This window comes from Aquarana catesbeiana, linkage group LG04, assembly GCF_042186555.1.
Source record: "Aquarana catesbeiana isolate 2022-GZ linkage group LG04, ASM4218655v1, whole genome shotgun sequence".
Classification (NCBI taxonomy): Eukaryota; Metazoa; Chordata; class Amphibia; order Anura; family Ranidae; genus Aquarana; species Aquarana catesbeiana.
The window spans coordinates 171,998,567-172,142,745 of NC_133327.1; the positions used below are offsets into that span (position 1 = coordinate 171,998,567).

The window sequence follows — 144,179 nt, forward strand, 5'->3', positions numbered from 1 at the left end:
AGAGCGGAGAGGACGATTTGGGTGATATTTGGAGACAAGATTGGTGATGTAGCTCAGGGCAGAGTTGTGAATGGTTTTGTATGTTGTGGTTAGTATTTTGAATTGAATTCGCTGGGTGATTGGGAGCCAGTGTAGGGATTGGAGTAGAGTTGGCAGACATTGAGCGGTTGGTAAGGTGGATAAGTTTGGCAGCAGCATTCATGATAGACTGAAAAGGGGATAGCCTATGGAGAGGCAGGCCAATGAGAAGGGAGTTGCAATAGTCAAGGCGAGAGGAAGTGAATGAGGAGCTTGGTGGTTTCATTTGTTAAAAAGGGGTGAATTTTAGAGATGTTACGGAGGTGAATTCTACAAATTTTTGACAACGATTGGCTGAAATGACAAGTTGGAGTCTAGGATTACACCTAGTACCCTGGCGTGAGGGGAGGGACTGATAGTTGCATTGTTGATTTTAATGGATAAGTCAGGGAGGGGGGCACGTGCAGGGGGGAATATTAATAGCTCAGTTTTAGAGAGATTTAGTTTAAAGAAGTGGTGCGACATCCATGCTGATATGTCAGTTAGTAAGTTAGTAATGCAAGAGGAGACTGAAGGAGTGAGGTGAGGAGTAGACAGATATATTTGGGTGTCATCGGCGTATAAGTGGTATTGGAAGACGTGGGCGGTTATCAAGTGACCAAGGGAGAAGGTGTAGATAGGGAGGAGAAGGGGTCCAAGAATAGAGCCTTGGGGGACCCCCACAGAAAGAGGCAAAGGAGAGGAGGAGACAGAGTTGTAGGTAACACTGAAGGAGCGCTGTGATAGATAGGCAGAGAACCAGGATAGAGCAGAATCTCCAAGGCCAAGGGAATATAGTTTATTGAGAAGGAGTGGGTGGTCAACAGTATCAAAGGCTGCATATGCAGTTATATACAGCCAGTATTCAATTAATTCCTGATGGCACCCCCATGGCATGTTTTTGCATGTGCCATGTGTAGCTCCATGCAATGTCATTTTTTAAAAAGGGTGGATTACTTATTTCCCCACGTTTCTCATGGGTAGGGCAGTCCATTGACATGAATGGACTGCCGCACCTGCGAAGTGCTCTCGCAAACATGCTCGAACATATATGAATGGAGCCTAAGGCCCCATTCAAATTTGTGTGATTTCTCTTGTGTCTGCTGTGTCACTGCAGTGCAAGACATTTGAAATGACATTACACTCTATGGTACACTTTCACATCAATGCAACATGGTGCAGTGTGATTTTTGAAACAGTGCAGGTGCCTTATTTGGTGTAGCATACTGCATTTTTAGCCTTTTGTACACATTGTTTTAGTGCCTTTTTGACAGGGTTTTGTGCTTAAAGGGGTTGTAAAGGTAAAAATTTTTTCACCTTAATGCATTCTATGCATTAAGGTGAAAAAACTTTTGACAGTACCGCCGCCCCCAGGCCCCCCGTTTTACTTACCTGACGCCTCGAATCTTCGCTCCTCGTCCTCGTCAGCTTCATTGCAGCTCAGCCTGGTCGCTGATTGGCTGCAGTGGATGGATTGAAAGCAGCGCAGCCATTGGTTCGCGCTGCTGTCAATCACATCCGATGACGCGGTGCGCCGGGGGGCGGGGCCGAGTGATACAGCGAGCGGCTATAGCCGCCGGCTGTATCACGGGAGCGCGCCCGCAAGCACTCACCACCGTGCGAGGGAGCTCGCATGAAGGTGGTAAATGCTTGCGGGGAGGAGCTGAAACAGCCGCCGAGGGACCCCAGAAGACCAGGTTCGGGGCCACTCTGTGCAGAACGAGCTGCACAGTGAAGGTAAATATAACATGTTTGTTATTTTAAAAAAAAAAAATAAATAACTTTACAACCCCTTTAATGTGGATCTGAAGACAGGTGTTTTACCTTGAAAACATAAAAAAATTAGGGTATCGCTCAAACCAATATCCAGGAAGGGGGCCCACATTTCTATCCACTAACTAACCGTTTAAGGTGTGGATTATTGCAACTAGAAAATACCGTGTTTATATAACAAGTAGCTAAAATCCCCTTTGAAAAAAAAGAGGTACTTGCTAATCCAAGTAGTTTGACACAAATAGTAGACTCTTACAGAAATAAAAAAAAAAAAAAAACTTTATTAGGACCTAATACAAAAAAAAATTCTGACTAAGCGTACTACTAAATGTATTAATCCCGCAACTAAATGACTGCCGTTCAACATCTATTGCATCGCTATGCCTCAAGCTCATTTTCTCATATCATGCACTTCATGCCAACAGTATTTTAGCTGGATATTATGTTTCCAACATGAGCTGATGTGTTTATTGCTTTGTTACTTTTTAGAAAATCACCTTGGACTCCCCCCACCACATAATGAATACAATTTGTTGTAAGGATACATTGATGCTCTTTTTTGAGCGAGTAGGTGCCCCATGGTCTCATTACAACAGGGTGATTTGTTAATTATTCTGTCAAGGTTGTCTGGACTCTGGGTGGATTTTTATTTTTTTTATTGTATTGACAACGTTGTCAGTTTTTTAATATGTGAGTAGTGGAGGTCACTATGAATTTTTGCTAGTGATGTTTTTTCACAGCTTTTTGTTGTTTTTTTTTTGTATTAAAGCGGAGTTCCAGGCTTTTTTTTTTGCTTATTAACTACTTCAGATCCACGCTATCGCCGAATGACGGCTACAGCATGGATCTGCTTTGCTGGGAGGGCGTCAATAGATGGCCTCCCCTTTGCAAGCTGGCCACGCCCCCTGCAGGGCACGAGTGGCACGCGCTATGATCACCCGAGTCAATGAGACTCGGGTGATCACATATCGGAGTAAGGGGTCGATCCCGACCCCTTACCACGTGATCAGCTGTCAACCAATGACAGCTGATCATGTGATGTAAACAGAGGATCAGTAATCATTTTTTTTTCTTCTCACGCTGACAGCGTGAGGAGAAAAAAAAGCCGATCACCAGCTTCTGTTGAAGGGACATCGGTCCCGAGCAGGGAGAGGTGAAGCCGCATCATATGTGCCCACCAATAAGTGCCCACTAGTACATCAGTGCCACCTATCAATGCCCATGACTGCCACCTATCAATGCCCACCAGTGGTGCCAATCAGTGCCACCTACCAGTGCCGATCAGTGCCCGCCACTGCCACCTATTAGTGCCCTTCAGTGCCACATCTCAGTGCCGCCTTATCAGTGCTAGAGCTGCATGATTCTGGCCAAAATGAGAATTACGGTTTTTTACTTAGAATAAAGATCACGATTCTCACGGTCTAAAATCTTTCACATTATACAAAAAAAATTTGGGCTAACTTTACTGGTTAGTTTTTTTTTTGTTTTTGTTTTTTTTTATTAAAGTAATTTTTTCCCCAAAAAAATTGCATTTGAAAGACCGCTGCGCAAATACAGTGTGACATAAAATATTGCAAAAACCACCATTTTATTCTCTAGGGTCTCTACTAAAATATATATATAATGTTTGGGGGTTCTAAGTAATTTTCTAGCAAAAAAAAAAAAAAAAATTATTTTAACTTGAAAACAACAACTGTCAGAAAAAGGTTTGGTGTTTAAGTGGTTAAACGTTCCTAATTTACATACAGAAGTCTATTCCTTTGATGTAAAAGACAAATTGATACAATGTTAAGACTTAACATTCCACTGATAGAATGTTTTAAAACTTGGCAGACTGCCCAGACTTTGACTTTTGAGGCAGAGAGCAGAGAGAAAATTCTTTGCTTATCAAAGAATGGGAAGATCGGGAAACCCTTTGTCAAGATCGCAATGGGAAAAAAATTGCGATAACGATTCTTGATGATTAATCGTGCAGCTCTAATCAGTGACCATCCGTGTCGCCTTATCAGTGCCCATCAATGCAGCCTATCGGTGCCCATCAGTGTAGCCTCATCAGCGTACATCAATGAAGGAGAAAAATTACCTGTTTGCAAAATGTATTAACAAAATATAAAATGGTTTTGTGTTTTTTTAAATTCAGTCTTTTTTTTTTTTTAACATAAAATAAAAAACCCCAGAGGTGATCAAATACCACCAAAAGAAAGCTCTATTTGTGGGAAAAAAATGATAACAATTTCATTTGGGTACAGTGTTGTATGGCCTCGCAACTGTCATTCAAATAGTGACAGCGCTAAAAGCTGAAAATTGGTCTGGGCAGGAGGGGGGTTTAGGTGCCCAGTAAGCAAGTGGTTAAAAGTCAACAGCTACAAAAAGTGTAGCTGCTGACTTTTAATAAACAGACACTCACCTGTCCCACGGTCCAGCAATGCGGCAGCACGGAGCCTTGATCCTCTCCCCAGTGGCTCCATTGAAACTGTGGGCACAGGGCCGTGACAGCTTGCGGCTTCACAGACGGCCATGCACTGCGCATATGCGAGTCCCGCTGTGCTCTCCCAGTGGACAGGCACGTCACAGGTCCCAGAAGATTGCTGAGAGGGAGGGGCCACCTAGGGGGAGAGGAGGAGTCGCCTAGGCGGTCCGTAGTCAAAAGCAGGTTGTGGAAAAGAAAGTCCCACTCAAAACTAAGCACCCACTCCCCCCCAAAAAAAATTACATGCCAAATGTGGCATTTAAGGGGGCGAAGAGTGCTTAAAGCGGAAGTTCCACTTTTGGATGTCATCGCACCCCCGTTCACTCATGTAGCCGGAGGATGCAAACCCCAACGGGTGACCGGGGGAAGACGTCAGCCCTCTCAGCGCTGGAGGGCTTCATTGTAAGGGAAGTCTCTTATAATGTGCTAGTATACCATGCAAGTACATTATGACATTGCCTTGCAAGGGATTTTTTTCCCCATCCACTGTGGTTTACTACTGCTTTAACACAATATCCTGTTTGGGGAGGGACATTTCTCATAACATTCCCCCCTCAGGCTGGATTCACACCTATGCATTTTTAGTGCTTTTTTGCATTTTGCAGATTTGCACTACTGAACTTGTTCCATAGGAAACCATGTTAAATGGACTGTAGTGCAAATCTGCAAAATGCAAAAAGCACTAAAAATGCATAGATGTGAATCCAGCCTCAAAGAGGACTATATACTCTAGCAGTGACCTAGGCTTATCAAGTGCAGAAAAACTCAGGTCACCACAAGTAATGTGAATGAGCTCTTACAGGACAAGCCGATTGGTAGCCATGCACTGATAAATGCCCCTGGGTCTATGAGGCAGAGCCCAGGGGGAAATTAAAGGGGTTGTAAACCCTTGTGTTTTTTCACCTTAATGCATCCTATGCATTAAGGTGAAAAAACTTCTGGCAGTCACCGCCCCCCCCCCCCCCCCCCCCGTTTTACTTACCTGAGCCCCGTAAAAAACTTCTGGCAGTTACCGCGCCCCCAGCCCCTCCGTTTTACTTACCTGAACCCCATAAAAAACTTCTGGCAGTCACTGCCCCCCCAGCCCCCCTTTTTACTTACCTGAGCCCCGTAAAAACTTCTGGCAGTCAACCTCCCCCCCCCCAGCCCCGCGTTTTACTTACCTGAGCCCCGTAAAAAACTTCTGGCAGTCACCGTCCCCCCCAGTCCCTCCGTTTTACTTACCCGAGCCCCATAAAAAACTTCTGGCAGTCACTGCCCCCCCTTTACTTACCTGAGCCCCGTAAAAAACTTCTGGCAGTCACCGCCTCCCGTTTTACTTACCTGAGCCCCGTAAAAAACTTCTGGCAGTCACCGCCCCCCCAGCCCCTCCGTTTTACTTACCCGAGCCCCTTAAAAAACTTCTGCCAGCTACCGCCCTCCCCCAGCCCCTCCGTTTTACTTACCTGAGCCCCATAAAAAACTTCTGGCAGTCACCGCCCCCCCCAGTCCCTCCGATTTACTTACCTGAACCCCGTAAAAAACTTCTGGCAGTCCCTGCCCCCCCCGTTTTACTTACCTGAACCCCATAATAAACTTCTGGCAGTCACCACCCCCCCAGTCCCTCCGTTTTACTTACCTGAGCCTCGTAAAAAAACTTCTGGCAGTCACCGGCCCCCCAGTCCCCCTGATTTACTTACTTGAACCCCGTAAAAAACTTCTGCCAGCCCCTCCGTTTTACTTACCTTACCTGAGCCCCGTAAAAAACTTCTGGCAGTCACCCCCCCCCCCCCCCATTTTACTTACCTGAGCCCTGTACAAATCTTCTGGCAGTCACCGGCCCCCCCAGCCCCTCTGTTTTACTTACCTGAACCCCGAGACTCACTGTCCCTCTCTGCCCGGGGTTCTCAGCTCTTGATTGGATAAACTGATAGCAGCGCAGCCATTGGCTCCCGCTGCTGTCAATCAAATCTAATGATGCGGGCACTGGGGGGGGGCGGAGCCGAGTCTGGAATTTGTGTCTATGGACGCAGAATGCTGGACTCGGGAGTGCGCCCTCAATGTAACCCCATGGGAGAGCGCTTCTCCTAGGGGGTTATCTGATGGGGTGAGGAGCCGCAAGACCCCAGAAGTCAAGGTTCGGAGCCACTCTGCACTGTGGAGGTAAGTATGATATGTTTGTTATTTTAAATAAAAAAAAAAAAAAAAAAAACGAGCCTTTACAAACCACATTAACTATACCTCCATATCCTTTCTCCAGAACAGAGGCATGCTGGGATTTGCAGTCCTCCCAGCTCTACAGTCACACCTCTGCCCTACAACTCTCCGCACACCCACATGAACCAGCTTCATGAGAGTCACGTGAGAGACAGCTGCCTCGTGTCGTCACGTCCGCCTCGGCTTGTGTTGATGTTGAATATTCATGAGGGAGACTGAGAGGCGGTAGCAGCGGGGAGCTGAGGAGACGGTGATAGTGGGCACCGGGGGTGTGTGAGGAGGGACGGAGGGCTGAGGCTTCTCTACAGCGTGTGTTGGCGCTATACACCTCTCCCTGTATATATACATACCGCCTGACTCATTGTAGTGGGAGAGCGGAGCTGAGTGCGGACATTGGGGGAGCCTGTCAGCGGGCCTACTATCTTCAGTGTGTACCCAGGAGGGATCCTCTCCTCACCAGGACCGGCGACATCTCCCCTGCCCTCCTCTCCTAGTGTGCAGGGGAGAAGAATGAGAGAGAATGAGCCAGAGAGACACCCTGGTACATCTGTTTGCTGGAGGGTAGGTGTGCTGCATGTCACCTTGTGGAGGGTGGGAAGGGGACACAGTGTTCATGGAAGGAAGGAGGGGCTGAACCCCTCATTATGTATACATGGGGTGCACACTTCTTTGGGGTCCTGTCACTGATGGCTTCAGATGTCACACCCCTCTTCTACAATGTATGTGTCATTGTCACTGGGAATGACATTCCAGGATAGCACAGAGACATGGGGGCCCACCTGGTGTGCAATCCTCTTACCGGAGGCGTCCTGGCCTGATTCATCGGCTGTGCTGTAAAACTTGGACTCGGTCACCCCGGTCTTAACACATACACGGGGCAAGGTGCCTTGTGGCCTACTGTTTCTGTGTTGCATAGCTTGGGGCCATATACTAAATCACATTACTGCTGAGGTACATAGAGATGAAAGGAGAGGTTTGGGGTGTGTATGTATTTATAATATATATATATATATATATATATATATATATATATGTATATATGTGTGTGTGTGTGTATCTCACATTTTTACCTTTTATGCTGCAGCTGATCCATGTTAGATTTAAGACTGAGAACTGAGCAATTACATGACTGCTGATCACTTAGCTGAAGCAGGGACTGTCAGTCACCGCTCCCTGCTCTGCTTCTCCAGCACTTACTGGCACACCTGGTTGGAGAGGGGGTGAGCACAGCTGGCTTTTGCTTTCAGCCATGCGCTGAGATGCAATCTGAAAATATAGGCGGGATCCTTTACGATCCTGTAGCAGCTCTGTGCCGTCACTTGTCGAGCTGGGCTCGGACGTGTTCGGGATCCCACCTGCTTGATCCCGCCAGGAAGCCAACACTGCACGCGGCTAATCACAGACAGTGAGGCGTTTCCAGATCTGTGCACCTGCGGATCGGGAAATGTCTCACTGCCTGTGATTAGCCGCGTGCAGTGTCTGCATCCTGGTGGGATCCCGAACATGCCCAAGCCTGTTTCTAGTCACCTGTTAGCGAGATTTAGCTGCTTCTGGGTCACAGGAGAACTGCAGTAAGTGCACTCCTCTGACCCAGAAGGATAAGACCCCTTTCACACCAAGCCGCCTATAGCGTTGGCGGTAAAACGCCGCTATTTTTAGCGGCATTTTACCGTCGGATTTGCATCGCATTTCGGCCACTAGCAGGGCACTTTTACCCCCGCTAGCGGCCTAGTAAGGGTTAAAACCGCCCACAATGCACCGCAATAGCGGCGTTTTGCCGGCGGTATCCTGTCGCTGCCCCATTGATTTTCAATGGGTAGCAGTGGTGGAGAAGCGGTAAACACACCGCTCCAAAGAAGCTGCTGGCAGGACTTTTCCTGATGTCCTGCCAGCGCACCGCTCCGGTGTGAAAGCCCTCAGGCTTTCACCCTGGAAACAATGGAGCAGCTGTTTGAGGGCGGATCGCAGGCGCTATTTTTAACGCTATAGCACCTGCAAAACACCCTCGGTGTGAAAGGGGTCTAAGTATGACAAAAAAAAAAGCTTTGGCCTTCTCTTTGAATTAAATTTAATTTTGGGGTTTATTTACTAAAGCTGGAGAGTGCAAAATCAGACTCTCTTCTACATAGAACCCAATCGGCTTCCAGGTTTTATTGCCAAAGCTTAAAGGGGGTTTTTAGTAAATCTCCCCCACAGTGTTCAAATCTAGCAAATAATAAAGCGATCTTTGCAAGCATAGTACAGATAGGGTTAATTATGATATACACAAGTCCCCCAACCCTCTTCATAAGCAGGGAGCACCAAGTAGGATTTTTCAGTCCTAGAGTTTCTATGAAAAGAGAATCTAAAAAAGGTAAGGTGCGATGTTTCAATTAATTTTTCAAGTTCTGCTCTGTGAATGGGGACATGTAACACATAAATTAGGTGTTATCCCAGTTTGGCTGCAAAATAAGGTTTGCATGGGGTTAAAACCTCAGTCAGATTTTTATTGCTGTCTGTGTTCCCATTGGGCAGATCACCCCTCTGTTTGTCCTTTATGACTGAAATGAGGAAAAGTCAAAGGAAACCTTTCATTGGAGACATATGTCCAAAAGGGCATTTCTGCTTTCTTTGCACAGATTTCCTCTCCCCCTTTTTTTGTCTACAGGACAGGAAGTGAAGGGAAATCTTCCTAATAGGGCACAGATGATAGAAAATGACATCGCCCAGGAGGTATCAGTCTATCCTTCATATGGAAGGCCTCGTTCACACTGGCATTACTGCGGTTATCTTCTCTAAATGCAGAAGTGATCTATTAAGTATAAACAACTTTATACCCCTCAGATCACTTTTTCAGTTCAGCCGCACCTCCACTTTCGCATAGCCACATTTTTATTTTCTAATCAGATCCTGGATGCACAGAATTTTATTTTCTCCAAACACAGCTAAACCAACTGCATCACAGATAGACGACGTACAGTGTGAATGGCACCAATGAATAGTCATTACATGTAGAAATTTCCCCTATAAACACAGGTCTGCCAGTGTAAATAAGGCATGAGTCTTATCTATTTTAGTGGGCCTCATGTACCGCATTTTCTCGGTCTGTGTTGCCCAGAGTAACTGTTTACTGTATTGTTTTTGTCCTGCAATATTTTATGGGGAAGGGTCTTTCCTTCTAATTCTTCCCTCTGTGTCACCCAATGTCATGCATGGTCATATCAGCTCCATCTATATTCTGATATTCAGTTCTATGTACATCTCTTTAAAAAAGTGTTTTTTTTTTGTATTTTTATCCTCCTGCATTACTCACCTCTGTTTGCTTATTTCACTGATCTCTGTTCATCTCTAAAGGGGATAAATGAAGGATGGTGTGCCATCTTTTGAGGGTAGCCGCTAATAATCCTACACTACAGAGGAAACCGAAGTGGTGCCAGGAATAGAGCAATATTTTGCATTCATCCCTCTGTTTTGTACCTTTTTGGAGACCCTGTGATACAGTATGGCCCATTACTGTGAGGACTCATGGCAGCAACATTCGTAGTCTCTTTCCACAAACTATTCAAGGTGAAACAGCATTGTGTAGATTTCTGGCCAATCAAATAGCCTTTCATGTTAGCCATCATTATTACCCCATAATTAGAGGTTTAATGACAGGTCTCTTTGGTATTCATCTTGCAGCTATGTTACTGGTGAGTAAGCAGAGAAAAATTTGTTTACACACAGGGTGGATTTGATTTAAATCAAGTTGATTTAAATCGCTAGTAAAAAGGCATGATTTTAAATTGACTCAATTTAAATCATAATTTTTAAAGAGCAACTGTCATCTCTGTCCCGCAGCAGCTCCTCCTCTGACCCGCTGTTGACTCACCGACACTCCCATTTAGAGGTCGGCCGATATTTGGCTTTTTTTACTTAATCGGCATGCGCCGATTGTGCTGATAAAAAAAAAAAGCCGATTATAACTTCAGTGGGACTTGCAAATGACTTCTGTAATAGAAGTCAATGCAAGTTTCCTGGAGTTATCTGTGGAGGGGATTCTCTCCTCCATATATATATATATATATATATATATATATATATATATATATATATATATATATATATATATATATATATATATATATATATAATGTCACTCGGTATTTGCGCAGCGGTCTTTCAAACGCAATTTTTTTTAAAAAATTAATGAAATAAAAAAAATAAGCAGTTAAGTAAGCCCATTTTTTTTCGTCCAAAAGTTTTGATTACCTGTTTTTGTGTATTTAATATTTAAGATATAGTTATATTTTTTTAATCTAAATTATACATACAAGTGAACTGATTGGAGGTTTGTTTTGTTTAATAAATGTTTAAATGTAAAAAATTTTCTCTATCACTTATTACTTAAGGTTGCTTTCACACTGGAGCAGGCATGCGTTGACGGTAAAACGCTGTTAGTTTTAGCGGCGCTTTACCGTCATTTTAGCGGCGCTATTCGGTTGCTAGCGGGGCGCTTATAACCCAGCTAGCAGCCGAGGAAGGGGTTAAATGCGCCCATGAAGCGCTGCTGCCAAAACGCTTTGCAGGCGCTTTGGCAGCGGTGCGCATTCATTTCAATGGGCAGGAGTGGTGGTATACACCGCTCCAAAGATGCTGCTTGCAGGACTTTTTTTTTAACATCCTGCCAGCGCATCGCCTCAGTGTGAAAGCACTCGGCTTTCACACTGAGACTGCAGGGGAGCCGTTTTACAGGCGCTATTTTTAGCCCAAAAGCACCTGAAAAACGCCCCAGTGTGAAAGGGGTCTAACTGTTAGATTTTATGAGATGAAGGGAAAAAAAAAAAAAAAAATCGGCCTAATGTATCGGCCCAAAAAAATCGGCATCGTATATCGGCCATCGGCCACCGCGATTTCTAAATATCGGCATTGGCATCGGCCAGAGAAAAACCCATATCGGTCGACCTCTACTCCCATTCACTTTAATGGGACAGCTGGTGATGCGGTCGTGACACAACAAGGTGAGGGACGTGGCAGCAACAGGTGACTGGATGCCCGCTAACAGGCACTGCCATGATGGATCTGAAATGACAGCTACTCTTTAAATGTAAGGACTTATTCTTGCTGATAGTTTAGAATTTTTAATATTTGCAAACAAAATGAAGGTTTCCTATTTAGAATAAGCTGTCAGGTTAGTTAAACAGCATAATCGGAACCGATTCATACAGCTTGTAATGTACATAGATTTGCAAAACCATGGGATAAAGGAATATTCCAGAACTTGGTTATATCTAATTTTTACTGTGAAATTGTGTGAATGCATCAATTCAGTGCATGTTATCTTAGCTTGCAGAACTTGAATTCATTCAATGAGTTTACCAAAAATGTAAATATTTCAGAATATACAGGCTCATACTACATAACTAAACTCCATTTCATGCTGAATAAACTAAATTATTAATGTATCTTAAATGGAAAACTATCTTTAGATAGATTTTTTGCTCCAAAAGCACTCTATTAAAATTGGATAAAAATAAAAAAAATCTGATTTTTGATTTATATCCACTCAGTTTGCTTCTCCCATCTAAAAGAATCCCTTGTTATCTTTTTTTTGTATTTCGAGTTTTGTTTACAGTCGATATTGGCATTCGGAGGAAGCCAGTCTCCTACAGTTCAGTGCAGAGGGATTTACCATACAGTGAACAGAAAGCATCATAGAATTTATTTAACGTGATACGAAAGTCTTGTTTGCTATTTTTACAAAAAAAAAAAAAAAAAAGTTTATGCCTGCTCTGTGCAGTGGGTTTGCACAGAGCAGCCCAGATCCTCCTCCTCTAGAGTCCCTCTGTGGTGCTCCTGGCCCCTACCCCCTGTTGAGTGCCTCCACGGCATGCAGCTTGCTATGGGGGCACCTAAACTCAGCCACAGCTCCCTGACCCAGGGACCTAGGGCTGGATGATGTCACTGCTGTGTATGTGCAGGAGTTCAGTTACCCGGAACACAGGTTCTGCACTTGCAGTCAGTATACACTCTAAGGCTGGCCATACATTATACAGTTTTTTTTTCTTGTACAACTTTCCTTTAAAGTTACCAAAACCACATAATAGGAGGTCAAACCTAAACACTTTCAATTTGTATGCAATCAAGCAGGCCCTTGTACTACATGGTCGAAGGTAAATCTAAAGAAAATTGTTTGGTGTATGGCTAGCTTAAAGGAGACTTTATGCAGGTAGGTTGATTATATTGTAGAAGAGACCTTGCATGTCTCTTCTGCAATAAAGAGCCTGCATGCAGTCTGGAAAAGGAGACTGTAGTTCCTCTTTATGTAAAACTGATCAGTGGGTTTTTTTTTTGTTTTGTTTTTTTTTTTGTTTTTTTAAATATAAACTTTATAACTGACACACTGCCTTCTACTACCTTAACAGCTCTGCTGCTGAAGTCCCCTGCAATTCCAAGGCAAATATTGACATTTTGAAATGTGGTAAATTTTCATAAAGCAAGATGTGTTGAGGATTGCCCAACAGCAGAGCACTGCATTATGGGAGATGGAGTAGTATTCACTTTTTGGGAAGTTTTGGGTATTACTGGAGCTCCAGACAGTGCAAAAACTTTAGTGCACCAGCTGAGCATGATGGGTTCACTGATTTATTTATTTTTTCCATTGCATTACTTTAGAAGTATGGAGTTTTGCTGGTAACAGGTAAAATTTTAAAAATGAGAGGTGGATGACTTTAATGTAAGCTTTAGGGGAAATACTACTTCCTTTTTTTTTTTTTTTTTTCTTCCTTCATCTTGAAATTCTGGCAATAAGGGCAATTTAAAAATCCTTCAGGCTCTGATGACTGACACATTGGTGTAAATCTTGGCAGGCATACAGCGGCACAAGGGCAATGTCCTATCAAGTATTATGATGGCCAGGAATCAAATCGCATTGTTGCAGATTACTGAACGTTGTCCAGCTTGAGCCAGATGAATACATTGTGAAATCCAAACATAATTGGGCACATAGGGTGGCATTTGATCGTTTTTCCTCCTGTGGCTTTGACCCAATACTTTTTAAAAATAAGGGTAACAATTTGTGTAATAAGTGCATTAAATTCCTAACTGTGCCATATATATGACTCCTTGTTGTATCTTATTTAGTGAGAAATTGGGCTATTAGGAAAATCAAATCAAATTGCCAGAAAAAAGCTTTCCCAGCAGGTTTCCCTAGCTCTGTCTTTTTTGGCACCACGTAAAATAAACACTGCTTGGCGTTATCAGCAGGCTGCATTTTTGTTTTTGAACTATGAGAGTTTGTCACAGCCATCTACTGTTTCCCAAAAGCAGAAATTGTAGATCTGATGCTGCATCTGTCACCCGCCAGCTCTAACACAGAACCGAACAATCAAACTGGTGCACTGGGCTGTGGAGGGAGCTGGAGTGGCCGCCACAGGCTCTCAACGGCTCGCTGAGAGGCTGAGTCGGATACCGGTCTAGATGTGGGCGGTTCCCAACCATATGGTCACAATCTTTCCCGAGCCTGGACCAGCTCTGTGACAACAGCGGGTCGTGGGAGTGCAGAACGAACTGCACCCATGTGATTCACAGGATTAAGTACAGCCAAATGAGCTTTGGCTGTACTTCTTTTTTTAAAGGATAAACAAATGTAAATCTTTATGCAGGTAAAAAAATGTGCATTTTATTTTCTTTATTTTTTTACTTGGAGCCTGGAAAGCTTTGAACCCACGATCAGCAAATTGCGGGTGCCATGCAGGGCTCCTGCAGACTTGTGTATCTGTCTGCTCGTACGGGCAGACAGATGCACACTGACAGGAAGAGACGATTAACTACCACATCGCTCACCATTGCCTTGGTAGTTTATTGAGAACTACGAGCTGACAGCTGCAAAGGACGTCAGTACTTGTAGTTTTCCCAATCACATAACTCTTTGTTATTTTAATAGAAAAAAAAATCACTTTAATTGTGAACATTGGCCTTTTGTGTAATAATATAACACCTTTTTCTGTTATCTTGTAAATATGCAATGAGTGGTGTGTGTGTGGGATTTTTTTTTTTTTTTTTTTCTTTGTTTTTTAGGAAGCGAGAAAAATATTCTTATATTCAGTGAAGAAAGCGAGGGAGGTTTGCAGTTTTCCTGTGGAGTGAAATGTTTTGTTAAACACAGCATGTTATCATTGTGTCAGTGTTTGAGGGTAAATGTCTCCAGAGAGCTGCCACATGCTGCTTGGTCATGTTGCTGAGAGTAGGCCAAAGGTCATAACATTGAGTGTGTAGGGTACATAGCTGGAATGTTTTTAGTATAGGAAGAGGAATTTTGTAAATGCAGCTTTTCCACGTCACTAAGTAGAGCTGTACCTGGACAAAGTGTCAACATTTCATCCCAGCTTACTCCTTTGACGTTGCTCAAGGGCACACGCATTATATACTGTGAACAATGCTGTAACTCTTGACTTCCGACTCTTCCACATGTACAGTGCAGCTGATGACTCACTATCACATTATATTTAACACATATCGCTGAAGTAGTATTCTCAGTTTATCCTAGATGGAGGTTTTCAGTTTGGGTATAATACAAATATAAGTTGTTTGTAGGCCGTAATTTGCAGTGTTCTTCCAGCAGTAGTGCTGAAGGTATTTAAAGCGGAACTCCAGACTCCTTCAGAAAAAGTTAGAAATCAGCAGCTACAAATACTGTAGCTGCTAACTTTTAATAGTAGGACACTAATTTGTCTACAAATCCAGAGGTATCTTCACCCCAGCCAATTTTTCAATCTGCTTTTGGGTGCTACTGCTGCAGCCATATCGGCTAACGGAAACTGGCAGTAAAGCCTTGCAGCCTCACAGCCGTTCCCTACCGTGCATGCGCGAAGCGTGTTGCGCTTTGTGAATGGCCCGGCGACGGATGGGGGCCAAATTCCTGACTGAGTTCACTGCAGCGAAGTCAGCCGAAAGTGGGAGCGGGTACCTGTCAAAATCAGGTCCCCGCTCATCCAGAGGGGGCGAGTAGGCAAACCTTTTGGGTGCAGCTCAGCTTTAAAGGCTCTGTCTAGAGATATCTAGATATAGACACACACCCCACCACCAGGGATACACATATGCCATTTCATTATAGTTTTGCATCTTAATTATTTGTTACCGGTATTATGAATAGTACTTGCATAAGCTGATTAAATGTTTTTACATTCAGCATGTTGGACTTTGAGATTTTTCTTTGACATCTAAGGCTAGCCATCCATTCTGCAGTTTTTACTTTTCTTCAACCATCCCCCATCAATGGACCCAGTGTTGATGGTGGAATCTCTCCCGCTGTGCTATTGTATACTGATAGCGGGAGATTTCCCCGCCATAGGAATACAATGTTCACTGCTGCCGGCTGTAGCCAATGGCAGTGATTGTGTGTTAATCGATGGCACAAGTTCAGTTCAACCAGCCTGCCCATAGATGGATGGAAATTCAGGTGCTTCCTGCTGTTACTCAAAACAACACTGTGTGTGTGTGTGTGTGTGTGTGTGTGTGTGTGTGTGTGTGTGTGTGTGTGTGTGTATGGAACCAGACATTCACAGGTCAGTCCATCCAATGTTGATATTTCAGGTTTAGTAGTTGAGTTGGGAACCTTTTTGCTGGCACAATACAGGTATATTACTTACCAGTACCATCTCCACTGCAGCCAAACTTTATTCTGTTGCTGAGCTACACCTCTAGTATCTTCATCCAGCACTGGTGTCTTATGCCTGAATTTTTTTTTTTTTTTTCCCCCACTGGTGTCTTATGTATGAATTTCCCCCCTGTGGCTTCATATACCAACTGCTTCATAATTATTATTTTCCTGCAGCTCTGATAAGATAGACTTGTGACGTAGCAGCCAGAGGGAGGAGATGCTGGCATCACAGACACAGAAATGTTAGATGCTGAACAACCCAGCAGTGGCTATAGCTTAGCAAAAATTTGCTTAAATGGAGGCAGTACTATAATGCCCCGTACACACGGTCGGATTTTCCGATGGAAAAATTTGTGATAGGACCTTGTTGTCGGAAATTCCGACCGTGTGTGGGCTCCATTACACATTTTCCATCGGATTTTCCGACACACAAAGTTTGAGAGCAGGCTATAAAATTTTCCGACAACAAAATCCGTTGTCGGAATTTCCGATCGTGTGTACACAAATCCGACGCACAAAGTGCCACACATGCTCAGAATAAATAAAGAGATGAAAGCTATTGGCTACTGCACCGTTTATAGTCCCGACGTACGTGTTTTACGTCACCGCGTTCAGAATGATTGGATTTTCCGACAACTTTGTGTGACCATGTGTATACAAGACAAGTTTGAGCCAACATCTGTCGGAAAAAATCCTAGGATTTTGTTGTCTGAATGTCCGACCGTGTGTACGGGGCATAAGGCTTCATGTACATTGGCGGCTCCTAAACTTTAGTTTAGAAGCTTTTGCTGTTTTTTTCCAAAACTTCTAAACTCCACTCCATAAAAGCCTCAATGTACACAGGCTTTAGGAGAGTTTAGGAGCTGCTGCGAATAGGTGAGGTTCAACCTCCCTCTCCTGAACACGAAAGAATCCCTTTCAGGATAGGAAAGTTTTGATCGCCGGCTGTGGGAAAACGCAAAACTGCAGTAATTGTAGGCAGGGTGTACATAAAGCTTAAGTGATCTTTCACAGCACGTTCAACCCCAGTTCTACCATAAAAAGCCATAGCGTTTTCATGAGAGGGTTCTATTCTCATTTATTTCCAGTTTGTAAGAAATGAAACAGAGAAGACCAAACATAAAAAACACCACATCCCAGGTATACAATTGGAAAGAAGAGAAATTGACTTTAAGGCTGGTTAGGCCTCGGGACTTTTTTGGTGTATATAGTTAGTGAATGTTATAGCAAATCAGTTCAAAGATAGTGTTGTATAAAAAATAGAAATTTTATTTACACACTTTTTAAAAAAAAAAAAAGGGGGGAAAGGGAAAATGACAATATAGAAATACAAAAATTTTAATACCACTAATTTCTCAACATGTTTCGCTCAATTGAGCTTCTTCAGGAGATAGGCATGTGGCGTCATTGTTGTACTGAAAATTGCAAAAAAAGAAATAAACAAAAGCAGAAATAAATCGACAAAATCAGTTGATTATTTATTATAACACTCATTTAAGTGTACATTTTACATTGTTCGTTCGAGATATATATTTTATACTTTTAAACTGAAAGGGACTTGTGTATATAATTCAATATAAACAATATTTGGTGTTTATCAAAACATAATAAGTAAAAAGCAAAAACAGTGGGTCTATATTCCATATGCAGACAAACTGTTGAACTACTACATTGGAAATGAAAGGAATCTTACCTAAAAGAAATGTATTAGACTCAATGCTGGTCATCCTAGACATTTAAGGTTTTTTACTCCATGGTTGGTCTACCCCAGTAGCTCAGTTCCTCATATAAGAGTTTGCAGAGATAGTACAAAGGCGATCAGGGTTGAGGAGAGTCCTTACTAATAAAAAAAAAAAAGGGGGACCAATGAAAATACAGTTGACGGAATCATATGTGTATGTATGTGTGTGTGTGTATGTATGTGTGTGTGTGTGTATGTATATGTATGTATGTATGTATGTATGTGTGTATATATATATATATATATATATATATATATATATATATATATATATATATATACACACATAGGCACAGATGCACGTTGTATATTAAATTGTATTGTAGTATCTCAAATAGAAAAAAAAGAGAAAAATTAATTTTAGAAAAATACCTCAACGAAGTTAATTAGTAGAATCAATCAAATACGATGGTTCCATCCACAGTGCTAATTTGGACGAGGGGCACTTTAAGAGACGCATGTAAAAGAGTGAGGATGGCAACAGGGTTCAGAGGTATTGGAGAAGACCCGAAGAGGGAGGGAGCCAACACCCTTCCAATTCGGGACCCTACCCTGAAATATGATCATAGAAAAAAAGAAACATTTAATATGTAAATGATTAATAAGGTAGAAAAAGGGGGGGGTATCATATATAGAGGGTCAGGTAGCTGCTTAATCACAGCGCAGCATAGGCTTACCTAAGCAGAGTGATGAATGGAGAATTGGAAGAAGATCCACCAAGGAAGGAAAGCTCCTTCCGTCTTATCTGGACGTGTCCAGCAGAGGAGTGACGGGGAAACAGGGAGGGAATCCCCGTATTTGTACCATAATCCGGCGCGGCGGCATCTGTCATCACCGCGCCGTGGACGTAGAGAGGGTGTCACTGCGCATGCGCCCGCACACACAAACAGGGCGTCGGGACTGCGCCTGGAGCGCGCAGTCACCGGTCGCCATGTTGGAAGATCCTTTGCCCTCAGATGGAAGGAGGAGGGCAGAAGGATGATGGAGGGGGTGAGACCGGATTGCTAACATGTCAATCACGGGATCAAACCTCCAGAGGGGGATGGGGAAAGGGAGAAAAAACAAAAAACAAGGGGGAGTGTGAGATGGCGAAAGGATGGAAAAGAAGCACACGTTCACACATTAAGGGCACTGCTGACAAAGATGATTGATTAGAGACCCTATAACAAGAGTGACCCGAACGTCCGTGCAAACTAAAGAAAAAAAAAAGGAGGCTTGGGGTAAAGGGGAGAGCATGAAATGGAGAAAGTTATATGATTACAAAAATAGAGATTCTATCTAAATTTGAATAATCGGAGTCAGATTTTATATATATATATATATATAACAAAGTATCCATTCCAGATGTGGTCATACATTCGGAAAACCATAAGAAATATGGGGAAAAAAAAAACAATTAAAGAAATGGCTTAAAGCTAAAAACGTCATTGAGACCAGGATATTGGAGAGCACATACATTTGAAATCCACCTTGCCTCCCTTTTGTAATAAGATTTGATCATAATTCCCTCCTCTGACGTCAGGGGGAACATGCTCCAAAGCTGTAAAGTGCATCATAGTGTCATCAAATTGATGGAAGAGGCCCATGTGCCGGCTGATGGGTGTCCATCTTTTTTTTTGGAGACTAAGGAGACATGGTCTCTAATACGGTGAAAAAATGGGCGCTTTGTTTTTCCCACATAGAAAGCATTACAGCCACAGGTCATCAGGTAGACAATCCCAACTGATTGACAGGTGACTGAAAATTTGGGAAAATGGGTACAGCCGTTTGGAAGAGCAACGGTCCGTGTTGCCTGGACATATCTCCAAAAGCCACATTTGTGACAGGGTCTAGTGCCTCTGCTTTCATTGGTAATGATGGTAGGTGAAGCGTAGTGACTATGTACAATTTTGTCTTTAATAGATCGTGATCGTCTATATGTGATTTCGGGGTAATTCTTTAGATGTTTAGAGATACGAGGATCTCCCATAAGGAGGTACCAATGTTTTTGCATCAGATCACGTATTTGTTTATGTTGGCCAGAAAATCTGGTAATCGTAACTCTGAGGTTGATTTAGGAATTGAAGAACCATGAATAAGATCAGATCTGTTGTGTTTTTTGGCTCTGGCATAGGCCTTTTTTAGGCACTTGTTGCTATAGCCTATAGCCCCGAAGTTTTAAACGGTTTTGTAAGGCCCTGGCTTCCTGCTCAAATTGATTGTTTTCACTACAGTTCCTTCTGAGGCGGAGATATTGCCCATAAGGTATATTGGTAATCAGGGACGGGGGATGTGAACTGGTAGCGTGGAGGAGTGAATTTCCTGCTGAGGGTTTGCGATAGAGTGTAGTACCCTATAGTTCTATCTTCATTGACGAGAATCTGTATGTCCAGGAAGGTCAGCCTATCTTGGCTGGCTTCCATAGTAAAGGTGAGTTTGTATTGATTTAATTTCAAACTCTCAAAAGAGAGATCTTCTCGAGATCCTGTCCATACAAAGAAAATATCGTCAATGTATCGTCTCCAGATTGGTATCAGTTCAAAAAAATCCTGTAAATCATCATCAAAAAATAAGTCCCGCTCCCACCCCCCCCAGATACAGGTTTGCATAGGAAGGAGCACATTTCGTTCCCATGGCTACTCCCTGTATCTGGAGGTAGTGGGAGCGTTCAAAAATAAAAACGTTGTTATACAGAATAAATCGCAGAAGATCCAGGATAAATTGGTTGTAAGCTGAAGATACCTCACTGTTAAGTGAGATGAAGCCCTCCACAACCCCAATACCCCTATCATGGGGGATGGAGTTGTAGAGGGCCTCTACATCCAGGCAAACCAGCTACTAGTTCAACAGTTTGTCTGCATATGGAGTATAGACCCACTGTTTTTGCTTTTTATTTATTATGTTTTGATAAACACTAAATATTGTTTATATTCAATTATATACACAAGTCCCTTTTCAGTTTGAAAGTATAAAATATATATCTCGAACGAACAATTTAAAATGTACACTTAAATGAGTGTTGTAATCAATTGATTCTGTCGATTTATTTCTGCTTTGTTTATTTCTTCTTTTGCAATTTTCAGTACAACAATAAGCGAAACATGTTGAGAAATTAGTGGTTTTATGATCACGACGTGTCATTAATTTTTAATCAAAATTTTTCTATTTCTATATTGTCATTTTCTCTTCCCCCCCCCCCCCCCCCTTTTTTTTTTTTTTTTTTTTTTTAGTGTTTTAAATAAAATTTCTATTTTTTATGCAACACTATCTTTGAACTGATTTGCTATAACATTCACTAACCATATACACCAAAAAAGTCCCGAGGCCTAACCAGCCTTAAAGTCCATTTCTCTTCTTTCCAATTTATTTCCAGTTTGTTTAAAGTGGTTCTAAAGTCCAAAACGTCACACCGGCAGCAATCCTGTGAGGAGGATCAGGGGACATGGCTTGCTGGTGAGGTGTTTGTCTATGGATGCATGCAGCCAGGCTTGGGAACATGCTTGCATGGGTGCCCCCTTAGCACCACACTTTCTGAGGAGGCACTCAGAGGAGTGGAGAGCGTCTGGGGGACTATGGAAGAAGAGATAAGAACCACTTTGTGCAATATCATTGCACAGTGCAAGTAAGTATAACCTCTCCCCCCCCCCCCCCCCCCCTTTTTTTTTTTTTTTTTTTTAATTTTAAAGAAACATTCACACTTGCGTTTTTGCCCGACACCAATTATATGTGTGAAAATTGGCAGCAGGTCTTGGCGATTAGCTGTGGGAGGCAGCCGGGCTCCTACAACTAATCACAGCCACTCGCATGTAATCCCGATGCGCCGATTACCTGCGAGTGATCGACTCGACGTAGACAGCTTGTCACTTCTGGGTCATGGGCTGAGCCTGCTCCAACTGGTCATGGCTGTCGGCAGTTCTGTATTGTATGGGAGGACTCTGAGAGCTCATCCGCATTCTAGTATTGGGGGGGTGTGTCAGGTGAGTGAGGAATAAGTATTTATAAGTGTTTATTTCAATCCCCCTAGACAGAACACACCTTTAACCCTATTGCTGTCTGTGCCTCCAGTAGGGGGATTCGCCCTCCTCTATTTGTTCAGTTTGCTAATAACAAAAATTAAAGAAAATCAAAAATTTTGGATTTCATCAAAACGGGAATAGAGGGAAAATCTTCCAGTGGGTACAACGAGGGATTCCCTCACTTTAGTCACTCTTTCTGTTTTGGTGATAAGACAGGAAGTGAACGGAAATTTCACCAATGGGACACAGATGTGGGGGGGGGTGGTGAAATAACTAACTTCCTCTATACAAAATGGGAGGGGGGAGTTTTTTTGCCTTTTTAGATCTTCTTTAGAGTTTTGATGTAACCCGGAGTTCAGTAAATGGTCTCCTGAAAATATGATGTCATGAAATTGTGTACGCAAAGTATTTATTTTTCTGTACATAGACTTGATTAAACTGTTCACAAGTTGGGCTTGTTAATTTCATATCCGGGATTAAGGAAAGGATAATTTTCTAGTGACTGTATTTTGTCAATGTCTCAACACACGGGTCACATAAGGATTCAGCTGTAAAGGCAGGGCTTCTTGTGAGAACCTTTCTGGATTGTTATGTCAGAAGTAACTTTGACCAAGCCTATGTCATGATCTGTTAGGCCAATAAAAACACGCTTGGGCAGTTTTATAATGGAGACGTGTGTGTTTTATTAAATACCTTTGCTATGCCAGCTTGTGCTGTTTGCTGAAACTGCTATTTTTAATTATGGTGCTTGTGACGTATTTGTGATTATTTATTTATTTATTTATTTTTAAGTGCACCTGTGCCTGGACTATGGACATTAAACTACTTACTCATTCTTGACCAGCAGTAACAAGCCATCCCTGGCCTTTCTAGCTGCATTTAATGTGAAGTTTTTCTTTCTTAAAGGGTAACTCCAGTTTCGTGTGCGCGGGGGGGGGGGAGGCAAATAAAAGAATTTATGTGTATTTATTGCGACTAAAATCATATTGTAATTGAATGTTATTAAAAAATGACCTTATTCAATCTGCATCTCTGTAAAATGCCATATGGCAACCTAGAGGTGTTCTGTACACAGAATGTGTATAGGACATCCCCCAGAAACATCATTTCCTGCTTGTGTGATTGGCTCACTGATTTTCCCAGAAGTCTGCCCTAGGATACAAGTCAGATTTCCGGCATCCCCTGCAACAAAATTGTCATTTTTGGTGCGATACTCCCAATAGGAAATCACATCTAAAGGGATGCAGACCCTGCAATTTTCCTCAATAGGAGCCCTGCAAGTGCAGCAGCTGATTTATAATAATGAAACCACTCCCATTAGATACTTTCCATGTGGACACTGACAAACACACAGGGATTTCTTTAGAATAACACAAGGTAGGAATCTGCAACAAAAATTGTTAAAACCCTTGTAATGTACATAGATCAACCAGAGGGAGTTTTTTTTTTTTTTTTTTTTTTCTCAAGGCAAGTATAGTTACTCTTTAAAGTCAACCTTCACGTGAAATTATCACCTTGCAATGATTTACCCTCTAATTGTGGGGGGGGGGGGGGGGGGGTTTATTCACCGATTGAACAGAACTGCTGTTCTGTTCAATCGGTGAATAAAAACTGGCCAATTGGCTGCAGTCAGTTTGTGAGTGGCCACAAATGCTGTCCCTGAACACAAACTGTGTCTAGGGCAATCGGAGGCTCTATTCATATGTAACCAATTGGTTACATTTGAAAAGCAGCCATTAATTTTAGCAGGTGGCTGCATCGCGGCCTTCGTGTTCCTTCGCCAGAAACCATAAGCAGCTGTCTGTGTGAGTGAGGTTACATAGTGGGTGTGTGTGTGTGTGTGTGTGTGTGTGTGTGAGTGATTATATGTCAGTATTACATTGTATACCCCTGTATGTTGTGGCCATTCAGGTGCTTATCTAATAGTTTTTTTGAAACAGTCAATGCCCCCCGCTGAGACCACCGCCTCCGACGCACAAAGTGCCACGCATGCTCAGAATAAATAAAGAGATGAAAGCTATTGGCTACTGCCCCGTTTATAGTCCTGACGTACGTGTTTTACGTCGCTGCGTTCAGAATGATCGGATGTCCGACCGATTGTATGGGGCATTACAGTAAAGAACCCTCTACGCAGTTTGAGGTTAAACCTCTTTTCTTCTAATCTTAATGAGTGGCCACGTGTCTTTATTAGACTCCCTTCCACTGAAAAGTTTTATCCCTATTGTGAGGTCACTAGTACGGTATTTGTAAATTAAAATCATATCCCCTCTCAAGCGTCTCTTCTCCAAAGAGAATAAGTTCAGTGCTCCTAACCTTTCTTCATAACTAAATATCCTCCAGTCCCTTTTTTTTATTAGCTTTGATGCTCTTCTCTGTACTCGCTCCATTTCCAGTACATCCTTCCTGAGGACTGGTGCCTAGAACTGGACAGCATACTCCAGGTGAGGCCAGACCAGATTCCTGTAGAGTTAGAGAATTATTGCTTTGTCTCTTGAGTTAATGCATGACAATATTTTGTTTGGTTTGTTAGCAGCAGCTTGGCATTGCATGGCATTGCTGTGCCTATCTTCTACTAGGAACCCCAGGTCCTTTTCCATCCTAGATTGCCCCAGAGGTTCTTTCCCCAGTGAGTATTTTGCATTCCTATTTTTGCCACTCAAACGCATTATTTTACCTTTTTCCACATTAAACCTCATTTGCCATGTAGTTGCCCACCCCATTCATTTGTTCAGATCTTCTTGCAACATTTCCACACCCTGCTTAGCTTAGTATTATCCATAAATACAGAGATTGACTTATTTTTCCCATCCTCCAGATTGTTTATGAATAAATGAAATAGGATTGGTCCCAGGACAGAACCGTGGGGGACCCCACTATCCACCCCTGCCCATTCCGAGTACTCCTTCCCATTTATCACCACCCTCTAAACCCCCCCTTGTAGCCAGTTTTCAATCCATTTACTCACACTATGGTCCATGCCAACTGACCTTACTTTGTACAGTAAATGTTTATGGGGAACTGTGTCAAATGCTTTTGCAAAATCCAGATACAGCATGTCTATGGGCCTTCCTTTATCTAGATGGCAGCTCATCTCCTCATAGAATGTTAATAGATTGGTTTGGCAAGAAATATTCTTCATGAATCCATGCTGATTACTGCTAATGATACCATAGGTCTAACTGTTCAGAATATATAAATACTTTAACATGCATAGTCTGGGCATCGGTTCACTTTAAATTTGCAGTTGGTTTGACCAAAACTAATGTGAACTGTGCATATTTACGACCCTTTCACGCATGCAGGTTGCGGTAGATCACCTTTATGTATGTTGTAGTGCCATTTATTTGGGATGCAGTGCCATGCATAACACCACAAGGCATGATGTGCATTACTATGTGATGCACCACATAAAAAAGGAACATGTACTACATTTTTTGTATTGAAGTGCGTTGTGCCTTTTCACACCTAATAGTTTTTTGTTTTGTTTTTTTTCCTCTGATTCAATTTCTATTGAAACACTCCAAGTACATATCCATGCATCGTGATGTGCATCAAGGTACATTGACATCAGCAGTTTATAGATACAGTGGCTATAAAAAAAAAAAAAAAAAAAAATCACACCCCCCCCTTTAAAATCACACTTTGTTGCTTTTGCTTTGTTTTATCCAGCTACATTTACCCAGTGCAACTTATAACATCCAAGTGAAAGATATAACACCAACATGTCAGAAATGTTTAAAAAAAATAATAATAATAAAAAAACAGGATCACCCCCCTCCTCTAAAAAATGACTTGTAAACTCAATCAGGTGTAGCTAATCACCTTGTCAATGGCACACAAAGCTATTTGACTTTCAGCTGTGGTCATTTTGATTGGCATGAAATGAGCTTTCCTGGAGCATTTCAGTCCTTGGTAGTGCAACTGAAGCAAACAATAACTGTAGGTGGCACCAATGACAAAGTCAGAGGCAGATGGAGTGTCCTAAAGAACGATTTTAGGGACTTAGGAGCTAAATTGAGGAAAAGGACCTCCAAGGTAGTATTCTCAGGAATACTACCGGTACATCGAGCCACACCAGAAAGGAAGAGGGAGATTAGGGAAGTAAACAAGTGGCTGAAGAGCTGGTGTAGTAAGGAGGGGTTTGGGTTCCTGGAGGACTGGGCCGACTTCTCAGTTGGTAACCGGTACTATAGAAGGGACGGACTGCACCTAAATGAGGAGGGTGCAGATCTGCTGGGAAGGAAGATGGCCAAAAAGTTAGAGGGGTTTTTAAACTAGGCGATGGGGGGGAGGGTCCAGAGGCAGAGATAGCCAGCGCGGAAGATATTCCAGAGGCTAGTATTGGGGGCATTAGTGGTAGGTTAACCAAAGCACAAAAACACAAGGTGAGTATAGTAGCAAGTCCTAGTTGCAGTCTCGAAACACCCAATACGAGGACAATATGCGACCGGTCTAAACTATGTGGCATGTTCACCAATGCCAGGAGCATGGCGGACAAGATGGGTGAACTAGAGATACTGTTGTACGAGGAGGATTTGGATTTTGTGGGAATTTCAGAGACCTGGTTCAACAGCTCTCATGATTGGCTGGCAAACATTCAAGGGTATACCCTATACCGCAAAGATAGAGAGGGTAAAAAAGGGGGAGGGGTATGCCTATATATCAAGAATAATGTACAAGTGAATGTGAGAGATGACATCACTGAGGGAGCTAGAGAGGAGGTGGAATCCTTATGGGTAGAGCTCCAAAGGGATAAAGCTAAGGGGAAAATAATACTTGGAGTATGCTATAGGCCCCCAAACCTGAGGGAGGAAGTGGAGACGGATCTCCTATCACAAATTGGATTAGCAGCAAGAATGGGAAGTGTTATCATAATGGGGGATTTTAATTATCCAGACATAGACTGGGCGGAGGGAACCGCACATTCATTTAAGGCTCGCCAGTTCCTTAATGTCTTGCAGGACAATTTTATGGGTCAGATGGTAGACGCACCAACTAGAAATAAAACATTACTGGATCTACTGATTACCAACAATACAGACCTGATCACGGATGTGGAAATGCGGGGCAATTTAGGTAACAGTGATCACAGGTCAATTAGTTTCAGTATAAATCACACAAATAGGAAACATAAAGGGAATACAAAGACACTGAATTTCAAAAGAGCCAACTTCCCTAAACTACAAACCTTGCTAAAAGGCATAAACTGGGATAAAATATTAGAAACAAAGAATACGGAGGAGAGATGGGTTTGCTTTAAGAGCATATTAAATAAGGGCATTAGCCAATGTATCCCATTGGGTAATAAATTTAAAAGAGCGAACAAAAGTCCTGGATGGCTTAACTCCAATGTAAAAATGCATATAAAAGCAAAGGAGAAGGCCTTCAAAAAATACAAGGTTGAGGGATCATCCTCAGCATTCAGACTTTATAAAGAATGCAATAAGAAATGTAAGCGTGCAATTAGGACAGCTAAGATAGAACATGAAAGACACATAGCGGAGGAGAGCAAAAAAAATCCCAAGAAATTCTTTAAGTATGTAAACAGTAAAAAAGGGAGGACAGACCATATTGGCCCCATAAAGAATGAGGAAGGACATCTGGTTACAAAGGATGGGGAGATGGCGAAGGTATTGAATTTATTCTTCTCCTCAGTCTTCACGAGTGAATCGGGGGGCTTCAGTAACCAAAACTGCAGTGTTTATCCTCATGACACAACACAGGAAGCACCTACATGGTTAACAGAGGACGGAATTAAAATTAGACTTGAGAAACTTAACATTAATAAATCACCGGGACCAGATGGCTTGCATCCGAGGGTACTTAGGGAACTCAGTCAAGTGATTGCCAGACCGTTGTTCCTAATTTTTACAGATAGTCTACTGACTGGAATGGTACCAGCTGATTGGAGAAAAGCCAATGTAGCACCTATATTTAAAAAGGGCCCAAAATACATCCCTGGGAATTACAGACCAGTTAGCCTAACATCGATAGTGTGTAAACTCTTGGAGGGGATGATAAGGGACTATATACAGGATTTTAGTAATACGTACGATATCATTAGCAGTAATCAGCATGGATTCATGAAGAATCGTTCTTGCCAAACCAATCTATTAACCTTCTATGAGGAGGTGAGTTGCCATCTAGATAAAGGAAGGCCTGTAGACGTGGTGTATCTGGATTTTGCAAAAGCATTTGACACAGTTCCCCATAAACGTTTACTGTACAAAATAAGGTCTGTTGGCATGGACCATAGGGTGAGTACATGGATTGAAAACTGGCTACAAGGGCGAGTTCAGAGGGTGGTGATAAATGGGGAGTACTCAGAATGGTCAGGGGTGGGTAGTGGGGTGCCCCAGGGTTCTGTGCTGGGACCAATCCTATTTAATTTGTTCATAAACGATCTGGAGGATGGGATAAACAGTTCAATCTCTGTATTTGCAGATGATACTAAGCTAAGCAGGGCAATAACTTCTCCGCAGGACGTGGAAACCTTGCAAAAAGACCTGAACAAATTAATGGGGTGGGCGACTACATGGCAAATGAGGTTCAATGTAGAAAAATGTAAAATAATGCATTTGGGTGGCAAAAATATGAATGCATTCTATACGGTGGGGGGAGAACCTCTGGGGGAATCTAGGATGGAAAAGGACCTGGGGGTCCTAGTGGATGATAGGCTCAGCAATGGCAGGCAATGCCAAGCTGCTGCTAACAAAGCAAACAGAATATTGGCATGCATTAAAAGGGGGATCAACTCCAGAGATAAAACGATAATTCTCCCGCTCTACAAGACTCTGGTCCGGCCGCACCTAGAGTATGCGGTCCAGTTCTGGGCACCAGTCCTCAGGAAGGATGTACTGGAAATGGAGCGAGTTCAAAGAAGGGCAACAAAGCTAATAAAGGGTCTGGAGGATCTTAGTTATGAGGAAAGGTTGCGAGCACTGAACTTATTCTCTCTGGAGAAGAGACGCTTGAGAGGGGATATGATTTCAATTTACAAATACCGGACTGGTGACCCCTCAATAGGGATAAAACTTTTTCGCAGAAGAGAGTTTACCAAGACTCGTGGCCACTCATTAAAATTAGAAGAAAAGAGGTTTAATCTTAAACTACGTAGAGGGTTCTTTACTGTAAGAGCGGCAAGGATGTGGAATTCCCTTCCACAGGCGGTGGTCTCAGCGGGGAGCATTGATAGCTTCAAGAAACTATTAGATAAGCACCTGAATGACCACAACATACAGGGATATACAATGCAATACTGACACATAATCACACACATAGGTTGGACTTGATGGACTTGTGTCTTTTTTCAACCTCACCTACTATGTAACTATGTAACTATGTAACTAAGGCGCTGTCAAATGATCTCCAGGATAAAGTTGCGGACCAGCACAAGTCAGGGGATGGGTACAAAATGTCAAAGGCTTTATCAATGCCTAGAAGCACAGTGAAGTCTATTATTGAGAAGTGGAAGGTATTTGGTACAACCGACACTCCCTGGATCAGGATGTTGCTCCAAACTGGTCAGGGAGACTATCAAGAGGCCTATAGCAACTTTGAAGCAGTTGCTGGAATTTATGTCAAAGTGTGGTCATTGTATGACAACAGTATCACAAATGCTCCACAAATGTGGCTTGGATGGCTTGGTTGCAAGAAAAAAAGCAACTAAAGAAAGGCCACTTGCAGTCACGAATGAGCTTTGCCGAAACACACCTTGAAGGTTCTGAGGTCACATGAAAAAAGGTGTTTTGGTCAGATGAGACCAAAATTGAATTACCGTATTTATTGGTGTATAACACGCACATTTTCACCCTGAAAATCGGGTGGCATTGGACAAGTCTTCTGTCTATCATAAGAGGATGGACTTTGTATTAAAGAGGCTGCCGAGTAAACGGGAGATTCTCGCTGTATGTAATCTGTCGGCGCTTGTCCTGCCCCCCTCTGAGGCAGCAGTAATCTGACTTGAGGCTGCAAATGGGCATTGATCAAGTTGCATTGATGGCAATGGCGAGGCTGCAGATGGGCACTGACCCTTATTTTGCTTCAAAGTTTTTTTTTTTTGTGTTTTTGTTTTTTTAAACTTCCCACTTAAAGTATTGGTGCGTGTTATACACCAATAAATGTGGTATTTTGATCTCAACACCAAATGTCTGGTGGATATCCAATACAGCTCACCATCCAAATAACACCATCCCTTCAATAAAGCATAGAGGTGGTAATATCCTGTTATGGGGGTGTTTCTCTGCAGCAGGGACTTTAGCATGTGTCAGGATAAAAAGCTGTGCCTGTCTTCATTTCAGGCTGCAAAGGAACAATGTTATTCTTTTCTATACCCACTATATATTTCAGTGCTTTTTACTACTATGTATGCATCCAAAATGAACTTTGCAGAATGTACGTGTGGACATTTCCATTATTAAAGTATAAGTTCACCTTTTTAACAAAAAATAATGCACAATTTTTTTTGTAGGTAAAAAAATGTGCATTTGCTATTTTTTTTTGTTTGTTTTAGGAGCCTGGAAAGCATTGCACCAGTGGTCAGCCGATCGTTGCTGCCATCCAGGTCTCCTGCAGACTGTCAGTGTATGTTGTCTGCCCATACATCATACATTATACAGGTAGGCAGTTTCACTGACTGGAAGAATCAGTGCACTACCACAGCGCCCTGGTAATTAATTGAGAATGACAAGCCAACAGCTGCAAAGGCTGTTGGTACTTGTAGTTTATTTATTCCCATGGCCGTGCCCTCTTTGAATTGTGGCAGTGAGTATGGGGAGAAGATCCCTGGCTTGCTGTCACACGGGCGGGTGGAGGGGAGAGGGGTCTGATGCTGAACATGTTGCATGCTAAATATGGGTGCAACGTGTTCAGATAGGTGATCTTATCTTTTTAATTTGCATGATATTATGGTCTGCTGGCACCTGACTTGCACATGCTAGTTCCAGGTCAATTACTCACTGAGCATTGACGAATGAATTGGGCAAACAGCCCTGAACTTTCAAAAAAAAAGGCAGCTCTTATAGGACTCATGGACTAGTGAGGGGTTGCTGCTTTTAGTATAGGTCTTTGTCGTATAAATTACTGTGAAAGTATAAGCTGTCTTATTGTGAAGGGCTTGGCTATGGCCTAATGCGTTATGCAGTGTACCATGTTTACTCTGGTTGGCCTATATAGTATGAAGCTGTCCTAGTTTAAAAATGTATCCTCCGATTTTCATCTTCTGTACCTGGGGCATAACCTGGAGATGAATTCATATATCTATTTAAATGGCTTTAATGATGTCATCAGTATACAAAGAGATGCTTGAGATTGCATTGAGATAATTTACATTTACTTCTCAGCAAAATTCAGTGTTGTCTGAAGGAAGAACAGTGGAGCCTCATGAAACCTCTTTTCAGTTTTCATTTTTATTTTTTTTAGAGCCCATTTATACTCTTGTGCTGCATTAGCACACAGGCATTGCATTACAGCAATCCATTCATTTGAATAGGTTGCTTAATGTACCAAAACAGGTGCATGTAGCATTTCTTGCTGCACTGCAGACTGCATCCGTTGGCAGTATGTGTTGTCGTACTATTCAAAATGAAGGGCACTGTACCAGACCGATGCATATTATTTTTTTTTTTTTTTTTTTGTCACGTATTGCTGTACATACATTACCACAACACAGTAGTGTGAATGGACCCTAAGGCTTGGTTCACATCGGTGTGGGAATCGTAGTGATATCCGCAACCACTCACAGTGAAAACTCGCTGCTGTGAGAACTCACAGGGCTGCCATTCATTCTGAATAGCACCCCCACACGTGCAAAAACACAGCTCGTTTATGGGTGCAGGAACATCGCACATTCAAAATGAGCGTGCAATTTCCCTGCAGGCCGTGTTTTGAAAATGGTCAGGCAGTTTCACACTGACAGGAAGAATCGGTGAACTACCATTGAGAACTACAAACCGACAGCCGCAAAGGATATCGGTGCTTATAGTTTATTCATTCACAGAACTCTGTGAATGAAGCGGTAGGCGGAACCATGCACAGGCACGCTCTTGTCAAAAAGTGACAGCTTGTACAGGGAACTTTTATTGTAGCAGGAAGGGGTGGTAGCAAGTCCTAAAGTACGCTACTACATTAGTAAATAGGAAAATATATTATACTTTGTTTTTACACTTCTTTCTTTTTTTTTTTTTGTTGTTGTTGTTACTACTTGTTTTCCAGACCTAAACAAATGATATTGTACATCTCAGGAGTCTTCAGGAGGGGAACAGCGGTTTTCTCAGCTAAGCACACCCTCCTGCCTACAGGCCTGAGCTAAGGGCAGATGGATTGCAGGAAGTAAGATGGCCATGGCCAGAAATGCTAGGGAAGTTTTTTTTTCAGTTATTTCTCAGAAAAATAAAGCATGGAGATATGGCTGGATGGGTGACTTTGTTTTTAATATTAAAAGTAATCAAATACAGTGTAGTTCTGCTTTAACCACATTTATAATCTGAGCCTTGCAGACAGCCAAAACAATTTTGTTTTTATGTATTCTTATGGAGAATCCGCTAGAATGAGCTGTGACCAGCCTATAAAAAAAGAAAAATAAGGTTTTCCATGATGCAGATGTGCTAAAAACGTGAAAAGACACAGGATGCATTTATTTTTTAAAAATTGCCATTCAAACATCACTTCACCTATATTAAAACAAAATGTCATATAAAAACATAATGTACTGCAGCAAAATGCTTTGAGTGTCTTCATGACATCCATGCATAGATTGAATGAGATCTTCATCCCCAATTAAACTGTGTGTGGTGGTTTGTTTTTGTTTTGTGTTTGTTTTTTTTTTCTTGCTATGAGGCCCCATTCACACCTGAGCGTGTTGTAGCTTGAAGCCTGAAGCTACAAAATGCCGGAGGGGAAAATAATCTATTTTATTCTCTATGGAGATGGTTCACATCTCCACTTAAAAACGCCTGAAGCTCAAACAAGTTCTGGAGCTTCTTTTTAGGCAGATTACAGGTGTTTTTCTTCTTTTTACATTGGTGATCATTTGACCTGTACAAAATCACAGTAAAAACGTGTGACTTTCTGCCTGAAAACGAAACGCTCAGGTGTGAATGCAGCCTGTTGGTGAACAGTAAAATCACATAGGTTTAGCTTATTGCCTTTACTCAGAACAAAGCCTATTGCCGCATACACATGGGCAGACTTTTCGACCGGACTGGTCCGATGGACCTTCCGACGGACTTTTGAACAAACGGACTTGCCTACACACGATCACACCAAAGTCTGACGGATTCATACGTGATGATGTACGACCGGACTAAAATAAGGAAGTTGATAGCCAGTAGCCAATAGCTGACCTAGCGTGGGTTTTTGTCCGTCGGACTAGCATACAGACGAGCGGATTTTTCGACCGGACTCGAGTCCGTCGGAAAGATTTGAATTATGTTTCAAATCTAAAGTCCGTCAGATTTTCGACTGGAAAAGTCCGTTAAGGGTCCGATTAAATCCACACACGTTATCGGATTGTCTGCCGGACTCGGTCCGCCGGACCAGTCCGATAGAAAAGTCTGCTCGTGTGTACGCTGCATAAAATGTTTTTAGGAGTGCTCTAAACACTGACATGGACTACATCCGTAAACCAGTTAATGAAGCATTATAATTGCCTTTGAACTCTAGGCCTTGGTCACTTGTTCAGGCAGGGATTATACTTTTCATCTTTTCTTTCCTCATCGCATTAGTTTTTACTGCCAAGAACGCTTTAACAAAAAGCTTGTTTGTCTCCTAATTGGTACATGTTGCCCTGTTTCCCCTCTTATTGTGTGCAGCAACTCTGAACATTAGCATAGTTAGAAGAGTCAGTCTGGACGCCATGCCCATTTAAAATCCTTTGTGTGCCCTTTGCTGCTTGTTAATAGCCATGTGCTAGTTTGTGTATGGCCTGCCAAGTGCATGTAGTGTTTTGCCAAATCGCTGGGGAGAAAAAAAAAAGGACCAACTAAACTTTCTGCACCACCCTGATTTTAAATTACAACTAAAGGCTCTTGTATAACAGTCTAAACCGTACCAAATCCAGCTATTGGGTGATCCACAAGCCTCATAGGGTTATTCAAAAAGATGGAGGTATGTAAAATTTTTATTTCAAACAAACTGTAAGGGATAGAATCACATTCTGCACATCACTGGATAGGGGAGGGTTCAAAGTTAAAAACCCACCTAGAAGTTCCTTTCAGTGCCATACAGCGGTGCTGTTTCTTGTTTACAGGAAAAATGGTGATGCCACAGAAGTTGTTTTTGTTTGCTGCAATTTGTGAAGTGCAAATCCATTTTTCAAGTGCATTGTAAATTCTGCTGTCAGTTCAACAAACAGCCGCCTCATCATAAGCAAATTTACAAATGGCATAAAAAAATGAATTGAAGATGGTTGCATATGCAACCAGAAGAGCACTGGTCGTCCTCGCATGTCAGAAAATGTTGAGCGTATCTGTGGTGCGTTCGAACGGAGCCCTACTAAATCCACAACACGGGCAAGGGTTGAACTTGGAATTCCTTAAACAGAGTATGGCATGTTCTAAACTGTCTGCATATGAAGCCGGTTGTTTGAATGATTTGAATGACTTCATTATCATGCAAGATAATGCCCCACCTCACTTCCACTTGGTGGTCTGGCATTTTCTGAGCGACACCATTCCGGAACGATGAATTGAAAGAGGTGAACAGCAAGATCTTGTTCCTTGTCTTTGGCCTCCCAGGTCACCAGACCTCACCCCCTGATATTTTTATCTGTAGGGGTACATAAAAGAAAGGGTGTTTGTTCTACCTATGCCTGCTGCTCTTCAAGATCTGAGACAATGGATTGTTGAAGCTGTAAATTCAATAACTAACAACCAGTTTGTTCATGTGTGGTAAGAATTGGTCTACCATTTTTGATGTTTGTCGTGCAACACACTGTGTTCATGTTGAGTGCATACAACCTCAAGAAACATAAAACTTTAAAACCTTTCCTCTATCCAGTGATATGTGGAATGTGCTTCTATCCCTCACAGTTTATTTGATATCTGTTCCATCTTTTTTTAATAACCCCATATAAACTAAGAGAAAAAAATTGTAGCCAAAGCTTGTGAGTCACAGGAGTGCACTTAGTTTTGATCTCCTCTGACCCAGAATCGGCTTATAGAGGGCTATTGCCTGCTGACATGACAGGGCCACTCCAGGCTCTAGAAGTATCCCAACAATGTTGTCGGGTTCCACCCAGCTGCCTGATTGACTGCTTACTCAGCCTCTCTGTGCACAGCTGAGATCTAAAGCCAACTGCGCCTGCCCCTTCTCCAGCCCAACCCTCCAGTGAGCACTGGAGGAGCAGAGTGAGTAGTGTTCTGCTCCGAACAAACAGTGAACTGAGCGATCCACAGCCTTGTGATCGCTCAGTTCTTGGTGCCGATGTGGGACAGCTGCTGCAGCATAAATGCGAGTATGGAGTGTGTGTGGGTTTATTTATTTATTTATTTTCATTATATGTGCTCATACTTTATTTGCTTTATCTTTCCTGCCTCAGGCAAACCTTTTAATTTGTCTTGCATACTTCCCATACTAGTAACTCACACGGTGGGAGTGTTTTGGCAGTAAATGCAGTGTTCAGAGCTAGTTATGTGGGCAGGACTAGGTGTGGCCAGGTAGTGATTTTCAAAGCTTTAGGCTTGTGAATCAGCAGTGACAACCCCTGCAACATCTTATTGCATTTTACATTTGATTAATTTCTAGCCTACTGAATCTGAACGAACTTGAAGTTTGTAGAATTACTTTTTGAAGAATCCTGTACTTCCTTGAAATATGCAACGCCTATTCACTGTGCCCTGTAATTTGGCACTGCTGTGTCGCATTTCACAGAGCTTCCCTTCTGAGCCTCAGATGTGCTGAAAGGAGGAGTTTCAGGAGGCGGGGTCAGTACAGGAATCACAGCTTGCAGGAAGGTATCGTGGGTTATATCGGGGTTTGACAAAACCCAGGTCGCGATGACAACTGGAAATTGCGCCCTGGAGCCTGAGCTACATCGCAGCAGCGCAGGTGCACGGACTTAGGTCGGGCTGGCCAAAATTGAGGCCGCGGCCTGCTGGAGCAGGATACACGCACCTTTCTGCGACCCAGCGCCCTTCTCTGGTGGGCGGTGCAGTGATGAGTGCAGCTTTCTCTCGCTGTCCGCCCACCTCCGACATCATCTTCCCAGTTTGACAGATGAGGTTGCGGGCTTGATCGGTTGCCCGTTCCCATCCACAGCAGCGGTAAGGGAGTGCCATCTCATCATTTAAAACAAATAATGCTGTGCTAGTGATAATAAATGTATCCAACCATTTAGTGTATCAATACTCCTGTGCAAATATGAGTGCCAACATAATAAGTGAATATAAAAGAACATACATTCATGTGTATTCTTGTAATATAAATCCTGTGCTTGAGTGCAGTCAAATATTTAATTAATGAAATGTCAGGAAAAATTTGTAACTTGTTGAGTCTGCACAAATTCTCAAAAACCCATGCTTTGTATCTATTCGCCTCAGTGCTCCCCCATAAGAAAGGCGCTCCCCTCAGAGTGTGACCTCATACTTAAGTTTGGTCAAAGCATTTTAGTCACCCCCGGACTAACAGATCATGCTTTCTTCCTCTGTTGTTCCATTGATGTGCCTCCATTCTGACTCGCTATATATGAGAGAAAAAGAGCTCCAATTAGTGCTTATATCGTTTATTTAAACCATATTCAATTTATTAAATGTGCATAGAACTCTCACTTAAAGGTGCACCAACTGTATACAGCGTATCTCATATAAAAGATGATGCGAAAGTGTCTTGCCAAACCATCATCAATCACCAGTGCCGCCCCATCCGTGCAGCCTCCTTAGCGCACATCAGTGAAGGAGAAAAAATGACTTAATTGCAAAATCTTATAACAAAGGTGTGTGTGTGTGTGTGTGTGTGTGTGTGTGTGTGTTTGGGTGTGTTTTTTTTTTTTTTTTTTTTTTTTTTTTTTTTTTCGGTCTTTCTTTGCTTAGCATCAGGCATGAGCTATTCTTATTGCCTGATGCCCCGGACGTGCAAATCTGGACGTATAGCAGCTGATTTAAAAAAAAAAAAAAAAAACTGGCACCTAACTTCTTAGCTGGCTCCTAGATTCTAAACATGTTTGTCAAGCCCTGGGTTATATAGTTCTAAAATTCTAAAGTAAAGAGCAGAGACGCTGTGGAAAGAGACGGTCAACAGACAGGCAGCACTCACAGCAAGAAAGAAGAATTTTTTTATTTATTTTTTTTATTTTTTTCAAGTTTATATCTGATTGTCAAAAATAACTGTTGCTTGTTTTGTTATCGGAATTCTAATGTTCTAATATGAAAATATATGCTGTAAACCTAGAACTAGGGGTTTTAATTCTTCTCCACTATCTGGGTATTTATTGATGCCTGACTCTTGGCTAGGGGAGACTTCTTGTCTTGGAGATGCAACAGGAAATCTCTCCAAATTGAACAGAATTCCCATGTTAAAGAAGTCTGCCCACCCCTACAAAAATTAAGCCAGTAGCTACACATACTGCAGCTGCTGACTTTTAATAGGACACTTGCCTGTTCTGGAGTCCAGCGATGTCAGAACAGCAGCTGATGTTTCCATGAGCTGTCGGGTGCTGCCGCCGCCATTGCCGGTAAGGGAACCCGATAGTGAAGCATTATGGCTTCGCGCCGGGTCCCTACTACGCATGCATGAGGCATCGCTGCACTCCTACTGGCCCATCGGTAGGGGGAGGAAGAGGGAGCCAAGCTGCTGATGTAATTTGCCCTGCCCCTGTCTCCTGGAAGTGGGGACAGGATACCTGCTAGTACAAGGTTGTACCCCTCCCCCTTTTGCCTTCAGAACTGCCTTAAAGGGGTTGTAACCCTAAAAAAAAAAAACATGAATAACAGCACAGTGCTTGTGCTGTGTAATTTGGCCCTTTTGTATCGTCTAAAAAAAAAATAGGTGGCTGGTGCTGCCCTACCCTCTGTAAACAGATCACGTTTATCATGGCTGCTGATCAATGAGACCATGGTCAGTTTACATGCCCCTGTCAGCATGCTGTCTATCCTTGCTATATCCCCCCCCCCCCCCCCACCTTTCAGTGACAGTGCTGATCTCCCTGCCCTTCCCCTCCTGCTGCTATCATCACTGTTATTGCTTCATTAAATGATGTGCCCTGTGTGTGTGTGTGTGTGTGTGTGTGTGTTTTTTAAAAAATATATGCCGCTGTATACCTTTTTTATTTTAGAGCACCAATCGGCGCTCACATGACTGCCCTCCTCTCCTCCCGGCTGACATCCGTGGGGAATTCTCAGTGTAGTTATCAAATCAAGAGGAGATCGCGAGCAGTGACGCGAGAAATAAGGTGTACAGCGGCATATATTTTTAAAAAACGCATACACTGGGCACATCATTTAACCACTTTCGGACCGCCCCACGACATTTTGCTGCGGCAGGGTGGCCCAGGTGCGCAAAATCATGTACCTGTAAGTGATTTTGTGCACGCGGTTCAGGGGGTGCCCCGCTCCCGCTGTGTCCAATCAGTGGGTCCGGCGGCCGCGTGACCCACGCTTAATCCCACCCCACAGTTAGGAACACCTCCCAGGGAACATATTTAACCTCTTGATCGCCCCCTAGTGTTAACCTCTTCCCTGCCAGTGTCATTTATACAGGGATCAGTGTAATCTTTTTATTGATCTAGCACTGATCACTGTATTGGTGTCACTGGTCCCCAAAAAGTGTCATATTTCTCCGCCGCAGTGTCGCAATCCCACTAAAAATCGCAGATCGCCGCCATTACCAGTGAAAAAAAACACCATACTGCACCACAGAGTTAAGACCTCCACCCTACATAAACATAAAGTCTACTGCATTAAGCTTCCATCACTAAGTCACAGATCCTGCAGCTGGGGTCGGAGGGATAAGGTGCTTTCCTTAGTATACCGTTTTTTTCTTTCCTATGTCTCTTCCATAGCTCTGCCCAGCTGGGCCTACTCGCATATTTCACACTCCCTCCCAGGCTTCACCATTACTCGCATCAGAGGACTCTGTGCAGGCCTCCAAGGAATTACACACGCAAATGCAGGACCTGCAAAAGAAGGTTAGGGAAGTCAGGAGGACTTGTCTGGGATTTTAGCACTGCAAAGGGCCTATTATGTAATCTCCGCAAGAGTCTACATCTTGGGAGCTATAGAGTATCTCACTTCAATGCCCCGTCTACCCGTGCTCCTTCCACATTGGCATTTATATGGGCACTAATTCTACTATGGGGGGACTTTTCTGAACAGGGAACTAACACCTAATTATACCTTTCCCTTTACCATGCTATAATGGAAACAGAGTCATCTAGTGGCAGGCAAGCTAACCACACCTGCCAACAAGTGAGACAAGAAACCTTTAAATATAGTTTGAATTTGCATTCCTCAAACATGACTTAATGCAAGCCTACTACATAGGATGGAAAGGAATCATTTGTGTCTAGACTTGGTCCCAAAAGAGATCTATAACAAATAGCCAATGCAGTACTACAGATGTCATAGGAGACAACTGTGCTGAAAAGTAAAAGCTGCTGAAATAAATAGTTTAACCTGTTTAATCCATAAAATTAAGACACCAGGGTATTCTATTATTAGGACAATACTAAGCATTTAACATTCTTTACCAACTATAGGCTATGGTACACTTTGTACACAATTCTACGCTTTCTGTACAATTTCAACTGCTCAGCATAATCTCCTTTTAAACGGTCAGGATTTACTTACAAAATCTTCACTGCTTAGCTTGTACTACTTGTGCAACACACAAATGCAATCCAAATACAGACTGTGAATGCTTTTTTTTTTTTTTAAAGTTCTCAATGCAGTACAGCACATGTGAATGGGCACATAGTGTTTTAGGATACTGCATATACATGCAAAACTAAAGGCTGTATGCTTTTGTACGCAGCATTTTGATGCCTGTGTGAATAAGCCCAAGCTCAGCTTCAGCCTTTGCTTGACTAATACGCACATTTTATGTGTAAGAGCTGCATGGCTGAATGATCAATTATACATGCAAGAACTCTGATCTCTACCTCTAAGGCCCCATTCACATGTGAGCATAGCGGTTTCAGACAGTCACGTGACTTTTGTACAGGCCAAAAGGTCACCAATGTAAAAAGCAGAAAAACGCCCAAACCTGCCTTTAAAAAAAATAAAAAGTTTCAGAACTTGTTTGAGCTTCAGGCATTTTGGAGTGGAGATGTGAACCATCTCCATAGAGAATAATTGATATCCCCCCCCCCCCCCCCCCCTCCAGCATTTTGTAACTTCAGGCTTCAAGCTACAAAACGCTCAGGTGTGAATGAGGCCTAAGGCTCAGTTCACATATATGCAAATCAGATGCGTTTTGAACCATATCCAATTCACATGTGAACTGGATTGGCTTTCAATGGAGCCAGTTCACACACATCTGGGGTGGCCACAGTCTGTTTTTGAAAAGAGTCCTGTATGATTTGGGTCCAGTTCAGGTGCAAATTCAAGGAAAAACTTGCACCTGAACCGATGAACAAAACACCGGACTCTGGACTGCAAACCGCAGCTGGACAGATGTAAACTTAGCCTGAGAAGTTCATTAGGGAATAAATGACACAGGGCTCTAGGGAAAAAAAAATTAAAGTGTATTGTTAAATCTTGTTTTTCTTTTCTGTGAAATGGTTTAGCAAAGAGCCGCCCAGATCCTCCTCTTCTCGGGTCCCTCTTCAGTCAGACACTGAGCCCAGGTTTGGGCCCGCCCCCTCTCTCCTCTGACTGGCTGACTTTGACAGCAGCGGGAGCCAATGGCGCCCCTGTGTCTCAGCCAATCAGGAGGGAGAGTCCCGGACAGCCGAAGCACTCCTGGATAACGCTGGATAGAGATGGGGCTCTGGTAAGTATTAGGGGCGGCTTGGGGCGTTGCGGCACATAGGCTTTTTTATCTTAATGCATGGAATTGCATTAAGAGTAAAAAAAAAAAAAAAAACCTTCTGACTTTACACTCAATTTAAGGTTGCCTGTTAAATAGTGCAACACAGAGCACATTCTGCACATCAAGAACTTGACACCACTAGTGTTGGGGGGGGGGTTGTGTAAAACAAGCGACGCTCCGTCTACTATACAGCTGTAGGGGGATGTCCGCATTGGGTCACTGGAAATTTAGTGCAGCATGTAGAGTCGACCTGGACTGCCAAACTCACCCATTTATTCCATCTGGGTTGCGCCACAACCGCAGGCCAAATGCTTGGTTCGTGGTTGTACCACATAATCCCTTTTCAAAAAGTAAAAACACACACAAAACTAAAATGGAACCTATGCCCGATATTTAGAACACACAGATTTACAAACCATATACTGAAACTTAAAAGTTTTGCAATGTGCAGTACTGCCCTGTCACACTAAAATCAATGTGGACTGTAGTGTTTGAGTACCCTTGATGCTCCAGTTCTATTCCCTTCTATTGTTCCCCTCGGTGGCCCCCTCATCCTGCTTAGGTGGGCATCCACACAGCATAGAACACTGGCCCTGTTGTATTTACAGAACAGTCAGTCATATGACTGGAATTGTAAGATATTTATTATTGTACTTTGGAACATTAAATTTTACAAGGTTTTTTTTTTTTTTTTTTTTTTTTTTGTGTACAACTGTTCTTCCTTTTTTTTTTTTTTTTTTTTTTTCTTTTTTTTTCTTTTTTACACATGGAAATGGTTTCTGTCAAGATGCATTGCATTAAAAAAAAAAATCGACAGCATCTTGTATATTCTAGCCAAGAAAGTACGTAGGTAAATAGTTACTTCAAATCCAAAATGTCCATAGAGATCTTTTGTCACAATATCCACCTCTTGAAGCCCATTGGTAGAACTGGTAGGAGGAAAATGAAAACTTCATACAAGTCTGTTTTCACCATCTGACTAGAACAGCGCTGCCTTTGTGTTAGGCCAAAATTCCAAAACAGTCTGCACAGTCTGAGCATCTCCTCGAAGAAGTTCTCAAGAAAAAGAAAACAAAAAAAAAAAAAAATGTAAAACACACACACATTTTATTGCTTGGTAACACAAATTGCTAATCAGCCAATCACATGGCAGCAGCTTAATGCTTTTAGGCATGTAGACGTGCTGAAGACGATTTTCTGAAGTTCAAACCAAGCATCAGAATGGGAAAGAAAGGGGATTCAAGTGACTTTGAATGTGGCATGGTTGTTGGTGCCAGACGGACTGGTCTGAGCATTTCAAAAACTGCTGATCTACTGGGATTTTCACACACAATCATCTCTAGGGTCAGAGGTGAATGAGCAGATAATAGAAAGGCAACAGTAACGCAAATAACCACTCATTACAACCAAGGTATGCAGAACACCATCTCTGAACGCACAACACATTGAACCTTGAAGCAGATGGGCTACAGCAGCAGAAGACCACACCAAGTGCCACTCCTGTCAGCTAAGAGCAGGAAACTGAGGTTAAAATTCGCACAGGCTCACCAAAATTGGACAATAGAAGAGCGGAAAAATGTTGGCCAATTTCAGCTGCGACATTCAGATGGTAGAGTCAGAACTTGGTGTAAACAACAAAAACACATGGATCCATCCTGTCTTTTATCAATGGTTCAAGCTGCTGGTGGTGTAATGGTGGTGGGGGGGTATATTTTCTTGGCACATTTTGGGCCCCTAATACTAATTGAGCATTGTTTAAATGCAATTGCCTACCTGGACCATGTCCATCTCTGACTACAGTGTACCCATCTTCTGATGTCTACTTCCTGCAGGATAATGCACCATGTCACAAAGCTCAAATCATCTCACCACTGTTTTTTTGAACAGGACAATGCGTTCACTGTACTCCAATGGCCTCAACAGTCACCAGATCTCAATCCAATAGAGCACCTTTGGGATGTGATGGAACGGGAGAATCTCATCATGGATGTGCAGCCGACAAATCTGCAGCAACTGCGTGATGCCATTGTGTCAATATGGACCAAAATTTCTGAGGAATGTTACACCTTGTTGAATCTTTGTCACTAAGAATTAAAGTGGTTGTAAAGCCACTGTGTGTTATTGCTACACTCCCATGTTACACTCCCATACTACACTTTGCACAAAGTGTAGCATAGCCTATAGTTGGTAAAGCATGTTTAAGTGCTTAGTAATATCCTAATAATAGAACACCCTGGTGTCTTAGATAGTTTAACCTTGTTAATCCATAAAAATATTTCAGTCTGCATCTAGCTGTAGTGTGATGAATCAAGAACTTGTGAGATGCTGTATTTATTTTGACCCTAGTAACTACAAATGTTTTCTTTTCTTTGTTCTAGATGTGGGGGCACTGTAGGTGCCATACTGACCTGCCCATTGGAAGTTGTAAAGACCAGGCTCCAATCCTCGTCTTCGATCACACTTTACATCTCTGAAGTACAGCTGAACACTATGAATGGTGCCAGTGTTAACAGAGTGGTGTCACCCGGACCACTGCACTGTCTAAAGTAAGATCTATAAAAATATATATAATGTTTAACTGTAATAAATGTGGTGATAATAGACAATATTATTGCATAAAAAGCAAACCCAAGTAAGTGCACTCAGAATAGTGTACACAGATGTATACATTCTTTGTGGTTCTATGCCGATAGGCTTTGGGGAGAAAAGCAGTTCTGACACGAACAAAAGCCCATCTATGTAGAGCCATATTATGTATGCCCATATGTTCACATGACAGCACTGAAAATAAAAGTATCAAATGTATAATTAGTATATATATGTGTATGTATGTGTGTGTGTGTATATATATATATATATATATATTATTACATTTGTTTAGTACATCTGGCAATAAAGCTGTCCATACGCATGTGTACCTGGAAACTCTCAGCTTTTTCTTTGTGTTGACAGCACTATTATTAAGTGATATGGCGGTCAATTCAATAAAAGTTAAGAACCATATGAATTTTTGAGTCATGCGGTGTTTAACTCAATTCACAAAAAACTTAAAAGCAAGTTAAATATCGCATGGGTCAGGATCTGGGGCTATGTGCCTTCGTTTAGCAAAAACTGACCACATGGGGGAGGGGGTCACAAAAGGCACTGATCCCAGATCCTCTTTCAAATACCATTAGAAAAATTGTGTCTTCCAGTACTGAATCTGAGCAGATATTTCTTGGCCTTAAAGTCCAGGACAGCATTGGGGCCAGTTGTTGTCAGAAAAAGATCTAAAATGACCAGCCTAGCCAGCTAGTTCTAAATAGAAGCCAGTTATTGTCAGAGAAGGTAAAATAAGCATTGCGGGTATACTATGGGTGATGTGATGGATCATTACAAAACTTACTCAAATATAAGAAAATCTTGTAATGGTTTAGTAGTATTAATTTAACCATTTGATCCCCAGGCTAATCCAGGCCAATTCTCACATGTAAAAATCAGCATTTCATATTTTTTTGCAAGAACACCCCCAAACACCCAAACATTTTATTATTATTTAATAATAATATTTATTATTATTATTGCAGAGACCCTGGAGAATAAAATGGTGATTGTTGCCATGTTTTTATTTTTATGTCTCACAATATTTGCGCAGCAATTTTTGAAAACGCAGATTTCTAGTAAACAATACACTTTAATGAATTTTAGTGAAGACAAACAAAATAGAATGCCCATTTTTGGAAACGTATAAAAGTTGATGTTGTGGCAAGCAAATGGATATCTAGAATAAACCTCATGAATATGGGATTTTGTAGGTTAATGCCTACAAAATCCCAAATTCTTGAGGTTTATTCTATGCATTAACATGTGTGGCCTTGTGAATCATCCAATTCCAGCAAATAGATGTCTAACATGTCACGCTTTAAAATGTCATACTCCTGTGGAATGGCAACAAACTAGGTATCAAAAAAAATCTCCATAAGTGATTCTTTAACCACTTCAATACCAGGCACTTAGACACCTTCCTGCCCAGACCAATTTTCAGCTTTCAGTGCTGTCGCAGTTTGAATGACAATTGCGCGGTCATCCAACACTGTACCCAAACTAAACTTTTATCATTTTGTTCCCACAAATAGAGCTTTCTTTTGGTGGTATTTGATCACCTCTGCGGTTTTTATTTTTTGCGAAACAGATAAAAAAAGACCGAAAATTCTGAAAAAAATAAAAGTTTTGCTTTTGTTTTTGTTTAAAAATTTTGTAAATAACTAAGTTTTTCTCCTTCACTGATGGCCACTGATAAGGCGGCACTGACGGGCACTGATAAGGCGGCAGCGATGAGTGGGCACTGATGGGGACTGGTAGAGGGCACTGATATGCAGCACTGATGGGCATTAATAGGCGGCACTGATGGGCACTTATGGGTGGCACTGGTTGGCACTGATGGGCACTGTTAGGCAACACCTATGGGCACTGAAAGGCTGCACAGATGGGTTCTTATGGGTGGCACTGCTGGGCACTGATAGGCGGCACTGCTGGGCACTGATAGGCGGCACTGCTGGGCATCCCTGGTGGCACTGGCAGTGGTAGGCATGGGGAATGGGCACTGATTGGCAGCTACCTTTGCACAGATCAGTATTTCCCTGGGGGTCTAGGGGGCATACCTGGTGGTCCAGTGTGGCTGGCTTCCCTGGTGGTCCTGGGCGGCTTCCCTGGTGGTCCTGGGTAGGATCCGAGGGGGGGCTGTGCTGATAAACAATCAGCACAGACCCCCCCCTGTCAGGAGAGCAGCCGATCGGCTCTCCTCTACTCGCGTCTGTCAGACGCGAGTGAGGAAAAGCCGATCACCGGCTCTTCCTATTTACATCGTGATCAGCCGTGATTGGACACGGCTGATCACGTGGTAAAGAGTCTCCGTCAGAGACTCTTTACCTAGATCGGTGTTGCGGGGTGTCAGACTGACACCCGCAACAAAGATCGCCGCGATGCGCGCCCCCGGGGGCGCGCAGCGGCTCAATATCCTGAGGACATCATATGACGTCCAGTCAGGATATTGAAACCACTTTGCCGACGTCATTCTGCTATATGGCGGGTGGCAAGTGGTTAAGCCTTTATATTTACCAGTTTAGAGTTACATAGGAGGTCTGGTTCTAGAACTTTTGCTCTCACTGACGTTTGCGGCTCACATGTGTATGCCGCAGTCACCATTTACATATGCATGACTTGAGAACAGTTCCTTTTTCCTTTTTCCTTTTCCTTTTCCTTTTCCTTTTCCTTTTCCTTTTCCTTTTCCTTTTCCTTCGAACAGCAAGCATGACAGGTCTTCTTTATGCAGAGATCTGTGGTCTATTAGACTCCGGATCTTTCCTCTGTCCTGAAAGCATCAATCAAAGATTGGTTTGATCAGATGCTTGTACAAGCCAATGACTGCTTGTAAACAAAAGGAAACTAGAAGTGATGAAATCCTTGATGCTTACAGTCTCTTACATCACAGAGAAGGTGGGTAGTGGTACCAGGCTCCCTGATTAGGCAGGAGAGCCCGGTGAAGGTGGTGGGTGCTGGGACAGGGGTTTAGTAGAGGAGTATAATAAAACCCATCATTGGATGAAATTTTTGATAATGAGATGATGCCTGCATTGCGATAAAACTACTTCAACTTGAGGATGTATGTGTACTTCCTAAGGGCTTGAAGGAGCTTTAAAAATTTTACTTTTTGTTTAAAAAAATAAATAAATACATGTCTGTAACCCTAGCAGGGCCCCACTATGCAGTAAAACTTTTTCCAAAATATAGCACGCATGGAGATTGTTTATGAACACAAGCTGCTAGGCTTAATGAAATTCATTCAAGTTCTGCTGACAACACTGTTTTTAAGGACTGAATAAATCAAGGGTCTTCAAACTTTTCTAAACAAAGGGCCAGATTACTATCCTTCAAACTTTAGGGGAGCTAGACTGTGGCCATTGAAAGTGGAAAATGTTCCCCCATCATTGGTGTCTTGGGAGGAACTATGCCTCGTCTTTGGTGTCATTGGCGGGGAATTATGCCCTAATGTTGGTGTGAGGATGAAATATTGCCCCAAGGGCCAAATAAAAAAAGCAAGCCAAGAGCTGCAGTTTGGAAACCACTAGAATAAACCATCCTAAAAACTACCTTTTGAACAAAGTCCAGTTTTGTAATTTTGTTATATCTTAGACCCAACACCAAGAGCAACACTAAGTAATGTATGTAATCTGTAGGTTAATTCCTCATTGCCGCTGGACCTGTTCTCAAAAAAGCAAATTTAAATCTGTATTAAACCCAAATACATACCTTTTTTATTATTTTACAGCTTACCAGTTCTTGCATGTAATGCCTACATTCTTTTTCAGGTTTTTCTTTATTTTTTTCACTTGGTGATCCAGCCAGTTGATAGATATATATTAATTATGAGAGAACAAGCTCTCCTGCAGATGTAGCAGTTTTGAGACAAACCATTTCACAGACAGGGATGCTTAGAATGACCCGCTTTTATTTATCAAACCCCACCCATGTCTCCAGTGCTTCTTATTGTGCAAAGTGACTTCAAATCCTTTTGGTTTCCTGTGCTTCCTTTTTACATGTAGGCAACCACAGAGCTACACTTTCCATAACACTGGTGTTTGAGATGGACAGGGTGTACTGTGCCGACCTAGGGACATTTTGACAGTAATTTCTACATTGAAGTCCGTGTATAGCCAACAGCCCCACCTCCAATCACACTTTTTTTTTTTTTTTTTTTTCTCTCAAGAGATGCACTAAAGTGCTTCCTGCATTTCCAATGAAGCAAGCTGTTCCTGATTTATAACGTGTCCCATATAGTTAAATCGCCTGTGAACGGTTTGGTCTGTTTTGCTAAACCTGTTTGTTTTTCAGCCCGATTAGAGCTCATTAGGGAATGAGAATGACGTGTAAAGAGTAATGCTCGATAATTCTAGATCACAATGAGTGGGTGGTGTGTGTGATATTGTGCTGACTGTAGCATAGTGGCGACTTTTCATGCTTTATTTTATGATTGTATACTTTATTAATACAGTGACCATTTGCCTTTTTAAGGTGAACTTGCTGTTTTTTGGGGTTTTTTTTGTTTTTTTGTTTTTTTTTTTTTTTCTTTATACCATTATTTTCAAAAGTGAGTAAGGTGGAAAATTATTTTTAAAGTCATGAAAGAAGCATTGGCTGCCGTTGCTGTGCACCTCTTGAAATTGCTAGATGCCTGGCTGTATATGTTCACTAATTTTAGGCTAAAGACCCAGAAATAATTATACTGTAAAATGTGTCAATGGTTTTGAATACCTCTTCTGCTTCTTCTGGTTTTGACAAGAAGAGCACTGAAGCCTAGAGCATCCAATAGAAGGTGTGAATTTTTGCAGGAAAGAAATTTGCACGATTCCCCCATCAACACAGACCATGTTGACAGGGGAATCCCTCCTGCCAAGAAATTGTCTGCTCCTGGTGGGTGAATGGGCAAGGGCAGGGGAAGCCGTCCTCTTTGGGAGAAGACCGTGATTATCGCTAGAGGCTATAGCAGCCACTTGTGATAATCTGAAATGAATCCGGCAGGTTGGTTGTACCCAAGATGATCGATCAAATTGGTACATTTAGCCTGTCCAGCAATGGTTTGAATCTTCCTGCTGAGCCGGCCGGGATTCGAACTGTGTATGGCCGTCCTAAGCATAGCAGCCAGAAAACGAACCTTTTTAGAAGGTGAGATCGGTAGTGGCAGCCTACATAATTCACTTTAGGCCCCTTTTCATACAGGCATTCTGATCAAGTCCGTTTTTCAGATGGACCAAATCGGAACCTCCATTCTTCTCTGGAGCAGTGGGTGTAAATGAACATGTCTGTTTTACACCCGCCTACATCCAATCTGATCTACCAAAAAGAGGTCGATGGGGATCCGTTCCCCTTTAACACTTTCACTGCCAGGGCCGTACAGACCTACAGAAGTGCCTGCAAGTGGCTAGGTCTGTACGGTGTACAAACCTCATTCATCCCTCTCCTATAAGCTTTATGGCCACTTCAGTTACCATAAGCTTATATCAGAATTGTTCAGCAGACTCTGCTGAACAACTCTATAACTCCTGATCAGTGGATAACAACCCCCTGATCAGAGTTATTAACCTGAAATATGACCGCCACTTCCCTGTCCCCTGCCACTCCACCTCCTGCCACTAATGTTCACCTAGAACTACTCCCCCCACCCCCCCAGCACTGATTACCTCTCCCCCATCTCCACACCTGATCCGACCCCCGCAAACTGAATCCCCGCACCTACCGTCATGAGCCAGCATCCCTCTTCTGCTGCTCCCGCCAGCTTCAGGTGCTGCATGGTGCTTTTTGGGGGGGGGGGGGGATCCAGGTCTTAGAACCCGCCCCCCCCCCCCCCCCCAGGTCCGCCTGCACTCAGCTTCTCCACAGTGATGGCGCCCCCTCCCGCACTCGCCCCTCCAATTCTTCATCTTCTCCTTCTGGCTTACTCAATGTGCCTCCTGTCCTGATTGGCTGGGAGGAGAAGCCGGAAGACAATAGCAAATATTTACGATTGTCAAAAGTGGGTAGGTTGGGGCCGCAGAGCCCAACCTTTTTCAAGCCAGTTAGAGCCTCCGGCTCTAATCATGTGGCTTTAAGGATAGATAGAGACACTCTCTCATACAGCGCTCCTAATGGACCGCCTGCTACTGGTAAGACCCCTTTCACGTAGGGGATCTGTCTAATACCTGTTGAGCAGGTGGATAACAGGTCTGTGTCCTTTCCGCTGATGCAGACACGGACACAACCCGCTGTTCTCTATGGGACAGCCTGTCCATTTCCCTCGGATACCATCCAATCTGCTAGATGGATTGGGAATAGAATCCCCATCCATCTGTTTTTAGTGGACTGGACTGGATCGGATGCAGGTGGGTGTAAACGGACACATGTCCTTTTACATCAGCCTCTCCATAGAGAACAATGGGTGTTCCGATTGGGCCCGTCTGAAAAACGGACAGGCAGACTCGATCGGTTTGCTTGTGTGAAAGGGGTCTAAGGCCTTGTTCACACAGTGTACCTTTACAAGAATGCACAGGTGCTCCGTGCATCTCTCTGCAGGCAGACCCATTGATGTCATTTGGAATGTAGCAACAGCATGTACAGAGCTGTTGCTCCCAATCTTACATCCATGTAGGTCCCTGTGCATGTCCCTGAGCTCACACTGTGTGTTCGGGGTCATGTACCCATACAGATGTCAGATTGGGAACAGCAGCTATGCCGGTGCAGCAGTTGCACCCCAATTGACATAAATGGGACTGCCTGTGCGGGTAAACATGGCCCTCCATGGGTGTACACTTTAGTATGCCACATGGGAACGGTGCTTTTAGTAGTGATTTAGCAGGAATTTTGTAAGTTGTGTTGTGTTTATGTGCACTATTAATGATTTTAGTGTATTTTTTGTGAAAATGGCAATATGATGAACATTTGTGCAATTATTGCAGGGCCCAAAAAATCGGCAGCCCTTTTGTTCTTTATTCTACAGGTCACGTGCTTACAGAAAATGTCTAGTTTGAGGGGTCTTTTCGAATTCTGAAAGCTATAAGTGAAAAATGGTAACCTCCGGATTTTCAGAGTAAATTGTTTTTATTTACAGTTTTGCGTACCTTCAGTTTTCACCATTTCACAAAAAGGTGCAATTTAACCACCTCAATACAGGGCATTTACACCCCCTTCCTGCCCAAGCCATTTTTCAGTTTTCAGCGCTGTCGTACTTTGAATGACAATTGCGCGGTCATGTTACACTGCACCTTAATTAAATTTTTATCATTTTTTTCCCCACAAATAGAGCTTTCTTTTGGTGGTATTTGATCACCTCTGCGGTTTTTATTTATTGCGCTATAAACAAAAGAAGAGGGACAATTTTGAAAAAACACAATATTTTTTACTTTTTGCTATAATAAAATATCCAATTTTTTTTTTTTTTTTTAACAAATTTTTTCCTCAGTTTAGGCCAATACGTATTCTTCTACATATTTTTGGTAAAAAAAAATTGCGATAAGCGTATATTGATTGGTTTGCGCAAAAGTTATAGCGTCTACAAAATACGGGATAGATTTATAGTATTTTTATTATTTATTTATTTTTTACTAGTAATGGCGGCGATCTGCAATTTTTATTGTGACTACGATATTGCGGCGGACACATCGGACACTTTTGACACATTTTTGGGACCATTCACATTTATACAGCGATCAATGCTATAAAATTGCATTGATTACTGGGTAAATGTGACTGGCAGGGAAGGGGTTAACAGGGGGCGCTCGAGGGGTTAATGTATGACCTAAGGAGGTGATTCTAACTGGGGGCAGGGGACTGACTGGGGGAGGTGACCGATCGCTGTCCCTATGTACAAGGGACACGCCATCGGTCTCCTCTCCTCTCTGACAGGACGTGGATCTGTGTTTACATGCACAGATCCACGCTCCTGCTCTGTTACCCGGCAATCGCGGGTGCCCGGCGGACATCGCGGCCGCCGGGCACGCGCACCGGGTCCCGAGTGACGCAGCGGGCGCGCGCGCACCCCCTAGTGGCTCGGGAGGGCGAGGACGTCATATGACGTCCTCCCAGAACAATAGAAGCCTCGTCCAGCCGTCATATGACGGTGGGCGGTGGCTTAGTGGTTAAAATGTACAAATATTTTGATATTGACTCAATACAGTTTTAACTTTTATATTTACTAGGAATTTAGCAGGAATTTTGTACATTTTGCCATGTATGAATCCACTATTAATGATTTTAGTGTATTTTTAGCTAAAATGTTTTTTTAAACATTTGTGCAAAGATTGTGGTGCCTTTAAAAAAAAAAAAAGAAATTCCAGTTGGCTACAGTGTTGCATGACCGTGAAATTGTCATTTAAAATGTGGCCTGGGCAGGAAGGGGGTGACAGTGCCCTGTATTGAAGTGGTTAATGGAGAAGTAGGCCCAAAGCTTTTTTCGCCCTACATCTTTTCCCTGTAACTTACAGGAGAGCCCTTCATTCTGCACCCCTGTGATCCATATTTGGCTAAAGGCCACTGTTAGCTGATGTCCCTATCACACAACTTTTTCTTGGTTGTCCCAGAGATAAACTGTTGATTTTAGATAAGTGCAATAAATAGAAGATAAAATGGCCCTCCTACCTGACTACAAGGTTTTCATTTTGGATGGCCTTTTTGCTTTCTGTCAGTACAGTACATAGCCCTGGCTTTGAAAACCCCTTGAGCCGTGCATTAAGGGGGTTTTTGCTTACTGGGTCATTGTGGAAACCCCCTTAAGTAACTTCTTTTTTTTTTTTTTTTTTTCCATGATGTAGTGGCCATACAAACAAGCAAACCTTGAAGCATTCACATACATTGTAGGACGTAAGCCGGTTTAAAACTAATTTTAGGTCATAAGAATTTTGATTGACATGCTGGTAATGCAACTTCTCACAGAAAGCAGCAATCTTCACCTTTTTTTTTTTTTTTTTTCATTTCCATCCATTTCATCATATTGGAAACAGGTTTAAACTAGAACGGTAACATTCCTAAATTAGGCCAAACACATGTCAGCTTAGTCATTAGTTAAGTAATAAGGAGCTTCCATGAATTTCCTTTATAACAGATGTATTCGTTTGTGAGTAAACCAATAGGAATAGCTGGCATAGAAGTCACAATGTGAGACAATTGAGTTATTGAAACCTTATATAAGATGTGTAAACCCGTGCCTGTAAATATTGGCCTTTGCAGGGGTATAATACATCTTTGGAAAATGACATCTGAGTCAATGTAGTGTTTATACACAAGGTAAACTGTATCTACACTAAAATATTAGGAGCCCATAACAGTTAAAGTGGAAGTAAAGGCAAAACCCTAACTTTAAACATACTCCCACCCCCATTCTAAGCCTAATCTATCTAACCCTGTAAAGAAAAGATTGCTATACTTGCCTAATTTGAAGCCAGTCTGGTCACCAGTGGCACCATCTGCATGCAGGAGAAAGCCAACAACGGCTGGGAAGTGACATCACACATAGACTTACTATGGGGCTTCTGTTATTAGCTGCCTCTCCTACATACTGAATATTCTACTGACAGCTCAGTCTGGGACCACACCAGAGTGGCATCAGATTAAGTAAGTATAGTGATCTTTTCTTTACAGGGCTAGAAAGATTAGGGCTTAGAATGAGAGGTGGGAATAGGTTTAGTGGTGTTTTGTCTTTACTTCTACTCTACCCATCAAGGACCGGAAGGATTTGCCCCCCTTAACCGTTTCCCAACCGGCTCACGCAGATATACTGCGGCAGAATGGCTCCCCTGGGTGTAATCATGTACGGGTAGGTCCTTCCCTTTTTCGTCCACCAGAGAGCCGTGATTGCATGCACGAGCGCCGGCACGAGGATTTGTGTGTGTAAATGCCCCTCTGCTGTCAGGGAAAAGGAGCCATATTGTTTGTTCCTGCTAAGTAGGAAAAAAACGATATGTCTCCTCTTCTAGTCAATCCTATCCCCCCACAGTTAAAACACACGATTAAGTGAGCACACGATTAACCCCTTGATTGCCCCCTAGTGTTAACCCCCTTCCCTGTCAGTGACATTTACATAGTAACCGGTGCATTTTTATAGCGCTGATCGCTGTATAAATGCCAATGGTCCCAAAAAAGTGTCAAGTCTCCGATCTGTAGGCCGCAATACCGTTAAAAATCGCAGATCACCGCCATTACTAGTAAAATAAAAAAGTGCCATAAATCTTCCCCATAGTTTGTAGACACTATAACTTTTGCGCAAACCAGTCAATATATGCTTATTGCAATTTTATTTATTTTTATTTTTACCAAAAATATGTAGACGAATATATATTGGCCTAAAACTAAGAAGATTTTTTTTTTCGGGGATATTTATTATAGCAAAAAGTTAAAAATTTTATTTTTATTTTTTTTTTTGTTTATAGCGAAAAAAATAAAACGCAGAGGTGATCAAATACCAAAAAAAGCTCCATTTGTGGGGAAAAAAAGACACAAATTTTGTTTGGGTGCAGCATAGAACGACCAATTGTCAGTTAAAGTGATGCAGTGCCAAATTGTAAAGTGGTCTGGTCAGGAAAGGGGTAAAATCTTCCGGGACTGAAGTGGTTAATGACCAGGCCATTTTTTTGCAATACGGCACTGCGTAGCCTTAACTGACAATTGCGCAGTCGTGCAAAGTTGTACCCAAACAACATTTAGGTCTCTTTTTTTTTTTTTTTTTTTTTTCCACCCTTAAATAGTTTTCTTTTGGTAGTATTTGATCTTCATGAGAAAGTATATAAACATACAGGGTACTGGCGCAAAGAATCAAAAATATATCTATAATGCCAATCATTTGTGTCTGCTGCAGTCAAAAAAAGGGCCTCCCCACTATCAGGTGAGGTGTATAAGAAAAAGAAACATGTTTATGGACTGCGCCAACTAGTTTAAATAAATTTGTGTACCACCACTATTAGTTAACATAAGTGCTCATGTTCCCAAATGAGAAAACGTATGAAAATACATTTTCTGAACCATAGGATTCAAACCCACATACAATACCAAAGTGAACATGTGTAGAAAACACAAAAATAAATAACTGTTGTAACATAAATAACCATTCAATATAAATTTTGAGTAAAAAGTTCAATGCACTCAGTTCAGTGAGTGATTCCAAGTAGCTGATAAGTCCCAGATAAGTCGCCTCAGTGAGTGATTGGCCAGTTCCTATGGGTTCATCTATTAAATGTACAACTAAGTATCACCCTTTTGTGATTCCACCACCACTTATAGATTGACCCCTCACCAGAAACAGGTGAATGTGCGCCTTTGCGTAAAAAAACTCCCAGCAGCCTCTACTCGTTTAGCAAATGTGGATTGCACATTTGCAGCTTCCTGATGACGCAATCCACATTTGCAAAACGCTTAGAGGCTGCTGGGAGTTTTTGAGGTCACTTCCTGCCTAGTGAGAGCGTGGCTTGGAATACACGCTGCGTAGGAAACGCACAGGGGAACGAACACAACGGTATTCCGGACCCCGCATACATGGCTGGAACAGCTTGGTGCCGGCTTATGGGCACAGAAATATGTGAGTGCAATAGTCTTTTTTTTTTATACCTTTTTAATAAATACGTTTAGACATACTACACCATGATGGCCATTTATTTTCCATGTGAACTGGTAGTCTGAAGAGGGTGTGGATTGATCCATTGTGTGGAGTGGTTATCCAGCTAAAGAACCAAAGGCGCACATTCACCTGTTTCTGGTGAGTGGCCAATCTATAAGTGGTGGTGGAAGCACAAAAGGGTGATACTTAATTGCACAATTAAGAGATGAACCCATAGGAACTGGCCAATCACTCACTGAGGCGACTTATCTGGGACTTATCAGCTACTTGGAATCGCTCACTGCAATGAGTGCATTGAACTTTTTACTTAATTTTATATTGAATAGTTATTTATGTTACAACAGAGATCACTTAGGTATTGTATGTGGGTTTGAATCCTATGGTTCATGACACATTTTTTCATATATTTGATCTTCATGGCTGTTTATTTTTTGCGCTATAAACAAAAAACACACATTTTTGAAAATTCAGTATTTTTTGCTATAATTAATAAATATCCAGCAAAAAAAAAAAAAAAAATCAAATTTCTTCATCAGTTTAGGCCAATATGTATTCTTCTTCGTATTTTTGGTAAACAAAATCACAATAAGCGTATATTGATTGGTTTGTGTAGCATAGGGGTTAGCTTTATATCATTTTTATTTATTTACTAGTAATGGTGGCAATCTGATTTATTTTTGAGACTGCGACATTGCGGCGGACAGATCAGACATTTTTGACACTTTTGGGACTATTGACGTTTATACAGCAAGCTAAAAAATGGCCACTGATTACTGTATAAACCACTGGCAGGAAAGGGGTTAACACTAGGGGGAGATCAAGGGGTTAAGTGTTCCCTAGGGAGGGATGTGGGGTGTGTTTGTTTTTTTTTTTTGTTTTTTTGTTTTTTTGTTTTTTTTTTTTCTCTTTCAAAATTTTATCTTTATTCAATTTCAAAAGTTTAAGCTACAAAACAGCGCCTATTGGGCATTCCCAGGCTCAATATAATACATATAATCAAAAAACAGACTATATATCCTAAATGACAATTAAATAATTTCCTTCTTTACCTAGTCAACCAAAAACTAAAAGGTTTTAAATTTTAGTTACCTTTTGTTCTATCTAACTTAGAAATTCAGTGCTTATAATTGAAGAGTGCATGCGTCAATAGGTTTGTATCGCTGGTGGTGATGCACAGCAGAATCCCATTGGTCTGCCATCTCTTTTTCCCCTATCCTTTTCACAACACTAGCAGGTAGGGTCTGCATTTGGAAACATACAATGCAGTTTCTCTGGTGATCTATACCACCTAGTCATCAACTTGCAGTGCGTTGCAAAAGTATTCACCCCCTTGGCTTTTTACCTATTTTGTTACATTGCAGCCTTTAGTTCAATGTTTTTTTTAATCTGAATTATATGTGATGGATCAGAATACAATAGTCTAAGTTGGTGAAGTAAAATTAAAAAAACATTTTTCAGAAATAAAAAAAATGATAATTGGTATGTGCCTATGTATTCACCCCTTTTTGTTATGAAGCCCATAAAAAGCTCTGGTGCAACTAGAGGTCGACCGATATGGGTTTTTCTCTGGCCAATGCCAATGTTTAGAAATCACGGCGGCCGATGACCGATATATGATGCTGATTTTTTTTTTTTTTTTTTGGGCCGATATGTTTAAGCCTCCCCCCCCCCCCCCCCCCTTCATCTTATAAAATCCAACGGTTAGACCCCTTTCACAATGGGGCGCTTTTGGGCTAAAAATAGTGCCTGTAAAGTGCCTGCAAAACAGCTCCCCTGCAGTCTCAGTGTGAAAGCCTGAGTGCTTTCACACTGAGGCGATGCGCTGGCAGGATGTTAAAGTCCTGCAAGCAGCATCTTTGGAGCGGTGTATACCGCTCCTCCACCACTCCTGCCCATTGAAATGAATGGGCACTGCTGCCGAAGCGCCTGCAAAGCGATTCGGCAGTGTCGCTTAACGGGCGCATTTAACCCCTTCCTTGGGCAGTAGCTGGGTTATAAGCACCCCGTTAGCAGCCGAATAGCGCCGCTAAAATGACGGTAAAGCGCCTCTAAAACTAGCAGCGTTTTACCGTCAACGCCCGCCTGCTCCAGTATGAAAACAGCCTTAAGTAATAAGTGATACAGAAAATTTCTTACATTTAAACATTTATTAAACAAAAAAAACCTCCTCGGTTCACTTGTATGTATAATTTAGATTTTAAAAAAAACTATATCCTAAATATTAAATACACAAAAACAGGTAATCAAAACTTTTGGACGAAAGAAATAGGCTAACTTTACTGTTTAGTTTTTTTTTTTTTTTTAATTCATTAGTGTATTTTTTGCAAAAAAATAAAAAATTGCGTTTTGAAAGACTGCTGCGCAAATACCGTGTGACATAAAATGAGAGAGAGAATTTTTACTAAGCAACAAATGTCTGAAAAGATTTTGTCTTTAAATGGTTAAACTGAGAACTCCTACACACCATTGATAAGTAGAAACATTGTATCTTTTTAGCTTGTTTTATCAGACTTGGCAGGCTGCCCAGAAAGGAGAGAAGTAGCTCCATGGAAGACTTCAGGCAACCTGCATTGACTTCTATTACAGAAGTCATTTGCAAGTCGCGCTGAAGTTATAATCGGCCTTTTTTATCTGCACAATCGGCCGATGCCGATTAATTAAAAGACGCCAAATATCGGCCGATATATTGGTCAACCTCTAGGTGCAACCAATTACCTTCAGAAGTCGCATAATTAGTGAAATGAGGTCCAGCTGGGTGCAATTTAATTGTCACGTGATCTGTCATTACATATACACACTTTTTTTGAAAGACCCCAGAGGCTGCAACACCTAAGCAGGCGGCACCACTAACCAAACACTGCCACGAAGACCAAGGAACTCTCCAAATAAGTAAGGGACAATTTTGCTGAGAAGTACAAGTATGGGTTAGGTTATAAAAAAAAAAAAAAAAAAAAAAAAAAATTATCCAAATCTTTGATCCCTAGGAGCACCATCAAATCTATCGTAACTAAATGGAAAGAATATGGCACAACAGCAAATCTGCCAAGAGACGGCCACACACCAAAACTCACGGAGCGGCCAAGGCCGGCATTTATCAGAGGCAACACAGAGACCTAAGGTAACCTTGGAGGAGCTGCAGAGTTCCACAGCAGAGACTGGAGTATCTGTACATGGGACAACAATAAGCCGTACGCTCCATAGAGTTGGGCTTTATGGCAGAGTGGCCAGAAGAAAGCCATTATTTTCAGCAAAAAACAAAATGGCACATTTTAGAGTTTTCAAAAAGGCATGTGGGAGACTCCCAAAATGTCTCTGATGAGACTAAAATTGAACTTTTTGGTCATCAAAGAAAACGCTATGTCTGGCGCAAACCCATCACATCACCCAAAGAACACTACCATCCCCACAGTGAAACATGGTGGTGGCAGCAGCATCATGCTGTGGGGGGTGTTTTTCAGCAGTCGGGACTAGGAAATTTGTCAGAGTTGAGGGAAAGATGGATGATGCTAAATACAGGGATATTCTTGAGCAAAACCTGTACCACTCTGTGTGTAATTTGAGGCTAGGACAGAGGTTCACCTTCAAGCAGGACAATGACCCCTAACACACTGCTAAAGCAACACTTGAGTGGTTTAAGGGGAAACGTGTAAATATGTTGGAATGGCCTAGTCAAAGCTCGGTCCAATAGAAAATCTGTGTTCAGACTTAAAGATTGCTGTTCACAAGTACAAACTGTCCAATTTGAAGGAGCTGCTGCAGTTTTGCAAGGAGGAATGGGCAAAAATCCCATTGGTAAGATGTGGCAAGTTCATAGACTTATCTAAAGCAACTTGGAGCTGTGATAGCCCCAAAAGGTGGCTCTACAAGTATTGACTTTAGGGGGTGAATAGTTATGCACATTGACTTTTTCTGTTATTTTGTCCCATTTGTTTTCTTCACAAAATAAAAAAAAAATCTTCAAAGTTGTGGGCATGTTCTGTAAATTAAATGATGCAAATCCTCAAACAATCCATGTTAATTCCAAGTTGTGAGGCAACAAAACATGAAAAATGCCAAGGGGGGTGAATACTTTTGCAAGGCACTGTATATCCTGATTCTTGTATTCTAGAGGATATGGATGATTTATGTACAAAATAGAACATAAAATCTCCCTGTTCAACAGACTGTTGTGTTTACGTCTCTCTCTCCCATGCGGCAATATAAGGTGGGGTGTAATTTTCTGAAGGTGCAGTCAATTCTGCATATGCCCTGGGAGGTGTTTCTAACTGTGAGGGCAGTGTACTGACTGGGTAGCAGATCTTTCTACTCCCCTGTCAGAATGGGGATCTGTCTGTTTACATTGACAGGTCCCTGTTCTGGCTCTCTGAGGACCGATCGCTGGTTGCCGGCGGACATCGCGGCAACGCACATCAGCGCCCCCTTATCGCTCTTAAAGTGGCCGACGAACACCTACGGCGATTCGCACAGCCGTGCCAACCTGCCGCAGTATAATGGCGGCTGGTCGGCAAGCGGTTAAGCTTGTGTGGATGATGAGGTATTTAGTTACCTGCATAGTCAGGTTGAAAAGAGAGACACATGTACATTAACTCTAAGACCAAAAAAAAAAACCTTATTGAGAACCCTAAACTAGATAAAATGTTTTTTGGCCCCTTCACACTATTGCAATGCAGTAACTGGGATAATGTGTGTGCCACTGCCATTCATTTTGTGTGACACTACAATGCTCTTTCACAACACACCTGCCTTGCAGCACACCACAGCATATGGTGATTCCATCTAAGCAAATGTGTGGATATCCCCCCCCCCCAAACTCTGATTTTTCCATGACTGCTTCTGTAGTCTGTTGGGAGGATGACTCTGAGGACATTGTAGAGGAGTTGCAATCTGCAGATATTTCTTGGGGATATAATTTCTATCCTTATTGACACAGTGTGCAAGCGCCTTGCCTTAAAGCAGCCCATGTCTGTCCAAGTATAGGTCCCTTGTATGGGTTCACCAAAAAATTCTTCGGCCTGCCAAAACATTCCCTGTATGCCTGCTGTTACAGCCTTTGTTTTACAGTGGCTGGCCTCATTCTGAGAAGACCTTCATCTCTCCCAAGTGTTTTGCTCAGCAATATCCTATAGAGGAGGTTTTCATAAAGAAATAGGCTTTCCCCGCCATTTCCTACTTTAACAAAACCTAAAGAGGAAGTAAACCATGGTGGGTTTTTCTTCCTTTCTTTTTCCCTGCAAAGTAAAGGCGTAATGTGCTAGTATGCTTCCCCATAAATCCCCAATTACCTTTTTCGCTGGGTTGTCCTTCACAAACAATTCCATTACTCTGCAGTCGTCACCCAGTCCAACACTACCATTGAAATAAATGCTGAAATTGGAATAACTTCTAAACTAAATATTATCCGAGGGTGGATACGGATTCCCTCTATTTATTCTCATATATGTATTAACTTGTCTATTCCTATAGTTAGCTAGTATATTAAAACTCTGATCACATGTTACTGTAGATATCATAATATAAGGTTAGCTATGAAAACAAACACACTGCTTACTAAAATAACGTCTTATTTATTTCCCAAGAAAATACGATAACGCTAACATGAAAATACTAAGGGTCGATATTACAAAGCATATAACAACAAGAAACATCAAATATACTTATACTTATCAAGGCTGTCCTATAGATACAGTATCATCAGCTGAACTTGAGATGGTAGCAGAGAGCCATGAGGCTCAAAAATGGTAGAGAGAGAGCTCTGTCTCATTCAGCCCTTTTTATACTTCTATCATACACCGTTCAGTCCTAACCCTATTGCCGGCCCATCTAGACCTTTGACAAATCTAAGTTTTTACGGGGCAGTCCTCCTCAATATATTTTACTGCCTGTCCTGCTGTATTGGCCTCTAGGGACAGCATTGTCCATATATCATGTCTATATATCTTGGGTCAATCTTCAATGCCTGTTGATCCTTTGATCTTTGTAACACACCTTCATCAATCATCTTGGCCGCCATGGCCCTCTTTGAAGCTCGTTTGCATAGCGTTATCACAACAGACGATCAGGAGCCAAGCTTTTGTTCAGCTTTGCATAATATGATATGCTACAAAGCTTTGATGTGTAAACTTGTTACATCCCAGACAGCCCCCAAGAATGCAAAGGTCTGGTATAGCCATCATTCATATTTCAAACACCTCTTGTATCATGAACTAAAACATGTTGCCTTCGAACATATCGCATATCGCCCTTCTTCAGACCCGGCTCCTATGGAACAGTCCATAACTGTCTTAAAGTTTTGTGCTTTCCAATATGTGCTGCTTTGCCACTGCGTTACGCACCACCATCTTTCTTCAGTGACAGCTTCCATGTCACCATTCTGTGACTTCTCCTTTCCGGTATCTTCATAACAGGGTGCACTACAGGCAAGGGGTATCCATTTACTCACCATTCACCAGCACACACTCAGAGCAACATATTAACCAGCTTTTAGATACAGAGTCTTGAGGAGGGCCTTACCCATTTTACTGACCTAAAATACACATATGTCACACTATACCATAACATAAATCAGCCCATTACCATAATATATGCATTTGTATGTGACCCATCAAAATACGCATCCCGCTCCCAACCTCCTATAACCCTTTACTGTAAACACGGATCGGGATTAGGCAGCCTTGCTCACAATGGCCTTTCCTACTGCAATTTTGGCAAGTCAGCGGTATTTCAGGGCTCTGAATTGGCAGCAAAGCCTCTAACTTGTACGAAGAGACCTTACCGTCAATTCTTCCCTCTACTTGCTTAGATAAATGCGAGACGTTCCTATATAAATGTTGAGTCCAACAACACATAACTTGAATCAATGACGAAACTGCAGCAATTATGAGTAATACTACAACGGGATGTATCAAATAATTCAAAATACCGTTGGCCTTACCAGCATCATTTTCTAGTTGATGCACTACCTCCTTTATTTTATTCTGATCGTGGTAGATGGCTATAGTAGCATTAGCTCTCTTGCTACTGCATCTTCATAAGGCTCTCATCTCTATCCCAATTTGTTAACCATTCCTGTATCTCCCTTTCCATACCGAGGTTCAGTGCTCTCAGACTAACAGGGCGGTTATAGTTGACATCCACAGACAGATTGGCAATATGCAGTACCACATAATTCCACTCCTGTGTCTGGATCTCATAAACACTGCCAAGGGTACACCATGCTCCTCTAGCTATTGTTGGGTTCACTGAACATCCTAGTTCCATGACTAACGTTACATTGTTATCCTTTAGGAAAAAGAAAAAAACTCTCCTATGTCCCAAATAATACACTGGTGTTCCCTTCCCGGCAATGTTCTCCCCATCCAGAACAGAGTGAGGCATCCTCCCAACATTTCTCGTTCACTACCGTGTATTGACCTGGCATACAAAGGACGTCATGGTCATGGCGACAGAGGGAAATGTCAACCTGCTTCCAGCTTCCATCCTCTCTGATCACATGTGGGTAATTTAGCCTCAGATGCAACAAGGTGGAATCCCCAGTCAGCAAGCCCATTGATACCACCGAATACACAGATTGAGTCTGCACTTCTGTATATGGGATCAATGAGGAAGCATAACATCTCTCATAAGCCAAACTAGCACAGCCCATCCAGGCATTTGACCACCACCTTAGATTAGTGTAAGAGATGTGCTTTGGCAAAATCTTAATGAGCTGTGATGCTAACTCATAAGGCCACTGCCCCTCATACAAACACTGTACAATCAGCTTGAAGTTGGTTGATACCTCCGCCTGCCCCTGCATGCGTGCCAGAGCCCATGACAGATTTCTGTCCTGTACCATCGCACTCTCTACCAACCTCTCAACATGGTTGACAAAATCCGGAGTCACTTTAACCTGGGTGTTTATGTGACTTTGTTGCATGGTATTAAGAATGCCACCAATCTCTCTGAGTAACAAAGCCCCGCTTACTGTCTGAAGCTAAGGCTGAGAGTTTGTTCCTCCGGGTACTGATGCCCACTCCATTAACAACGCCCATCCCAGCTCCTTTTCCCCCCAATATAGTGCTGAATACATCCCTCCTCTTTCGGTTACTCCTGAGAAATAAGCGTCCGGAATGCCTTCTGTGTCCACACATCTCTGGGAGTAAGCCACTGGTGCAATGGCCGCACTTGATTCAGTGTATATTCAGCACATACAGGGTAATAGGATTTGATCAACCACTGTGAGACGTTGAAGCGCCATGTGGTGAAGGCATAGTGCACCCTGGTAGCCAGCGTTTGTTCCCTTTTATCTAATGGAGCATGCTCCTGAGTGTACTCGCTGGCATTACCTGTGCAAGGTTCCAACCTCTTAGGTGAGACATCAACCCGGCATATCTCCCCCATATCCAGCTCTGGTGTCCCACATGTCCAGTAACCGAGAACCTCTCTGTAGGACTGCTAAGATTGAGACACCACCCCTACAAGGAAATTTTCACCACATCGATGTGTCACCTGGCCAACAGACATCTTATGCTCTAAGTGCCAGTCTCCTGGATACCTGCATATTAATTCAGTTATGTCAATACATGTCACACATTAAAAACCTTTCCTTCTTTCAATTCCTCCCTCCGTTAAAAAAAAATTACATTTCTTGTTCTGACGGATTGGATAGGTTATATTCCTTCCCCAACCTCCAACCCATTGCACATGTATTAATAGCGTGTTTGCATTCATAAATGACAGGAGAGACTCCGGCAAAATGTTTCACAAGTCTAGTTGCTGGCCAAAGTCTTTCAGATTCAGCATTGGTGCTAAATTGTCCATAAGAAAAAGAAACCTTTTATATTGTAAGTATTAATCTGAATCTTTTTGTTTGTCCCTTCTCCTATGAATGTTTGTCAGAACAAATCTGTGGCGTGATGGCACAAACAAACTGCCAACCAGATGAACATCTTTCATCTGTTCCAGAAACCTCTCCAATCTCGCTCCACCAGGACTCGAAGTGAGAAACGAGCAGAATCAAATTCTTATCCACAATATCTTCTCGCTTGCTATGTTTACTTATAGTTCCCTCCTTGGAACCCGGGAACTTGGTATACCTGGCTTTTGCAACTCTAAACAAATGATCAAAACAACCATGATTTCTTTAGGATGAACCCACTCTAAAATGGATCCCTATAGTATGTGCAAACATTTTTTTAAAAAACGAACGTGAATGTTGCTGCTCAAAAATTCTCAATTTAACGGCTTGCCGTCCGTCATAAGACGGCTAGGCGGCGCGGCTCTCGTTCTGGGAGGGCGTCATATGACGGTCCTCCTCCATTTTAAACAGGGAATGCACGCGATCATGTGCGCACATCCCTGTTCCTTCGGTGGCGGCATGTCACGGAGACACCACTCGCTACCGAGGGTGGTGAACAGCCATTGGGCATGGCTGTTTACCACGTGATCGGCTGTGATGAAGTCACAGCTGATCACAGGTGATACCGCCCCACTTTGCACGGCGCATGCGCGCGATCACGCCAGTGGCGGCGTGTTCCCGGGAACACTGCTCGTCATGACACTGGTAAACAGCCATTAGCCGGCAGCTGTTTACCACGTGATCGGCTGTGTTTCTTTCAAAGCTGATCACTAAGTGTCAACAAACCGCGGTAACAAGATGTTACCAGGTTCTCCTCCTCACACACCAATCGTGTGAGGAGATCCCGCTACCGCGTACAGTGTACACCAATCACACTGATTGCCCCCCCAATAAAGAGGACCCGAGTACCTGTCACCGCCCTTCAGAGTACCCGAGTACCTGTCACCAGGCCATGCCTCATAGAATATACATTGGGGTGTTTGCTTTCCAAGATTGGGTCATTTTGTGGATAATTCCACTGTCCTGGTGCTAAAGGACCTTTTAAAAGTGTGATAGGAATGAAATGAGATGTGTAATTTACAGTGGGGATGGAAAGTATTCAGACCATCTTAAATTTTTCACTCTGTTATATTGCAGCCATTTGCTAAAATCATTTAGGTTCATTTTTTTCCCTCATTAATTTACATTTACATTAATATTGAAAGAAAAACAGAACTGTTGACATTTTTGCAGATTTATTAAAAAAGAAAAACTGAAATATCACATGGTCCTAAGTATTCAGACCCTTTGCTCAGTATTTAGTAGAAGCACCCTTTTGATCTAATACAGCCATGAGTCTTTTTGGGAAAGATACAACAAGTTTTTCAAACCTGGATTTGGGGATCCATTCCTCCTTGCAGATACTCTTCAGTTCTGTCAGGTTGGATGATAAACGTTGGTGGACAGACATTTTTAGGTTTCTTCAGAGATGCTCAATTGGGTTTAAGTCAGGGCTCTGGCTGGGCCGTTCAAGGACAGTCACGGAGTTGTTGTGAAGCTACTCCTTCGTTATTTTAGTTGTGTGCTTAGGCTCATTGTCTTGTTGGAAGGTAAACCTTCAGCCTAGTCTGAGGTCCTGAGCACTCTGGAGAAGGTTTTCGTCCTGGATATCCCTGTACTTGGCCGCATTCATATTACCCTCGATTGCAGCCAGTTGTCCTGTCCCTGCAGCTGAAAAACACCCCCCACAGCATGATGCTGCCATCACCATGTTTCACTGTTGGGACTGTATTGGACAGGTGATGAGCAGTGCCTGGGTTTCTCCACACATACCGCTTAGAATTAAGGCCAAAAAGTTCTATCTAGGTCTCATCAGACCAGAGAATATTATTTCCCACCATCTTGGAGTCCTTCAGGTGTTTTTTTTAGCAAACTCCATGCAGACTTTCATGTGTCTTGCACTGTGGAGAGGCTTCCGTCGGGCCACTCTACCATAAAGCCCCGACTGGTGGAGGGCTGCAGTGATGGTTGACTTTCTACAACTCTCTCCCATCTCCCGACTGCATCTCTGGAGCTCAGCCACAGTTATCTTTGGGTTCTTCTTTACCTCTCTCACCAAGGCTCTTCTTCCCCGATAGCTCAGTTTGGCCGGACGGCCGGCTCTAGGAAGGGTTCTGGTCCTCCCAAACGTCTTCCATTTAAAGATTATGGAGGCCACTGTGCTCTTAGGAACCTTAAGTGCAGCAGAAATTTTTTTTGTAACCTTGGCTAGATCTGTGCCTTGCCACAATTCTGTCTCTGAGCTCTTCAGGCCTCATGATTCTCATTTGCTCTGACATGCACTGTGAGCTGTAAGGTCTTATATAGACAGGTGTGTGGCTTTCCTAATCAAATCCAATCAGTATAATCAAACACAGCTGGACTCAAATGAAGGTGTAGATCCATCTCAAGGATGATCAGGAGAAATGGACAGCACCTGAGTTAAAAAACTTAAATGATTTTAGCAAATGGCTGCAATATAACAGAGTGAAAAATTTAAGGGGGTCTGAATACTTTCCGTCCCCACTGTATGCTCCTAGAACGCCTGAAGGTACTACTTCAATGTTGGGCCTCTGTATGTGGCCAGGCTGTGTAAAAGTCTCACACGTGGTATCGCCATACTCAGGAAGAGTAGCAGAATGTATTTTTGGATATAATTTTTGCTATATACATGCTATGTGTTAGAAATATCTTATAAATTGACAACTTTGTGTAAAAAAAAATAAATAAATAAATGCGTTTAATTTTTTTTCCCCACATTTTCCAAAAACTTCTGGAAAAAAAATGAACTGTTCAAGAGACTCATTATGCCTCATAGATCATACGTTTTGCTTTCCAAAATGGGGTCATTTTGTGGGCAATTACATTGTTCTGGTGCTCCAGGGCCTTCAAAAGTGTAATAGGTGGTTGAGAAATGAGATGTCTCATTTATGCTCGTAGAACGCCTGAAGGTGCTACTTCAATGTTGGTCCTTTGTATGTGGCCAGGCTGTGTAAAAGTCTCACACATGTGGTATCGCCATACTCGGGAAGAGTAGCAGAATATATTTTGGGGTGCAATTTGTTTTATGCATATGCTGTGTGTGAAAAATAACCTGATAATTTTATTTAAAAAAAAGAAAAAACATTTTTTGCAAAGAATTGTGGGAAAAAATTACAGCTTAAAAAACTCACCATGCTACTTACTTAATACCTTGGAATGTCTACTTTCTAAAAAGGGAGTCATTTGGGGGTTATTTGTACTCTCCTGACTTGTTAGTGTCTCAAGAAATGAGATTCACCTGATATACTGAAGGCCTGATCAGATGTGATCAATTTTCAGTGATTGGCACCATAGTTTGTAGACTCTATAACTTTCACAAAGACCAAATAATATACACGAATTTTAGGTTATTTTTACCAAAGATATGTAGCAGTGTAAACTTTGGCCAAAATTTATGAAGAAAAGTTACTAATTAGTAAAATTTTATGACCGAAACAAAGAAGGCATTTTTTTTCACAAAATTTACGTTTTTTTGTTTTTTGTTTTTTTTTTTTTTTTTTTTTTTAATTTAAAGCACAAAAAATAAAAAACCCCACTAGTGATTAAATACCACCAAAAGAAAGCTCTATTTGTGTGAAAAAAAGGATGCAAGTTTCATATGGGTACAGTGTTGCATGACTGAATAATTGTCATTCAAACTGTGAGAGCGCTGAAAGCTGGAAATTGGTCTGGGCAGGAAGGGGGTGCAAGTGTACTGCATTGAGGTGGTTAAACGCTAAAAAAAAAAAAAAAAAAATGCATTTATCTGTACCTTGAGACCTATGCACTAACTCCTTTTTTCATTTGGACAAAACCTAAACCTTTTGGAACTGTTTCCACCTGAATGGAAATAAAAACAAAGGGGGGAAAAAAAAACGAACTCAAGCGGCTAGAATGGCTTCCTACCAACTCTTGTCTTAAACAAAATGTATTCAACTGCTAATTGAGGACATGGCCAATTACCCCCCTTTCAGGTGGACTAAATCTAACAATCTTTCCACCTGAACAAAACAAAAATAATAAATGAATAAACAACTGAAATAAAAAAAAAAAAAAAAAAAAAAAAAATTAAAAATCTAATTATTTAAAAAAAAAAAAATTTCAAAATTTAAACACATTTTAATTTTTTTTTCTTTTTATATATAAGAGGGGGGGGGGGGGAAACAAAACCTAATCCTAACAGAAAAAAATAACATTCCAGAGGCTTATCCTTGAAAATACTAAAAATATATCAAAGTCCTCTATAATATTCCAAACATGAAGGGCAAATCTCTAAAAAATTGCATCCAAACCTTATTCATAACAAAGAAACATTAACCGGAAAATTCTTACCATCCGTGCAGCTCACTAAGGGCTGCTAGCGTTGTTTTCCCCGTGCTATATTTGAATGAACATGCGGCTACCTCCATTTTGAGTTTATGCGACTGTTCTTTACAATGATGCTTTTCCTGTCTTAATCGACTATTTTCAGTTTGTAGTCTCAGCATTTGGGTCTTAAAAGGGAAACGGGTTTGATTACTATGGCCTCTATGCCTTGGATTGCTAGCCCCTCTTGCAGAATAAACTTCATAACTAGAGGTTGACCGATATATCGGCCGGCCGATATTTGGCGTTTTTTAATTAATCGGCATCAGCCGATTATAACTTCAGTGCGTCTTGCAAATGACTTCTGTAATAGAATTCAATGCAAGTTGCCTGAAGTCTTCGGTGGAGCGACTTCTCTCCTCTCTGGGTAGCTTGCCAAGTCTAATAAAAGAAGCTAAAAAGCTACAATGTTTCTACTTATCAATGAACTGAACTTGTGTGTAGGAGTTCTCAGTTTAACCATTTTAAAGACTAAAATCTTTTCTGACATTTGTTGCTTACAAGTAAAAATCCTGTATTTTCTGCTAGAAAATTACTTAGAACCCCCAAAAATTATATATATATTTTTTTATCAGAGTCCCTAGGGAATAAAATAGCGGTTGCTGTATCACTTATTAAGGCTGCTTTCACACTGGAGCGGGCATGCGTTGCCGGTAAAATGCTGCTAGTTTTAGCAGGGCTTTACTGTCATTTTAGCGGCGCTATTCGGCTGCTAGTGGGGCACTTATAACCCAGCTAGCGCTCGAGGAAGGGGTTAAATGCGCCGTGAAGTGCAGGCGCTTCGGCAGCGGTGCGCATTCATTTCAATGGGCAGAAGTGGTGGAGGAGCGCTATACACCGCTCCAAAGATGCTGCTTGCAGGACTTTTTTAACATCCTGCCAGAGCATTGCCTCAGTGTGAAAGTACTCAGGCTTTTACACTGAGACTGCAGGGGAGCCGTTTTGCAGGCACTTTACAGGCACTATTTTTAGCCCAAAAGCACCTGAAAATTGCCCCATTGTGAAAGGGGTCTAACTGTTAGATTTTATGAGATGAAGGGAAAAAAAATAAAAAATCGGCTTAACATATCGGCCCAAAAAAATCAGGATCATATATCGGCCATCAGCTGCCGCGATTTCTTAATATCGGCATCGGCCAGAGAAAAACCCATATCGGTCGACCTCTATTCATAACTCCTTGGTGTAGTTTTAGGGTATTTCCTTGGCAGATCATTATTAGCCATCAAACAATACCTAGCTATGTGACCCCCCCTTATTTACAAAGCACTTGAGTCCCCCTGCATAGGCCTTCTCTGAGCATATGGCGCTGGAGACTCACATTGCTGTAATAACATTACTATGATTGGAATGAACAGATTTTACACTTTCATTGTCTGAGTATTCACTAGCAATGGCCTCTTCAGAAGTTTCCACTGTGTCAATTCCTAAATCGCTTTCAAGCGCAGTTACCACACTTTTATTTAAATACTCCTCATTCAGATCTCCAACATTGATTCCCACCATAACAACATCACTTGCAGCAACACTACCATTTGGCTTTTCTATATGTTCCAAAGCCTCTGTCTTTGCTAAGCACTGTGCATATGTGGAGGATAACTCCATAATGGCAGACTGGACTTCATATAATTCCTTCCTAAGCAGTATTATACGCTCCTTCTCAACCTCTCTCTGATTCAAAGAGGCAATGCAACTTTCTCTTTGTTTACACGTTTCCTCTAATTCATTCATTTTCTGTTCTAATACACATTTCTCAATCACGAATTGTTCAATGTGATCACGAACATTTGCATCTGCCTTTGCAACCATTGTTAAAAATATTCTTAGTTACACTTTGTACCTGCTCCAATAATTGCTTTGTCTCAGTAAGTCATTGCCCATTCTTTTGCTATAGCAAATTCTTTAATTTTCAATAACATGCATACAACATTGGCCATCTTGGCTTTCCTGCCTTTTTTGTTAGACTTTGTTTTCTCTGATTATTATGAATATTGCATTGTCTCAATAACTCACTAAATTGGTGCGTTAAAGCGTTTTCTGCCCCAGTGTTAAAATTAACACAGGCATGTCTCTTAAGAAAATCTTCAATGACCTCCATTGACTTGTTTAACCAGTCTATACAACAGCTACAGACACAAGGCACACAGATAAAGCTGTTTAAAAGCTAACATTGACTTGTTCCACAGCAGGAGATATGCACACTCTTATTCAATGCCTTACTATCTCTTTATTACCACTGATTTTTAGCCGCCCTTAGATCGCTGGCCACATTGAACTTCTATTGGAACAGAGAGCTATTTCACTTTTATGTGGGGACAAAAATAAAAAATAAACTAATAAAAAAACAAAAAAAAAATAAAAATCTATCTTTCTCCCACTTTCTCCTCAAAGATGTGTGATTTATCCTGTCAATCTTCAGGCTACATGAAATAACACGGGGTGATCAGCCCCTCACTCACCGGCACTCTTGACCAGCTACACAGGCCTAACAATTTTGCACTAACAATACAATAAACGTTAACACATACACATATATACCAGCCAAAAATCTCACCAGATTTTGCGTGTCCACTCACTGATTAAATATTTCATAGAACTTTCAGGAACACGCGCAGGGCTTCAGAGTTCACGAACCAGCACGAATCTTGTCCATAGTAGAGAAGGCTTTCAGTTCTAGGTGTAGTTGATTCCTTATCTTATAGGGACTCGAGACAACTACATTAGGGTTTGGATTCTGTGCAGAAATGAATTCCACACGCTTTCTGGGGTGCCAATTGGGATAACGTCTAAACTAAATATTATCCGAGAGTGGTTACGGATTCCCTCTATTTCTTCCATATGTTTTAACTTGTCTATTCCTATAGTTAGCTAGTCTATTAAAACTCTGATCACATGTTATTGTTATCATAATATAAGGTTAGCTATGAAAACAAACACACTGCTTACTAAAACAATATCTTATTTATTTCCCAAGAAAATAAGAAAACGCTAACATGAAAATACTAAAGGAAGATATTACAAAGAATATAACAACAAGAAACATCAAATATACTCATCAAGGCTGTCCTATAGATATGGTATCATCAGCTGGGCTCAAGATACCACCTTTTCTCCTTAGATGACCTTGTTGCCTCGTCCTGGTTCTTGCATCCAGCCAACCAATGACTCTGTGCATGCAGATCATCAGAGGCCTTGCTGCAAGAACCGCTGGCCCCTTGATACTTATACCTGGTGATCTCCCCGTGAAGGTCCTTGGTGAGGTGCTTTGTGTTATTGGTAATAACGGTCTTCCTATTGTATTCCTGTGTTGTCACCCTGTCACATGCTTCCCTGATGGAGACTGACTGTACTAACACATGTTGCACAATAGGCTTTTTTTTAAATATATTACCCAAAAAAATTATTGGATATACAAAATTGCGTTACATTCGTATTAGTTATATCATTTTATATTCAACTTAAACATTTCATTTTATGAAGAAAAGAATACTACAATCCAGTAATGTCAAAAAGTACTTTAATAAAAAGTAACCCACATAAAATTGGACAGTGGACACAGAAGATAAAAATTAAAATAAAATAAGACTGCAGTCTGCACATTGCACCACCGTACCAAATAAAACCGACATAAAAAAAATGAAATGAATAATATATAATATTAATATATTAATATAATAATAATATAAAAATGCCAAAGACTGACTTTTTTATTTTTTATTAATTTCCAACTTATATCAGAACTAGTAATTCAGTTCTCTCTCCCTAAGGTGTCCGCGGCTGGATGTGCGATAAGTGTATGTATGTAGCTGCGGGTTACATACATAGTCATACAGTAGACCGCACTGTGTTCCGGCCCCGGGTATGGGCGGAGACATCCTGGAACACAGACTAGTCTACAGCAGCGGTGCTCAGCCCATCACAGCAAGCAATGTAGACTAGTCTGTGTTTATGGAAATCACCGCCCATACCCGGAACACAGTGCGGTATAGTGTATATATAGTACTGTATGTAGACAGCCACAGATACAGAACATACAGTTTTGCACATGCAGCGGGCTGACAGCTTAGGGAGAGACAATGACATAGTTTGGCCCAAAAACAGAACAAACTATGTATAAGTAGTACTTTAAAGAACAACTCTCTCAACTAACCATAACAGAAATAATATGGCAGAAGGCCGTTATTCTGTTTCACAGTTTCTGTAAATATACCCCCTAGTAGAGTGCGATTGGCTATGCTATAATATTTTTATTTTATTATTTTCTTTCAACTTAAATGAGAACTATTAGTTTTTTTCCCCAAGTTCTCTCCCTAAGGTGTCAGCGGCTGGATGTACCATATAAAAGTGTATGTATGTAGCTGCGGGTTAGATGCATACTAGTCACACAGTAGACCACACTGTGTTCCGGCCCCGGGTATGAGCGGAGACATCCTGGAAGTGGAACACAGACTAGTCTACAGCAGCGGTGCTCAGCCAATTACAGCAAGCAATGTAGACTAGTCTGTGTTTATGGAAGTCACCGCCCATACCCGGAACACAGTGCGGTATAGTACTGTAGTATGTAGACAGCCACAGATACAGAACATACAGTTTTGCATTTGCAAATGCAGCAGGCTGACAGCTTAGGGAGAGACATAGTTTAGCCCAACAGCAACAAACTATGGTACAGTAGTTCAAAAGCTGGCGTTCTCTCTTAAATTGAAGTGCAAAAAACTGTAGAACTAAAATGAACAACCAACACATGGCACAACCTGACAATTGGAACATACTAGGTAGTAAGTCATACTATGTTGTATGTTCCAATTGCCAAAAGCACAGTCCAATACCAATGCATTTACTATGTTAAACATGGTAAATGAATTGGTGTGTGCTACAGATTTTTAAATCTATTTCAGTAAAAGTGGCAGATTTCGCTTTAAGAACAAAAGCTGTTCAGCTTTCTCACAGGAGAGATGGTTTCTCTTTTCGCTTGTATGTGACCCTTTCTCGCTTTCCTCTGTTCGACACCTCGAAACTCCTTCACTAGATGCTTCAACCACCTCAATTAGTACCAGTATCATTTCTCGTGCACGCTGCTTTTTCTCCACATTAAAGTAATGCTCTTTAAATCGAGGATCTAGAACTGTTGCAATGCAGTACAGAGGGTTGGACTTGGTGTCTTGAAACCGTTTGGTAACGGCCTCCATTAGAGTGGTTTTAGCCGTTTTTACGCCATGGTCTGTTTCTACCTCTTTTCCAAGCAGACGCTTCAGTGCAGCAATCAAGGGGATAACTTCAGCAATGGAAGCATTAGCTGAGCTTATTTCTTTTGTTAACTGTTGAAATGGAGATAGAAGAGACAAACTATTTTTAACTAACGTCCACTGATGTGCACTCAGTGTTGATGGCAGCTCGTTATCTGCAATGTATGCAGCTAAAACACGCTTTTGTTCAAAAAGAGTTTGTAGCATATAGTAGGTGCTGTTCCAACGAGTGGCTACATCTTGTTGCAGTCATTTCGGTGCCATTCCAAACTGCATCTGCAGAGCTTGTAATCTGGAATAAGCAAGTGGAGAATGCTTTAAGTGACCCACAATTTTTCTTCCTTTTGATACGATATCAGATATGGTGCGCTGACTCAGCAATCCTTCATTCACAGACCATTGTAGCGTGTGTGCCATGCACGGTATGCTTTTTTTTTTTTTTTTTTTTTTTTTTTTTTTTGTTTAATTTGCTTAAATCTTTTTTTTTGAAAATTTTTGCATTACAAAAGAGATAAAGCATAAAGAGCAAGGAACAACGCCACGAACAGGAGCGCATTACTATCATCCCTTTTTTTTTTTCCCGTGCGTTTTCATCATTCCAATGTATACCAGTTCATAATACCCGTATGCAGTAAGCTTCCAAAATAGTTTCTTCTTTTTCCCCCCAGTTTTACTCCCTCACCCCACCCCCTATCCAGCCTCCCACCATTCACTCTGCTATACTTCTTGGGACTAACTCCGCCCCATACCATCCTACCCCGCCCCCCCTTCTATTCTGACCTTTTCCTGATCCAGCCATGCTTTCCATATTTTTTCAAATTTCTTATAATTACCCCTCTTCTTATATATGTACTTTTCCCTACAGATCACCTCCCTTACTGCATTCTCCCATTCTGGCACCGTTGGCGCCTCCTTTCTCTGCCAGCGCTGTGCAATGAGCTTTCTTCCCTGAAACAGGCATCTAACCCTTGCTGTCTGTATGTCCTTTGAGGTCACTTTATCCTCCGTCGGTCCCAATAGGCACTCTCTCGCCTCGAACCTCAGCGACGTCCCAAACACTACGTTTATTTTTTCCACCACCCCCTTCCAGTATCTATGCAATTTGGGACATCACCAAAACATGTGGATCAAATCTCCATACCCCCCTCCACATCTTTGGCACTTTGGGTCAGGTCTCTTACCCCACTCGAATAATTTCAGGGGTGTATAATATGCCCTATAAGATAAATAGAAGTGAGACGTCACCTGTGAGGGAGAGAGAGTAACCCTGGGCCCTAGAGACAAGACATACTCCCATTGATCATCAGACAGTGCTCCCACATCTTCCTCCCATTTGACCCTATTTTTATTTTCCACCATACCTTCCTGAGCTCATGCCTTCAGGCATCCATACAAGTCAGAGATCAATCCCCTCATGGAGCCTGCATCAATTAGCTTTCTCAAAGAGGCCATTTCGCACCATACTGGCGTTTCCTTCCCGAATTGTGCCTCCAGGGCGTGCCTGATTTGCAAATATCTGTTAAATGACCTATTAGAGATTGCGTATTCCTCTACCAGCTCCCGAAAAGATTTTAACCTCCCTGCCCTGTACATCTGTGCCAAGTAGTGGATACCCTGATGGTCCCACTCCTCAAAGCGTCCCATCTTTTTAAGCTCATTGAGGCTGTTGTTATCCCAAAGTGGGGAGAATTCCGCAAAGCCAGTATATCCCAGAATTTTTTTGGCTTGTACCCACACCTTAACCATCATCTGGGTAGTGGGGCATTTAGTGCAAAATGAATCTGCCTCTAATCCCTCTGCAATTGTGTCGTGTACAGTGTCATTCAGCAGGATGCTACCCCCCGCTCCTTCATCCCTTAGCCTATTGCTACCTCCCACCTGTTGCAATTGGGCTGCTAGAAAATAGCCTCGTGGGTCTGGCCGCCCTTCACCTCTGGTTGCCGCAACGTCCGCAAACGGATCCTAGCCACCCCATTTTTCCAGATAAGCTCCCTGAACACACTATTTTTTTAAACCAGTGTTTGGGAATCCAGACAGGGGAGTTCTGCAAAACATATAAAATTTGGGGTAACCAGACCATTTTTATCAGGTTGCAGCGCCCGGCAACCGAGAGGGGCAGGCTTCTCCACACTCGGCACTTCTGCTTCAGCTTTTTCATAAGTGGAACTAGGTTTCCGGTTATGTACTGTCCTGGGTCGCTAGATATATTGATCCCCAGATATCAATATCAGCATACAAGGCTACTTTGTCCACCCCTCTTTTTTTTCTTTTAAACCCCTGTACGCCCTGTGCCATCCTCAAAGCAACAGCCAAGGGCTCAATTGCCAGGGCAAAGAGCAAGGGGGACAAAGGGCACCCCTGTCTTGTACCCCTGCTCAGCTGGAACCACTCTGAGCACTGTCCATTAATTTTAACCTTGGCCCTCGGATTATTGTACAGTAAGCTTAGCCATTGGACGAACCCAGAGCCAAACTGGTATTCCGCCAACACCTTCCACAGGTAGTGCCATTCCAGAGAGTCGAAGGCTTTGGCTGCGTCCAATGAGAAAACCGCTCTCCTGCCACTATTTTCTATGGGTATTTGCATGTTAAGGTATACTCGTCTTATGTTCATACTTGTGGACCTGTCCGGGATAAACCCGGTCTGGTCTACATGTATTAGTTTGGAAATTATCTTGTTCAGCCTGGCGGCCAATACTTTTGCCAAGATCTTCACGTCCGAACACAGCAGCGAGATAGGCCTGTATGAAGTCATGTCTATTGGGTTCTTCCCTTCTTTCCGCAAAGTTATTACTATAGCTTCTGATATAGAGGAGGGTAAAGTCTTATCCTCCCTGGCTCCATTAAATACCTCAAAGAGTAAGGGCAATAGTACCTCCCCATATTTTTTAAATATTTCTATAGGCAGACCATCCGGGCCCGGTGACTTTTGGCCCGCCATGTCTCCCACTGCCCTTTGCAACTCCTTGAGAGTCAATGGGGCATCCAGCATTTCCTGGTCCTCCCTTGTTACTGGAGTTATCCCCAACCCCTCAAAGAAACCCTGCATTTCCCCCTCCACGTTTGTTTTAGAAGAACTATATAGTTTCTCAAAGTATGACCTGAATTCGCCTAGTATATCAGGGGTAGTTTTTTTTAATACTCCTTCCCTCCCTTCAATTGCTGGTATAGCACTCGAGGGGCCATTTGCCTTGATTATCAGGGACAGAGCTTTCCCGACTCGCTCTCCTTCTCCAAAAAAGCTCTGCCTCTGAAAAGATCTAATCTTTTCCATCTTTTCCCGGAGTACCCTGCTGTACTCTTCCTGTCTCCTCACCCAACACTCATAGCTAGCTTGGGATGGTGTTACTACGAACTGCGCCTCCGCCAATCTTGCACTTTCTTTGGCTCCTGGTTCCTCTGTTTGTGACTGTTTTCTGATATATGCGATTTTCTGAATTAGTGCTCCCCGGAGGTAGGCCTTCAGGGAGTCCCAGACTACCCTCAATGGGGCCGATCCTAGATTTATATTAATAAACTCTAACAGGCCTTCCATCACTTTCTCCTCCTCTCCTATAAGTTCGAGCCAAAAGGGGTTAATCTTCCAGCCACCCCTACTGCATTGCTCCCCTACCTTTACAGTAGCGATAACTGGCGTATGATCCGAGACACCTCTTGGCTCGTAGACTGTTTCCTCCACTGCATTTAGTGCTTCCATGTTACCCAGGACGAGGTCATTTCTGTATAAGGTCGCGTGAGTCCTGGAGTGGCATGAATATTGCCTCTCTCCCGGGTGCCTCCTCCTCCAGATATCCACCAGCCCTATTTCATCACAATATTGCAGGAGGGGGCTCTTGGTGACCTCTCTGGTTTTGCATTTTGGTGGGAACCTGTCTATGCTCTTATTCATCGTCATGTTAAAATCCCCCATTGCTATTACCGGGGTCCCGGGAGAATCCACTATGAACCTGGCTAGATCTTCCAGTATTGCCATACTAAACGGGGGAGGGATATAGACATTGGCCAGTATATATCTTTTGTTTTCAATTAAACAAGAGAGAAAAATGTACCTTCCATATTCATCCACCTTACTCTGACTGCAGGAGAAGGCCAGATCTGTGCTTATCAAAACACTCACCCCTCTTGAGTAGGATGAGTGAGTGGAATGAAACTGTGTCTGAAATTGCTTATTACCTAAAGTGTTGATTGTTTCTTTTACCAGGTGGGTCTCCTGCAGGCAGAGTATTTTGACATTCCCCTTTTTGGCTATTGAGAAAATTACTTGTTTTTTAAGGCTATCCTTTATCCCCCTTACGTTCCATGAGCATATATTAACCCGTTTTTCCATATCCGGGGATTTATTACGCCTACTTTCAATACTCATGAACCATTGGGTCTGGTGCCTTTGCAAAGCTTCGGTCTCCTGTTAATCCAAACCGCCCCCATTTTGTGAATACTATGTATCACCCTACCTTTTTTCAATCCCTTTAATCTAACCATCTGAACCAACACACATCCACCCATCTCCACGCTCCCTACCAAACTTCCCTGATTGTGTACCTCTACCACCCACCCTGAAATTTGTCATCTATCCACTGCGCTGTTAGGCTAAGCATGCTCGTTGGACTGACGTCTGAACTCCAAATGTCGGTAGTAAAACTGATTGCTATGATGTCTGTAGTCATGAGCTCATGAACGTGTTTTCGAACACTGCAAAACAATTCAGGTAGACAGGTATCTGCAAAGTAGCGTCTGCTTGGTAGTGAGTAACGCGGCTCAATATGTTGCATGAGCCTACGGAATCCAACGTCCTCCACAACAGAGAATGACTGGTCGTCTAATGCAATAAAGTCCATAATTTTATCTTTAATGGCATGAGCTTTGGGACTGTCACTTGCATATTTTTTAACCTTTTCAAAGACTGTGGCCACAGATGGAGTTAAGCCTGAGGCACTTTTTGAAATATATATATATTTTTCTGGTCTGATGTGCTTTGTTGTGTTCACATTTGTTCTTTCTTGTATGTTTGTCAGGATGATCTTGCAAAAGGAAGGTCCACGTTCACTCTTCAGAGGTCTGGGCCCCAACTTAGTGGGGGTGGCTCCTTCAAGGTAATGTCATGTTATTTCCTTTTTTTTTTTTTTTTTTTTTTATGAAAAATATACAGTCCATAGTGGTCAGTCTGGATGCTTTAACTGCCTGCCTGTATAGGTGGTGCTACACTGATATTCTACAGGAGCCTGGCATCACACCTACAATTATGGGTACAATGCTTTACAGGCTCCTAAATGAAATGCACTTTTTTACCTGCCAAAAATGTGTTTATTTTTTGTAAAGGGGAACTTCTCCTTCAAAGATCTTGTCTTCCTGATTCAATACATGTTGACCAGAAAAAGCTTGTAGCCAATAAAGTCTAAATTCCTGTGACTTGCTAGGCAGTCTGCAATGGCAATGTTTCTGAACACATACCAGTAGATTTGGCCAAAAAGGCAGTATTGTATATTGTTTTGCCCATGTTTTAAAGTGAAACTAAAGGCAAGGTTTTTTAAGTTCTGCTTTTTGCTCTGTGAAACTGTATTGCACAGGGGGGTCTCTTGGATCCTCTTCTCGAGCCCCCAACTGGTGCTGTCTGCTCCTCCTCTACTCTGAGGGCCCCCTAAGCAAGCTGGCTGCTAAAGGGGAACCTGTGTGCATGGCATACTTGCTTGCTCTGTGCAAGAATATTGCTTAGTGTTTTTTACTTTCTGTTCTGGGGTCCTCTGCTGCCACTGCCTCCTCCCTCCTTCCTTCCTCCTCCCTCCTTCCTTCCTCCTCCCTCCTTCCTTCCTCCTCCCTCCTTCCTTCCTCCTCCCTCCTCCCTCCCTCCTTCCTTCCTCCCTCCCTCCCTCCCTCCCTCCCTCCCTCCTTCCTTCCTTCCTTCCTTCCTTCCTTCCTTCCTTCCTTCCTTCCTTCCTTCCTTCCTTCCTTCCTTCCTTCCTTCCTTCCTTCCTTCCTTCCTTCCTTCCTTCCTTCCTTCCTTCCTTCCTTCCTTCCTTCTCCCCCCCCCCCCCCCCCCCCCTGCTAAGAGTGCACTCAAGCTAGGTTGTGTACATCCGGCGTACAAAGTATGGCTCGGCCATGGCCCTGCTCCCTCCTCACAGAATTTGACTGGCGTGTCTCCTGTGAGACCAGGAAGCAAGACCAGGCGTGCTGCAGTCAGGGACAGCTCTGGATCAGTGAGAGGGGGGCAGGACAGTTGGTTCCAGGGAATGCATTAGGGTAAAAAACATTGACTTTAGAACCACTTTAAATATACAGATATTTTGTAGTATAATCATCTTGTACCTGCTAAAATCTGCCTAAGTCATCAATGTGCATTCTGGACAGCCAGAATGTTTTCTTGGCATAGTTGTCGTGGCTGCTCTCTGAAAAGATGAAGTCAGGCGGCCCCAGGATTTACTTTCAATTCTCCATAAGTGGGATTGAGATGCATCTTTTTAAAAATAGTTGTCGGTCGATTATATGTTTTTACAGAGAACTAGCAAGCTGCGATGCTAGTGGGAGTGGATTCTCCTACCTACGCCACCCTGATCTGTAGTCCTTTACATCCCAGTTCCAGAGTCATGCTGTATGCTAAATGGCATTGACTTCATGTACAAGAACTTTGCTCTAAATGCTCTTCTCTAAAATATAGTACTAGAGTTCACGAAGAGCAAATAATGAGCTACTTGTGAACATATAAAACCAAATTGTAACAGGCCTGTGATGAAATAACCCTTCTTTGTGCAGATAGAATGCTAGACTCTATAGAGAATCCAAAATTAGATGATGTATGCACAGGCAGCATAGTTGGCATCATTCTAAAATTATTTCAGTAGACACTACTAGGATTGAAAGTGTTGCTCATCAATCCTGGTACACCATTTACAGATTTGTTTGGCAAAGAGGAGGTCATAGCTAAAACTGGGGTAAAAACAGGCATTGTGGGAGAAAATATTCATATCTGTAATTGTGCATAAGCCCTGACTTCTGCGTCCAGGGTTGTACATCCCTACCTGTATGAATGTATATACTTAGATCTGTATTTACCAGCACTTATTTGTACAAGGACACCTTTTGAGTCCCAGGCACAGAAACAGAGCTGTTTTTCATGTTGAATGGCCCTCTGTGTCTGTGTGCATGAGCCCTTAGAAAAAAAATGAAATATGGGGATTTTCTGAGGGTAACATAGATCCTTGGACAGCATTAGCATTCCACCATCTAATTGTCGCCCCAAAAAAATTTTTTGGGATGAATGCCCCTTTCTCGTCATTAATCCCATACACAATAGTGCATAGTGTAATCTAGTAAAACTATCACGCAGTCTTGCCTTCTAGGCCTTAAAGTGATACTAAAGTCAATTTTTGGAAATATTAAAGTTATACTTGCCTGCTGTGTGCAGTGATATTACACAGAAGGCAACCTCTTCTGGCAATCCCCACCTCCACCACTGCTCTTGGCTTCTACCAGCTCTGGGTGTAGCCAGACGCTAAAGAGGCACCAGTGCATGCACAGTCCTGAGCCAGGCTGTGTGCGTTGACCCCACTCCCTTATCACAGGAATTTGACTGACATCAGCAGGAGCCTATCGCTGTACAGCCCTCTGTTTGTTTGTCATGTGAAGCAGAAAGTGAGAGAAGTGGTCCTGGAGCCAGGTAAGTGTTTAGGCACACTGGGGCCAGGTGTTTATAGATGGGGGCTAGGGGTCAGATAGTGGTTTTTGTTTTTTTTTTTTTTGTTTTTTTTACATGCAGGGAATGAGGTGGGAAAAAAAAACATTTAGACTTCAAAACCACTTTAAAATCACGTTGTTCTTCTAAGAGGTTGAACTAACCTTTGATGCTGGGGACCTTTACCTACCACAACTCTACAGCCAGACAAGGTTCCATCTTGCTTTCTGCAGGAAAATAAAGCAAGTATTCTAGTTGGTTCCAGCTATACAACAGCCCTGGTTTAGTTCCAGTTCTTAAACTATTTGTTTTTAGCAGCTGTTTAACCGATTCAATACCGGGCAATTTCACCCCCTTCCTTCCCAGGCCAATTTTTAGTTTTCAGCGCTGTCGCACTTTAAACGTCAATTGCGCGGTCGTGCGACGTTGTACCCAAAAGAAATTGACTTCCTTTTTTTCACCACAAATAGAGCTTTTTTTTGGTGGTATTTGATCGCCTCTGCGGTTTTTATTTTTTGCGCTATAAACAAAAGAAGAGCGACAATTTTGAAAAAAACACAATATTTTTTACTTTTTGCTATAATAAATATCCCAATTTTTTTTTTTTTAAAAACACATTTTTTCCTCAGTTTTGGCCGATACGTATTCTTCTACATATTTTTGGTAAAAAAAAATCGCAATAACCGTATATTGATTGGTTTGCGCAAAAGTTATAGTGTCTACAAAATACAGGATAGATTTATGGCATTTTTTAAAAAAAAAATATTTTTTTATTTTTTTTTAGCGGCGATCATGATTTTTTTTGGTGACTGCGACATTATGGCGGACACATCGGACACTTTTGACACATTTTTGGGACCAATCACATTTTTTACAGCGATCAATGCTATAAAATTGCATTGATTACTGTGTAAATGTGACAGGCAGTGAAGGGGTTAACCACTAGGGGGCGGGGAGGGGTTAATATGTTTCCTAGGGAATGATTCTAACTGAAGGGGGAGGGGACGCACTAGGGGAGGAGACCGATCTGTGTTCCTCCGTTCTGGGAACACAGATCGCTCTCCTTAGAGCTGACAGGCTGTGGATCTGTGTGTTTATACACACAGATCCACATGCCGGCCCGGTTAACGGGCAATCGCGGGTGCCCGGCGGACATCGCGGCCGCTGGGCACGCGCACCGGGTCCCGAGGAACGCGGCGGGCGCGCGCGCCCCCTAGACGGCCGGGAATCCCAGGACGTCATATGACGTCCACCCAGGATGGGAGATCCCATCTGTGGACGTCATATGACTATGGGCGGGTAGGGAAGTGGTTAAACGTGAGTTTAGTGAATGCGTTAAGCAGAGGCCTGATTTTACTTGTTTTTTTTCCATTCTTGCAGGGCCATCTACTTTGCAGCATACTCGAGCTGCAAGGAAAGGCTGAACCATGTGTTTGCCGCAGATTCTACGCAGGTACACATGGTCTCTGCTGGGGCAGCAGGTAAATATCAGCAGCTCTTGTGGATGCCAGTTAAGGACATGCTTGTACACTAACATACAGATTTTTGTACTGTTTAGAATTTCACCATATTGAAATATTTTGTTTAATGCAACCTGGTCTCTTATTAATATTAAAAACAGTTTTATGGAGCCGGTAATCCTGTTCTAGTCTATCCAACCAAAGAAAATCCTGCACTAAATGCAGCATAGGTGGCCAGTACAGTCCCACTTAACTCACTTTTAGATATAGTTAGGATCGCTTTCTATATTCATGTCTTATTTATATTCTTTACGTCTACAATGTACACATACAACAGAAGAATGACACCTGTTTCAGCCATACTGCCTTGGGCAGCTTATTAATTACTGTGATGAACGTAGTAAGGCTGGCCATACATGTACAATTTTCCTCTTAGGCCCCTTTCACATATACTGTCCGTTTTTTATTTTTCATCCATCCATTGATAGATGAAAAACGGACATCAATGCATCTCTATGGAAAAACAGATGTAAATGGATGATCATCCATTTACATCAGTTTACATTTGTTTTTGCATTGGTAGTGGATGTATAAAAACCTGATGAAAAACTGATGAATATTACATTCGTTTTGACGTGACTAAACTGATGAAATGAACGGTCTGCATGTGTGAAAGGGGCCTTAGATTTATCAAAAACCATATAATATGCGGTAAAAACTAAACCACTTTCAACAGTATCCATTTAGGCAGGCCCTTGCACTGCATAGTTTAAGGTAAATTGTACAAGAAAGTTGAAAAAACTCATAGCAGCCAGTCAGAAGTTTGAGCCAATCGCTTAGGTTCTTGAAGGGTTTTTTTTTTTTTTTTTAAGTAGCCTTCATATATAGGACTGCAAAAGGCTTTTAATTCATTCACTTATTCTGTAGATGGGGCTGGGACTGCCATTTTAAAACTATACTAACTTCCCCATAGCAGCCAGCCTTTTAATATTTTTTTTTTTCTCTGCACTGGCTTTTTACTATTTACATAGTGTGAATTGTGTGATCAGTGTAGGACTTTTTTTTTCATTTGATATAAGGTCAGTTTATAAACCTTCAATTTCCTAAACTGTAACGTTGCCTATTAAGGGGGCTTTGGAAATAAAGTGTCATAGCTCATAGCCAAATTGAAGCACGGGTGGAATAATTGTTTGATTCTCAGATGAATTATAGTACAAACATAGATGCAGTAAAAAAAGGAAAACTACTACCTTTTTCCTAGAATATGGACTGCAATTGATTTGCTATTTAAACCTGGGCTAACCTGGTTATTTACTAATGACTAATCCACCTGTGTTTGCCATACAGCACAGTGTAGGCCATAAGCTTAATGATCAATGATTGACTGATGATACAATCAGGCTCTTCAGTCTTTCAAATCATTCAATTCAGATGGATTTTAACCTGCAACAATCTTTGTTTTTTCAGTGACAATCATTGATTGTTTGACACATAAATGCAGTTAGAAATAACTTAATGTTTATGGTCAGAATTAGGTTGGAGCTACACAAGAGCTGCAACATGAGGATGTCTTTAAAAAAAAAAAAATTGCTTGTTTCTTACTGACTTTCACAATGAGTTGATGCTGACATCATTAGCTTGTTGAGGATTTTGTATGCTGCAAGTTTTTAATTAGGCTTTTATTGACCTATAGGGATTGATTTGCTAAAACTGGAGAGTGCTAAATCTTGTACAGCTATGCATAAGGTCCCTTTCACACTTGTGCGACTTCGTCAAAACAGTCATACCACTGTGGATCCGACTTTGCCATGCGACTTGAAGTCCGACTTTGATCCCCGACAATACCAGGCACTGTCTGGTATGAATCTGTAGGGGGAACTCCACGCACATGTAAAAAAAAAAAAGGCATGGGTTCCCCCTCCAAGAGCATACCAGGCACTTCAGCCTGGTACGGATTTTAAGGGGAACCCCCACACCGTTTTTTTTTCTTATATTGGCATGGGGCGGGGTCACCGGAGGCCCGCCCCTTATGACGTAACCGCTCATCATGCCCTGAGCGGTGGCGTCATGAGGGGCGGGGCCTCCAGATGACATCACACGGTGACCCGCCCCTTGCCAATATAAGGAGTGGCAGACCGCGCACCCGGCATTAGAGCGGGAGAGAGCGTTGAGTCAACATCGGAAGAACAGAGGGAGAAGACAGCGGAGAAGACCCAGCAAAAGAGCGAGAAGATAGCAGAGAAGAACCAGCAGAGGCAGAAGAGCCGGAGTGGGGAGAAGAGTTCGGAAGAGACGACGGAGCTGCTTAATAAATTACTTTAAAAACATGTGTAATGTGTTTTATTTTTGACACTTTTTTTATGTGAATGGGTAAAGGGGTACAATGTACCCCATACTTATTTACATAGGGTGGGGGGCCGGGATCTGGGGGCCCCCCTTGTTAAAGGGGGCTTCCAGACTCCGATAAGCCCGCAGACCCCGACAACCAACGGCCAGGGTTGTCAGTAAGAGGCCCTTGTCCTCATTAACATGAGGACAAGGTGCTTTGGGGGTTCCACTTAAAATCCATACCAGACTGAAGGACCTGGTATGCTCTTGGAGGGGGAACCCATGCCGTTTTTTATTTGGCATGGAGTTCCCCTTCAGGATCATCAGAGCACAAGTCGCATGCTAAAGTTGGATCAGTTAAGACTGCGACCCGACTTTGATCCGACTTCAGTGATATTCAATGGGCTGAAGTAGGAGCAAAGTCGGACCAAGTAGTGCAGGGACTACTTTTGAAGTCGGCACGACTTGAAGGCTTACTAATATGAATGGTAGTCATTGGAAATAATAATGGGAAACGACTCGCCATACGACTTTCCAGTCCCAAATCGTAAGACAAGTCGTACAAGTGTGAAAGGGGCCGAAGGCCGTGTTCACACTAGTGCGACACGACAGCCGTCCTACTTTGGATCCGACTTTGCCATGCGACTTGAAGCCGACATACGTCCTACTTTCAATGAACGGGGATCTGACTTTGATCCCCGCCAATACCAGGCACTGTGTTTGGTATGAATCTTGAGGGGGAACTCCACGCCAAATTTAAAATAAAAAACCGGCATGGATTCCCCCTCCAAGAGCATACCAGGCCCTTTGGTCTGATATGGCTTTTAAGGGAAACCCCCTACGCCGAAAAAACGCCCCAAAATCCATACCAGATCCTTATCCGAGCACGCAGCCCGGCCGGACAGGAAAGGGGGTGGGGACGGGCGAGCGCCCCCCCCCTCCAAGGCCACATGCCCTCAACATGGGGGGGGTGCTTTGGGGCAGGGGGGCGCCCTGCGGCTCCCCTCACCCCAAAGCACCTTGTCCCCATGTTGATGAGGACAAGGGCCTCTTCCCGACAACCCTGGCCGTTAGTTGTCTGGGTCTGCGGGCGGGGGGCTTATCGGAATCCGCCTCCCTGCCCCAAAGCACCCCCCCATGTTGGCCTGGTACGGTTCGGTGGGGGGGTGCTCATCCCCACCCCCTTTCCTGACCGGCCGGGCTGCATGCTCGGATAAGGATCTGGTAGGGTTTTGGGGTGACCCCAACGTCGTTTTTTTCAGCGTAGGGAGTTCCCCTTGAAATCCATACCAGACCCAAGGGCCTGGTATGCTCTTGAAGGGGGAACCCATGCCGTTTTTTTATTTAAAATTTGGTGCGTAGTTCCGCCTCAAGATCATCTGAGCACAAGTCACATGCCAAAGTCGGATCATGCAAGACGGCGATCTGACTTTGATCCGACTTCAATGATAGTTAATGGGCTGAAGTAGGATTAAAGTCGGACAAAAGTAGTACAGGGAGCATTTTCAAAGTCGGACCGACTTGTGTCGGACCAGTTAGGATGGCTCCCATAGGGAAACATTGATTTTCACACATCATGTGACATGAGCTCCCAATGCCGGAGCGTTTGTTGCACTAGTGTGAACCCGGCCTAAAAGCAAAATCGGCTTCCATGGTCTTTTTTTTTTTTTTTTTTTTTTTTTAAGCTGATTTGGCTACCATCCACATCTTCACCAGATTTTGCACTCTCCAATTTTAGTAAATCAACTCCATAGGGTTATCAGTACCTAACCTAACCCCATTGCTAAAATTGAACGCAAGTGTGAATATGTAGAACTGTACAAGCACAGGATCCGCTATGAAAGTGCAGGCCTCCTACTATGTTTCCAAGTTGGTCATGATGCCAAACCTTGTAGGCTGGTAGTTTGTTCAGGATTGTCCAGAGTTTAATAGGCAGTTTCACAACCGCTTCTTACCTATCTGTGTAATAATACTGTGGAGTACTACAAATGCATCAACTTCACATTCCCAGGATAGAGAACCTTTTGGGTAAAACTTGATATTGTAGCTCAAGAACTTCAATTGGATGGAGCTCTGTGTGCTGTTACATCATTCTGTAAGACCACAGTCTTGCAAGGAAATTGTACACAGCAGTGGGACCTTTATTTAGGTGCTGGTTCTAATTATATAGGAATAAGGGAGGAGGGTAATGCATGGAGTGGTCAGTAACGGCTGTGAAATTTTTCATTATCCTGGAAACATTTTGTGTCTTGCAATAACATACAAGAATTGACATGGCTTCTGTTTTAGTGGCAATGCGTACATTCAGTAGACTAAAACTTAATGTTTGCATTTGGTAAGTATAATTTATTGTCTAGTTTTTTGTTTGTTTTTTTTTGTTTTTTGTTAATTTTTATATATTAAAGTCTACAAATGTTTTAGCATGTTTCTTAAAAATATACAGTGCAAAGTATTCACAAAGAATGCTACGAGATGTTTTCTCTTTTTTTTTTTTTCTTTTTTTTTTTTTTTTTAACACTTTATTAGTTCATATGTTTGTATTTTTTTTTTTTTAATTATGGTATTTATGTAATCCCACTTATTTTGAGTATACATTTCTTTATATTTTTAAATCTATTTTGTTATTTTTAGCAATGTGCAGTAACTTGTTTTTCATCTGTAAGTATTACATTTTATTTTGTGAAATCCTTTCCGTGGGTTTCATTGGTACGCAATGTTGTGGACCACTGCTTGTTGTTACGATACAGAAAAGCCTGTGTCTATTTTAGGCATTTACTGTACATTTCCACTGTGAAAGGCGCGAGATTGTGTCATCTCATGCTCGCCTCCTGCAGGTCTCGTCCTGCTGAAATATGGACTAAGTTAAACCTCGTGAGTACTTGACCCGGCTTCTCTCTGCAGCCAAAAGCGTAAGAACCGCACATTGGAATTGTAATTTTTTTTTTTTTTTTTTTTATGGGGAACAAACCAGGATTGGTGTGCTGTACTCTGCTGTGTTTAGGAGAAACAGATTTTTTTTTTTTTTTCTACAAACCCTCTGCAGATATGTGGACTTTGAGTTGTGTATGTGTGCGTGAATGTGTACACACTTAATCTATACATAGCATGTCACTAGTTTGTCTGTATAGTAGGGTGTACTTCACCACTGGCTGCATTCATGAAAGTGTCCATTATTTGGCTTCACTTTCCCTCACTTTTATGATTTTACCTGGCCCGACTTTCTTTTTCTTCATTTAATTTTTTTTTCTTTTATCGCTAATTTCTCAAGCTTCATGTCTTGTGCCCATGTGAGGATGTGGAAAATATTTTCCAAATTGGGTGTTTGACTCATTCAAAAGGTTTTTTTTTCCTCTTTAATCTACACTCATTACCCCATAATGACAAATTGAAAACAGAATTTTAGAAATGTATGAAAAAGGAAAAACTGAAATATCATATTGGCACAAGTATTCAGACCCTTTGCGACAACACTTGAAATTTAGCTCAAGTGCTGCCCATTACTCTTGATTATTGCTGAGATGTTTCTACACCTTGACTGGAGCTCACCTGTGGTAAATTATATAAATTGGACATGATTAGGAAAGGCACACTCCTCTCCATAAAAGGCCTCAGATTTTATTTATTTATTTCAGTTACTTATATAGTGCCGTCAATTTACGCAGCGCTTTACATATACATTGTACATTTACATCAGTCCCTACCCTCAAGGAGCTTACAATCTAAGGTCCCTAACTCACATTCATACATACTAGGGACAATTTAGACAGGATCCAATTAACCTATCAGCATGTCTTTGGAGTGTGGGAGGAAACCGGAGTACCCGGAGGAAACCCACGCAGGCACAGGGAGAACATGCAAACTCCAGGCAGGTAGTGTTGTGGTTGGGATTCGAACCAGCGACCCTTCTTACTGCTAGGCGAAAGTGCTATCCACTACACCACTGTGCCGCCATGACAATGCATACTGTATCAGAGCAAAAGCCATGAGGTCAAAGGAACTGCCTGCAGAGCTCAGACAGGATTATTGCAGGGCACAGAACTGGGGAAGGCCACAACAAAATTTCTGCTGCACGGTGGCCTCCATAATTCTCAAATGGAAGAAGTTTGGCACAACCAGGGCTTAAGAGCTAGTCACCCAGCCAAACTGAGCAATCTGGGGAGAAGGGCCTTTGTAAAAGAGGTGACCAAGAACCTGATAGTCACTCTGACGCAGCTCCAGAAATGCTGTGTGGAGATTGGACAAGGTTCCAAAAGGACACCCATCACTGCAGCGCTCCATTGGCTTTATGGCAGAATGGCTAGACTGAAGCCTCTCCTCAGTGAAAAACACATGAAAGCCTGCTTGGAGTTTGCAAACAAAGTACATGAATAACTCTGACTGAGGAAGGAAGATTCTCTGTTCTGATTAAAAACAAACAAAGGCGCCTCTAAGTGCAGAAGATAAACAATTTTAATACCCCAACTGGGTTAAAAACACACAGGGAACAGCTGTGAAGCCGGCGTCGTCAGCGTGTGAGGGCCGGCTTCACAGCTGTTCCCTGTGTTTTACACCACTGCTGACAGTGACTACATCCATCCTCCTGAAGGCTTCCTCTGATCGTGACCCCTTCCAATGCAGCCTTAACCACGATGTGCCTGTTTTCTACTTCTATTTTGTAAGTGTTTTTAACCCAGTTGGGGTATTAAAATTGTTTATCTTCTGCACTTAGAGGCGCCTTTGTTTGTTTTTATGTCATTTTAGACCCTGCTTCAAGTCTTTTAAAGTTGCAGCCCTTTCTGCTGAAGATTACCATCCTTTCATCCCTTTCAACCAACATTTCTCCCGTTCATTTTTGGACTGCCGACCCCTAATAGAGACATCATTTGGACTACGCTAGTCCTGTGCGCCCTATACTACTTTTTATTTCTGTTCTGATTAAGCCAAGGCTGAACTGTTTAGCCTCAATTCTAAACGTTATGTCTGGAGGAAATCGGGCACCACTCATTACCTTCCCAATACCATCCTAACAGTGAAGCATGGTGCTGGCAGCATCATGCTGGGGTGTTTTTGAGCAGCAGGAACTGGGAGACTGGTCAGGGTTGAGGTAAAGCTGAATGGAGCATATCAGATATCCTCAATAAAAACTTGTTCCACAGCTTAGGACGTCAGACTGAGCCGAAGGTTCACCTTCCAACATGACAACGATCCTAAGCACACAGCCAAAACAAGTCAACAAGCCAAAACGAGTGGCTTAGAGACAACTTTGTGAATGTCCTAGAGTGGCCCTGACTTGAACATCTCTGGAGAGACCTGAAAATGTCTGTCCACCGATCATCCCTATCCAATGTGACTTAGTTTGAGAGGATTTGCAAAGGAGAATGGCAGAAAATTCCCCAATCCAGGTGTGTGAAGCTGGTTGCATCACACCCAAAAAGACTCGAGGAGAGAGAGCGGTACCTGGTCCCACTTCCGCGCGAGATCACCCAGAAGTTCAGAGCCTCAACTCCCCACCCCCCCAAACCCCCGGGCCATTTACAAAGCATGGTGCATTTTGCGCATGCGTAGTGGGGAACCGGTGTTCTGTCGGATAGTGCCCGTGTTTTCCAGCACTGCCCATAATTGAATAATACACCCCTCACCGACATGAACACGCCTTGCCAGCGCGAGCACAATCTGGCAGAAAAATTTCTTCAATCGGCTATTGTGCACAGGCGCTGTCTTGCCGACACAATAGCTGATCGTAAACTCAGCTGTTGTGCTGTTCCGTACAGCGCATGCGCCATTTGTCCCGGGCACTTCTTGATGGAACACCGGCTGTGAAGCCGCAGGGCTTCCCTTACAAGCAATGGCAGCACCTGAGAGCTAATTGAAAGATCGACTGGGGTGAAGACACTGCAGGATCCCTGGACAGGTCAGTGTCCTAATATTAAAAGTCCACAGTATTTGTAGCTGCTGACTTTTTTAATTTTTCTGAGGCAACCTGGACCTCCTTTTTAAGTTTTCACTTTGTTATTATGGGGTACTGAGTGTAAATTAATGAGAAAAATAATACATTTAAACAAATGTAGTATGAGGCTGCAACGTAAAATTGAAAAATGTGAAGGATCTTCTGAAACGAAAAAAAGTGAAGGTGGTCTGAATACAAGGAATACAGTGTAGATTTAAAAATGTTTGCCATCTATCTACATCTGGCTGACAGGTTTCCTCAAAATAGGTCAGGCACATTGTCCCTGTCATTCAGTCTGCCAACTTGGGATGCTATTGAGATAATGTTTGTGTGTTCTGAGCACAAGCCTGCTGGAAGCCAAGCCAAGTCCACAAACATACAATCTCTGCCTAGCACTACAGAACAAAGTCATTGTGCAACACTCACATTTTGAATGAAATCGGACAACACAGCAAAGCAAACATGGTGAGAATATGCTGTGCGTAAACCTCTCAATTGTATCCATTTATTCAGCAGTTGTATTAAAGTGCTTTTCCTCAAAGGTGTTTTTTTATTATTGTATCCTGTTGGGTCTTAATTTGAGGCGATTACATCTGAGCAGGGCTGTGTTTACCAGCACAGGGATGCACAGATGTTGCTTGCATCCCCATGCCGGCAGTCCTATAGCTGTCATTTGGGACGCAGCAACTGCACGGACACAGCCCCCAGTATGCACCTGTATGGACGTCATATTTGGAAGCAGCAGCTGTGTCCCAATCCAAAAATATGGAACTGCCAGCACAGGGATGCAGGCAACACTTGTGCATCCCCAAGCCGGTAAAACACGGCCCTGCATGGGACATGGGTATAATCGCCCTGTATTAACAAGGCCTTAGGCTGAAGATGTAAATGTTTTCTGTAGACTATTTAATAATATTAAACTGTGCTCTGACTGGCATAGATTATCCTTACCTAAGTATTGTGTATTGTGAAATTAAACTAATGAAAGTTAATTCATGATAGTTTTCTAGGCCATACTGCACACTGTGGACCCTAGTGTAGCTCCTGAAAAGTTAGTGGTTTCAGTTTGTTTCACAGCAACAGTCAGTCTTTTCGTTTCTCCCCTTAAGTAATCTGGTTGATTTTGGGCAAGCGTTTCTTTTGGTTCTTCAGATACCATCTTTAACTACTTGGCTACTGGGCACTTTTACCCCCTTCCTGCCCGGGCCACTTTTCAGCTTTCAGTGCAGTCGCACTTTGACAATTGCGCGGTCATGTAACGCTGTACCCAAACTTTTTTTTTTTTTTTTTCTTTTTCTTTTTTTTTTTTTTTTTTTGACAGCTTTCTTTTGGTGGTATTTAATCACCACTGTTTTTTTTTCATGGTTTGCTAAAAAAAAAAAAAAATGAAAAAAGGCCAAAAATTTTGGGGGATTTTGTGTTTTGTATTTTTGTTTTTTTCCCAACCACTAAAGGCAGAGAAAGAAACACCGCCAGCGCGTCTAGGAGCAGCAGGGTATCATTTATCATTAAATGCTTGATGTTCCTAAACATGTGTAAATGTGCCTAGGTGCGTTAAGCGCTTGAGCATTCAATTTAGTGGCCAGAATAAATTATTATCCTGGCCAATGAAATGAATGCCCAATCGCTTGACGTGTCTAAACACGTTACACGCGTTTACAAGTGACAAGCCTATTTTTCTGTCAAAGCTATGCTGCCAGGAGGAAATGAGTCTTGGAAAGTTAGCACAACATCCAGTGTCTGAGGCCCAATGATGAACTGAACTTATGAAAGCTGTGCCCAGAAAAATAGGATTTTTAAAACGGCTTACCTGTAAAATCCTTTTTCTTTTGTACATCACGGGACACAGAGCCATAGTAGTTACTATGTGGGTTATAGGCCACCTTCAGGTGATGGACACTGGCACACCCTAAGACAAAAAGTCCACTCCCTATAAAACCCCTCCCACTACTGGGAGTACCTCAGTTTTGTAGCAAAGCAATACACGTGTATGCCAAAAGAAAGGAGGGACCTCTGTGTCCCATGATGTACTTCAAAGAAAAGGGTTTTACAGGTAAGCTGTTTTAAAAATCCTATTTTCTTATCATACATCACAGGACACAGAGCCATAGTAGTTACTATGTGGGATGTCCCATAGCAATGCCAACTGAAGGGAGGGAGACACAACAAAAGTAGGGCACTAAGAGACTAGAGGACTTATACTGCACCTGCAGTACACTGCGCCCAAAGGCGATATCCTCATGACCTTTTACATCTACTTGTTAGAATCTGGTAAATGTATGGACCGAAGACCAAGTTGCGGCCTTGCAGATCTGAGCCATGGAGGCTTGGTGATGCACTGCCCAGGAAGTACTAACAGCCCTGGTGAAGTGCACTTTAATATGAAAAGGAGGAATCTTGCTCTTTAAACCATAAGCTTGAACGATTTCTTGTTGAAACTGTTTATGAAGATTTCATACTGCCTGTCCTCTTTTACGACCTTCAGGCATTTGAACAAAAACATCCATTTTCCGAATCTGAGCAATCGCCTTTAAGTAGACATTGACTGCTCTCACCACATCAAGAAAATGTAGTGATTTTTCTTCCAAAGAACAGGGTTCTGGAAAAATGAAGGTAGAACAATATCCTGGCTTAGATAAAAACCTGATACTACCTTTTGGTTAAAAAGTTAGGATGAGGACGCAATACTACCTTATCCCTGTGAACAATAAAAATAGGGCTCTTTACAAGAAAGAGCAGCCAATACTGATACCCTTCTTGCAGCAGATATGGTTACCAGAAAAAATTGTTTCCTTGTCAAAAAAAGACCAAGGGAATGTCGTATCAGCCCAAAAAAGGCTGTTTTGTAATGCCGACAAAACTAAATTCAAGTCCCAAGGGTTCAGGGGTTACTTAACCGGAGATTAAGCCGTGTTACCCCCTGAATAAAGTTATGAACCAAAGAATGCAAAGCAAGTGGTTGTTGAAATAATACCGATAAGGCCGAGACCTGTCCTTAGCACTCAAGGCAAGCTTTATTTCTCACCCCATCTGCAGAAAAAACAAGGACTCTACCTTCACTTATTTCCTGGGGTGCGGCTCCTGGTTTCACACCAGGAGACATATGTTTCCCAGACTCCATAATATATAACCATGGAGGCCAGGTCTGCATTAACCAAGGCAGAAAACTACCGAACCTGACGGCCCACGCTTCTTCAGAGTGTGAGCGTCAATAGCCAAACCATTAAATTTAGCATTTGTAAAGTAGGATGGAACTCCGGACCTTGTGAGAGAAGGTCTAGCCTTGAAGGTAGGGCACATGGGTCACGTACTGCCATCTCTACCATCTCTGCATACCAAGATTTCCTGGACCGCGCTGGGGGTTACAGGAATCAACTACTTCCTTTCCCTGTGAAGAAGTCGTGGACGCAGGCAGAATAGGAGGGAATGCAGAAATCTGTGAGAACCGATTCCATGGGAATAGCAAGGTATCTGTTCCGCATGCTAGCGGGTCCTTTGTTCTTGACACAAAGTTGTTGATTTCTTTGTTGAACCTGGACGCAAACAGATCTATGTCTGGGGTCCCCCATCCTTGACATATTGACAGGAAAATATCAGGGTGAAGGAACCATTCTCCCGGGAACAACTGCTGGCAACTCAAGTAGTCCACCTGCTAATTTTCTATTCCTAGAATGAAGACTGCCGATAGGCAAAGTACATTGTTTTCTGCCCAAGATGGGATAAGATTCACCTTTCTTTGGGCCGCACAAATTCTTGTGCCCCCTTGGTCATTGATATAGGCCATTGCTGTGGCATAGACGGATTGAATCCTGGCAGGACAATACCTTAAACTGAACGTTCAGGCCCTCAGGACCGAGTGTTCTGCCTGAATTTCTAAAATGTTAATGGGCAAGACCAATTTACTATTTCCCAGGTAACTGAAGGAAGGATTTTACCCTTTTCAGATTTTTGCATGTTAACCATAAACTGAGGCTCCTGCGCACCCAGCCCACAGTACCTGGTATTTCCAGGTGGTCTTTCATCCGGGTTCTAACCAGGCCCGACCCTGCTTAACCTCCAAGATCAGATGAGATTGGGTGCTATCAGGGTGATGTGGCCATAGGCTTCGGAGTCAGACACATTGGGAATGTAGAGCTTGAACCCTTTGTTTCAAGCCGATAGGATACTGTTTTGCAGCAGTCTAGAATGAGACCGAGCATAAGAAACGCCCTTGAATGAAGCCGCCATCTTTACCAACAACCTCATGCAAAGTTGAATAGGAGAAAATCATCTTGCTTCGACTACCTAAATCAGTTCCTTTATGGTGCTGCTCTTTGCCTGGGGTACGTACTTTTTTTTTTTTTCTGGTGTACCTATGATCAGACCCAAGTGTTTTTCTTCATAGTTTTAAAGAAAATTTCTCCTAGGTTGAGAATCTGACCTAGATATTCCAGGTAGTCGAATGTGGTCTAAGCAGGCTACCGACTGTCTATCAAAAACAGATCGACTAGGTAAACCATAATTTATACCTTGGGCCCTCAATCTGGCTAGAAGAGGAGCCAGAACCTTTGCTATGTGTACTTGAGGTGCAGCAGCTAGACCGGAAAACAGAGCTACATACTGAAAATGAAGATTTTTTTCATGTTGAAAGTAGATATTACTAGTGAGCGAGGAAATAGGCATATAGAGATATGCATCTTTGACGTTGATTGATGCCAGAAGTTCTCCTCCTTGTAGGATGGAGATAACAGGTTGGATTATCATGCAGAAAAAGAGATTATATTCAGGAATTGAGTTTTAGATCTTTTGAGATCCAGAATTTCCGTTTGGATTTAACCAAAATCCCCAACCTCTGCTCATAGCCTCCCTGACAGTAATCCCGAGTGTGGTTCGGGGTTAAATTTCAGTCCCATTAGCGGTAATCCCGAGCCACACTCGGGATTACATTGCAGGATCCTGGTGCGGCGTTACCTTGTCCCCAGGATCCCGCGATGTCCCCCGCAGTGTCCGTGGGCTCTGTCTCCTCCGAAGCCTCTCCGTGCCAGGCTCCGTTCCCTGCGAGCGGCGCAACGCACGGGGCGGAGCCTGGCGGCAAATTCAAAAAAATTTACAAATCATAACACATACAGTACTGTAATCTTACAGATTACAGTACTGTGTGAAATTATTTCACATCCCTTTTGTCCCCAGTGCTTTGGCCCATGCCCTGCATGCAGGTTTATATTATATATACTGTTCTTTCTGCCTGGAAACTGGAGATTGTCCATAGCAACCAAAAAGTGTCCCTTTATGTCAAAAGTGGCTTTAGATCAGCTAGAAAACAGCGATAGTAAATTAGAACACTTGCAGAATTGAGCGATAGTGAATCGTGGGGAAATTTATTTTATTATTATATTTTTTTTAATTATTTATATTTATTTATTATATTATAATTTATGATTTTGTGTTTCAAACTTCATCATACCCGGGATATCTACTAGACTCTTGGTGGACAGATATAAGCGTGTTATTGTTAAGAATTACAGGCCTACAATATAAAACGCCAAATTTCCATGCAAAATAATTGTACCGCTTTCAGCAACTAAAATCCGAAATAATCATACCGCCAGGGAGGTTAAATGAGGGGCCACCATGAGCACTCTTTGCCAAAAGATGGTCCAATGCTTGAGAGAGAGATTTGTTTTTTTCTGGATCCTTAGTAACATTTGATCTGAGAAAAAAAAAATGAGGAGACAAACTCTTGGAACTCCAGTTTGTACGTTGGAGCTATTGAGGATGTCCCCCATTCGTCTATACACTCCTTCTGCCAGATCCCTGAGAACTGCAGAATTCCTTATTAAGCAAGCAGGGGCACCACCTCATAAGGAGGCTAAACTAGCCAGGAGCTTCTTGCGTGATGCTTAGCGAAGGGCGCAAGGCCCAAAGGATAGAATCTGTCATAGCAACTATTGCAAACATAAAGCTGCCTTCTGGACCTGCTGAGCAGGGTGATCTTGAACACCTGTTTAAACTGGTTTCTCAACGAATAACCAATTACTGTCAGAGCTGGCTGAGACACTCAACCTGCAAGAAAAAAAAGTTTTTGTTTTTTTTAATAGGAATTCCAACCTTTTATCCATTGAATCCCTAAGTATTTGAGTATTGTCTGCCGGACAAGTCAAACTTGCTCACAAAGGATATAGTAGCATTAACTGCTGGTATATACCCTACTTAGTGAATTTCCTCCACCATAGGATAAAGTGTGTAAACTTTTTAGGAGGGAAAATAATACTTATCTGGGTGATCCTCCAGATACAAAAAACTTTTCCAACAAAGAATGGACAGGAAAAAGCATGCACAGCTTGAGGAGGTTTTAGCGAACCCAAACACTAAATTAAGGGTACATAAATGTGGAGCCGATCAACAAGAATTTGTACTATCAATCTTACAGATTATGAAAGCTGACTCTCCCGCATTTGACACCTCAGAAGAGGAGTCCTCAGCCTCACCACAGTTCCCTGAGGGAATTTGTCTTCTCCTGCCCCTAGTTCCTAAATCTGAGGGTTCTAGGAAAATGGAAGGGAACCTGTGGCATCTTGACCACACTGGGATGCGATTAAAGTCACTAAACTTTATTATTTTAAACCCTACCGTGGCTGAGGAAAGAGTAAAATGAACAGGGGCTGCAGTGTTGAAAACAGTTGCAAACATTTCATGGCCCTGATGCTCACTCTGACCAGCCACCCCCTCTCAGGGGAGATGCCATTTGTAGAGTAGGCTTTCCAGAGCTTGATGGGAGACCCTTTTAGCTCCTTTTTTGGAGGTGTTTCAACCCCCCCTTCTGAACATAGTCCGATGCACAAAGCAGAGGTACTACCAGAAGAAATTACATCCATTGCTTGAGCAATAGTCGGCCACTGCCGCCTCTATTAATGCTCAGCCTGATGCAACAGTAAATGTGTAAAAAAATGAATGCTTGTGTCGCCAAACCTTTCTTGCCCCTCATGCTCTTGTGTCCCTCCGCAGCTTGCAGCAGTAACCATGGTGCTTTTAAAAAACACATTTTCCCACGCTGGATGTTGGAGAACAACAAGCCCCACCCCCCCCTCCGTCACCCCCTCATCTCTTTTTTTCTTAAAGAGCTTTCCCGCGCGCCTCTGATCCTATGGGATCGTTTTTGTGAGGGGGGAAAATGGCGGAGGGAGCCTGGAAGCTGCCAAGTAGGGCGGCGTGCCGGTCGTTTTTTCTTTTGGTTGTTTTTTTTTCTCCTGGCGTTTCTTACTCATAAAGAGGGGGGGAAAACGGCACAGGTGGGGGTGTCTGGTGAAGAGAAACACCCCCCCCCCCAGACTTACCGGAGGTCTGCTGCTGGCTGGAAGAAAGGAAGCTGTTCCGGACACAACGTGAGCTCTCTGAGGAACCGTGAGAAGGTATGTGCTTAATAAAGCCCCCGGTGGTGACACATAGAAATGACAACATTTACTAAATTAAAGGAGACATTCATAAGAAAATTCAAAAATTTCTTAGAAAACTCCACTTGCCTTTCCTGCCGCAGGGTTTTCTGTGGTAAAACCAACAGACCCAATCTTCACCCTTCACAGTGGATTCCGTTAACAAACCTTCAGGAGCTGGGGATCCTCGGGGAAACACACAATCCTGGACCTGTAATAGCACCACCACCAGTAAAACTTTATGGCCTTAATACCAAAAGTAATGGATCCCGGGGTCCAGCTCTCTAAAAAGAGAAGCGTTTACAGGCAAAACCTCATTTCTTTGGACACGAGGCCCGGGTACCATTCAATTCGACCAAAAAGACACTCTGAATGGATCTGGCTGCATGGCTAGCCCCAGCAAGGATTGCTCCAGAGGAACTCAGCACAGCACATCTTTACTTGTGACCAACACCTTAGACACTGGCGAAAAAACTTAGGTACTCCCAGTAGTGGGAGGGGTTATATAGGGAGTGGACTTTTTGTCTTAGGGCGTGCTAGTGTCCATCACCTGAAGGTGGCCTATAACCCACATAGTAACTACTATGGCTCTGTGTCCCATAATGTACGATAAGAAAGACAGGCAGAATACAAAGGACTAGTCACCATTATTGCTTGCTGTCTCCCTACTTTTGATCCGGTTCCCTGTAGAGGTGGACATCTTGGAAGAATCAGTGTTTTGCTTCCCCATGTGGGAGCCTCCAGCAAAGAGATTGGTGAGCAGCACAGTAGTGACCTCATCAAATTTCGAAACACTAGCAGTCAGAGGCAGCAGTACCTTGGCTCTCACGCTGCAGATATAAAGCTATAAGGCTTTAGACACCCAAGTGCCTCCCTCACATGTAAAGAAAACACACTGCTATTTTTCAGGAGGAATTAAGGACAAGAGGTATATATTTTTAGGGTACTAATTGTGCACGATTAACATTTTTAGATGTTCCCTATAACGTAAGAAAAAACCTTCAATTTTGAGATCAGGTTCATGCTAAAAACTGCTGTTACAATAACCAACCTGATGAGCAAGAACATCCTACTGGGCCAAGTCATCTGACTTGCAACATACTTTTCTGTATGCATGCACAAGTGTAAATGTGTGTGTGCATGTTGCTGTTGTGTTTTTGTTTTTGTTTTGTTTTTTTTACATTTGAAAGATGGGATTCTGATTAAATGCTTTGTCAGTTTGAGTGTCTGATCTCTTTCTCCATCTCTCCAAACACTGCATGTAAAACACCATACTCTTTAAAGAACTGGGCATCCTGCATTTTTCCAGCCCCATTTCGGAAAATAACCACATACAAACCATTTGCTGTTCCATCTTTTATGCTGTTGTACCTCTTCCTAATTCTGTATTGGACAGCCAAAGCATGAGTGCTGTGTAAACAGATGTAGGACAAACTTTCTTATGTTTTTTTAATATGTTCACTAGACCTCTTAGATTCTTGATCTGCATTTAATATATTTTCCTTTTAGAAATTAAAACATCTAGATTAGATTTTTTTTAAAAACCTAAAGGTCTCTTGTCATCAGATCATTTTAGTATGAATAAGTGTATTCTTGATTTTTCATTTTGTTTTAGTGCCTTAAATAGCATTAAAATTAAGAGCCGCAGTAGCATTTTTATGCCATGTCATATAGAGTTTAGAGCATTACCTTCTGAGTTCACATTCTTTAACTAACCCTTATATGTTGTGTTAATTCAGTAGATAATACATTTAGCCTGATTTTGTTAGCTATAATGATTAGCATGTGCCATAACCTAGGGGTGGTGGGGTTTTGAAATGGGAATTAGTAAAATTTTGTATTAGCAAAATTTAATTCCTACTAAATTGTGACCCTCATATGTACCATATATTTTCCTGAAAAATAGCAAAATTATTATGCAGTCTAGAGCATGACATATACATTATCTTACTACCTTGTTTTTATGCTATATAATAAGTTTTTATTTTATTCAGGTTTCACTGCAATAACGGCCACTAATCCCATCTGGCTTATTAAAACACGACTACAGTTAGATGCAAGGTAAGATTGTTTTTAGGCAAAATAGATTTGCAGCTTCATAACCAAAGTGCTACAGTTCAGTTCTCTCCTGTTGTTCAGTGTTTAGGTGGTTGTTCCTAAAAGTCAACCAAACATTCAGTGTGGATACATTTTTTTAAATTATCCACAATGTCTAGGGATCCTGTTGCTATGTTTCTTTCTGATGCAGACGTGGAGATTTAGAAAAAAAAGTCCAAAATGGAGCTCAGATGCATAATCTACCCGCTGTCCACTGCCCCTGCCTCCACAGGGCCAGACAGTGTTTATAGTCCAGTTGGAGCTGAAGCAGGTGGCATTATGGTTGGGGTCTGTAATCTAAACCAGGGGTCTCCAAACTTTATAAACAAAGGACCAGTTTACTGTCCTTCAAAGTTTAGGGGGTCAGACTTTGGCCAGTGGGAGAAGAAAATGTCCTGGCGTCATTGGGAGCAAAGAGTTCTCCATCATTGATATTAGGGGGAGTAATGGTTGGCCCCATCTAGGGAGGAATAGTGTCCCATCACTGGTAAAGTAATGGTGCTCCATCATTGGTGTCAGCGGGAGGCATAGTGCTCCATGGTTCGTGTCAGTGGAAGGAATAGTGCTCCATTGTTGGTGTCAGTGGGAGAAATGGCGCTCCATCATTGGTGTCACTGGGAGGAATAGTGCTCCATCATTAACATTGTTATTCCTTTTTCTTGTATACTAGATTGTCCCTGCAGTCCTTTTCCTTCTAAAAAAAAAAAAAAGAAAAGAAAACTTGACAGATGCTGTTGATACCTCCCTATATAGTACCACATAAAGATTTTTTATTTTTCTTGTCTTTGTGCCACTGGTAGGCATGATTAGATTTTACTTGCAGCTAAACCTGCTAATATAGCCTAGCCATTGTAATGTATTGGTTTCATGTGTGGCCCAGTATGTACCTATTTTATTAAGCCCAAAGAGAAGCTGTGTTCAGAAAATCATTGCATCCGGTTACAGTTCCCATTAATTCAGAATATTCAGTACTGTGTGTGCCAATTTTCTGATTGGTAGTAACCATTGTGTCTGTTGCACATATAATCTTTTTGTTCCTGGTTTGTAGTTACATAGTTGGTAAGGTTGAATAAAGACAATAGTCCTTCCAGTTCAATCTGCCAGTGGTTGAGGGGTGGAAGTGATGATTCCATAGAGAATTTTGAAGTAGCTGTTAACCACTTGTCAACCAGCTCACGCACATGAGCGTGGCTGTGAGTCGGGTGGACTCTGTCTGCTGGCGACTCCCGATCGCCTAGTACAGAGGCAGAACGGGGATCTGCCAGTGTAAACAAACGGATCCCTATTCTGACAGGGGACATGTCAGATCTTCTTCTGTTGCCAGTGATCGGGAACAGTGATCTGTCAAGTCTGAGTGAGGCCACACCCCCCCTTACAGTTAGTACACACCTAGGGAACACACTTAACCCCTTGATCGGCCCCTAGTGATAACCCCTTCACTGCCAGTGTCATTTTTACATTGATCAGTGCATTTTTTTTATTTTTATAGCACTGATCAATGTAATAATGTCACTAGTCCCCAAAAAGTGTCATTTGGGGTCAGATTTGTCCGCCGCAATGTCGGAGTCCCGCTAAAAAACGCAGATCACCGCTATTGCTAGTAAAGACAATACAAAAAAAAAAAAATCCCTAAATCTATCGGATAGTTTGTAGACACAATATACGCCTATTGCGATTTTCTACAAAAATATGTAGAAAAATATATATTGGCCTAAACTGCTGAATTAACCTTTGTTTTTGGGGGTTTTTTTGTGTGTTTTATTTATTTTTTTCAAAATTGTCGCTCTTTTTTTTTTTTTTTTTTTTATAGCGCAAAAAATAAAAACCGCAGAGGTGATCAAATACCACCAAAAGAAAGCTCTATTTGTGGGGAAAGTAGGGACACCTTTTGTTTAGGTACAATGTTGCACGACTGTGCAATTGTCAGTTAAAGCGACGCAGTGCCGTATCGCACAAAATGGCCTGGTCATTAAGGGGGAAAATCCTTCCGGGGCTGATGTGGTTAAAGTGATACTAAAGGCAGTTAGCCATGTCTCACTTATTAAATTAAAAAAAATAATGCAGGGCACCCTCCTAATGATACAAGATCAGTATGAAAATATCAAATTGTCTGTGTATCGAATAATGTCTATCAAACTCAATCCATGATTAGAAACGCAATCACCACTGTGCAACAGAAGTGCTGCATTCTACCATGTAATGAAAGCCAAATGTGCCACACGTGCATCCACTAATAGTGACTACTAGCCGCTCGCCTTCAAAATATGACCCCTGACTGAACAATAAGGTCATATGCACTTGTCCCCTTCAGGGGTAAAGTTTTAGATGGTACGTGAAACTCTCTTATAATTGATCCTCGAGTACGTAGGGACGTTTTAAAAAAAAAAAAAAAAAAAAAAAAAAAAAAAAAACAGACTGCTACTAGTGTTCTGTTTAGAGTTTAATGCTGCTAATGTATAACGCGCAACTTACAAGATAGTGCCGACAGGTGTGCTCTGCAATACGGATTCAATACCATCAGTAATGTGGCCGCAGGATGACTTTATTTTGTTTAAAAGTCGCATTAATTGGCTGGAGATTAGGAAGCACAGTTTCCTCTCTCAGATCAATCGGTCTCTGAGAGGAAGAAGAGCCTCCTGACCACCAACCAGCACCAGTGCAATACAGTACAGTGTCAACATAATAAAACCCATTGACCCCTCTACTGTATGTCCTATCCTTTCTCTGATCTGACCTCCCTTATCCTGCACACTGTACATTAACCCCTTCATCTCCATCCCCCACTGTATGTTGCATCACCTATACACACCAACAACTTTTTTCTTAGTTAATATACTGTCTTCACTGGGTTCTTCACTTGAATTATCAGTGCAGTCTTACTGTAGTCCTGTAGTTTTACTTTTATGTTGTGCAGTTATTGTAACAGATCTTTAATGAGACACACACTTTAAATCTTTCTTCCATTTCCAGAAACCGAGGTGAAAGACGAATGAGCGCTTTGGAATGTATCCGCAAGGTGTACAGCACAGATGGCTTTAAAGGTTTTTACAGGGGCATGTCTGCCTCCTACGCCGGCATCTCTGAAACTGTTATCCACTTTGTTATTTATGAAAGTATTAAACGGAGACTGCTGGAATATAAGACTGCAACAGCGATGGATGATGGGGAGGAGTCTACAAAAGAGGCTTCTGATTTTGTTGGACTTATGTTGGCAGCAGCAACTTCCAAGACATGTGCCACCTCTATAGCATACCCACATGGTACGTAAAGTTTGTATATATTTTTTAATTGTACTACTGACTGCTGTGTCTGTTGAAACATTGTCACTAAGGCCACTTTCACACTGAGGCGTCGGCAGTAAAGCGATGCTATTTTTAGCGGCACTTTTAACCCCCGCTAGAGGCCAAAAAAGGGTTAAAAGCGATGCTGCAGCAATGCTTTGCCGTCGCTTCGGCGGCGCTGACTATTGATTTCAATGGGCAGGGGCACTTTAGAAGCGGTGTATGCACCGCTCCTAAAGCGCCTTAAAGATGCTGCTTGCAGGACTTTTTTTAGCATCCTACCAGCTCACCGCTCCAGTGTGAAAGCCCTCACGCTTTCACATTGGAGTGACAGGAGAGGCGCTATTTTTAGCGATTTAGCAGCTGTAAAGCGCCTCTGTGTCAAAGTAGCCGTAGAGGCTGATTGCAGTCATAACCAGTGAGCAAAATTAATCCACGAACTACACAATGCAACCCAGGAAACTTTGCCACTGAGTCAGACAGCTTATTCACTTTAAATATAATTCTGTGTTGGGGGCCTTTCTTTCACCCCAGTGAAGCCCCTCACCACCCACACATACTGCAGTATGAAAGAGTAGAGCAGCCAAGCCATGAAACGCCAAAAAGAAATGTCCCACAATCCTCGGGATATTGCTATCTAGGCAACTAGTTGTACAGCATATGAATGCATAGTTGCCAACATTGTAAAAAAAAAATGTGGGACACTTTTGTGGCTGTAGGCGGAGCTGTCCAATAATTAGGGGGCGGGGCATTCGTCAGCAGGCGTGGCCTGGCAAAAACAGACAAGTGCGGCACGCGAAGCGCGCCGCGCCGAAAAATGGGCGTGGTTTACGTGACATTGTGGGCGTGGCTTAAATGGGCGTGGCTCTAGAGGGTGTGGTTAGAGTCTGAAATGAATGAGGGATGGAGAGGGGGAGAGAGGGGGAGAGAGAGGGAAATGACGGGACAGCAGCCCCAGATCCTACACAATAGAAATATGTGTATTCTAGAAAGTTTAACAATCAGCAGATAAAGATACTCCAAACACCTGGTGTTAATGCTTCAATCATCCCGGCACCATGGTTGTTATAGTGTCAGGATGATTGAAGCGCATTATTTCTATTATTATATTGTAATATAAAATGAAATCATTCAACTCACCATAATGCAGAATCAGTGGGATCCCTGAGCGTGTCACCAGCCACGTCGCCTGCCACCAGCCGTCCGTCCTTGCTTCAGATGTCCGAGCAGAGTCCGTCCTTGCATCAGGTGCCCCCGGCGGAGCCCCCCCTCACATCAGGAGTCCCCGGCGGAGCCCCCCCTCACATCAGGAGTCCCCGGCGGAGCCCCCCCTCACATCAGGAGTCCCCGGCGGAGCCCCCCCTCACATCAGGAGTCCCCGGCGGAGCCCCCCCTCACATCAGGAGTCCCCGGCGGAGCCCCCCCTCACATCAGGAGTCCCCGGCGGAGCCCCCCCTCACATCAGGAGTCCCCGGCGGAGCCCCCCCTCACATCAGGAGTCCCCGGCGGAGCCCCCCCTCACATCAGGAGTCCCCGGCGGAGCCCCCCCTCACATCAGGAGTCCCCGGCGGAGCCCCCCCTCACATCAGGAGTCCCCGGCGGAGCCCCCCCTCACATCAGGAGTCCCCGGCGGAGCCCCCCCTCACATCAGGAGTCCCCGGCGGAGCCCCCCCTCACATCAGGAGTCCCCGGCGGAGCCCCCCCTCACATCAGGAGTCCCCGGCGGAGCCCCCCCTCACATCAGGAGTCCCCGGCGGAGCCCCCCCTCACATCAGGAGTCCCCGGCGGAGCCCCCCCTCACACCAGGAGTCCCCGGCGGAGCCCCCCCTCACACCAGGAGTCCCCGGCGGAGCCCCCCCTCACACCAGGAGTCCCCGGCGGAGCCCCCCCTCACACCAGGAGTCCCCGGCGGAGCCCCCCCTCACACCAGGAGTCCCCGGCGGAGCCCCCCCCTCACACCAGGAGTCCCCGGCGGAGCCCCCCCCTCACACCAGGAGTCCCCGGCGGAGCCCCCCCCTCACACCAGGAGTCCCCGGCGGAGCCCCCCCCTCACACCAGGAGTCCCCGGCGGAGCCCCCCCCTCACACCAGGAGTCCCCGGCGGAGCCCCCCCCTCACACCAGGAGTCCCCGGCGGAGCCCCCCCCTCACACCAGGAGTCCCCGGCGGAGCCCCCCCCCTCACACCAGGAGTCCCCGGCGGAGCCCCCCCCTCACACCAGGAGTCCCCGGCGGAGCCCCCCCTCACACCAGGAGTCCCCGGCGGAGCCCCCCCTCACACCAGGAGTCCCCGGCGGAGCCCCCCCTCACACCAGGAGTCCCCGGCGGAGCCCCCCCTCACACCAGGAGTCCCCGGCGGAGCCCCCCCTCACACCAGGAGTCCCCGGCGGAGCCCCCCCTCACACCAGGAGTCCCCGGCGGAGCCCCCCCTCACACCAGGAGTCCCCGGCGGAGCCCCCCCTCACACCAGGAGTCCCCGGCGGAGCCCCCCCTCACACCAGGAGTCCCCGGCGGAGCCCCCCCTCACACCAGGAGTCCCCGGCGGAGCCCCCCCTCACACCAGGAGTCCCCGGCGGAGCCCCCCCTCACACCAGGAGTCCCCGGCGGAGCCCCCCCTCACACCAGGAGTCCCCGGCGGAGCCCCCCCTCACACCAGGAGTCCCCGGCGGAGCCCCCCCTCACACCAGGAGTCCCCGGCGGAGCCCCCCCTCACACCAGGAGTCCCCGGCGGAGCCCCCCCTCACACCAGGAGTCCCCGGCGGAGCCCCCCCTCACACCAGGAGTCCCCGGCGGAGCCCCCCCTCACACCAGGAGTCCCCGGCGGAGCCCCCCCTCACACCAGGAGTCCCCGGCGGAGCCCCCCCTCACACCAGGAGTCCCCGGCGGAGCCCCCCCTCACACCAGGAGTCCCCGGCGGAGCCCCCCCTCACACCAGGAGTCCCCGGCGGAGCCCCCCCTCACACCAGGAGTCCCCGGCGGAGCCCCCCCTCACACCAGGAGTCCCCGGCGGAGCCCCCCCTCACACCAGGAGTCCCCGGCGGAGCCCCCCCTCACACCAGGAGTCCCCGGCGGAGCCCCCCCTCACACCAGGAGTCCCCGGCGGAGCCCCCCCTCACACCAGGAGTCCCCGGCGGAGCCCCCCCTCACACCAGGAGTCCCCGGCGGAGCCCCCCCTCACACCAGGAGTCCCCGGCGGAGCCCCCCCTCACACCAGGAGTCCCCGGCGGAGCCCCCCCTCACACCAGGAGTCCCCGGCGGAGCCCCCCCTCACACCAGGAGTCCCCGGCGGAGCCCCCCCTCACACCAGGAGTCCCCGGCGGAGCCCCCCCTCACACCAGGAGTCCCCAAGGGAGCCCCCCCTCACACCAGGAGTCCCCAAGGGAGCCCCCCCTCACACCAGGAGTCCCCAAGGGAGCCCCCCCTCACACCAGGAGTCCCCAAGGGAGCCCCCCTCACACCAGGACTCCCCGGCGGAGCTCCCCCTCACATCAGGTGTCCCCAAGGGAGCCCCCCTCACACCAGGAGTCCCCGGCGGAGCTCCCCCTCACATCAGGTGTCCCCGGTGGAGCCCCCCTCACATCAGGAGTCCCCAAGGGAGCACCCCTCACACCAGGAGTCCCCGGCGGAGCCCCCCCTCACATCAGGTGTCCCCAGTGCCCCCCCTCACATCAGGTGTCCCCAGTGCCCCCCCTCACATCAGGGGTCCCCAGTGCCCCCCCTCACACCAGGAGTCCCCGGCGGAGCCCCCCCTCACACCAGGAGTCCCCGGCGGAGCTCCCCCTCACATCAGGACTCCCCGGCGGAGCTCCCCCTCACATCAGGAGTCCCCAAGGGAGCCCCACTCACACCAGGAGTCCCCGGCGGAGCTCCCCCTCACACCAGGTGTCCCCGGCGGAGCTCCCCCTCACATCAGGTGTCCCCGGCGGAGCTCCCCCTCACATCAGGTGTCCCCGGCGGAGCTCCCCCTCACATCAGGTGTCCCCGGCGGAGCTCCCCCTCACATCAGGTGTCCCCGGCGGAGCTCCCCCTCACATCAGGTGTCCCCGGCGGAGCCCCCCTCACATCAGGTGTCCCCGGCGGAGCCCCCCTCACATCAGGAGTCCCCAAGGGAGCCCCCCTCACACCAGGAGTCCCCGGCGGCGCTCCCCCTCACATCAGGTGTCCCCGGTGGAGCCCCCCTCATCAGGAGTCCCCAAGGGAGCCCCCCTCACACCAGGAGTCCCCGGCGGAGCCCCCCCTCACATCAGGTGTCCCCAGTGCCCCCCCTCACATCAGGTGTCCCCAGTGCCCCCTCCCTCACATCAGGTGTCCCCAGTGCCCCCCCCACTCACATCAGGTGTCCCCAGTGCCCCCCCCACTCACATCAGGTGTCCCCAGTGCCCCCCCCACACTCACATCAGGTGTCCCCAGTGCCCCCCCCACTCACATCAGGTGTCCCCAGTGCCCCCCCCACTCACATCAGGTGTCCCCAGTGCCCCCCCCTCACATCAGGTGTCCCCAGTGCCCCCCCCTCACATCAGGTGTCCCCAGTGCCCCCCCCCCTCACATCAGGTGTCCCCAGTGCCCCCCCCCTCACATCAGGTGTCCCCAGTGCCTGCCCCCCCCTCACATCAGGTGTCCCCAGTGCCTGCCCCCCCCCTCACATCAGGTGTCCCCAGTGCCCCCCCCCCACTCACATCAGGTGTCCCCAGTGCCCCCCCCCACTCACATCAGGTGTCCCCAGTGCCCCCCCCACTCACATCGTGTCCCACAGCGGTGCGCGCGCTCACCCCCCACCTAGAACCCCCGCCCCTTTCCATATCAGACTGGCAGCGGGGCGGGGGGTAGGCGGGCCGAGGCGGAGCGGGGCGGGCCGAGGCGGGCCGAGGCGGAGCGGGGCAGGGGGTGGGCGGCGACGCAGAAGCTTCGTCTAGCCTCCCCCCAGCCGTCTTCCTGAATTTCAACAAAATGGCGGCCGGCGGAGACAATGTCTCCGCCGGCCGCCGACCTCTAGCGGCGGTTTCAAAAACCGGAACCGAATTTTTCGGGACATTTCCCGGGACACCACAAATCCGGGAATGAAGTCCAAGTCCCGGGAATGTCCCGGGAAATTCGGGACAGTTGGCAGCTATGTGAATGCCAGGTTGAAACTCAATCCAGTGACAGTCTTCAGTGTTGCACCTTGGTGCAAAAACTTGGTACTTCTAGGTATGGGAGCATGGGATTCTCTACACTTGATCCATCATTAAAGCATATGAGGTACATTTATGTCAGAATTGAAATAGAGACCTGCAAACAGGGAACACACTCCACCCCAATGCTTAAATCATGTTGTTGCTGGTATATTTTTCTTGTAACTATATTTGATGACTAATATTAAATTGGTTCTTTATAAGCTTGCCCTGTAACAACCTCCCAAGCTATTTTTTTTAAAAATAGGACCACTCCATAGATGTTCACATCTAACACGCATGTAGATATTGATCAGGTTGCAAGATTCTTATTTGCGTTTAAAATCTAGATTAGAAAACATACAAATATTATCTATGTAATGTTCAAAAGAATAACAACAATGGAGATTAAAATGGTTGTAAACCTATGTGTTTTTTTCACCTTAATGCATCCTATGCATTAAGGTGAAAAAACTTCTGGCAGTGCTGCCCAATGAAACGTGTGGCTTTGTGTAAATAAAAAGCAGAGTTGATGCACTTGCTGGCTTAAATGCAGTTTTTGGGCACCCTTTTTGAAAAAGGCTGCTGTAATCCAATCTTTAATTGTCAATAAGACCCCTTTCACAATGGGGCGCTTTGCAGGCGCTACAGCGCTAAAAATAGCGTCTGCAAAGCGCCCTGAAAGAGCCACTCCTGTCTCTCCAATGTGAAAGCCTGAGGGCTTTCACACTGGAGCGGTGCACTGGCAGGACGCTAAAAAAAGTCCTGTTACCGACCACCGACGCACCCACCGCCCCAGTGTGAAAGGGGTCTTAGGTATATATTTTCTTTTTTTTTTTCTTTATCCTAGCTGCTATATATTTTGTTAGTGATTTGTTTTTTTTTTTTTGTGTTTTTTTGTTTCCAGAGGTTGTACGGACAAGGCTACGTGAGGAGGGCACAAAATACAGGTCCTTCTTCCAGACACTGTCTCTGGTGGTGAGAGAAGAAGGCTATGGTTCCTTGTACCGTGGCCTTACAACGCACCTGGTTAGACAAATCCCCAACACAGCTATAATGATGTCAACCTACGAAGTGGTTGTCTATTTGCTAAATGGATAATAGCCCGGCGTGCATTCTTGTCTGTAAAGAAGATGGGTGACCAAAGAATTGAAAGTGGACCAGGGAGCACCTAGAGAAGAATAGTGATGGTGACATCCAGAAAGGCTCAGTGTAACGATCATAGAATGTATGGATAGCTGCTGAATGTGCTCCTGCCACCTTCATTGCATGTGGTCTTTGGCCACTCATGAGATGGAATTGAGAGGGTGTCAGAATGGGCATCATGCATTTCACAGCTGTCATTTTCCTTCCTAAATGGTATAGTCCATTAGGCTGTGAAAAGCTTGACACTAATGGGATGACAAACACAAAGCTGTGCTATTCTGTTTTACAGTGTACAGATGGTTTAAGCCTCCCTGTATTTCCTCTGTATACTGTAAAACACACAGTACACCCAACACATCCTATTCCCTACACATCTTTCTGCTGTGTCTCTGGCTGAACTTGAAGTTAATGTTGAAGGATCCCATTATTTGATGTGTGTTATATTAACAATACCTGGATGATGTACAGTTTTTCTTGTTTTTATTTTGTGTTTTTTATTTTAAACAAGCTGCTGTTTATTCATCAGCTTTACATGAGCACTTGTTTCCCATGACCAAAGTAAGGCCATCTTGGTTTTCAGGTTATGTATTACATCAGAATCTGCCACACCAAATACTTGATTCCAGTCTAGAGTTCTACCTATGTACTGAAAGTCATGCTACGCTTCCTGTTTATTGAAGAGTATTTATATACTGTGAAATTTTGCAAAAGGACCGTTGACCAGACATAGCCTTCTGGTATGGGGTTGCACAAGCATTTTTTTGCACCTACCATTATATTGTAGCGCACAAATACCATTCAATTTTTAATGGTCATATAAGCTTCTTGGTGCTCAAGATATCATGATGCTTTCTAACACATTGACTTGTGCCCCCTCGCATTAGCAAGGGCTCAATTTATTTGCTTCCTTTTTCAGATTTGTACAGTTCAATTCAAGCTATTTAGCCTATATAGCCACTCCATGAAAGTAGTTAAAAAAAAAAAAAAAAAATTAATTATACCTAAAATGCAAAGTATCCCAAAACTGAAGAGCCATCTGTTTTGTGATTGAGTTGAGTTAAAATGTATGTGTAAAATGTGCTTTCCTAGAAAAAAAAAAAAACACAAAAAAAAAATATTTTATATAGTGTGTGTGTGTTTTTTTTTTTTTTATTCTTTTTTTTTGGGGGGAAGCAATATTCCATCTCACTTCTATAGTTCAGCCAACTGTCCATTGGCGCACGTCTCTCCTCCGGGAGATGGAAAGGTCCACATGCAGTGTTGGTTTTTCAGCTGTTGTGATACAAGTCATTGGCTTGCAGGACTTGCTGAGGCTTTCAGTCATCAGCAGCTGGAAAGGAATGGACTTTGAAGTGTAATTATACCCATACAGCACTGTTTTCCACTAAGATTTGCCCAGCTGTAAACGTCTGCCTTCCTGGGCATCCAGCATATTGTATTATCCATATTGTATATGTGGACTTTTTCATCTGTGAAGGTTGATTTAACCATCCGATGGTCATATAATGCAAGACTGAGGGCAGCCCCAGCTTTTTATGGATGAATAAAAACAAACTCTTTTTGAAGTGAAACAAATTTTCTAATCAAGGTTGACAGCAGGTAGTCCTCACTTTCAAGAGTATCCAGATCCACACAATAGTTAACCTGAATCCCAAAGTGCTTGAGTGTCCACAGATCAATTCAGATTTCTCTATTGAGAGCATGGTTCAATAACCTCCCACCTACTAAGCCTTATTGGCTTATCTGAGTAAAGGGTTGTCCTTTGGTCAATAGTGAAGTTTTAAAAAGGTTCATCTCTCATGGGCTGCCTGGGCACTTTTTTCCTTTTGCACTACACTTTAAGTTTTAACAACCTTACTCATATCAAAGGGGGGGGGGAATGTTTAACTGAATCTTTACATTAGTTTAAATAGGCAAATCAGTTGTGTAAAAAGCTCCACAAGCAACCTTTGCCTTAAAAAAAAAAAAAAAAAAAAACATTCTGGTTTTCTTTAGTTTTACTCATTCAGCTGTATTGGATCTGCATGGGATCTTGAGTGCTAGTATGTGACACCAGGCTAACTGCAAAGATGCCTGTTATTTAAAGTAAACCCAACACCCATATTAAGTAATAGATTTTCTCTTTTGATAACAGGCACTTAACAATGTCTGCAAATTTTTGGAAAAGTGCCTTGAAGAACACCCCGAACCAGGCGTGCATGCTGCTATGCATGTCGTCTGGCACTGGGGTAGAATGGTCTCTCTTCCCATTATAGATTATCCTGTTTTATGTTAAAGCAGAATCTGTCAAGTTATTGAGCTACATTAGTATATTTAGCCTTTCTATTGCCCATTGCAGTTCCATGTGATCTAATTGTAATCATGGAATGCTTTAGGAGAGGGGGAGGGTTGTCAGCATAATTTCACTGAGAACCTGAATATAAATTATAAATTAAATCATGTGGTTTCTAGGCCTTTCTGGTTAAATGTATGTGCAAGAATCTTTTAGAGCTTTATAATAATTCCAATAATTACACATTTTTACTAGTGACAGGTTTTCTTCCTCTCAGTCTAATGTGGAAAGGTGTAGGCCAAGCCTGGTACTGGTGAAATTGGCAATCCAGTTATTTAAACCTTGCACTGTGTAAAGAAATTATACATATCCCCCCCCCCCCTTATATGTTCAGTTTAAGGAATTCACAAAATGAGATTATCATTGCTTAAGTCAAATGGATCAATCTCTTTATTTCACTATGGTTCAGGCTGAGACTGACATTTTGTTCTACTTCCCCAGAATGTGGTTGCAGATGCTTTACAGCAGGGGTCTCAAACTGGTCGCCCTCCAGCTGTTGCGAAACTACAAGTCCCATGAGGCATTGCAAGGCTGATGGTTACAAGCATGACTCCATCAGGCAGAGGCATGATGGGACTTGTAGTGTAGCAACAGCTGGAGGGCCACCAGGTTTAGACCCCTGCTTTACATCCTTTGGCCATGTTTAAATAAGGTGCTGCATGGTGGTTTACAGCTGTAATATATTGTCACTAGATACATGCACTGCTTGCTTGATGAACATTTTCTTCCATTTCCATAGCTTTTATTCCAGTGGATTGCAAATTGCCTGTATCTTTTCATACTGTAATAACGTAAAACTTTGATTAATAAAGAAACATTGTGTTGTATATAGTGTGGTAGATGTAAATCATTGTACAGTAGCATAATATATTTGTGGATTTTCTTCACTATACAAAAGCATGCAGTGCTATAAAATTCAGAAGTTCATAACCTAGCAGGTTTATGTCATCACTTTTTTTTTTTTTCAAAAATGTGTTCAAAATCTGTCTCATCTGGTCCCCCTAACGAAGAGTGGAAGAAGAGGGGCAAATATGGAAAGGCCTGGGTGTAGCTGTATCTAGTCATTTTTGGCTACAAAAAAAAATTGGAATCCAAAAATACCCGCAATTTGTTTCATTTCTTTAAAGATATTACTGGAGTTTTATGGATTATCAAACAACCATGTTGCTATCCCCCCACCCTGCACAGCCAGGCACACCGAATTTTCACAGGCACTCCAGAGTCAGAGAACAGTCCACGTTAAGGATAATAACCTTTGATAGGGATGGGGGATTATGGGATGCCCTCTTGACTTCAGAACAAACCTTCCTATATACAGTTGCTATGTACATCTCCTCTTCTTCCTCCAGCACTCGCTTGCAGAACCCAGCTGGTACACGGTTTGTCTGACAATCACTCAGTCAGATTGAAGCAATAGCCCATTACAGACAGGAATCCGAGGCCCCTTGGTTGTGTAGCAAAAGTTCAGTGTCCAGCTTAGATCTCTCTTGTTGCTGCTGATCCCAGCACCACCTCTTCAGGCACTGCCAACCCACCTGGCTGGAGCTGCCCCCTTTCACTAGCCCTCCAGGCTAACTTCTCCCCACAGGCCTCCAGACTGACACTCTCTCCACAGTCCTTCAGACTGACACTCACCAGCCCACCCAGGTGACCCTCAGAAGATCTCACAGACTTGCTGTCCTCTCTCCTTGCTCCCGTGCCTCCGGGAAGGGTTTCCTCTGTGTGTTTTAGAGGGAATTTTCCACCAACCAAGGTCAAACTCTCCCCCCCCAGACTAGGGGGCACCCTCAAGGGCCACCAAAAGCCTCCTCAGCACTCCACCTTCCACCCGACTGCCCTGCTGGCATGGCTCGTGTCTATTTATGAGGTAAGCTCTGCTCCCTGCCAATCCAAAGCTGGGGATTGGCTGAGGCCTCATAAATTTGCATAGCAGCCTCTACTTACTCCCACCCTCCAGCTCCAGAAGATTCTACAAACTTCCAGACCATGGGGAAGTGCCGGATGTGTCCTCCAGCCCCTGAGTCAGTAAACCCTGACCCAGATTCACAGCCCAAGGCTGGCCCTCGGCCAAGCTAAAATTTCTTTAATCGTACATCACGGGACACAGAGACCTAGTAATTACTATGTGGGTTATAGTCCACCTTCAGGTGCTGGACACTGGCACACCCTAAACAGGAAGTTGCCTCCTTATATAACCCCTGCCACTACCGGGAGTATCTCAGTTTTTGTGCCAGTGTCTAAGGTGTTGGTTACGAGTGAAGATGTGCTGTGCTGAGCTCCTCTGGAGCAATCCTTGCTGGGGCTAGCTATGCAGCCAGATCCATTCAAAGTGACTTTTAGGCCGAATTGAATGGTACCCGGGCCTCGTATCCGAAGAAACAAGGTTTGCCTGTAACGCTTCTCTTTTTGGAGAGCTGGACCCCAGGATCCAGTACTTTTGGTATTAAGGCCATAATGTTTTACTGGTGGGGTGCCTTTTACAGGTCCAGGATTGTGGGTTCCCTAAGGGTCCCCGGTTCCTGAAGGTTTGTTAACAGAACCCATCGTGAAGTGTGAAGATTGGGTCTGTTGGTTTTACCACAGAAAACCCTGTGGCGGTAAAGGTAAGTGAAGTTTTTCTAAGGAATTTTTTAATCTTCTTATGAAATGTTTCCTTTAAAGTATATGTTGTCATGCCTAAGTGTCACCACTGAGGCCTGTATGGAGCACGTACCTTCTCATGCTTTGCTCAGAGTCATGCTGTGTCACAGAAGCAGCAGACTTTTTTCCTCCAGCTAGCAGGCAGACCTCCGGTAAGTTTGGGGGTTTTTTCCTCCAGACACCCCCACCTGAGCGGAACTCTTCCCTTCTTCAAGAGGCTGATTATAAGGGAGAACTAAAAACGATTGGCAATGCCGTTTTCAGATTGTAGGCCCATGCTTGCGCAGGAAAGAAAAAAGAAAGGAGGGGGGAGCGTGATGCGACGGTGGGGGCAGGGCTTAGCACGGCGTTGGCGTCCTCCAACGCGAGAGTGTGTTTTTAAAAAAGAAAAACTCCATTTATGCTGGCTGGAAAATTGTCGGGGAGAGGTAGGAGCATGAACGAGGTTTTGGTGATACAGGTATTTCCTATTTGACACATTTACATCAGGCTGAGCATTAATAGCAGCGGCAGTAGCTGGACTATTGCTTAAGCAGTGGATGCGATTTCTTCTGGTAGTACCTTTGCTTTGTGCATCAGGCTATGGTCAGAAGGGGTGGTTTGAAACGCCCCCAAAAAAGGAGCTAAAAGGGTCTCCCTTAAGCTCTGGAAAGCCTACTCATCTCTACAAATGGCATCCTCCCCTGAGAGGGGGTGGCTGGTCAGAGTGCGCATCAGGGCCATGAAATGTCTGCAACTGTTTTTAACACTGAAGCCCCTGTTTATTTTATGATAATTTAATAAAAAATTTAGTGACTTTAGTCGCATCCCAGTGTGGCTCAAAATGCGACAGGTTCTCTTCCATTACCCAGGACCCTCAAACTGAGGAACTAGGGGCAGACAAAGACTAATTCCCTCAGGGGACCGTGGTGGGGCTGATGACTCCTCTTCTGAGGTGTCAAATGCGGGAGAATCAGCTGTTCCAATCTTAAGATTGATGGTGCAATTTCTTGCTGAATGATCGCTCCACATTTATGTACCCTTAACTGAGTGTTTGGGTTCACTAAAGCCTCTTCAAGCTGTGCATGCCTTTTCCTCTCCATTCATTGCTGGAAAAGCTTTTTTGTATCTGAAAGGATCACCTAGATAAGCATTTTTTTCCCCTCCTAAAAAGTTTTCACACTTTATCCTATTGTGGAGGAAATTCGGTAGGGTAGGGTATACCAGCAATTAACGCTGCTATAGCCTCTGTGTGTAAGTTTGACTTGTCCGGCAGACAATGCTCAAATGCTTAAGGATCCAACGTATAAAAAGGTGGAATTCCTATTGAAAAGGAAAAAAAAAAACTTTTTTTTCTCTGGCAGATTGAGTGTCTTGAGCCTGTGCTGACAGTTTAAACAGGTGTTCAAGGTTATCCTGTTCAGCAGGCAGAGAGGCAGCTTTATGTTTGCAATAGTTGCTATGAGAGATTCTATCCTTCAGGCCTTGCGCCCTTTGCTAAGCGCCTTGTAAGAAGCTCCTGGCTAGTTTTCCTTTTTGCAGTGAAACAGCTATTTGGGGATGTTTTGGATAATACATCCAAAGGAATTCTAGTGGAAAGCACCCCTTTTTGCCATTTAAGAAAAGGAGTAAATGTATTTTCGTTTTAAAGCGTCTTCTCCAGTGCCAGAGGCATCAGCCTCCAGGCAGTCACGGCGGCTTCCACCGTCAGGTTCAATCGAATAGGGGGAATTCTGCAATTCCGAAGGATCTGGCAGGAAGAGTGTCGCGACGAATTGGGGACTTCCTCAATAGCTCCAGGCTACAAACTGGAGTTCCAAGAGTTCCCGTCTCCTCAGATCAAACGTTTCTAAGGATCCAGAGAAAAAGAGATAATGGGGGTCCCCATGTAAGAACAGAGGTTGGAGTATGATTCAAACCTCTTTTTTTCATGGTGCCAAATCCGAATGGACCTCAAAAATCTAAATTCAATTCCTGAATATAAGCACTCTTTTTTTTCATATGGAGTCAGTCCAAATCAGTTATCTCCATCCTACAAGGAGGAGAACTTCTGGCGTCAATCGACGTCAAAGATAAATACCTCCATATGCCTATTTCCTCGCTCACTAGTAATATCTACTTTTCAAGGTGGAAAATCTTCATTTTCAGTGTGTAGCTCTGCTTTCCAGTCCAGCTACTGCACCTTGAGTGTTTACAAAGGTTCTGGCCCCTCTTCTAGCCAGATTAAGGGCCCAAGGTATAACGAGTATGGTTTACCTAGTTGATCTGTTTATGATAGACCAGTCGGTAGCCCACTTATACCAAAGTATGGTCACCACATTCATCTACCTGGAATATGTAGGTCGGATTCTCAACCTAGGAGAAATCTTCTTTAAAACCTTGAAGAAGGCTAAAATACTTGGGTCCGATCATAGGTACACCCAGAAAAGGGTATTCTTACCCCAGGCAAAGATCAGCACCCTAAACCAACTGATTTAGGTGGTCGAAGCAAGATGAATTTCTTCTATTCAACTTTGCATGAAGTTGTTGGGAAAGATGGTGGCTTAATTCGAGGCCGTTCCTTATGCTCAGTTTAATTTGAGACTGCTGCAAAACAGTTTCCCATCGGCTTGGAACAAAGGGTTCAAGCTCTACATTCCCAATGTGTCTGACTCCAAAGCCTACAGCCACATCACCCTGGTAGCGTCCGATCTTGTCTGATCTTGGAGGCTAAGCAGGGTCGGGCCTGGTTAGTACCCGGATGAGAGACCACCTGGACAGACCAGATGCTGTAGCCTGGGTGCACCAGAGCCTCAGTTTATGGTCAATATCCAAAAATCTATTAAGGGGAAAATCCTTCCTTCAGTTACCTGGGAAGTGGTAACAGCATATGCCAACCTTTTTTGTTTAGGTTGGAGAACAGTCCTGGAAGAGGCAACTGTCCAAGAGAAGTGGCCCAGGTCAGAAATGGCCTTGCCCATTAACATTTTAGAAATTCAGGCAGAGCTCTTGGTCCTGAGGGACTGAATGTTCAGTTTACAGTATTGTCCTGCCAGGATTCAATCCGACAATGCCACAGGAATGGCCTATATTAATCACCAAGGGGGCACAAGAAGTTGTGCGGCCCAGAAAAAGGTGAATCATATCCTGTCTTGGGCAGAAAACAATGTACTTTGCCTATCGGCAGTCTTCATTCTAGGAATAGAAAATTGGCAGGCGGACTACTTGAGTCGCCAGCAGTTGTTCCCGGGAGAATGGTTTCTTCACCCCGATATCTTCCTGTCAATATGTCAAAAATGGGGGATCCCAGACATAAATCTGTTTGCGTCCAGGTTCAACAAAGAAATCGACAATTTTGTGTCAAGAACAAAGGATCCGCTAGCATGCGGAACAGATGCCTTGCTATTCCGGTAGAATCGGTTCTCACTGATTTATACATTCCCTCCTATTCTGCCTGCGTCCATGACTTCTTCGCAGGATCAAGCAGGAAGGGAAGTCATTGATTCTTGTGGCCCCCAGCAGGGCCCAGGAAATCTTGGTATGCAGAGATCGTAAAGATGGCTGTAGGGGACCCATGGACCCTACCAACACGACCAGACCTTCTCTCGCAAGGTCCGGTGTTCCATCCTAATTTACAAACGCTAAAGTTAACTATGTGGCTATTGAGACCCACTCTCTGAAGAAGTGTGGGCTGTTAGGTTCAGTAGTTTCTACCTTGGTTAATGCAAGGGAGCCGGCCTCCATAATTTATATATTATGGAGTCTGAGAAACATATGTCTTCTTGTGTAAAACCAGGAGTTGCACCGCAGGAAATAGGTCAAAGGTAGAGTCCTTGACTCTCTGCAGATGGGGTGAGAAATAAGGCTGGCCTTGAGTGCTTTCTAAGGACAGGTCTCGGCCTTATCGGTATTATTTCAAGACCACTTGCTTTGCATTCTTTGGTTCGTAACTTTATTCAGGGGGTAACACGGCTTAATCTCCGGTTAGGTAACCCCTGAACCCTTGGGACTTGAATTTACCGTATTTATCGGCGTATGACACGCACCCCAAGTTTAGGAGGGAATTTTAAGGAAAAAAACTTTTAGGAGGGAAGTTTAAGGGAAAAAAACTTACATTTAAATGCCCATCAATGCAGCCTTATCAGTGTCATTGAAACCTTGTCGGTGCAGCCTTGTTAGTGCAGCCTTCCCCAGTGTCCATTGCAGCCTTGTCCCAGTGCAGCCTTGCAGCCATGTCAGTGCAGCCTTGTTAGTGCAGCCTTCCCCAGTGTCCATTGCAGTCATGTCAGTGCAGCCTTGTTAGTGCAGCCTTCCCCAGTGTCCATTGCAGCCTTGCAATCCCCGCTGATTTTTTGCGATCGCGCCGACATACACAGTGTACAGATTCAAATATGGCGCCGGAGGACTCGGCGGAGCAGAGCGAGCGCCGCAGAGATCGGAGGGACTGGGCGGAGCCGAGATACACATACCCGAGTGTACTCGGCTCTTTTCGGCTCCGCTCACAGTCACGCCCAGGGCGGGACTGGGCGTGACTGAGCGGAGCCGAAAAGAGCCGAGTACATTCGGCTATGTGTATCTCGGCTCCGCCCAGTCCCTCCGATCTCTGCGGCGCTCGCTCTGCTCCGCCGAGTCAGCCGGCGCCATATTTGAATCTGTACACTCGGATGTGTATGTCGGCGCGATCGAAAAAAATCAGCGGGGATCGGCGTATAACACGCACCCACGATTTTCCCCTGATTTTAAGGGGAAAAAAGTGCATGTTATACGCCGATAAATACGGTAGTTTTGTCGGCATTATAAAACAGCCCTTTTTTTTTTTTTTGGTCCTTTTTTAACAAGGAAACTATTTTTTGTGGTAACCATATCTGCTGCAAGAAGGGTATCAGAATTGGCTGCTCTCTCTTGTAAAGAGCCATATTTTTATTGTTCACAAGGATAAGATACAACCCCTGGCAAAAATTATGGAATCACCAGTCCCTGAGGATGTTCTTTCAGTTGTTTATTGTTGTAGAAAAAAAGCAGATCAGACATGGCCAAAAACTAAAGGCATTTCAAATGGCAACTTTCTGGCTTTAAGAAACACTAAAAGAAATCAAGAAAAATAATTGTGGTGGCCAGTAACAGTTAGATTTATAGAACAAGTACAGGGAATAAATTATGGAATCACTCAATTCTGAGGAAAAAATTATGGAATCACCCTGTACATTTTCATTACAAACACTAACACCTGCATCAGATTAAATCTGCTTGTTAGTATGTAGGTAAAGAGGGTAAATCATCACGCAGTGTTGCACAAGATGTTGGTTGTTCACAGTCGGCTGTGTCTAAAACATGGACCAAATACAAACAACATGGGAAGGTGGTTAAAGACAAGCATACTGGTAGACCAAGGAAGACATCAAAGCGTCAAGACAGAAAACTTAAAGCAATATGCCTTGAAAACAGAAAATGTACAACAAAACAAATGAGGAATAAATGGGAGGAAACTGGAGTCAACATCTGTGACCGAACTGTAAGAAACCACTTAAAGGAAATGGGATTTACATACAGCAAAGCTAAAAGAAAGCCATCTCTAACACCTAAACATAAAAAAACAAGGTTACAATGGGCTAAGGAAAGGCAATCGTGGACTGTGGATGATTGGATGAAAGTCATTCAGTGATGAATCTCAAATCTGCACTGGGCAAGGTGATTATGCTGGAACTTTTGTTTGGTGCCATTCCAATGAGATTTATGCAGACGACTGTCTGAAGAAAACATGCAAATTTCCACAGTCAATTATGATATGGGGCTGCATGTCAGGTAAAGGCACTGGGGAGATGGCTGTCATTAAATCTTCAATAAATGCACAGGTTTACACTGAAATTTTGGACACTTTTCTTATCCCATCTATTGAAAGGATGTTTGGGGATAATGAAATCATTTATCCAAATGATAATGCATCTTACCATAGAGCAAAAACTGTGAAAAAACTCCTTGAAGAAAGACACATAAGGTCAATGTCATGGCCTGCAAACAGTCCGGATCTCAATCCAATTGAAAATCTGTGGTGGAAGTTAAAGAAAATGGTCCATGACAAGGCTCCAACCTGCAAAGATGATTTGGCAACAGCAATCAGAGAAGGCTGGAGCCAGATTGATGAAGAGTACTGTTTATCACTCATTAAGTCAATTCCTCAGAGACTGCAAGCAGTTATAAAAGCCAGAGGTGGTGCAACAAAGTACTAGTGATGTGTTGGAGTGTTATTTTGTTTGTTTTTCATGATTCCATAATTTTTTCCTCAGAGTTGAGTGATTCCATAATTTATTCCCTGTGCTTGTTCTATAAATCTAACTGTTACTGGCCACCACAATTATTTTTCTTGATTTCTTTTAGTGTTTCTTAAAGCCAGAAAGTTGCCATTTGAAATGCCTGCTTTTTTTCTACAACAATAAACAACTGAAGGAAAATCCTCAGGGACTGGTGATTCCATAATTTTTGCCAGGGGTTGTAGTATTGCGTCCTCATCCTAACTTTTTACCCAAGGTCTAAACCAGGATATTGTTCTACCTTCATTTTTCCAGAACCCTGTTCTATGGAAGAGAAATCACTACATTCTCGATGTGGTGAGAGCAGTCAAAGTCTACTTAAAGGCGACTGCTCAGATTCGTAAAACGGATGTTTTGTTCATGTTGCCTGAAGGTCCTAAAAGAGGACAGGCACCATCGAAATCTACTTTTTCTAAATGGATTCGACAAGTAATCGTTCAATCTCATGGTTTGAAGAGGTAGTTTTACCCTCTCAAATCAAAGTGCACTGCTCTAGGGCTGTTAGTCCTCGTGGGCAGTGCATCACCAAGCCTCCATGGCTCAATTCTGCAAGGCCGCAACTTGGTTTTCAATCCATACATTTACCAGATTCTATCTGGTGGATGTAAAAAGACATGAGGATGTCGCCTTTGGGCGCAGTGTACTGCAGGCAGCAGTATAAATCCTCCGATCTCATGGTGCCCTACTTTGATTGTGTCTCCCTGCCCTCAGTTGGCATTGCTCTGGGACATCCCACATAGTAATTACTATGGCTCTGTGTCCCGTGATGTACGATTAAAGAAAATAGGATTTTTATAACAGCTTACCTGTAAAATCCTTTTCTTTTGAAGTACATCACGGGACACAGGTCTCGTACCTCTTTCTAGTATACACATGTATTGCTTTGCTACAAAACTGAGATACTCCCAGTAGTGGGAGGGGTTATATAGGGAGGCAACTTCCTGTTTAGGGTGTGCCAGTGTCCAGCACCTGAAGGTGGACTATAACCCACATAGTAATTACTATGGCTCTGTGTCCCGTGATGTACTTCAAAAGAAAAGGATTTTTACAGGTAAGCTATTATAAAAATCCTATTTTTCCTACATGAGAGCTACAAGCATATGGGGGACAAATTTAAGAGATGAGGGCAGCAGCCAGCAATGGAGCCATACAGAAAGGCAGGTTGACTATAAAAGCATGGGCATAGGAGTATAGTACAGGTACCCTGGAAGGGTGAAGGACAGAAAAGCTAAACATGGCATTGGATGGTGCAGGGGCGTGCTGTCATCTTCCTAAAACATTCTTCACATTTGGGAATATCTGGTATATGTTCAAATAGGACCTAAAGTACCAGTGTGAAGTGTGTTTTCTGTAATCTGGTATTTCCAGCTGTTTTAGAACAACACATGGATTAACAGAAGAAACACACTAGGTTGACAGGCGAGCTATGCTCCCTAATATTTCTATATCTCTTTATTTTTAATCATCCAATAGAGTATCTTCGCAGGACAAGACCATTTTTTTATGCTCCAATTGCACCCAGTTAGTTACTGCCTAAATTATAGGGTTTATATATGCCAATGCAATTATTTCTAGCTTGTCTGCCCTCCTCTGTACATTGTATACAAAACCTGCTTTGTATGGAGTAGGCCTTGAGAAGAAAGCGAGAAATGCGAAAGAATAACCAGTGTTTTATGAGTAATTAGGAACCAAAATGGCCTTTTTTGTTTCCCTGCAGTAATATATAAATGCAATGTTGTCAGTGCATGCAGACTTGTTAAGTTCAGGTGTACTGAAATTATAAGGGTCATGTGAATCCTTTACTTTTAAGGCCACATTCACACCTCAGTGTTTTGTACCTCAAAGCCTCATGCTCAACATCCAAAATCTCATGTTTATTTTAATTTGTACTTGTTCGGACCTGAGCCAGTGCCACTTGAAAAAGTACACAAGCTTCTTTTGAGCTATAGGCTTCAAGCATTTTTAGCCAAATATACTTCACTGGAAGCATGAAAAAACACAAACCACAAAAACTATAAAAATCCACCTAGATACTTAGGAAAATAAATATGTGCTAAGTTTGGCAAAAAAAAAAAAAAAAAAACATGTTTCAGAGGCATGCATAAACACCTGTTTCAAAATGGCCTAAGCTGCTCAGTTCAAGGGTAAATGCGGCTTTAAGCTAAGTGCACATGTTCGGCTGTGGTTTGCAGTCCGGAGTCTGGTGTGGCTTAGTTCACCTGTTCAGGTGCAACTTTTTACTTGAATTTGCACCTGAATCAGACCCAAAATCCTACAGGATTCTCTTTAAAAACAGACCACAGCTGCCCCTGTCATGTGTGAACCGGCTCCATTGAAAGCCGGTCCTATTCACATGTTATATGCATCAGATGCTGTGCAAAACTCATCCGAATTACATATATGTTAACTGAGCCTTAGAGAGTACGTGGAAGCTTCTGCATCATACATTCAACTACAACATCACATTTACTGTGTATATTCCCATGTGGATATCGCAAACAAATTTCTTTTTGTACAGACCAACAATGTACGCCTAATGCACTTCAGGATATGATTTATAGCAGTTGTCAACTTACTTGATATCAGGCGCTTCAAGTGCTGCCCCTGACATCATCAAAGGGCTCCATGTAATGCTTTGTGTATGTAATGGTACAGGAAATGAGTCAGATTGTAGACATACAACAGCGGGTGATCAATAACTGGAAATGCAAGAGGGAATAATTGGATTTTGGGGACATGCTACTAGAGAATGTCAGGCTTCTTTCACACTTGTTGTGGGCAGTTTTGTCAATTTACAGGCTTTTTTTTTGTGCATCTATTTTTGCAGAGTAGGTGGAAATGATTTAGGAAGCTTGATTACTTCCACAGCCCACAAAGGTACCACCACTATGCCTGACGGTGTTAAAATTAGTATAAAAATAAAAGCCTTTGCGCTACCAAGATGTGTTCAAGGTGATCTCTTATATAAATATACAAATTAATAAATAAAGATTAATACATGAACAATTAAATATCCAAAGTGTGTGACGTGCAATAAAGTGCAATCAAATAAAATGAAGAAAACTGTCTGCAGCAGAATCTTCCAGTGTTCACAATCCACTCATAAATAGTATACGGTGATGTAGTGATTCCGCGCTAACAGCGATATTGTGCAAAAAGTGCTCAATAAATAAAATAAATAAACACTGTGTAAATGTTCAATATATTGGAATACTAAAGTGCAAAAGTGATAAGTCCAAACATTAGTAAATCAATCTTGGGGCATTAGATTCAATATGATGATCTCTTAATTACACATTCTTTCAATGGATGCCCAAAAAGGAATAATGCGAAAATAAGTTTGAATAAATAACACAACAGGCACGGAAGAAGTTTACAATCCCATAAATGAGCTCACAGAACCCTCACCTTCATATCTTGGCATGTCAGCATAAGGTAATAAGCAGGGATTTATTCCGTTATTCCAACTTCCACCACCAGGGGGTCCTCCGTTGCATAAAGTGTAAAACCTTGATATCTTGAGGTAACAGCATAAACCATAAACAGGCCTTCTTTCCAGTTCTCCAGAGGAATGAAGATCTTTCCTTTTGTCTGAGGTTATACACTTAGAGCCGGTTCACACGGGGGCGACTTGTCAGGCGACCTAGCCGCCTGACAAGGCGCCTCCCGTTCTGTACAATGGAACCGTTCTAATCGGAGCGACGCAAGTCGCTCCGACTTAGAAGAAAGGTTCCTGTACTACTTTGGGGGCGACTTGCATAGACTTCTATACAGAAGTCGTCTTGCAAGTCGCCGCGGCAGTCGTGTGCAGGTCGCCTCGGTGAGGCGACCTGCAAGTCGTGCCGCTTCTAATGTGAACCGGCGCTCAGTGGAACGCAAGATCCCCTGGTGGTTGAAGTTAAAACAGCGGAATAGATTCCGGTTTATTTTTTATGCTGTTACCTCAAGATATCAAGGTTTTACACTTTATGCAATGGAGGACCCCCTGGTGGTGGAAGTTGGAATAATGGAATAAATCCCTGCTTATTACCTTATGCTGACATGCCAAGATATGAAGATAAGGGTTCTGTGAGCTCATTTATGGGATTATAAACTTCTTCCCTGCCTGCTGTGTTATTTATTCAAACTTATTTTCGCATTATTCCTTTTTGGGCATCCATTGAAAGAATGTGTAATTAAGAGATCATCATATTGAATCTAATGCCCCAAGATTGATTTACTAATGTTTGGACTTATCACTTTTGCACTTTAGTATTCCAATATATTGAACATTTACACAGTGTTTAGTTATTTTATTTATTAAGCACTTTTTGCACAATATTGCTGTTAGCGCGGAATAACTACATCATTGTATACTATGCCTGATGGTGAACCCAGGACAGGCAGAGTAAACATCAAAGGTCTAGATAAGACCCCCTTATGTCTAAGTAAAGAGAACCTATCACAGCAAAATGCTATCACATTGGGCTATTTTCACCTAAACCAATCAGTCATAACATTATGATCACTAACAGGTAGAATAACTGATTATTTTGTTACAATGGCACCTGAAAGTGAGTGGGATATATTAGGCAGCAAGTGAACATGTCCCTGTAGTTGACGTGTTGAACACAGAAAAAAATGGGCAAGTATTTGAGCGACTTTCACATAGGCCAAATTGTAATGGTTGGACAACCAGGGCAGGACATCTCCAAAACTGAAGCTCTTGTGCGATGTTGCCGGTCTGCAGTGGTCAGAACCTACCACAGGTCATCCAAGAAAGAAAAACTGGGGGACCGACGACAGGGTCATGGGTAGCCAAGGCTCATTATTCGACCTAAAAATTGCCATTACCACCATTTTATTCTCCAGGGTCTTGCGTTTTTATATATGTGCAGGGGGTTTAACTAATCGTTGAACGTAAAATGTGCATTTTACGTGTATGCAAAAGCTGAATAAATGGCCCCTGTAGACAAGTGGTTAAGTTAGAAAACAATCCCTCTAAATTTTTAAGGAAAAAAAAAATAAAGAATTGTATTTATAACATTAAAACACATTTTTCTTCATAGGGGATAACCTATAAGCACAAGGTAATAGCTGTAGCCCAGCACGTATTAGATTTGGTTCTAAGGTGGGTGGAAGTGAGAGAGTTTCTATATTCAGTACTGCAAGTAAAGCTCCATCAAGGGGAAATAATTACCCTGCTCCTATTTACATATCTGATTTAACCCCATCCAGCCGCTGCCTCCCAGCCCTTTAAGAGGCTTTAAATGCGGAGGCGGGCATTCTTATCATGTGACTGCTATAATTGTCAGTCACAGCTGTTACATGATCAGAAAACTCCTGATTGCAAGTATGCATCTGAAGCTTTCCAGTACTCATTCGTTACTATGCAGGGAGCTTGCTCTTAACACAGTAAAGTGTTTACCTAGGGCCACATATATGTGGCTGCTCTGCGTTAAAGCCCACCTGCTTAGAGGCCGCATATATGTGCCAAGTCGGCTGCCATTAATTGAAGCATAAATTTACTCACTGGGTTTTTTTTTAAATAAGCACAATATGCGAGACTTACAGTGCCTTGTAAAAGTATTCATATCCCTTGAAATTTTCCACATTTTTTCATGTTCCAACCAAAAACGTTAATGTATTTTATTGGGATTTTATGTGATAGACCAACACAAAGTGTGAAGTGGAAGGAAAATGATAAATGGTTTTCAAAATGCTTTACAGATAGATATCTGCAAAGTGTGGCATGCATTTGTATTTAGCCCCCTTTACTCTGATACCCCTAACTAAAATCTAGTGGAACCAATTGCCTTCAGAAATCACCTAATTATTAAATGGAGTCCACCTGTGTGTAATTTAATCCCAGTATAAAGGTCAGGTCAGGGATAAAGCTGTGGAGAAGTTTAAAGCAGGGTTAGGTTCTAAAAAAAAATCCCAAGCTTTGAACATCTCACGGAGCACTGTTCAATCCATCATCCAAAAATGGAAAGTGTATGGCACAACTGCAAATCTACCAAGACATGGCCGTCCATGTAAACTGACAGGCCGGACAAGGAGAGCATTAATCAGAGAAGCAGCCAAGAGGCCCATGGTAGCTCTGGAGGATCTACAGAGATCCAGAGCTCGGGTGGCAGAATCTGTCCATAGGACAACTATTAGTCGTGCATTCCACAAATCTGGCCTTTATGGAAGAGTCGCACAAAGAAAGCCATTGCTGAAAATAACCATAAGAATTCCCATTTGCAGTTTGTGAGAAGCCACAAACCTTTCCACAGCAAACGTGGAAATTGGTGCTCTGGTCAGATGAGACCAAAATTGAACTTTTTGGCATAAAAGCAAAACGCTATGTGTAGTGGAAAACTAACACTGCACATCACCCCGAACATACCCTCCCCACTGTGAAACATGGTGGTGGCAGCATCATGTTGTGGGGATGCTTTTCTTCAGCAGGGACAGGGAAGCTGGTCAGAGTTGATGGGAAGATGGATGGAGCCACATACAGAGCAATTTTAGAAAAAAACCTTTTATGCTCCCTACACACGATCGGACTTTCCGCCAACAAAACCGTGGATTTTTGTTCGAAGGTTGTTGGCTCATACTTGTCTTGCATACATACGGTCACACAAATGTTGGCCCACAATTCTGAATGTGGTGATGTACAAGACGTACAACAAGCTGAGAAAAGGGAAGTTCAATAGCCAGTGCAGCTCCTTCTGCTTGATTCCGAGCATGCGTGAACTTTTGTGCAACTGACTTATGTAAACACGATCGGACTTTCCGACAACAAAGTTTTGTTGGCAGAAAATTTGAGAACCTGTTAGCAAACAGTTGTTGGCGGAAAGTCAGACAGAAAATGTTCGATGGAGCATGCACACGGTTGGACTTTCTGACAACAAGCTCACATCCAAAATTTCCCGTCGGAAAATCCAACCCTGTGTACGCGGCATTAGAGTCTGCAGAAGACTTAAGACTGGGGCGGAGGTTCACCTTCCAGCAGGACAATGACCCTTAACATACAGTTAGAGCTACAATGGAATGGTTTAGATCAAAGCATATTCATGTGTTAGAATGGCCCAGTCAAAGCCCAGACCTAAATCCAATTGATAATCTGTGGCAAGACTTGAAAATTGCTGTTCACCAACTCTCTTCATCCAATCTGACAGAGCTTGAGCTACTTTGCAGAGAGGAATGGGAAAAATGTCACTCTCTAGAGGTGCAAAGCTGGCAGAGAGATACCCGAAAAGACTTGCAGCTGTAATTGCAGCAAAAGGTGAGTCTACAAAGTATTGACTCAGGAGTACAAATGCACTCCACACTTTTCAGATATTTATTTGTAAAAAAAAAAATGAAAACATTTTATAATTTTCCATCCACTTCACAATTATGTGCCACTTTGTGTTGGTCTATCACATAAAAGCCCAATAAAATACATTTACGTTTTTGGTTGTAACATGACAAAATGTGGAAAATTTCAAGGAGCATGAATACTTTTTCAAGGCACTGTAGCTTCAATAAATGAAAAGCGATTTATGAATGGAGGAAAAGTAGATGAATGAAAAGTTCCACATCCTCCATTCTTAGATTAATGTGTACCCTTAAAGCTTATCTCAAAGCAAATGTAAAAAGTACTGTAGTGCAACTCCTAACGTACAATACATAGCACAAATTCACCACTCTTTCTTTTGCATCTTGCCAGTAGACTGTAATCCCCTTGAAATGCAGTTTTTACATTGATACCGGGAGGCATCTTCTGGTAGAGGGATCCAACTCTCTATGGGTTGGTCGACTGCTTACCTCAATGACCCCATTGAGCCATGTAGACCACGTAAGCACTACCTGAGATGGGAGGAGTGCTTCCTTCAGGCAGGCAAATAGCCTCTCATGTACTCAACAGCACTGTGCTTTACACTTCTCTGCGGCTCAGTGTCCCAGCTCTTGCTTGGTTGGAAAATGAGGATGCTAGGAATGCACTAGAGCAGGGGTCTTCAAACTATGGCCCCCCAGTTGTCCAGGAACTACAATTCCCATCATCCCTAGTCATGTCTGTGAATGTCAGAGTTTTACAATGCCTCATGGGATGTGTAGTTCCGCAACAGCTGGAGGGCCGTAGTTTGAGGATCCCTGCCCTAGAGCAAAAAAACAAAAACTAGGCTCCCCCAACTGCTTTTCTTTTTTCCTCTGACAAGTGCTGGAGCTGGAGGAGTAGTGTAAATGAATTACCAGCAGCCAGGAGCAAAATAACAACTTTGATCCAGCCAAAGCTGTTGAAGCTTGCCCTTAAAGTGGACCTTCAGAAATTTTTTCAACTTTCCATCTATTACATCTTCTGCCCTTGTTGTTTTAACTTTGGATAGTAAAACATTTTTTTTTCTGCCAGTAAATACCTTATATAGCCCACTTCCTGTTTCTTGTCTGGTAAAAAGTCTAGACTCATGACATCATGCACATGCAACTCTTGTGAGAGTTTGCCAGGAAGTGAGGGGGCATGAGTCATAAGAGGGCCAATGAGAGCTGCAGAGCTGGAGGTGTGCCTCTGTGTGTTCATAGTTGCCAACATTGTCAAAAAATGTATAGAGACACTTTTCTGTCTGTAGACGGAGTCTTATTATAATTAGGGGCGGGGCATTCGTTTTTAGGTGTGGTGTAGTGGGAAAAGGAAAATGCGGCGCGCGGAGCATGGGCGTGGTTTAAACTGAATAATGGGTGTCTCTTAAATAGGGCGTGGCTCAATCGGGTGTGGTTCAAGTCTGAGATAAAGGAGGGATGGAGGGTGAAAGAAAGAAATAGGGAGGGAAGGAGAGAGAAGGAAGGAAAAAAGAGGGATGGAGAGACAACAGCCCCAGATCCTACACCACAATAGCAATATGTGTATTCTATAAAGTTTAACAATCAGCAGCTAAAGATACTCCAAACACCTAGTGTTGGTGCTTCAATCATCCCGGCACCATGGTTATTATGGTGTCAGGATGATTGAAGAGCATTATTTCTATTATTACATTGTAATATAAAATGAAATCATTCAACTCACCATAATGCAGAGTCCCTCCTTACACCAGGTGTCCCCAGCAGAGTCCCTCCCTACACCAGGTGTCCCCAGCAGAGTCCCTCCCTACACCAGGTGTCCCCAGCAGAGTCCCTCCTTACACCAGGCGTCCCCAGCGGAGTCCCTCCTTACACCAGGCATCCCCAGCGGAGTCCCTCCTTACACCAGGCATCCCCAGCGGAGTCCCTCCTTACACCAGGCGTCCCCAGTGGAGTCCTCCTTACATCAGATGTCCCCAGCGGAGCCCCTCCTTACACCAGGTGTCCCCAGCAGAGCCCATCCTTACATCAGATGTCCCCAGTGGCGCCCCTCCTTACACCAGGTGTCCCCAGCGGAGCCCCTCCGTACATCAGGTGTCCCTAGCGGAGCCCCTCCTTACACCACTTGTCCCCAGCGGAGCCCCTCCTTACATCAGGTGTCCCCAACGGAGCCCCTCCTTACATCAGGTGTCCCCAACGGAGCCCCTCCTTACATCAGGTTTCCCCAACGGAGCTCCTCCTTACATTAGGTGTCCCCAATGGAGCCCCTCCTTACATCTGGTGTCCCCAACAGAGCCCCTCTTTACATCTGGTGTCCCCAGCAGAGCCCCTCCTTACATCTGGTGTCCCCAGCGGAGGCCCTCCTTACATCAGAGATGTCCCTAGCGGAGCATGGGCGTGGTTTAAACTGAATAATGGGTGTCTCTTAAATAGGGCGTGGCTCAATCGGGTGTGGTTCAAGTCTGAGATAAAGGAGGGATGGAGGGTGAAAGAAAGAAATAGGGAGGGAAGGAGAGAGAAGGAAGGAAAAAAGAGGGATGGAGAGACAACAGCCCCAGATCCTACACCACAATAGCAATATGTGTATTCTATAAAGTTTAACAATCAGCAGCTAAAGATACTCCAAACACCTAGTGTTGGCGCTTCAATCATCCCGGCACCATGGTTATTATGGTGTCAGGATGATTGAAGAGCATTATTTCTATTATTACATTGTAATATAAAATGAAATCATTCAACTCACCATAATGCAGAGTCCCTCCTTACACCAGGTGTCCCCAGCAGAGTCCCTCCTTACACCAGGTGTCCCCAGCAGAGTCCCTCCCTACACCAGGTGTCCCCAGCAGAGTCCCTCCCTACACCAGGTGTCCCCAGCAGAGTCCCTCCTTACACCAGGCGTCCCCAGCGGAGTCCCTCCTTACACCAGGCGTCCCCAGCGGAGTCCCTCCTTACACCAGGCGTCCCCAGTGGAGTCCTCCTTACATCAGATGTCCCCAGCGGAGCCCCTCCTTACACCAGGTGTCCCCAGCGGAGCCCATCCTTACATCAGATGTCCCCAGTGGAGCCCCTCCTTACACCAGGTGTCCCCAGCGGAGCCCCTTCGTACATCAGGTGTCCCTAGCGGAGCCCCTCCTTACACCACTTGTCCCCAGCGGAGCCCCTCCTTACATCAGGTGTCCCCAACGGAGCCCCTCCTTACATCAGGTGTCCCCAACGGAGCCCCTCCTTACATCAGGTTTCCCCAACGGAGCTCCTCCTTACATTAGGTGTCCCCAATGGAGCCCCTCCTTACATCTGGTGTCCCCAACAGAGCCCCTCTTTACATCTGGTGTCCCCAGCAGAGCCCCTCCTTACATCTGGTGTCCCCAGCGGAGGCCCTCCTTACATCAGAGATGTCCCTAGCGGAGCCCCTCCTTACATCAGGTGTCCCCAGCGGAGCCCCTCCTTACATCTGGTGTCCCCAGCGGAGGCCCTCCTTACATCACAGATGTCCCCAGCGGAGCCCCTCCTTACATCAGGTGTCCCCAGCGGAGCCCTTCCATACATCTGGTGTCCCCAGCGGAGCCCCTCCTTACATCTGGTGTCCCCAGCGGAGCCCCTCCTTACATCAGTGTCCCCAGCGGAACCCCTCCTTACATCAGTGTCCCCTCTCGTCGGACACACGGGGCGGAGGGTTGGCAGCAGCTCCATTTCCCGTCTTTTCCCGTGTGTTCAGTGGAGAGGGGAGGGGCCTCCGATCCGTGCAGCCAATCAGCTTCAGTGTACAAGAGAATTGTCTACTTGTACACTGAAGAGAGAAGCCGATTGGCTGCACAGATCGCCTTTCCACTGAGCACACGGGGAAAGCCAGAATGAAATCTCACGGTGGCGGCGGCGCTTATCTTTTTTGTAGCCCACTGCAGTCTTTTCCAAAAACAGTCCCGATTCCCGGGACAAAAGCAAAATCTCGGGATTTTCATCAGGACGTATTCCGATCGGGCCGAGGGTCCAAAAATCGGGATTCTCCTGGGAAAATCGGGACTATTGGCAAGTATGTGTATCTGTGTAAATCCAGGAAGTGAACAGGGAGCAGCTTCAGCTGCCCAAAGTTAAAATGGTTGTAACCAGACTCAGTGGAGGGAGATTTCTGCAGCATATCTGACAAATACAGAATCACAATATATATAAAATAATATGCAAAGTGGTTGGAGGGAAGCTTCAGAATGGCAAAGGTGTTTTAATTACATATTACGTGAGCTGACTGCAGTTCCTCTTTAAAGTTTAGTCAAAATAGAAAAATCTGCACAAGGCACATGACTTTACTCCTGATCCAATGTCAAAAAGAAATGCCTTAAAGCAAAACTACACTGCATCTGAGCACCACAAGGCAAAAATGCTATTTAATTCATTTGTAATATTCAAAGCAAACTGATCCATCCATTCATGTCCCTATACTTTATTTTGCTATGGGCATCTTGAGTAAGGGCACATGATTCATGTAGAATTTACTTTCTGGAATCCTTCTGCTATTAGCTCAGGCATGCAGGCAGGAAGGTGTGCTTAGCTGAGAAAACCCCTCCTCCAATCCTGAAGACTCCTGGCATGTTTAACATCATTTGCCTAGGCACGGAAAGCAGGAAGTAACTGAAGAAATGTAATAAAACAAGGTTTAAAACAAGTAAATATGCCACACCTTCCTATCTATTTAGTAATGCTAGCAACATAAGGAAAATAAAAAAATAACTAATGTTGACTGAGAGAGTGAAGTTCCACTTATACACCACACTACTAAAAGTGCTGCTAATAACACACCTTGCCCTGTGTATGTATGTATATTAAGAGATATTATTCCATTGTGCCCTTTCTGCTGCTGGCTCCTGCATTCATTGAAATATTCCTCAATCCACTGCTGCCCCCTCCACTGCCATAATTTTCTGGTGCTTCAGGGGTTAATAAAGCCAAGGGACCTGTGATAGGCACTTGTCATCAGTGCCTGACTATGCCCACCCTTTCAGCCCCCCTTCATTCATAGATGTTGTACTATAGCTTTAACTATAGATGAATGAAAAATGATCTATAAATGGAAGGGTGGACCTTTTATTCATCTGCCCATCCTCCATTCATAGATCATTTTTTATTCATAGATGCAATAGTATGGCTTCTATGCATAGAAGAGGGGGGAGCAGAAAGGGCAGGTATAGTTGGGCACTGAGTACCTGTCACAGGTCTGTCGACTCTATTAACCACCTGCCGCAAAATCACATACTTGTGCATTATTTTGCTCAAGTGGTTGTACCGGAGTGATGCCTGCAGCTGCTCATTAAAGTGTTTTTTTTTTTTTTTTAAACGCATTTGAAAGACAGCTGAGCAAATACAATGTGACATAAAATTTTGCAATGACCACCATTTTATTCTCTAGGGTCTCTGATAAAAAAAATACTGTATTTTTTGCTCTTTAAGACGCACCTGACCATAAGACATACCTAGGTTTTAGAGGAAAACAAAAAAAAATATTCTGAACCAAATGGTGTACTAAAATATTTAATGAAAGGCAGCCTGACCAGTGCCAATTAAATGCAGCCTTACCAGTGCCAATGAAATGCAGCCAGACCTGTGCCCATAAAATGCAGCCTGACCTGTGCCCATAAAATGCAGCCTGACCTGTACCAAAAAATGCAGCCTGACCTGTACCATAAAATGCAGCCTGACCTGTGCCCATAAAATGCAGCCTGACCTGTACCATAAAATGAAGCCTGACCTGTGCCAATAAAATGCAGCCTGACCTGTGCCCATAAAATGAAGCCTTACCAATGCCACCTCCACCTCGCACAGACTGACATTCCTGTATGCATCCAACTGTCATACAGATAGAAGACAGAGCAGCTTGATAGAGTTACAAGAGGCCCAGCGCCACCGCAGGCCTGGTATTGTAACATGGCAACGGAGGGAGGGGGGAGGGCCTGGTCAGTATTCGCTCCATAAGATGCAGAGACATTTTCCCCCATTTTTTTGGTGGGGGGGGGGAGTGCACCTTATGGAGCGAAAAATACGCTATACTATATATTGTTTGGGGGTTCTAAGTAATTTTCTACCAAACAATACTGATTTTAACCACTTGCCGGCTGCCATATAGCAATATGACGTTGGCAAAGTGGTTGCGATATTCTGACCAGACGTCACATGACGTCGCCAGGATATCAAGCCGCTGCCGGCCCCCGGGGGCGTGCATCGTGGCGATCGTTATTGCGGTGTGTCAGTCTGACACACTGCAACACCGATCTATGTAAAGAGTCTCCTGCAGAGACTCTTTACCATGGGATCAGCCATGTCCAATCACGGCTGATCATGATGTAAACAGGAAGAGTCGTTGATCAGCTTTTCCTGTCTTGCGTCTGACAGACGTGAGTAGAGGAGGGCCAATCGGCTGCTCTCCTGACAGGGTGGGGTCTGTGCTGATTGTTTATCAGGAGCCTACCCAGGACCACCAGGTATGCCACCCTAGACCACCAGGGAAATGCCAATCAGTGCCCAGGCAGCTGCCAATCAGTGCCTTCGGAAAAATGCCTGCCAGTAATGCCTATCAGTGAAATCCAGTGCCAGCCATCAGTGCCCATCAATGCCCATCAGTGCCGCCTTTCAGTCCCCAGCAGTGCTGTCTATCAGTGCCACCCATAAGTACTCATCAGTGCAGCCTTTCAGTGCCCATCAGTGTCGCCTATCAGTGTCCACCAGTGCCACCTATGAGTGTCCAACAGTGCTGCCTATCAATGCCCATCAGTGCCGCATATCAGTGCATGAGTGCCACCTTTCAGTGCTGCCTATCAGGGCCCATCGTCAGTGCCCATCAGTGCCACCTCATTCGTGCTACCTCATCAGTGCCGCCTTATCAGTGCCCATCAGTGAAGGAGAAAACTTACTTATTTACAAAATTTTATAACAAAAACAAAGAAAAGCTTTTTTTTTTTTCAAAATTATCAGCCTTTTTTTATTCGTTTAGCAAAAATAAAAACCACAGAGGTGATCAAATACCACCAAAAGAAAGCTCTATTTGTGGGAACAAAATGATAAAAATTTAGTTTGGGTACAGCGTAGCATGACCACGCAATGGTCATTTAAATAGTGACAGCGATGAAAGCTGAAAATTGGCCTGGGTGGGCAGGAAGGTGTGAAAGTACCCGGTATTGAAGTGGTTTATTTATAAGCAACAAAGCTCAGAAATAGGCCTGGTCTTAAAGTGCTTAAAGTGGATTTCCACAGAAAAAAAAAATATTTAAAGTCAGCAGCTACAAATACTGCAGCTGCTGACTTTTAAAATAAGGACACTTACCTGTCCAGAGCGCCCGCAATGTCCTCACCTGAAGCCAACCCATCCCTCGGCTCCGGGTGGAGGCGCCGGTACCTTAAGTAAGGGAATCAGGAAACCTTGCGCTTCACAGCCTGTTTCCCTACAGCGCATGCGCAAGTCATACTGTGCGTTATGACTGGTCCCTGCTGTCTTCTGGGTCCTGTGTGTCTCCCAGAAGACAGCAGGGGGGACGGAGGAGGGGCTGGACATGGTGTAGATTGCCGCGGATACTGCGGGAAGTGGGAGCAAATACCTGTATTAGACAGGTATCTGCTCCTCCCTGAAAGGTACCAAATGTGACACCGGAGGGGGGAGGAACCGGATAAGTGGAAGTTCCTATTTTGGGTGTAACTCCCCTTTAAGGAGGTGGAAGTAGGAGGAAACGCCATTAGCACAGGGGACACATCTAATTGATAGTAAGACATGACCCCTGTTGCTGAACAGTAATGTGAGCAGGTTTGGAGACATTGGCCACTTTACAGTGGAAAACTGGACTGAGAGTTGTGGCTGCTTCTAATTTTACAGAGATGCTGTGAGAGTGTGAATCCCAGAGATGACAGGGGAGTACCCTGCTCCCCTGTCTGCCCACACACACATCCACAGCAGTAGTTTTGCTGATGTAGGACGCCTCATGGACTCCTCTCGGCTCTCACACCTACAAGATTTTTCAGCCCTTTGTGTGGATGGAGGAATATGTTTTTTTTTTTGTTTGTTTTTTCAGCAGAAAAAAAAATGTATATGGCCAGCCTTGGATGGGGTGGCTGCATTAGTTTTCAAGCACTTTTCACCTGGTGATTCTGCCAGTAACATGCTTCCTTTTCTACGGTGACGGTACTCACTCACCCTATGTATCAGAAACAGGATAGCACTCCACTTAAGCCTCGGTTCACACCAGAGGCGGCACGACTTGCAGGTCGCCTCACCGAGGCGACCTGCACACGACTGCCCGGGCGACTTCTGTATAGAAGTCTATGCAAGTCGCCCCAAGTCGCCCCCAAAGTCGTACAGGAACCTTTTTCTAAGTCGGAGCGACTTGTGTCCCTCCCCTTAGAACGGTTCCATAGCACAGAACGGGAGGCGACTTGTCAGGCGACTAGGTCGCCTGACAAGTCGTCCCTGTGTGAACCGAGCCTTATCTGCTACTGTCCATAACATAGGAGGAGGAGTGTGGTTCTGTAATCTTCAGAGATATCTGAGAAACAAAGTAGCTAATCGGAGTCAGCACAAGTAAAGAGTACAGGAAGTTACTAGCTCTGACAGGATTAACAAATATTTTTGCATTTATCAAACATACCAAAAAAAAACCTTTTAGGGCCCGTTCACACCAGGAATTGTACAGGAATGCGTCAGTGGCGCAATTATCAGGGTCGCAGCAGTCAAACATGTGACTGGGCCTTGGATTTCCGGCACTACAGGGGCCCACCCACCCGTCTGCCAGTGTGAGGGGCCTACCTGTCCATTCTTGCTGTGCTGCAGAAGCCCGTCTATCTGTTCATTCGGCCGCGGGGGGGTGCTATTGCCCATTGACCGCTGAGGAGAGAGAGAAGGCAGAGCTGAGACTCTGGACCACTCCGCCTATCCAAAGAGAATGTAAGGAGGCGGGTGTGGTCACTGAAAAAGAAAGTCAGCTGACCAATGGAGTGAAGGGGGAGGGACTTTCTCATATGCGAGTGCGAGGAGTCCACATGGGGCAAAGGCATCCCTGGAGGCACGGTGACGGAATTCTGAGGAGGAAACGATTGACTGAATTAAGTGACAAATTGCCAGTGCAATCGATCCCAACCTCCACCACCTCTGCCTCTTGCGGAAGCCAACACCTCTATAACAGAGGTGATAGGGGTATAGGGATGAGATTGTGGTGGTGGTGGGGGAATGGGATCAGTAAAAGGCAGAGGTGGTGTGGGAGAGGATGGCACCACCACTGGCACTGATGCCACCCCCCTCAACACCCCCGCTGCCACCAGAATCGCACCAGATCACATCAAAAGTAGTGCATGCAGAGCAAATGGATCACATGGTACTTTTGTACCATACGACCTGGTGCAGGCAAACACATTGTGTTTGCATTTCAATAACCTAACTTTGACACCCGCTGCAGATCGTAACTGCAGTGTGTTTTTTGAATGTGACGTGCACAGAATGGTTTCCCACACCGTGTTCAGGTGTAAACAGAACCAAACGGTATCAAATAAGAGAAGTTCATTGTTAGGACCTTTTATACCTTTCGACATGCTATGATCTTCCCTTTTAATACAAAATCACGTTTAATTTCATTTAAATGACTAGTAAAAAAACAAGGCATTGACTGTGCAAAGTAAATAAACCCATAGAAGCCAGTTACATTTCACTTTACTCTATAGGCAGATCAGGAAGGAATGGAATTCTATTGGATACAGGGGCAGATCCGGGGGGGCAACGGGGCAATTGCCCCCCCCCCCCTGAAAATATTACTGACTCCCAAGTCTCTCTCTCTCTCACATCATTATCATCAGCAGTGCAGAGAGAGAGAGACCCTGTTGTCTTCACATCATGCTGGAACCTGGAGAGGATGGAGGGAGGAGAGGAGGTGGCTGGAGCCACGCCGCTGGCCTGGCCTCTACTGCCCATCCCGCTGCACTGGTTGCTAGCGCCTGTGCTGCCTGGCGTCTAGCAAGCAGTGGCGTCAGTCACGTTCGAGCCGTTGCTGAGGAGGAGGAGAGCGAGGTCCCAGCATTCACAGAGGAGCCTTCTTCTTCCTCCGCGCCTAGTATGAGTCCTGGTTTCACCTACCTCCTCCCTCCATCTTCTCCAGGCTCCAGCGCGGTGTGAAGAAAGGATGAAGCAGTGGCTGTGTGTCATGTGATGCTGCCTGCAATCCCGGACCCGGATCCCACTCATCTCCATTGCTCCTCCATGGGAGCCCCTCCCCCCCGCCAGAGCACCAAGTATATGAATGGAAGTGAGTACAAAAATTAATGATTGTGTAAAATCTCAGAATACAGGTTGTATGCCATTATTTATGAAAGAAAAAAAAATGCTGCCCTTTTAGTATCGACATTTTTGTCTATTTCAGAAACATCCCGTGTACGTTAAGCCTTAGTCTAATTATAATGTAGGATATCGACTTAAATTTGGAGCTGCAGAAGAGCAAACAGCCAATATGGGAAGAAGGATTCATAGCAATTAGGGGATGCATAATTTAAAAATATGTCTTGCAAGAATTTACAGTACCTGGCACTTTCATAAATTCTGGCTAAGCTCACCTCCTCAGCCACTGTATATCACACCAGCTGATAACACTTTGAACTGCCATTTAGTCCAAGAATGCATTTACTGCAACATTTTCTAGACATATTTTTAAATTATGCATTGCTTAATTGCCACGAATCCTTCTTTGTACTAATTTCCAGCTGAAATGTCATATTGAGTCACTAGCATCTGTGTCTACACTGACATGGAACAAAATATCCCTTGTTTCGGAAGCAATAGACACAGAAAAATTAAGGCAGGGTCTTAAAGCATAAATTAACTCATTACAGCAATATTTTCCTATTTTGTCCCTCTCCTCTATACAAATGGTAAAAATATGTAATTTTTATGTTTATCTTCTGGCTCATTTTTGTGCTGCAAGACAACACTTCCTAGCATTCAGCTTAAGCTGGGCCCGCTGCCTCCTGGGATTCCTACGTCAAAGCAACTTTGCAGGCTACGCATATGCTGCAGATTTCTATGCTTGCGCACAAATGCTGCAGGTGTAGGGTTGCCACCTTTTCTTCAAGCCAAACCCGAACACTGTAGCGGCGCACTGCATTTTTTTTGTAGTATACACTATGCATATATTCAAATCTAGGGTGGTCCTTACTCCTGCACACAATGCAGAATTTATGTAATGACGGAAATGTGCCATTCTGCACAGGTGTAATAAGAGCCCATGATGATGTACCCCCAGGGGTTGTACCTTTGACAGCCTGGACTCAGTGGGTTGAATGATGCTGGGTGTCATTCAAGAGTGTACCCAAATAAAATTTGTATCCTGTTTTCATACAAATAGAGCTTTCTATTAAAGCTCTATTGGTTAAAGCCCAACAACCACTTCAATACTGATCACTTTTCACCCGACTCTAATCTAATGGGGGTCTGTAAGGGGGGCACTTATATAAGGGGACTCTGAGCTAATGGAGGTCTGTAAGGGGGGGGGGGCACTGATATAAAGGGACTCTGAGCTAATGGGGGGGGTGTGCTAATATAAAGACTCTAATTTAATGGGGATCTGTAAGTTGGTCAGCAACCATTAAATCATTAGTCAGCATCCCCCATTAGAGACCCCCATTAGCTCAAAGTCACCTTATATCAGCACCCCTCTTACAGAGCCCATTAGATTAGAGTCCCTGTTTTTTTAGCACCCCCCCCCCCATTAGCTAAGAGTCCCCTTATATCCTTGCCTCCCCCTTACAGAACCCCGTTAGATTAGAGTCTGGTGAAGAGAGAGGGGGGTGACAGAGAGAGAGAGAGGGGGGAGGGGTGACAGAGAGAGGGGGGTGAGAGAGGGGCGACTTAGAGAATAGGTAAAAAAGAGAGGAGGGTGAGAGAGAGAGAGAAGGGGTCAGAGAGAGGGGTGAAAGAGTGGGGGGGGGGTAAGAGAGAGGGTTGACAGAGAGAAAGAGGGGTGAGAGAGAGAGGGTGACAGAGAGAAAGAGGGGTGAGAGAGAGAAGGTGACAGAGAGAGAAAGAGGGGTGAGAGAGAGAGGGTGACAGAGAGAAAGAGGGGTGAGAGAGGGTGACAGAGAGAAAGAGGGGTGAGAGAGGGTGACAGAGAGAAAGAAGTGTGAGAGAGGGTGACAGAGAGAAAGAGGGGTGAGAGAGGGTGACAGAGAGAAAGAGGGGTGAGAGAGGGTGACAGAGAGAAAGAGGGGTGAGAGAGGGTGACAGAGAGAAAGAGGGGTGAGAGAGGGTGACAGAGAGAAAGAGGGGTGAGAGAGGGTGACAGAGAGAAAGAGGTGTGAGAGAGGGTGACAGAGAGAAAGAGGGGTGAGAGAGGGTGACAGAGAGAAAGAGGGGTGAGAGAGAGAGAGGAAGACATAGAGAAAGAGGGGTGAGAGAGAGAGAGGGTGACATAGACAAAGAGGGATGAGAGAGAGAGAGAAGGTGACAGAGAGAAAGAGGGGTGAGAGAGGATGACAGAGAGAAAGAGGGGTGAGAGAGGGTGACAGAGAGAAAGAGGGGTGAGAGAGGGTGACAGAGAGAAAGAGGGGTGAGAGAGGGTGACAGAGAGAAAGAGGGGTGAGAGAGAGAGAGAGAGAGAGGGTGACATAGAGAAAGAGGGGTGAGAGAGAGAGGGTGACAGAGAGAAAGAGGGGTGAGAGAGAGAGGGTGACAGAGAGAAAGAGGGGTGAGAGAGAAAGAGAGGGTGACAGAGAGAAAGAGGGGTGAGAGAGGGTAAAAGAGAGAAAGAGGGGTGAGAGAGAGAGAGGGGGTGACAGAGAGAAATAGGGGTTAGAGTGAGAGAGGGTGACAGAGAGAAAGAGGGGTGAGAGAGGGTGACAGAGAGAAAGAGGGGTGAGAGAGAGTGGCGGGTGAGAGAGTGGGGTGAGAGAGAGAGAGGGTGACATAGAGAAAGAGGGGTGAGAGAGAGGGTGACAGAGAGAAAGAGGGGTGAGAGAGAGAGGGTGACAGAGAGAAAGAGGGGTGAGAGAGGGTGATAGAGGGAAAGAGGGGTGAGAGAGGGTGATAGAGAGAAAGAGGGGTGAGAGAGAGTGGGGGGGTAAGAGAGTGGGGTGAGAGAGACGTCTAACCCTGTCTGCAGGCCCTCTTGTGCCCCCATGTCCCAATCCCTGTCTACCGGAAGGTGTGTGTGTGTCTGCCAGTACAGTACCTTCCATGCCAGCAGCAGGTAGGACCCATTTTCGTGGTCATGGAGGTGCTCTGCAGCAGATCTCTGTGAGGTTGAGCATTCCCTGGCTGACTGCATATCCCACCCATCCTTATTATCTGGTCCCCTGGTCAGCCTGTCCTTCGGGCCTGGGAACAGAGAGAAGATTGAAGGAGTCCAGGGGTTCCAGGCTCTGGCAGGTGCCAGGGATGCTGTGCCCACATCTTCAGAGGTCTTCTCTCTCCCGGACTATCGGTGCTTGTCCCGCCCTCACTGCTCTTCTTCCCCGTGGCCTCCGTCTCCTGGTCCGCCCGCTCGAACTGTGGAGATGGTAGCTGGAGCCAGGATGTCATTCTGCCCACGCCCTGCACATGCTGTCACCAGACCAGGCCCCTCCACAACCGGGCCTTCATGCAGTGCCCTGCATCTCCATGAGCCCCTACATTAATCCAGCCATGGCAAAGACATTTTGCCGCTCCACCCCCCCCCAGCATGGCGCCCTAAGGCGGCTGCCTGTGCTGCCTTATGGTGGCGTGAGCCCTGTGTCTGGGTTTCAGGAGGACAGAAACCCGGGCACAAGTGTATAAACCTGGACTGTCCGGGTCATTCCGGTACCGGTGGCAACCCTAGTGAGGGCTGTATATATGGATGGTGTATGGGAGGGGTGAGGCCTGTATATGTGGAATGGGTATGGAATGGAGGGGTAAGAACTGTATATATGGATTGTATATGGAGGTGAGAACTGTATATATGGATGGTGCATGGGGGGGTTGGACTGTATATATGGATGGTGTATGGGAGAGTGAGGACTGTATATATAGATGGTGCATGGGGGGGTGAGAATTGTATATATGGACAATGTATGGGGGGGGTTGTGAGGACTGTATATATATATATATATATATATATATATATATATATATATATATATATATATATAGATGGTGCATGGGGAGTGAGAACTGTATATATTGATGGTGTATGCATACTTGCCAACAGTCCTGATTTTCCCGGGACAATCCAGATTTTTGGACTCTCGTCCCGATTTAAGCTTATTATTTTCCCGAGATTTTGCTTTTGTCCCGGGAAGATCTTCTGGACACGGCTGCTACACGTGACCTCCAGACTGGGTTTCCATCCTCCCCAGCATGTTGCTGGTGCCCTTCCATGTAGGGCAGTGGTTAGTGTAGTGGGTATTGTAGTAATTAGAGTAGTGTAGTGGGTGTTGTAGTAATCAGTGTAGTGGGTGTTGTAGTAATCAGTGTAGGGGGTGTTTTAGTAATCAGTGTAGGGGGTGTTTTAGTAATCAGTGTAGTGGGTGTTGTAGTAATCAGCGTAGTGTAGTGGGTGTAGTGGGTGTTGTAGTGTAGTGGGTGTTTTAGTAATCAGTGTAGTGTAGTGGGTGTTGTAGTAATCAGTGTAGTGTAGTGGGTGGTGTAGTGTAGTGGGTGTTGTAGTAATCAGTGTAGTGTAGTGGGTGGTGTAGTGTAGTGTAGTGGGTGTTGTAGTAATCAGTGTAGTGTAGTGGGTGGTGTAGTGGGTGTTCGTAGTGTAGTGGGTGTTGTAGTAATTAGCGTAGTGTAGTGGGTGTTGTAGTAATCAGTGTAGTGTAGTGGGTGTTGTAGTAATCAGTGTAGTATAGTGGGTGTTGTAGTGTAGTGGTTGTAGTAATCAGTGTAGTGTAGTGGGTGTTGTAGTGTAGTGGGTGTTGTAGTAATCAGTGTAGTGGGTCTTGTAGTAATCAGCGTAGTGTAGTGTGTGTTGTAGTGTAGTGGGTCTTGTAGTAATCAGTGTAGTGGGTGGTGTAGTGGTAATCAGTGTAGTGTATTATAGTGGGTATTGTAGTGTAGTGGACAGGTAGGTCAATATACTGGTCAGTATAGGAATCAGGTAGGTCAGTGTAGTGGACAGATAGGTGGGTGTAATGGTCAGTGTAGGAATCATGTAGGTCAGTGTAGAGGTCAGTATAGGAATCAGGTAGGTCAGTGTAGGAATCAGGCTGGTAAGTACTATTGTAGGAAGGGAAGGTACTCAAGGAGTGCTAAAAGTCTGTAGGTTAGGGGGCACAAATTTCTTGCCTTGCACCGGGCACTGACAACCCACGCTATGCCACTGCTGCTGGGGGCACCTGATGCAAGGATAGGCCCTGCTGGGGGCACCTGATGCAAGGATGGACCCTGCTGGGGGCACCTGATGCAAGGAGGGACTCTGCTGGGGGCACCTGATGCAAGGAGGGACTCTGCTGGGGCACCTGATGCAAGGAGGGACTCTGCTGGGGGCACCTGATGCAAGACGGGACTCTGCTGGGGGCACTTGATGCAAAGAGGGACTCTGCTGGGGGCACCTGATGCAAGGAGGGACTCTGCTGGGGGCACCTGATGGCATCTGGTGGCAGGCAACGTGGCAGGTGACACGCTCAGGTGTCCCACTGATTCTGCATTATGATGAGGTGAATGTTTTAATTTTATATTACAATGTAATAATAGAAATAATGCGCTTCAATCTACCTGACACCATAACAACCATGGTGCCGGGTTGATTGAAGCGCTAACACCAGGTGTTTGGAATATCTTTATCTGCTGATTGTTAAACTCTGGAATACACATGTTTCTATTG

At 43.8% G+C, this 144,179-nt stretch overlaps 1 protein-coding gene and 1 pseudogene across 2 annotated transcripts; one reads left to right on the top strand and one right to left on the bottom strand.

Moving 5' to 3' along the window:
* The first annotated feature begins 6,647 nt into the window (after nucleotides 1–6,647).
* SLC25A36 (solute carrier family 25 member 36) lies at nucleotides 6,648–113,025 on the top strand. Of its 2 annotated transcripts, none has more exons than XM_073625926.1 (7): nucleotides 6,648–7,057; nucleotides 43,193–43,360; nucleotides 78,419–78,496; nucleotides 82,453–82,553; nucleotides 100,190–100,256; nucleotides 103,263–103,552; nucleotides 109,628–113,025. In XM_073625926.1, the coding sequence occupies exons 1-7, from the start codon at nucleotides 7,017–7,019 to the stop codon at nucleotides 109,819–109,821; spliced, it is 939 nt and encodes a 312-aa protein (XP_073482027.1). In that variant the 5' UTR covers nucleotides 6,648–7,016; the 3' UTR covers nucleotides 109,822–113,025. The 2 variants fall into 2 exon arrangements, with proteins under 2 accessions (XP_073482027.1, XP_073482028.1); XM_073625927.1 differs by lacking the exon at nucleotides 6,648–7,057 and adding an exon at nucleotides 57,912–58,045 and having other exon boundaries at nucleotides 43,251–43,360.
* Nucleotides 94,772–94,890, bottom strand: LOC141141678 (5S ribosomal RNA; annotated as a pseudogene).
* Nucleotides 113,026–144,179: the final 31,154 nt, after the last annotated feature.

Excerpts from the sequence above, each read along its gene's own strand:
- SLC25A36 (XM_073625926.1), top strand. The coding sequence starts at position 7,017 with ATGAGCCAGAGAGACACCCTGGTACATCTGTTTGCTGGAGG. Across the intron at positions 82,554-100,189 it reads GGTCTCTGCTGGGGCAGCAG|GTTTCACTGCAATAACGGCC; the intron begins GTAAATATCAGC and ends TATTTTATTCAG. Across the intron at positions 103,553-109,627 it reads CTCTATAGCATACCCACATG|AGGTTGTACGGACAAGGCTA; the intron begins GTACGTAAAGTT and ends TTTTGTTTCCAG.